The 143227-nt window shown below is 50.2% G+C and overlaps 1 protein-coding gene across 4 annotated transcripts; it reads right to left on the bottom strand.

The window, feature by feature from the left end:
• Positions 1-1963: 1963 nt before the first annotated feature.
• PRDM11 (PR/SET domain 11) lies at positions 1964-81579 on the bottom strand. 4 transcript variants are annotated; one of them, XM_090262316.1, is made up of 8 exons: positions 47647-48152; positions 46923-47047; positions 46481-46584; positions 45665-45927; positions 24740-24807; positions 9974-10161; positions 5237-5866; positions 1964-4155 (listed from the first exon to the last, which is right to left on the bottom strand). In XM_090262316.1, the coding sequence occupies exons 2-8, from the start codon at positions 47039-47041 to the stop codon at positions 1991-1993; spliced, it is 3537 nt and encodes a 1178-aa protein (XP_090118442.1). In that variant the 5' UTR covers positions 47042-47047; positions 47647-48152; the 3' UTR covers positions 1964-1990. The 4 variants fall into 4 exon arrangements, with proteins under 4 accessions (XP_090118442.1, XP_090118434.1, XP_090118425.1 ...); XM_090262308.1 differs by lacking the exons at positions 1964-4155; positions 5237-5866; positions 9974-10161; positions 47647-48152 and adding exons at positions 16914-17650; positions 20588-21009; positions 81524-81579; XM_090262299.1 differs by lacking the exons at positions 1964-4155; positions 5237-5866; positions 9974-10161; positions 47647-48152 and adding exons at positions 16914-17650; positions 20588-21009; positions 48159-48519.
• Positions 81580-143227: the final 61648 nt, after the last annotated feature.

The raw sequence follows: 143227 nt of genomic DNA on the forward strand, positions 1-143227 counted from the left end.
TTTTGTTTAACATGCTATATCACTGTTGAAACAAACAAAAAAGTTTCAAAAATAATATATAATATATATAATATATTTATATAATGAAAAGCTATCAACTAGCAGCAATGATTCTAAAGTTATCTTAGCACCAAGACCATGGGTTTGGGGAGAAGGGACCTGTGGGGGGTGAAGGGACTGGCAGGACAGGACGGGGGAGTGACATGTTCAGTGTTGATGACATTTCCACTATGGTTCTCTACGGTGGCATGAGTGAGGCCTCAGAGACAAAGTGGACCAAGAAGGAAGGAAGCCACCACAGTTTCATAATGTCTGAGCCAAGCAGGTTGGGGACACTGGGGCCTTGCCTATGGCCAGGTCACAACATCCTTAGCCCGCCCTCTGCCAACCGAGAGGGGCGGCCCTCTAACTGACCACGGATGATGCAGATCTTCCTCCCTCCCCCAAATAGGACCTGCACCCATGATACAGGATCTCTGCATATCAAATATGCATAAATCAGGTGTGGAAACATGAACAGAAGTTAACAGCTCATGCACATTTTCTTTAAAAAATTCCCTTGCGAGGTATACTGGTAGTTAAATGAATGAAAGAGGATTGACCGGACTCCTCTAGCTTAAATCACTACTTGCCCCAGGGAGTGGGCAAGTGGCTGTTTCTAAAGCTTATATTGTGGTTATGTGTGTGTGTGTGTATGTGTGTGTGTGTGTCTAGGCTGATGCCTTGAGAGTCCTATTTTACCCCTTGCTTATTCCTTTCTTTTAGGACATCTCTACCCTGTACAGAAAAGGAAGCGTTCACAGGCATAGATGCATCACAGAGTTTCTCACTACCTTCCTGCCAGGCTGCAGGGCTGGTTATCAGTCTGTTGCAGAAAAAGGTCTGAATCTCTAGAGACTCTCATTTGCATAATCCAGGGCACAACTTGCATTGACATCTCCTGCTACTGAGCTCTAGCAGGCATCTCTTGATTATTAAAGGAAAAAAAACAAAATACCCCCAACACATTATATGATTATAAAGACAGAGTATGAATAATTTATGTAAAGTGAATACATATTTTTCATTTTACTTATTTTTTAGCCAATAAATCACTGCCCGTTGGGGTTTGGATTTCTTGGCTCTTGATTTCTCCAGCAGCCCTGGATCTGAATGGAATTAGATTATTTTATCTCATACCGTGTACAAACAGGAATGCAAAATGTTCACCCCCTCTGCCTTCCCCAGGATTTCAAGCTTGGCTGTCAGGCAATTTTGCCTTCAGTATTACAGGTAATATCTTTAGGATCCAGGGGGGCTAGAGGGAGGGAATCAACAACCCAGGGACGGGACTGGCGACAGAGGCGGGGAGTCACAGTTTGACCGACACATGTTTCTAAGACAGTGAAGAAACGCTCATCAGGAAATGAATAAAAATCTTTCAAGCTGAAGTCAGGTGGGAGAGAAAGTCAAAACATGCGATCCAGACACACGACCTACCTGACCCAAAATCAGAGATCGCATTTTGCTGGACTGCACGTCAGTTGAAGAGGCTGCAAAACTCCCATCACACAGGAACCCAAACAAGAAAAGGAAAAGCAAGAACAGAAATCCCAACCCAAGCCTCTCACCCCTCAAACAAAAACATGAACAGAACGAGCTACCTAAAGGCGATGACAGAGACCCGTCATTTTAGCTTATGCTGTTGGTTGACCGTGAGGTGGGGACACGTGTGGCCTCAGCACATGCTTCTGTGAGTGAACATTGAGTTGCCACGATGTTGCAGCTGCCAAGTTTTGTAGACAAAAGTCAGTTTCCGACATTATTCCTTTCCGAAAGCTCCCAGTAGCTTCTGGTAGATGCGTCACCTCGGTTTTTAAAAAACTTTCAGTGTGGGTTTTTTTATATATATATATATATAATATAATATATATTTATATAATATATCAAAGCTTATGATATAGATTAAAAAAATATTCAACAGCTTAGCGACCTCCGTGATGCGGGCTCCCTAAATGTCCGGGTAAAACTCTGACCCGTGGTCCACGGTCTGCAGTGCCGGCTTCTGCTCCAGCGCAGACATCCTGCTGAGGACCTCAGCGGACAGAGAGTAACTGCTGCCTGACTTCTCCTCAAACCAGCTGTCCAGGGCTCGCTTGGCATCGAAATTGGCAATAGGCGGGCCATTTACCGCGATTGTCAACAGGTCGCTGAGCTGCTCCAGGGTCAGGCGGGAGCGGTGGTTTTTGCGAACTCGCTGCAGGGCGTTTCGGCCTTTCTCGCAGCAAGCGGTGGAAGTGGGGAGGACCTTGAGGACCTGGATGATCTTGTTCAAGAGCGGAAACCTCTGTTTGTATTTGCAAACATGGCCAATCAGGTCTTTGAAGCCATTTTTGGTATAGTAATCAGCCTTCAGTTCTCGCCACTCCATTAACAGACTCCCCCGGGGATCCAGCCCTTCCCTACAGACGTCCCGGGAAAAGGTTGGGATGGCTTCCAGGTGATCAAATATCTGAACCATATCCTCCTTGCCATAGCTCATGAGCTCCTCACTGTTCCTGGGCCAGGAAGCTAGGTCAAACACCTGGCAGGCCTTCACAAAGATCCGGCTGCGGGAATCGAACCTCTGAGCCAGGATCACTTGGGTCTTCTGGCAGATCTTCTCCCTGATGGACTGGAACTTGGCTTCAGCCACCCTGAGGTTCTTCATGGCAATCCCATTGAAGCTCTCACGGAAATTCTCCTCGAATTCCTGCAGGTATTCTCCTGGGCAATCAGCCAGTCGGCTGATCTCCTGGATGGCCTCCTCGATCTTGTCATCCACCTGGGACACCAGGAGGTACTGGCCCTGGAAGACATAGGCCAGGCGCGAGAGCACAGCGATCACATCCAAAAGGAAGTAGATGAGCTTGATGGACTGGTAGTCCATGAGGAACTGCAGCAAGGCCAGCGCGATGGCCGAGGCATCCGCCCGCTGGGTCTGGCTGCTGACGTCCTTGAGGTGGGCTACCACCTCCAAGTAGTCTTTGATGAGGGCATTGAGGACATTCTGCTCACCAATGATCCACCTCACGGCTCGGATGTCGCCCAGGAACTCTGTCTCCTCACAGAGGGTGGAGGCTGTGGACCGTAGCTCACACATGAGCCGTGGCGAGTACCGGTAGAAACTCAGCAGCTGCTTCAGATTGTTCTCCAACTCCTCCAGGCAGGGGAGCTCCTTCCCACTGATGGCATCCAGGATTTCCAGGTGGGGCCGGTGCACCATGAAGGGCAAGCACAGCAGCCAGGGCAGCGTCTTGCGAATCGTCATGAACATGCTGGCACGCAGGCTGGCTGTGATGTTGGCCCCATCTATGCCCAAGCCAATGGTTGGCTTTTCATCCTGCAACCGGATGCCCAAGGCAGAAAAGGCTCGATCGAGCGCCTGGAGATAGCTCTCTGTGCTAGAGAACCCCAGTTCCTGCAGGGACAGGAACTCCGTGGCCGGAGGCCCATCACTGCTGGTGTACTGGACATAGACGGCCACCGTGTCGGCCAGCAGGTCATCACTCTGCCCATCCAGGATGATGCTGAGGCAAGGCGACTGGCGGATGCGCTCCACTAGGTCTTCCCGCAGTGCCCGGGCGATGTGATGAATGAGGATCTGGCAGTCTCCCTCGTTCATATACTGGTCCACCACCTTCAGCTCGCATTTCCTCAGGAGCTCAGCCAGGGGCCGGAAGTCCAGGTAAGGCCTGCCCTCCAGGGCCAGGTGGTAGGCGGTGTTGAAGAGCAGGGTCATGTTGCGACACATCTCCTCCGTCTTCTCGGGGTGCATGCGGAGCTTGTACAGCTGCAGGCACTTCTTGTGCAGGTTGCTCTGGCTGTGCAGCTTGATGGTGTGGATCTTGAACTGCTTGGAGCCGATGATGAAGGCCGAGGTGCGTGAGGACTGCACTGTGTACTGGCGGCAGACGTGGCACCACATCTCGTTCAGGGTCGGGGAGTACCGCAGGAACCAGAACTTCTTCAGCCACTCCTGCTTGAAGCGCCGGATCCGTCGCCCGGTGGCAGACGACATCTTGGAGGGCTCATCGGTGGCAGTCATCATATCGTTGGAGACGGATTCATCTGCTGAATCGACCTCCTGGTCATCGTCCTCCATGATGGCGGGACCAGAGACCATGCTCTCTGAGGCTGGAAGACAAATGGGAAAGAAACACAGATTTTTCTAAAATGAACAGGAAACACTGCCCAAAAGGTACAGGTGCCACAACGGAGTGAATCCCGGGCTAGAATTTACTTATAAGCATTCTTGTTGTCTGTAACTTTCCCTCTTTGTGGGTTATCCATGGTGGCCACCAGGCTGCAGGCTTCCTGTTCTCATCCTCCACTAGTGGGCGCTCAAAGAACTTCAATGTTTAGTATCAACGGACCAGCACAGCCAGGAGAACAGGAAACACATAAAACATTCCCAAGTCAGAGAGTGAGGACATGGGACTCGTTTGTCCCAACACCGATGTGGGCAGGGGTGGTATGCTACCCTCAGATGGAGGCAGCTTTGGCATGGCCCTGGGTTATTTCAGGATCAGAACACAGTTTAATTCAGATGCATGCTTTGAATATCTGAAACACCTCATTCTGAGCTAAGGGATGTGGTTAAAATAGGAAGTGCTACATAAATACTCTAAGTCAGCTGCAGATATGTACTGAAAAACCTTCCTTGTTGTCAACCAGCCCTAAGACATCCAGGCAGCTACAGAAAAAGGCAGAAGCATGCAGCTGAACGCACAGGGTCCAGGTCCTTCTAAGACCCCAGGCAGGGAGGCGGGGACCACGTGGCAGAACAACAAGTTGGGAAGAGAAGAATGAGACTGTGTTCCTGGACTGAGTCTGGGAAGGCTGGGCGCTCTCCCTGGCGGGACAGCCTGCTTGGGACTAGCCAGAGAGGAAACCCTGGCTTTGGAAGCTGGGCTTTGGGGTCAGACACCACCAGGACCACCACAGAAAGGCAACGGGTCAAGAACACAGCACACACCCCTTCTGCAGCGGAACGTCCTTTATTGACGAGGAGGATACAGGGGAAGACACGAAGTACCCACCAGAGCTGCAACCGGTCAGAGGCAGGCACCCGGGGGCACGGGCTGAGGCCAGGGCTCACCTCTGAGTCACACGCCTCAGGTGTCCCCGGAGGTGGGTCCAGCAGAGAGCACCTGGCCACCCGCACTGCCCACCGTGTGCTCTTCCCTCTGACAACACCTCATCCGCACCAACTTACCTGCAGGGTCTGAGAACTCTGGGAGCTCCAGTACCTGTGCCGGCAGTACGGGGGGCTCAGGAAGCTTCCCAGACTTAAGCATGTCTAGTTCTGCCTGCAGTTCCCGAACCTTCTTCTTTAGGCGAATACAATTAGGGCAAAAGGAGGTTGTGGGAAGCTCGTGAGGGTCGGACGCAAGGGAGGCCTCCGCGGGACTGTCGGCCTTGAATGACGAAGGCTCCTCTTCCTCATCCTCCAAAGGGCCTGGCTCCGTGGAAGCAGCCCCCTGGGGGGTCTTCCAGTCCTCTTCCCCCTGGGTCCGGCTGACATTTTGCACACCGTGAGACATGGTCATTGCACACCGACTGTACGCATCGCCCTGGTATTTGGGGACCTTCCTGATGACCAGCGAGGTGCTCAGTGCCAGCTGGTGGGCTTCCACCTTTGCAGATTCCAGTGAGGCCTCCAACACGTCCTTGAAAATGAGGTCAATTTTCTTCTTCTTGGTCTGGGGGTGCATGTCCCCCTCGTCAAAGCCACGCTTGTAGGGACTTTTGCCCTGTCTCAACACAGGGAGGTGAATGGGACCCCTCAGGTCCTCTGGGTCATCCAGAGCCTGCTCAGCCTTCTCCCTCTGCAGCCGCTTCTCTCCTAGGAAGGAAAACCAGGGTGTGAGGACGTGGGGAAAAGCCCCAAGTGGAGAAACAGGCAGAAAACAAAGCAGGCCTCCATGTAGGAAGTGGCTTGACACATCCCTCTGGGTCTGGCCTCTTGGGGCATATGTGACAAAAAGGGAGAGGCACATCACTCAGTAGATTATGGGGTCATAGGACCCAGAAAATGCAGGAAGAACTCTTTTTAAAGAGACCATTCCCATGGAGCCTTATGTATACAAGCTCTGCCTTTCTAAGTGGAGAGAATGCTATGGGGGAGGGTAGCTGGAGGTTCTTCCAAAGGTTCCGGGCCATCTTATCACCCTAGAAGATAATGTCTTACTCGATCAGATGGGGGTGGGGGTGGTGACGTTCTGGAGAGCTCAGTGCGGATGGGTTCCCCACCCCACCAGGCTTCTCGTCCAGTCTTAGCAATTACAAGATGGCTGCTTCGACTTGGTAAAAGGTACACACAAAATACCGGGTCCCGGTCCTTACTCCTCCCTCACACACAGGAGACAGCCCACTTAGGGCAACGTCCGCCTACAGCGACTGTCCTTCCTAATTCTCCCAGTAATCAGAAAACTAGGAGTACGTAAGAAAGCATGATGACTAAGGCCGAAGGACAACGCAAGACAGGGACGCCTCGTGTGGCCGGGGCCCCACAGTGGCAGCCTCCAGCAAGGCAGACAGCAACGGGACCACACGTCCCAAAGCGTTCTCAAAGTACAGCTGCTTCCTTACCTGGCAATGCAAACAATGTTTCCTTTTCTATTTCTTTCTACCATGTGACTTAACATAGCTTGGTGAGCTGCCCAACAATAAATTATTTTAGCCAGATTCTTTAACATGGCTGACACAGTTCATAAATTGTTAGAGATGTGAACACTGCCCAGGGGGACAGATACTAAGGGGGAAGGAACCCTCAGCAAGATCCTGACAGCAGCCAGTGGAGCTAGGAAATCTTAAGGGCTTCCAAGATCGGGGCGGGGGTGGGGGCGCTCTGGGAGACATGACTCTGAGCAAAGACTTAACCCATTCATATGTTGTAATGAGGCTTCTGATGGCTGCATTTGCTACAGGGCCTCCAAAGGAAGGCCAAGGGATCTCCATGTGCAAACCAGGTGGTCCACGCTATGACCAAGCCCTGGCTTCCCACAGTTGGCATGGGGGTGGGGGGTGTGTGTGACTCCAGATTTCCTACAGGTAGCAGCACGAAAGCAAGTGACCTATCTGGGATGTCCCTTTTCTGTCTTCATGTGAATGCTTAGGGCACAATACTATCTGCAAGCCTCCTGAAACTCAGGTGGCTCCCCACAGCCTGCATTTCTGTAACAGCTGAGGGGCAGAAAGGGTGGAGATGAACAAAACTTTTTAAAAAATGCAACATGTACTCTGGCTGATATGGGTCAGTGGATTGAGCACTGGCCTGTGAACCGAAAGGTCACCAGTTTGATTCCCAGTCAGGACAAACAGCTGTGTTGTGGGCCAGGTCCCTGGTTGGGGGCATGTGAGAGGCAGCCAGCCAATGTTTCTCTCTCACATCAATGTTTCTCTCCCTCTCTTTCTCCCTCCCTTCCCCTCTCTCTGAAAGGAAATAAATAAAATCTTTTAAAAAATAATGCAACATGTTTGTACAGATTAGACATGACACCTCTCCATTCAGAATCTCTACAGGGTCACACTTTCCCTTTCTCGTAGACCAGTCAGACAGCAGGCACCTGAGGATGTCTTGATGCCAAGAGGAATCATCACCAGGGATTCCTCATGCTACCCTGCTCAGAGACAAGGAGACCTCTTTGGACTCAAGACTTCTAGAAAAATCTATGGGTCAAAAAAGACCTTGAAGCATTATGAAATTGATTCTAAAGCCTCCTCCATAAAACATGGGGAAAACACCACAAAGTAAATCAATGACTCAAAGTAAATAAAATAACATACATTCTTTGAATATACGCATTAGGTGCATCCTATTCTTAAAAGATAATTCCAAAGAAATCATGAATACGCTCTTCAAGAAGCAGGACTAATAATTCATGCACTGGCCTTTATCAGGGTTCCAGCCTCCAATTACAAAGAAGCCTCCTTCCATGTAAGATCTTAAGTGATTGAGCGCAGGGGATCTCCTTTACAGAACAAGACTGGAATGCAGATCTTAGATACCACTACCCGTTCCCAGCATCTGCCAAAGCTGTGGGCTGCAGAGACACTACGTCTAAAGGCCCCTGAGCTCCACGACCACTCCCAAAGACTTTAGGACCAAGCCCACTCTGCTCTAGCTCTGTCCCATGGTGGCTTTCAGTTTCCTTCCTGTTCCCTAGTTCTCAGCCTGGCCAGGAATAGACGCTCCTTCCTCCTGTATCTTCACATGTCTAGATGTATCTCATGTCAAGTCTGTCTGCCATGCCCTCTTGAACCACTCCTGAGAGCTCACTCCCTTCTCTGCACATTCCCTTTGCATCTCAGGGCTCTCTGAGGATGATGCAGCTTGAAGTGCTTTGAAGAAGACTCTGGGGAGAAAAGGACATTACAAATCCAGAAGAATTCAAGAAGATTCTGGCCAAAGGAGGGAACCTGTGTCCTCAGATATGACTTCTCTTGGTTTCCTTTTCTTCTGGTGATATGATTCTTTTGGAGACTTCTTGGCTGTCTTCATTAATGTCTTCTTTTATCCAGTCAACAAAGATTGAGCACCTAATATGTGTCAGATGCTTTTACACGAGGCCTCTCCAGAGGTCAAACAGAAACCATGGCAATCTCATCATGAAACATGCCTTCCCAGGTGAAATCTGCAGGTGCCCAACCCCAAGATCCGAAGAAGACAAGAGATGAGTATGCCTGTTGGATCTCCTCTCACTGCCCCCCCAGTCACCAGATACCTTTTACCAAGTCAGGCAGCCGCACTCAATGTCCACAATCTGCTTTGTTGTGCTTGTTTTTAAAGACAGCTTAATTTCAGTGGGCCACTCCCACTCCTTCTCATCTTCTCCACTCATGTTTCAAATAAAGCTCTGTTTCCAAGAAGCAGCTTGGCTGGGGATATGATATAATGAGGCCTGCGGATAGCCTTGATTCCTGGGACCAAATGGACTCTGGGTCTTTGGATGTACGGTTTTAGTGTAAGGCAGGTCCCACAGAAAGAATGACCTGAACTCAGCAGTTGGGCCTGGCCAGGATGAGGGTGGAGTGGAGAGGCAAAGGCATATTTTAAGTCACTTCCAAATGACTCATTTAAATGGCGTCTGGGTGGACATCTCACCCATCAGGCTGTCATCCACACCTAAGGTCACCTCCCTCCAACCTTCTTGTTCTAATAGATACTGTTCTTTTACAGCATAGCATTGGGACTTCAGGAATGAGACCAGGAGAAAGAAGAAAAAAACAGTTTTGTCTGGGAAACCATATCACATAGATGAGAGCTTAGACCTTGGACTCAGATATGAGTTAGAAACCCAGCTCTACCCTACCTCCTCACAGGACCCTGGGTGAGTCACTGTGTTTAGCTGATACTCAGTTTCTACATTTGTAAGATGGGGATAATAATCTACATGAAACATTAGTGTTAACAGTCTACAATTGAGGGCTTACAATGGTCAAAGTAGACATTGTTCTATGTGTGTATTATCCAGCTAATTCTCTCAGCACAGGTACAGGGTATGTGCTATTGTTGTCATGATTTCTGGGGACACTGATGAACACCTGCTTAACACATATTAAATCCTTAGTAAATGTTACCAATTATTGCAGCAGTGGCAGTTTATAATATCTTTCCATCAATTTGAGAGGAATCAACTTTTATTACATTGATGTACATGGCTTTGGGGACTTACTTCTCTCCCTAATACTATGAAATGTATAATAATACATTTATATGTAATAGGGTTTCTGAGACGGTTTCTCATGGAGGATAAGTGATGCTCAAGGCCGTGCCTAGAGCTGCTGCTCAGACCTGGACCATCTATCTGTCCGCCCTCTGGGTCTCCCCGTGGCTGGTGTATGGTATTTCCCATCTGTTTTCTTAGGATGCTTCTAGAGAAGCATGCCTGGCCTCCCTTGGGGCCCTGTGGCAGCGGCCATAGCCTTCACCTATACAGTGGGCACTCACCTCTGGCCAGATTGCGATGGATGGTTTCCTGGGACATGCTGTGCAGGCGCTTCATATAGTCCTCGCTGTACCAGACCCGCAGCCGCTCCCCGGGCCGGATGTCCCGGCACGCGCGGAAGTAGATGTGTTCGCTGTGCTGGAACGCCAGCAGGTTCTGCTCCCTCTCCTCGCGGGAGATGACCACGTACCTGGGGGCAAGGGGAACAGGTGAGAATGCAGGGGTCACTTCTTGGTGAATGCCTGCTGGTGTTGGGCCAGTGACAGTGGTTAAAAGCCCACCAGCATGTGGACTTGTGCTAAAGTCTACAGGACGGCTGCCCTACCGAGGAAAGGACCACCAGCTAGGGTCGGCCCCTCACCTCAACATCACTATTTTGTGTGACCTTGAGCAAGCTTCTGAACGTTTAAGAATCTCTGTTTTCTGAGACTGGAAATTACACCTGCCCTGCCTACCTCCCAGGTTCTGCTAAGTATAAGATTCAATGCCAGATTGAAAGGTGACTGGAAAACTGATAGATCATCTACTTCCCACTTTTAATCACAGCGATCCCCCAACACCTGTAGGCCTCCGAGGGTGGTAGGGTGGGGTCTTTGAGTGATTTTCAGTATTTCACAAAACCTAGCAGAAATAACCCATGTGACAAGGGTGCCCAAGAGATCAATTAATATATGCTAAAGATCAAAATCTTTAAAAATAGGGGGTTCAATGGGGACAGAAGAAAAAGGCAAGGAAAAGTTGGCAACCACCGTTTAATCTAAGTTATTTCAAGGTAAGGAAGCTGAGGCTCAGAGAAGCTAAGTGACTTGCCTACGGTCACTCAGCTAACAAATGGGAGATGGAGCTTTGAGGTCAACGCTTTTCCCATGAGAACTTGTGGCTCCTGTGTGGTCACGTAAAGCAGCCTCTCATCAACGTCCAACCTTTAAAGTTTTGTCAAGCCCTCAGAATCTGCGGCCCTCACCCATTCTCCCTAAAATGACAGTTCTAACAGTCAACCTGCCACCTCACTCACCTCCAAAAGGCGAGAGGACACATCTGCAGAGAGGTGGAGGGGTACATATTAAAAGTCAAGAGGATATTATTTAGAGTTTTCGGGGTCTGGGCTACACCCGTGTCTAGGAAATTTGTAATCAAAAATAAACTTTTTTCCACTTATGCTATGATGATGAGTCTCAAAAGCCAGGGAAGAAACCAAAGTCTGTCCAACTGGCACGGTCCGAAGAATTATATTTGAAGCAGTCAGGAAAATAATAATTCACAGAAAAAATCCAAATGGATAATGGATACATGACAAATAGTCAGCATCAGTAATAAGAAATGCAAAGTAGCACACTTTCTCATTGGCACAGATTTTTTTTTTTAATGCTAATATGTATATTGGTAAAGGTGGTGAGAAAAGGGTCCCTATTCTAATGGTGGTGAATAAACTGGCACAACCCTTTGGGAAACAGTTGGCACTATGGACTCAAAGACGTATTTGTACCTCCATGATCATAGCAGCATTATTCACTGTAGTCAAAAGGTGGAAGCAACCCAAATGTCCATTAACGGATGGATTAAACAAAACGTGGTACACACAGTGAATATTATTCAGCCATAAAAAGAAAGGAAATTCTGACATATGCTCCATGAGTGAACCTGACACAATGCGAAGTGAATAGGCCAGTCACAAAACAACAGATACTGTATGATTCCATCCACACGAGGTACTTCTAGGAGTAGTCAATTCACAAACAGGAAGTAGAATGGTGGTTGCCAGAGGCCAGGGAACAGGGCAGGGGTGTGGGGGGCCAGTAATGGGGACTTCATGGTTAATGGGTATGAAGTTTCAGGTGGGGAAGATGGAAGGAGCTCTGGAGACGGATGTGGTAATGATTGCACAACAATGTGAACGCGCTTAATGCTGATGAACTGGACATTTAAAATGGTTTAAATGGTGAATTTTATGTGATGTGTATTTTGCCACAGTTTTTGAGAAATTTTACAAAAGAACAATAACATGCAGACCAACTATACAAACTCTGCATACCACTACACTGTCTAAATATTGTTTACGATAGCACAGAAGCCAAAACATCTAAATGTCTAATGCTAGAGAAATAATTCAACAAACCATGGTGTATTCATATAACGGAATGCTATTCATCTAGAGAAAAATGTTTTCAAAGGATCTTTCATGACATGGAAAAATGGTCCTGATATAATGCAGAGTGAACAACAGGTCCGAGAGCTATTTGTTCTAGGGCCCCACCATGTTTTAAAAACAAGCCTCAGTAAACTATCCGAAGGAAATATACCAAAGTTTTAACAGTGATTATCCACTGTAGGTGGATCTACTTCTTTGTAATTTTCTGGACTTTCCAAGGTCTCCTTAGTAAGCAATTATTAATGTTATTCTGATTCCCACTCCCTAAAAAAAAGAAACAATGTACATGGGTGCCAATTCCAGTGTGGGGTGGCAGTGGTGGCCTTCATGGAGGCCAGCAGCACTGCGATCTACATTCACGGTGCTCCAGGCATACTCCCCTTCAAGTACATCCTGCTCTTCCTCATCTGGACAGTCCCCTTGCAGGACACCATGATGAGGAGAACCACTCAAGCCCTGAGACCAATCCATTGTGGCAACAGGATGTAGCACAGACCCCAGGAGGACGGGAAAGAGGACACTAGCTTGGCTGCTTCACCCATTTGAGAGAGGCGAGTCATGAGCTCCATCAGGAGGATGTGGAGCATTCAAGATGTATGGCACTTAGATCCCTGGATCTTGCTTTTCTCCTGGATCTTAGCCTTAATGCATCTGTATTCTCGTCAACATCAAACATGAGCGTGGGTCTCCCTGAAGTGTGAAGACAATACTGTGACTTCTGGGGCACCCAGCCATGTTGTAATTAACAAAGAATTCAGGGAAAAGGAAAGGAGGACCCCTGGACCACAGAACATTTTTCAGATTAATACTTCCCAATCTCAACTCTCCAACTGCAGGAGTCTGCCTCTTTTCCACATCTGAGATGTCTTCTGAGAGTGCAAAATAATTTCTAGTCCCCAATTTAACATGAGTCATGGATGTGCCACCCAAAATTAATCAACCTTGCAGTTAGCATAGAACAGAACTGAGGTAGACCCAAACTTTCCTACTCCCAGGAACAGAAGGCAAACCGTTCACTCATCTTTTTCTTCACAGGAATCACTTGCAAGGACACAGTCTTCTCTTTTTTCAGTTTCTAAATAGCAATCAAGCTCTCAAGACTGGAATTATTCTTCCCTGGCAATCGACTTTCAGAGAAAAAGAGATAAGGAATACATAACTATCAGAGATTTATTCTCAAGAGTGACTTCTAAAATCAGAACATTTAGAACATTGGTGTTTTCCTACCCAACAAGAATCAATACATAGGAAGACAACCCCAAATCTCTGTATCGATTACAATGTAGCTTCAAAGACAGATCAGAATTTGTTCAGCATCTGGTTGTCTTTGGTTGTTTTGAAACTTCGCGTTTGAAATATGATACGCATGACAACTCTTAGTGAATCGTAACAACCCATTCCCCTGAGAAGATGATTATGCTATATAATTTCTGAGGTCAAGCAAGCTAAGTGGAGCCAGCTAAGTCTTAACACCACTTACTGTACCTCAATCAGGTCTCGCCTTTCTACGTATTTCACAGCATCATTCAATGGCTGATCCATACCGAGAACCCTCCTATCCGCACACAACAATCCCTTTATGAAGACCCACGCTTGTCCCATTCCATGGCCACAGGTGAGCAAGAGCCCTACCTGGAATAGGTCACTACCTTGTCAGAGAGAAGGCAGAGTATGTCAGAAGGGGCGTGGGAAGTGCCCAACACATACTGCTCTGCACATGTCAGTGCTCATTTGATAGCATTTCAAATCAGAGCCACAGACTTGGGGACTTCAGAAGCAATCAAGGGGGTGGGTGGTGGTGGTGGTAGGGGTGTATTCTGGACTGAATCTTTCGTGATGAGAATGGATTGCTTTATCCTGACCACCTCGCTGACTGTGGGTATAGGACAGGACCTGAAGACCACACCTTTCAGACTTCACCCACTGTGTCTTACCAAGTGCATCATATTTGCTAGCGGGGTCGGGAACGGCCTACCAGTTCTAGAGAGAAAATAGCCCACGGGGCACCCATTGTGTGGAAGGGACAGATGAAGGCCAGGCTCAGACACTCCTGCTCAGTGGCTATGTCTCTGATGGCAAGGAAGCTACACACTGGTCATGAAGGCAGAAAGGGGAGAAGACGGACCAAGGAGACAGTGGGCTCTGTTCGCACATGCGTTTAGGTCTCTGAGCTGGGAGGGTCTTTGGATCATGTATCCTCCCACGAGATGGTCACTCGGCCTCCGACAAACATCACCCAGCCAACCCCTGGCATAACTGGAAGCCTCGGACCCTTACAAGGGCCTCTCCTATCTCAAGCCGAAGTTGGCCGCCCAATCATTGCCATCCACTGGCCCCATTTCACCTTCCTGTTTTGATGTGCTAGCTCCCCACAATCCCCATGGAAGCCAAGAAAAAGAAACAAAAATCTTTTCCATCCAAAGTTGACCAGCTTTTTCATCTCTCTGTCCCCTTTGCTTCCAACTTGACCCTTCAGGACCAGAGGGCGAGGCCAATCAGTCACTGCTTAGTACCTTGATGTTGGTGGGAAAGACCCCAAGCCCAGCTTCACATAGTCTTTGCATCTCCTGGAAACTGTATTATCTTGATTTCACAGCCATGCTTTTTGGCCAAGAACAGCAAAGGATGGCCTAGATTCCAATGGAACCTTCCAGAAAGGGGATGTGTCCTTGGTCAGGACCTGGGGATTTCCTGCTTGGGAGAATCTCTCTGTGTGACTGACACTAAGCCAAGACAATGCACCTGTCAGGAGGCCCCCTCCCTGCTGAGGAGAACCCCCCCCAAGAGGAGCCAGAGGAAGCCACTTCAGCTCCTTAGAGAAGCCTCAGATGTAGGTGGACAGGGTCTTGCCTATGACAGACAGATACCTGGATCAGTGGGGAGGTAGCCAAAAAAAAAACTCATGTCTCCGGGTGATGTCTGGGGTATATGGCAAAAGGACAGCCCCCGACCCTTCTGGCGTTTCCTACCAGAAATGGTGGAGTTTTTTTCAGGACTACTAACTTACTTTTGGGGAACAAACAGTAAAATTCATTTCACAACATCTCACTTTTGATGTGCATTAAATATAGCTGAATGGTTTCACAGGTGGATGCTTGGTCTCCTGCAGCCCTCGGGTTCCTCTCCTTGCCTCCAAGGGCCTCACGTGGTTGTGAATACAGGGCATCTGAGAGCAATGGGACCCGGGAAACGCCGGGGGGCACACGATCCCCTCGCCAGCATGCTTTCCCTCAGTCCTCTAACCCCTGCTTTGGGGGCCTTGAGGTTTTCACAGGAAGCCAAGAAAGAGAATACACACCAAAGAAAGATCCTGGAGACTGGGTGTGTTCCAAGTGTGAGATCAATTTCTTTTTATTGCCATCTTAACAAAAATACTCAGGAAGGCAATCTTTGATTCCAGCATCGGAGGGCAGGGCAATGCCAGGCATTAATAAAGCCATCGGGCTGTCGGATAGGGGAGTGTTCAGTCTGGGGGAGCAGAAACCCCCAAAGAACCACAGAATGGGGAGATGGAGCCAAGGCCATGGGGAGAGTGCAGTTGCCCTCCATTCTCCCTGCAAGGGTCTGGGTTTAGAAGCAGCACTCCAGGAATGGCCAGGCAGGCACTGGGGACAGCAGTCCTCCCAGCCCACTAGGGCTCTAGGGGGTGGGCGTGAGAAGGTGAAGGGCTGGGGCATGAGTTTCTGCCAGGGCCAGTCTTAGGCCAGGGAGCAAAGAGAACACAGAGCTGAGTCCCACCCATGTCACAGCTAAGCTTGCATGTGCCACCCCTCACATCCCTCTGTAACTCTAAGACCCCAGCACTCTCCCCACGCCCCAAAACAAAACATGAAGCTACAGATATGTGTAGCTAATGCATATGCAGCCCAAGCAAGCAGAGGCAAGACATGCTGGAACCTGGAACGAACAGGAGCTCTTCTGGCCTTTGAGCTTTGGGTTCTTTTAAAAGCCAGAAGAGGGGTTTCCTTTTAGATCCCAAGACTCAGGCCCTGCCTCCCCCGAGCCACTGGACTTCATGCCAGGGTGGGGTGGGTGGGCTCACCTCCTCAGCTGCTGCCGCCTCCCACTCACACCCAGGAGAGCAGAGGCAGGGGCAGGCAAGAAGCAACACCCCTCCCCGCTCTGAATCTGGCCTCCAACCGAAGAGCTGGAAAAAGCCACAGACCTGGCCTCTAGTCCTGACTCCACCACTCACTGCTGTATCATTTGTCATCTATGAAATGCAGATGATGATGGCAATCATGAGGACACTAACACCCGACTCAGCTGCCTCTCGGCTGTCCTGAGAACCCAACGAGATCGCACACCTGCGGACGCAGGGCAAAGCGCCCCGTGCTCTCCCTGAGAACACCAGGGAGTCTTCTCCTTCCTCCAACGTCATCCCATTCTTCTCCCCTCTCCACGAAAGGCAAGCACAGCAGCTGAGCACACGCACACAGGGGGGCAAGCAGAAGGCCAAGGCAGGGGCGCCACCTGCCGGGGTCAGACCCCTGGGGGAGCAGAGGACAGACTCCTCCCGGAGGGACTGGGCTCCACCCGCCCATCCGTGCGCCTCGCCCCCTTCGAAAGCAGCAGACTGAGGACCTGGGAAGCTGACGCAGCGGCCCTGAGGATGGAAAGCGGGGTTCCGTTCAGGTGCTCCCCACGCTCGTTTCCCCCTTCCCTGCAAGGCCTGCTGCCATGGGGTGCAGACCCTCCAGGTCAAGCAAGCATCAAGCAGGGAGCTATTCCTCCATCTTGAGCATCTGCCAAAGATGAGACAGCAGAGCTGAGTACATGCTCTGCTACAGCACGGGGCAGCCAACCTGCCCTCGGCGAGGAGACGACAGTCCCCCCAAATCCTACAAGGGTCATCAGACCTAGGTGTAAGAGACTGGCCCCTGTCTCAAGGCCAGACAGCCCTCCTCCATTCCTCTTCCTCTTAGTGCAGACTGGCCAGGCTAGAAGTTGTGCTTCCTCTTCCGAGACCTGGTAGTCCGTGCAGGGGCTGGTGCAGGGGCTGGTGCTGGGTCTGGTGCTGGGTCTGATGCTGGGGGCTCTGGTGGGGGAGTCTCAGCCTGGTGGATAGAGCCTGGGGGGCCTGCCCCATCTGGCCCCCGCTGCGATTCCTGAACCCCATCCCGGATCTCTGTCAGCGTCTGGCATATCTGACTGACGCGGCTGGTCAGCTCGGCCATGGCCTGGCTGATGACGTGCAGGCTATTCGCCATGTCCCTGTGCACGGTCACCAGGTCCTGGCAGAACTGCTGGAACATCTCAGTCTGCTGGGCGTGAATGTGGAGGAGGTGCCAGTCAATGCCCGTGCGGGGCGAGCCAGGGTGCGGCCGAGGGGTCCTGCAGGAGGCCTGGGCCTGGGTCGAGGGCCGGGGCAAGGTCTCTGGCTTAGGACCCACTGTCTCAGATTGGTCAGAGGAGGAGGAGGAGCGGAGCAGAGTGGGCCTGGCCAGGCGGGCCTCTTCTTCCAGTGACCGCTGCAGGGACATCTGCATCGCCTGTCTCGAGGGCCCGGGTGCCTCCTCATCTTCATCATCTTGGGGAACAGAAACAAAGGAGGGCAAATGATTACAACAGGCAGAAAGGGGGCAGCCCTGGGCTTGAATCTACCCCCCAAATTACCCTGTCATCCCTGCCCCTGTCACCACTCAGCCTAGCTCGGCACACGCCCACTGCCCACCCACCCATGGAGAAATACCTGCTCCCCAAAGCCCTGAGGGATGTGGCCAGACACCCGTGGGAGAGGTCTGAGTAGGAGCAGTGCCCAGGTCTCCTTCTTTTCACAGGAACAGCAACAGTCCAGTGTGAGAGCCCAGGCCAGGGGACTTGGCGACACCAGTCCCAGTGACAGCATGTCAACCCAAGCTCTCTTCATCTCTCTGCGCCTCAGTTTATGCAAAGCAAAGATAATCACTCCTCTTTTTACCTCCCGAGCTACTTGTCCATCTAGCAGGGTTGTTAAGACTACGCAGAGAACAGACACAAAGGTGACAGATGGACACTTGCCGAAAGGTACTAGGATGCCGCTGGGAGTTCCAGCCTCCATGAGGCCCTTTCTGAGTTGCTTGGGGCCACCTTGTGGCCTTGCTGGAATCTGCAATTTTCGGTCACACGGGCGAAGGGGGGGCGGACATTGACAAGCTGGGGAAGGGAGGCAAGGAATGGTGCCAGAACAGACAAGCCCAGAGGGCGCTGGCCCCTCAAGGCAGGTTACCTGGACAATCACTGCTGCCCAGGAGTGTGTGATGACACACGGGGACCATCACACAGATGGCCAGTCACATGGAAAGGCCCAGTCCTGGCACACGCAGGTCTCAGCTCTCTCGTGCTCAGGTTATAAGCTGATCCCCAGGGCAAGAATGAAAACATACAAGCTGGCCCTACGGACAGGCACACCTGTATGCGAGGGGGTGACTTCAGAAGAACCCCAGGGGCGGTGATGGGAGGACAAACAGATTCATCTTGCACCGAGCTGAATGCCTCCCAGGACCCTGGGGTCTTACTTGGGCCAGCACGGGAAGAGCCTAGTGCCTCTCCACCTCTCCTGGCAGGACAGCAGCCGTCCCCCTGAAACTGGGGCCACCGTTCGGTCGGGGCAGGGTTGGAAGGAGAGGACGGGCTGAGGTGAGGCTGCTCCCTCCCTTCCAGGGCCTCATTCCACCGAGTGCTGGCCAAGCGCTGTAACAGCTGGTTGACTGGCGGGGAAGGGAAGGGAGGGCGGCCCAGCCCGCAGCGGAGGGTCCCAGGCCCCCTGCCCAGCCCAGGTCACATGTGGTAACCTCATTCCCTTGGCTCTGGCATGAGGGGTGAGTGGGGCAGGATTTAGGGAACAGACTTCACTGGGTGCTGAGCCCTCTTCTTTTTCTCATAATTGGGTAGAATTACCCCGACACTTAGCAGAACAATGACACACAGGGAGCTGGCAGAGCCGAGTATGTGTCCTGGTTCTAGGGACACCTCTGTTTCTGGAGCTTGGAAGCCTCCTCATCTGGGCAGCGAGGCAGTTACACTAGATGGTCTCCACGTTCCATCCCAGTTCTAAAAATCTGAGTCTGAATGGCCACCTGTCAAGGGCCCCAGCCAAGCAGGAAATGACCAGATCCCAATAGCAAGGGGCCTGGGAAGGGAAGGCCGGGTCTTCGTGAACCACCTTCCCGTGAGCTGGCCACCGGCCAGCCTCTCTGGAGCTCTCCTGCCCTGCTCCGTCTCTCAGAGGCCAGGTGGCCTCCAGTTGGGACTGTGGGTTGAGGGTGGAGGTGGGGGTGTGTGCAACAGCAGAACCGAAGTGGGTGCAGCTCCAGCACAGAAGGGCCTCCACTGCTCCCCCTTCTGGTGAGCCCCAGCTAGAAACACATAGGGCTGGGCCAGGAGATCCAGTACCCCAGCCCCTGGCAGCACCCCAGCCCCTGGAGTCAATGTCTGTCCTGAGACACAGGAAGGAAGGAAGCAGAGGGGAGAGAGGGAAACAAGTGCTGAGGGAGAAGAGGGGGACAGGAGGGTGGTAGGCACAGGGAGGGGACCCAGGGAGCACAGAGGGCACCTCAAGGCAGGCAGCAAGAGGCAGAGTGCAGGGAGAAGTGGGAGGCGGCAGTATGGCAGGGACGTGCAGAAAATAACACAGAAATAAAGACGTTAGGAATAGACAGAGGGAGAGAGACAGAGGCAGCGCGAACTGATGATCTCTCCGTAGCCTGGGCCCTGAAGGCTTGGCTGGCCTCCTCTCACGCCCCCTCCCCTTCGCCTGCTCCATTGGGCTTCCCTGGCTCCTCTCTGTTCCTGGAACGTGCCAAGCGCCTTCCTGATGCGGGGCCTTGTACATGCTGTTCTCTGCCTGTGAGGCGCTCCCCTCCCCTCCCCTCCTCTGCACCCCACGCAGTCATCGGCCTGGTTAACTCTTACTCACCCTTTGCATCTCAGTTCAACTGTCTCTCCCGGGAGCCTTCCCCAGCCCCTGGTGGAGAGCCTGCTCCACCACTGCTTTGTTCTCAGACAGGCTGCTACATTGTTTGCAGGGCCAAATGCAACATGAAAATGCAGGCTGCCTTGTTCGGAAACTATCCTGAGTGTCGGGAATAGCACGTAGCCCAAGGCCGAGTGATGGCGCAGGCCACACCGCCATGAAGTCAGTTCTCAGGACTTCCTGCGCTGGTCCCTCAGTCCTTCATTACACACTTCCTTGTGCAATTATTTACTTAAAGTTTGTCTATTCCCACGAGTCTAGGAACTCCCCAAGAGCAGGGCCAGTGTAGAATTTATACACAACTCCTGGCGCAGCATTCAGGAAATATTCTAGAATGAATGAACGGAAAGGGGTGGGGGAGACAGAGTGGGGCAAGAAGGGAAGAATGGAAAGATGGGCAAAACAGACAGGGACAGGGGAGAGGAGGAGAAGGCAAGTGAACGGGAGGCCGCCAATGTGGAGGCTGGGGAGCCAACAGGAGGCGCCCGGGGAGGGCAGACGGGTGGTACTCACAGCTGGTCGAAGGGCTGTCTGTGCCGTCCAGTTCTGCCCTGGGGAAGCTGTGCCCAGAACGGGCCGAGAGCAGTGCCGACTCGATGGCCCTCTCGTGGGCAGTGAGCATGATGGTGGGGGCCCGGCCTCCAGCCCCAGGGCCTGACAGGGACTTCTGCATGAAGGCCAGCTTGTCCTTGGTCCTCCGTTTCATGTCATCCCATCTGTGCTTAATGTCCTTGATGGAGCGGGGGACCTGGCTCACGGAGGTGATTTTCCGAGCTATGCCTTCCCAAATCTTGTCCCTGTCGGCATGGGACAGCCGCATGGTCTCCCTCCCAAAGAGAACAGCTTCATGGTGGGTCACCTCGGTGACCAGAATGTCCAGCTCCTCCTTGGAGAACTTGGGCTTCCGCTTACGCTCGGCCAGGGGTGCCACATTCCTTGGGTTGAATATCCCACAAAGCACAATTGGGTAAATGACCGTCAACGTGGGTGGTCCTCCTCCTTCCTAATGCCGGCCCCCAGCTGGGGAGCCAGGAGGCACCTGGGCGCCCTCACCAGCTCACCACCGCCACACCCTCCTCCTACTGAGAGGTCCTTCCACTACTCCTGAGAAGGCGGGAAGCCACACAGCGCACGCACGTGGGTGGGAGCACTGGACTGAGCCCCCGCCTCCAGTTCGAGGCCCTCTGACTAGCTGTGCCGGCCAGGACAGCTCACTCAGCCTCTCCCAGCCCACCCTCTCCATCCAGGAAGGGCATAACAACCACACCAACCTAAGGGGTTCTTACTAAGGAGGGGCTGGGGGGAGCGCAGGGATGTAAAAGAGCTTTGAAGCCCAGAACAGGGACAAGGGGTGCCTCGTGAGCCTAGCATTAGGCCACTGCCTCTATAAATGGCTTGGAGGGAGAATAATGAAACAGGGAGACTATTCACACTGGCCTTCCGTGGTGTGTGGTCTTGCTGGTGACGCCCAGAATTAGGGTATGGTCACAGAGAGCTTATTCTGTCCAGTGGCTCTCTTCTTCATCCCCTGCCCCAGAGTCCCCACCAAGTCCCCACCTCTGGGTGCGTGCAGGCCCCCCTCCAGCTGGAGCGCAGGCTGGCAGCTGGTCCTTTTGGGAGTAGGCTGCTGTGGCTTTTTGGCAGCTCATGGGTAGAATGTGGGGAGCCCATGAGCGCCCACTGGAAGGCAAGTTCCACTTTGATGGAGACCAGGAGTGACCTTGGCTTCCATCTGCACAGAGCGGCCAAGGGCTCTGGGCAAGCGGGCAGCGTGGCCCTTCCCCTCTTTTGACCTGGCACCCACTCTGGCTCTGGAACTCAGTCTCCACAGTGGGGTTCTATCTACCCTTTAACTAGGGCCAAAAGTCCACCCAAGACGGGGACCTGGAGTATGGAGGGAGACCTGGGATCTGATTCACTTCTCCGACTGCCACCGAAACTTCAGGGGCACACAAAGACCCTTCACGTCTCACCTCCTCCCCACGCCCCACGCAAACGCCACTGCCCTGGAGGCGGGAGAGAAGGCCAAGGCCTGGGCCCTGTACTGGGACAGACCTGAGACTACAGGCCCAGTCTCCTCTGCAAACGTGTTTCTGTAAAACAAGGGTGGTGATTCTACTGTCACCTCCCAGGGCCACCAGGAGGATTGCATGCAGGGGTGTCTCAATCTTGCCACTGTTGGCATTTGGGGTTGAAAATTTTTTTTTATTTATGGGGAGGGGGGATTGCCCTGAGCAGTATATAGGAGATTTATCAGCATCCTTGGCTTCTGCCCAAGAGAACCCAGTAGCATCCACCCATAGAGATATGACAGCCAAACATGCCTGAAGGGACTGCCAAACACCCTCGGGGGACCCTGGCTGTGGGTCACTGATTTCATGAATGCAGAGCACCTAGCATAGGGCTGCCATTGAGTCAACGCTCATTATGTGGGTGCCCATTCTCTTCCAGGCCCCCTACATATTATTTGAAGAAACTTACTCCATTCGATCCTCTGCAAAACCCTAGGCTGTGACAGTGCAAGTGACGGTGTCTGCAAATGAGGAAGAGCTGGACCAATGGCAGCTGCACACAAAGGGGGAAGGAGGAGGAATTGGCTTTCCCCTCCAACTACCCCAGAGGGGCATCTCCATGGCAACGAACCACACGCCCAGACCCACCCACTCCTGAGTCTTTAATGAGATGAGGGCCCCACAGCTGTGACTACCCTGGTGTCGTTTTGGATCAGAATTCCAGCAGGCAAGGTAGTGGTGGCAGAACCCACCCCACACAGGGCTCAAGAAGCCACGCCTCTGCACACAAGCAGAAAGAACACTAGCCTGGAAGTCCGGGTTCCGCCACTGACCGCATGACCTGGACTTGCTCTGGGCCTCAGTTTACCCCTGGAGCATTTACATCAGCATAGAGCATGGTTCTCAACCCTCGTGGTGCATCAGAATTACTATGGAGAGCTTTACAAAACACCAATGCCCTGGGCTCAGTTCCAGCCCAAGTAAATCAGAATCTCTGGGGTGCCAGATGACTGCTCACTTAGCTCAGATGATGAATCCCCTTCTTTGGAACTGTAGTGAAGCCTTGTTCCCAAGCTGAAAGATCAGAGATGGGTGGAAAAGTGGAACAGAATCAGCTCTATGGGCCAACGTTTCTGAAAGTGACAGTTCAGAAAGGCCTGACATCAGACGGCTCTCAGACACTCTGTCCTTCGCTGGTCGACAGCCAGACTGCAGCGACAGGGAACAGGAGCACAGGCCAATGGCCTGGGCCAGGCAGCCACCCGATGGCCTGCCAGACACCTGGTCCCCACTTCTGAGTCTTGGCTCACTGTGCCTTCAGAGAAAATCCTGGCCCCTTTGAAGGCTCGGTTCAAGGCCCCCCTGCCCCCTGCTTCATCTGGGCCCTTGCAGCACACGGTTTGTGCCTCTGCTCAACAACTGGTTCAGAAAAAGCGATTGCCATGGTGGAAGGCTCTGACTCCCAGTAGGTGCTCAGTAACGGGTGGTGAATTGCATGTGTTGCACTGACCTGCCCCACGTGGTTGGGGAGAAGAAGGCAGTTAGGCGTGTGGGCTGTCTTCCCGGAGCCACTTTCGGGGCATGGCTGAGGCTCTCAGGTGGGAGCACTGGGGGTGGCGGGGTGGGGGCTGGGGGACAGTGAAGCCACAGAGAAGGGGAGAGGAGACAATGTCACAGCCTCCCCCCCTCAAACCAATTTTCTCCTCATTTGCTTGGAAAGTCTCATGGTTTACATACAGCAAGTCGCTCACTGCCCTCCCTCCAAGCACAGTCTCTTAGCCCCCAGTCTCCACACGTCACAGAACCGCACAGACACCAACAGAGGGCCTGATCCACGGTGTGGCTGTGCCCTTGGGTCCAGCCGTCCGAGGCCTGCCTTCCCTCCCAGCCCAGATCCAAACCCCTGTCACCACTCCCAAGTCCCAGAGAGAGGCCACCAAAAAGGCAACAAGGCAAGTCTGACCTCCCACACCTACCCACAGACGCCACCGGCAGGGCCCTGGCACACGGCACAGACCAGCAGCACAGAGCCAAAAAGGGAGCCTTCAGAGTTCCAAGCTCGGCTCAGCCTCTGGGTGACCCTGGCCAGTCCCCTGCTGTCCCTGGCTGGCCATGAAGGATCCTTCTGGCTCAAACTTCTGTCCCAAACACTGGACCACAGTAAAACCACTCTGGAAAGTACTCATGCCTGGGCTGCAAGTACCATCACAATCTGAGCTAGGCTGTGCCGGAAGCCTCCTTCTCCCTGGGGGCCATTTCAACCGCTGTGGCTGCCCTGGGCGAGTCCTGCACCACTCCAGCAGGAGTCTGCCCTGTGGCAGTGCCACAGTTCTGGGTGGAGGGACAGCCCGCTGCCGCTGCGTGGGAATGCTGCCAGGGGCCAGGGGCCTGGGTTCTCTGCACATACTGAGAAGTGTGCAGTCTCTAGGGGTCCCTGGAACCCACCCATCTGGCCACAGGCCTCCTCCGGAGCCCCCTGATGGAAGCCTGGGGGAGCTAGAGGGTCACCTAGAGCTAGACACACCCCAATCCCTGCAAAGAGCAGCCCTTGGGCCTTCCACCACTGGAGATCCTGTAGGCCTGGCATGCTCCCTCGGTCTCTTTCCAGAGTTCAGGAGAGGCTCCCGGGAAAACAGCAGCGAGCAGGACTCACCTCATCCAGTTGGCTTTAGTCTCGTCTGACCCGTCTATGGACTTGTAGCGATTGTTCTTGTCCACAATCTGGAAGACAGAGAGAGAGTCTAGAGTGGGCCATTCTAGAGGGGGCTCTCATATTCTTGGGATCCTCCCAAACCAGGGCCCAGGGCCTGGCCCCATCTGCTACCACACAGAAACTTCCCTTTGCCCTCGACTACTCTGCCAGCACTGCCGCAGGGCTGAAACCCAAGCCCAGGCCAGCAACAGTAAAATCCAGCCTCTTTCTTTTCTCCTTTCCGCCCCTCCCCTCCACTCCCCTTCCCTTCCATTCCCTTCCTCCCTCCCTTCTTTCCTTCCCCTTTTCCCTCTCTCCCATTCTCTCCTTTCTGTGGAAGACAGACGTCAGCACTGCATGACTAGACATACAGACATACGTGGCCTGAGAGGACTCCTTCTCTCCCAAATCTCTGAACATTCAGGACCCTTGGGGTTTGGGCTGGGCCCCTTTATCTTCTGCAAAACTGTCGTCATTTTATCATTACTCTTGAATCACAGTTCAGCTGGGTACGGAGTTTTAGGCAGACTGAGTTTTATTTTCTGTCAGCGCTTTTGAAGATTGCCAAAAAGGCTGCCATAGGCTCTTCAGCAACCCACTGTTAGTCTAATGTTCTTTTGTGGATAATCTGCCCATGGTAAATTTGGAGACTTTCTCTTTATTCTTGATTTTCTGTGCTTTCACTATGTGGTTTTGAAGTGCAGATTTACTTTTTAAAAATTTCCGCATTACTTGATGAACACATTATTCGATGAGGACTCATATCTTTTCTTTGGTTCTGAAAAATTCTCAGCTATTATGCTCTTCAGTGCAGCTCCTTGGTCCTTTTCTCCAGTCTCTTCTTGAAGAATTTCTACTAAATGTATTCGGGAGTAGCTCAATCTAGTCTGCACGTCTTTTAAGTACCCTTTCACATTCTTCTCTCTTTCTCTTTCTGGGCAACGTTCTGGGAAAATTTCTCAGAACTCTCTTCCAATTCACTAATTCTCTCTTTGACTGTATCCATCCAGAGTTTGTCCAGCTATAGAGGTTCTTCCTTTCTTTCTTTCCCTTTTTACTGAGTACTTTTAATGTAACAAATATTTTTCTTTCCCAGAATTTTTAACTGGTTCTTTTTCACATCCTGTGGGGAGCCACTCCTTGTGGTTTAGGGAATTGTAGCCCCGGCCGTGAGCCTGACTTGTTCCCCACACCCTGGCTTGTCTTTAAGTCTCAACAAAAGGCTGCACAGGAGACATAACCAAAAACCACCCAGAGGGTTTCCATGGGAATTGGATTTAAGGAATGCTTATTATGCTTTGGAACTTGCTCTGCTTTTCTTATCTCTTAGTTAACTATAAACAGTCTCTGGCAAGGAATGTATGAAACCTTGTACCTAATGCCAGTGCGGCGTCAAGACGTTTAATAGATCCTGACACAGACAGGTCACTGTGCCCACTATATTGATATCTATAATCTGTAATTGTCAACTGTAATCCAAGTGCCTAAAAGCTATTGATGATTCATAAATGTCGACCTTGTATCTCCCATGCGTACCCTTCGAAATAAAAAGCATGATGAATGGAGGTCTTGCGCTTTCTCCACTAGAGGGAACAGCTGCCTCCTTTTCCCCCCAGACAAAATACAGTGTCCTGGATAGATGTGTTCTGCCGTGGTCGTGAAACCTCTGCTGGACAGAGCAGTTTCCCACTGAGCCGGGGCGTTGGAGGCAGCTCCACCTCAACATCCATCTCTTCTTAGTTTGCCTCTTTTTGTTGCATGTCATGTTCACTCTTTTTCCTTTTCTAACAGCTTTATTGAGGTGACATATAATGCACCATCTGATAAGTTCTGACAACTGTATACATCTGTCATGACAATCAAGAAAACAAACTTATCCATCACCCCCAAGAGGATCCTTATGCCCCTGTCATCTCATCAGCTGCGCATCTTTTCTGGTGAAGTGTCTGTTCAAATCTTTTGCCCATTTTTTAATTTGTGGGTTTTTTTCTTATTATTGAGTTTTGAGAGTTTTTAAAAACATATTTTGGAATCAATTCCTTTATCAGATATATGATTTACAAATATTTTCTCCTAGTCTGTGGTTTGTTTATTCATTCTCTTAATGATTTCTTTATAAGAACAGAGGTTTTCAGTTCAAACAAACAACAAAACCCTGTCTTGATCTTTTTAATGGATGTTCTCCTTCCTTTATTTCTTTGAGGATCCTCAGGTGGTGACTGTTCATGATCTATTATCCCTCGATTCCACTGAAACAAAACCCCTGAATTATAGCCGGGTACCTGGTTACCTATAATAAAAGAATACATTTTTTTGACCTCTCCTCTAGCTAAGTTCTGGCTCATAGGATGCAGGTGAAAGTGCCATGTGTCAGCTTCCGGAAAACTTCAAGACAATTGATGCATCCTTCTACCCTCCTGCTGCCTGGAGTGCAGGTGTGGCAGCTGGAGGTCCAGCTACCAGCTTGGACTATGAGGGTAACCCAGGCATTGAGATCGTGACGAACTAGGTCAGGCTTTGTTCCCTGTGGACTCAGTTACTCACAGTCCTATCGACTCCTCATAGAGACCGTAAAGAGCTATTTCAAATTCATTTTTAGAATACAGGTATCCCCCGTATAACACGGTACCTCTGTAACATGGTTTCACTCTGACACGGTTAGAGAATCGGAGAAAACACTGGGATAACACGAAATTAGGGAAATTCCTGTACGATACTGAATGTGATAACAGCTTTTAAGAGGAAAAGATAACTTATTTAAAAATTTTCATTCGAGTGCCTACATCCTATCAGTTTACTCTAAAAAGCATAAAGAAAGGCCTAGACTTAGCTGAACAGTTAGTCCTATTTCTTAAATGCAGATCCCTGCACTGAAAGGAGCACAAAGTTTAAGAGAGAACTTCAAAAGTACTTAGCACTGTATAACAAAATTTATAAAGATCTCTCAGCTAAAAGCAAGCAACCTAAAATAACAGATTTTTTGCAAAAAGTAGAGCATAGAAATCAAGATAATGCTGAAGATATCTTATCAAAAAGAAAATGCACTTGGTTAATGGAGCTCAGTAGTGATGACGAAGAAAACGTTACTTAATTCATATTAATATGTAATGCTTTTGATGAAAATTGCTTTAATAAAGATACTTCTGTTAATTATAAAGATATAATAGTATGTTCTTTTGGGGGAGGGACCTAACCGACCTTTTTGTACTAGTTCTTTGTTTCATACAGCATGGATTTGCATAACATGGCATTTGTTAGGAACCTAACAACCGTGTTATATGGGGGTTATCTGTATTTACTAATTTTATTGTAATTAGAGTGAATTCATCTGCCATTGATTTCGGGGGGGCTGTCTTTTTTACATCAATGTTCTTCCTTAGTTTTGGAGATTCATTCAGTCTGGAGGCTCATTTTGAGTAGGAATCAGTCTGCCCATCTCTCTCTCCCTTTTATTTTAAGCAGCCAATCCAGCTCCACTCTCCACCTCACACAGGGCACTTCTAGTTCATACTGCCCTATAGGAGCTAAAATTCACCACCACCTCTGCCTGCTCTAGACTGGAGCCCTGTAGGCCTTTTGAGGAGGTCTCTCACTATAATATGGTTGGCAGGGTGGGCTGGGGCTCAAAGCATGAATCCACCTGTATTGCAGGCCCCCTTGCTCCCTCACCTATACTCTTTCTCTGGATGTTCACGTCCATTCCGAGTCTCTCAATTTGCTCATTACTCATAATTGTTTATTTCAAGCTCCAGATGTGTATGTCTAATTTCCCCTATGGCATTCCCCCTTGGATGTCTCATGGGCATCTCAAACTTAGCTGGGGTCTCGCCCCTAAGCCTGTATGTGTCTCATGTTCCCCATCACAGAATTAGAAACCACCATCCACTCAGGTGTTAAAAAGAAAGTCATCCCTACCAAAACCCACTGAGTAAATTACTTTAAATGGGTGAACTATATGGTATGTGAAATATACCTCAACAAAACTGGTTTAAAAAAAAAAAAGTCACCCTTCATTCCTCCTTCTTTCAGTTTACCCCCTCCCCGTATCTAATCCCTCAGCAAGTCCTTTAAATCAGATTTCAAAATCATTCCTCTCCAACGCTTCTTGCTTCCACCCTGGTCTAAGCCCAGCATCCGCTCCCGTCCAGACAACTACAGGAGATCCAAACTAACGTCCCCGATACCATTCTTCACTCTCCGCCAATTCCCCTCACAGCAGCCAGAGGAATCCTTTATCAGCGTAAGTCACACCATGTCACTCTCCAGCGCAAGGTGGCACCCACAGCACTCACAATCACGCTTGCCCTTAGGGTCACAGCCTGCAGGATGACCTGGCCCCTGGCTACCTCCCCAGCTTCTCTTGAGCCTCTGTCTCCCCTCACTTTTCTACAGCCACAATGATCTGAGAGTAAATGTCTACTCTGGTCAGGTCCACTGCCTACAACCTCTTCTCCCCACGTTCTTAAAAAATAATAATAATCATGAACTATTTCAAGCATCCAGAAATTATAAAAATTAATGCAGCTGAGAGCCTGGCACCCGTCCGCTAGAGCCAACAAAAATCACCACCAGCCATATTTGTCCCAGGCCTCTCCTTTCTCTCGCTTTAAGAAAATACCACGATGTAGTTGAAGACCGTTGCTGCCCCCCACTCATTCTCCTCCTCTCTCACCCTCCGAGGGTAACGGCCATCCCAAAGCTGGTAGGGATGGCCGTTACCCGCTTTCATTCTACAAGGATTGTTCTAAAAACAATGTGCAGAACTGTTTTTGCATGTTTGGAAAGTTCACAGAAATGGCACCCAAGTGAACACATCCTTTTGCGCCTTTTCCCACTAAATTGCATGGCTGGTCCCCTCTTATCTCTGGGGTCCTGGTTACTATCTTCTCCTCGGAAGAAGCTCCTTCTGACCAGAATTTCTAGTAGTTTCTCCCCTGTCGCACCCTGACCTCCACACACCTGCCTCTGTTTAGCGTTTTCTCTATGACAATCATCCTGTTACATCTTTTTAGAGACCTACTTACAAGGCACATTTTGGTTATTAACGGTGTTAATCTATGTGTAGATTTGGTAACTGACTGTCTCCCTCACTAGACCATAAGCTAATGAAGGCAAAGTCCACTATTCCTAAGACAGTGCATGGCACGAGGTACAACATCGGTTGAATGAATGAATTATTGGATAAAGAATCTTTTAAGTAAGAAGCAAGTTAAAGAATAAAATTCAGAGAATGCCACTATTTTAGTAAAGAGGAAATGAGTCTCGTGCTGGAGCCGGCTTGTACTGGCTAAAGAGAGACAACTGTAAAATCTTCCAAAATTTCATGAGGCAGTTGTTAAAACGCAGCCCTTATTAAAAATTATTATATAAACTTACAATTCAGCAAGTCATATTTTCAAAAGGGTAATAAATACTCAAAGCTCATGGCTTCTTATCCTACATTTCACTATCATCTATGTCTTTGAAGGTACAGGCAGCCACTGTACCTGGACAGTAGAAACACTATGTAATGGCTGCTACTGTAGTTCTCTTCCCACTGCTCGTTCTGTGCCTTTATGTTGGGAGCTTGAAATCGGCCATGGTGGGAGCATTTATACCCAGGAAATCAGCACATACGACCCCGCCACCACCCCACCAGCAGGTTATTAAGCATCCCACCAGGCCTGTGTGTTTTGTTTTGTTTTTTAAAGACTTTACCTACTTCTAGAGAAAGGGGAAGGGAGGGAGAAAGAGAGGAAGAGAAACATCTATGTGTGAGAGACACATCAATCAGTTGCCTCTCGTACATGCCTGGGGACGGAACCTGTAACCAGGCATGTGCCCTGGCCAGGAATCGAATCGCTGACCTTTTGACTTGCAGGAAGATGCCCAACCAATTGGGCCACACTGGTCAAGGCTATGCCTATGTTTATATGTGCATAGAAAGTCTGGGAGGGGAGGAAAAAGGGAAGGGGAATGAGGCTTTTGCTTTATTTGTCTACTTATGAGACTACTGCCTTGTGGTTTAGCTCAGGCTTCTCCGCCCTGGCAGGCTCCCCAGACGATGCCCCAATCTTCAAGGACCACTCCCGCCACCGGAATCCCACAGAACCCTGTCCTTGATCATAATCCTAATCACCCAACATGATCATTTTCTGATTGCTCCTCTCTCTCCTGGGGGCAAAAGGGAAGCATCTGTAGACCTGGCAGCCAATAGCAGGAGCCCCTAGTAGGTGGTAAGAGCGCTGAAGCCAGAGGAACCAACTAGTACCTCAGCTTCACCATGTATAAGTGAGCAGCCTTGTGCAGGTGACTTTACTGGCCATGCTTTGGTTTCCTCATCTAGAAAATGGAGTCAAAACCAATCTCACAGCACTGCTGTGCTGACTAATGTGGAAGGCACTGAACAAATGATTGCTGTTAGCATTATGATCATGACTGCGATTATTAATGGACAGAGCAAATGTTAGTTATGATTCATTTTGAGCAATGGGAGGTCTGTGGGTCAACAGTGGACTGTTGTGATTAGCCTTTTCTGCAGCTTCCACTAGGCAGAGAGGCCTGTGTGGGAGCTGCCTAAGATGTCTGTTGCTGGGTTCAAATCCAGACATTAACTGCGGGATGTTTCTTGGCTTATTTTTCCCACCAATCAGGATTTTCTCACATTAGGCATTCATTCATTCATTCATTCAACAAATATCACTGAGGGAGCAGCTACAGGCTCTGAAGATAAAATGGGGATCCAGGTAGAGAATGTCTTTGCTCTCACAGAACTCACAGTCCAAGGTGATGCCAAAGAGAGCCCACTGTGATAGCCCATGGTCAGTGCTGTGGCGGGGAGTTCTGTGGGAACTCTGAGCTGTAACCCTGTACCTGGGAGTCAGTCGAGGAACTTCTTGGGGGGTGTGGCATTTAAGCTGGGGTCTTACAGAAGAGGAGGGCAAGGGTGTTCTAGGCAAAGGCAGCAGCGACTGGCAGGATCACACAAGGCATGTAGACTATGTCACATTTCAGCAATGAGCCCAGGCTACCCTAAGTCGCTATGGATATGGGCCTCTAGTCCTGGGACTGAGATGGTCCCGGCCATCCAGGGGCAGGTGCTTAGGACCGAGCACCCAGAAGCTGGTTTCCCAGAGTCCTCCCTTATATTATCCCTTGAGGTCAACTCCTTGGCCCCTCTGAGCCTGGTATTTCTGGGACCAGCCCAGGCTCTGAGCACGGTGATGTGAGAAGGACTTTGATAAGCTGGACCTGATCGGAGAAGAATGATGAGCATGGTAACGGGGCCCCTTGGCCAGGAGGAGAAGGGCCCAGAGAAAGCAGAGCCATCATCAAATACAGGAAGGACTACGGCATTGGGGAGGTGGGACCAGGGCCAGTGTGCACTTAGAAGATGCAGATGCCGGTGAGGTGGTGACCTTCTCGTTACTAGGAGAATTTAAGCAGTAGCTAGAGGACCCTCTGTCAGGGAGGCTGAAGAAAGAGTGCAAATCTGTCCTAAACGACCTCTAAAAGCCTGTCTGAAACTAAGATTATATGCGGACAGATTCTCAGAAAATATGAAAGCATGACTTTCGGCCCCCTGGGTTGAGCATGGTCCATGAGGACCAGAATGGTATTTTCGACCATGGTAATCACCAATAAAGGCATCAACAATAAAACATTCATGGATCAACTTCACAGTGCCAGGTACTCTGTCTCATGAATTCTCGCAACTCTATGAAGTAGCTACTATTATCATCCCCATTTTACAGATTAGGAAACTGAGGTTCAGGATTGTTAGGTAACTTGTCTGAGGCCACAAAGGAAATGCATGGGGAAGCCAGAGTTCAAACCCAGTTCTCTACCGTACAGACCATGCTCTCAAGCACTCTGAGGAATGAGGGTTGGTACCCACAAGTCCCCCTAATGACCATGTCAGAATCGACCAGCAATGTCCAGGAATCCTGTGTGAACTCCCATCTTGTCCTCTGGTTTGAGAAAATTTGCTATGCGAGCGTGCATTTAATAGGGAGGAACATTCTGCTTTGCCATGGAATGTCTGCCACAGTTGAGGATTCACTGCTGGGCTCCCCTAAATGATGACATAACCAGATGCTGGGGAGATTGGATTTTCGAAAACCTGATCTGCTCGCAACTTTCCAGGAACCCATCGCATCCATAAAACATTTGGATTTTCAGCCCTACACCTCATCTTAGAGCAGAGTGCCTGCAACAGTGATTTGTGAAGCCATTCACAGCTGACAAAGTGCTTTCGCCCATCACACACATCGCATATCACGTCTCAGATGCTCCTCCCAGAGCCCCGGGAGGCACAGAGCAGCGTTGCCTCTGTTCTCCAGCTACCTCCCAGTCCAGCAAACAGAAAAGCAGAGGGATTAAGAAGGCTAGCCTGAATTTGAACTTGAACTCTGGCCTCTGATACAACCAGAAATCAAGTGAAGGATACTTGAGCTGGAGGGAGCCTCTGAGGTGATTCAGGCCTGGGTTGCTAACCTGGTGTTCACGGACAGGCTTTGGCAAGGGACAGGGGTTCCTTCAAAGGTGCGTTGCATTTTGTAAATATTAATGTATAAATTCCTAGATGACTCAAAAATGCTCAAAAACCATGGTCTAACCCTTCTCTTTCCCATTTAACTGATAATGGAATTAGTACTTTCTTTTATCATTCTAAAACTATATTTTATCAAATTTCAACAAAGTCCTGGAGACCTGATACATGAGGCATATTTACCTAGAATCCCAAATTCTGCATCCAGGTTTCCTATTCTTCAATTTCACTCACAACCCCCAGCCTTTCTTGAAACCCATGTGAAGCTAACCAGAGATAATAAATCGGGCTGTGGCCTGTTCAGCACCTGCTACTGACCAAGTGCGCAGCAAGCATTAATACTCACAACTCTATGTTCTATTGGACTGTGCAGCCCCATTTTATGGATGTGACAACTAGAGCTCAGCGAGAACAAGGGACTTGCTCAAAGACACACTTGCTGTAAGTGGTAGGAGTGTCTGAGTCCACAGCCCAGTGACCGACTCAGATAGCTCTTCCCTTCCCGAGTCCCTGTGCTCTGCTTGTAAAAGGCACCCAGCCTAGGAACCAGCCTCAGGACCATCCAGTCTCAGAACACACTTGGCTTCACTCTTTTTCATCACCAACCTGGCTGCTGGTGAAGCTGGTGAAAGGGGCTCTGGGGCAGGGACGAACCCTGTCTCTTAGTCATGCCTTTACATGAAGGGTCTTGGGGCAAGAGAGGGGAGAGATTCAGGAGATTCTGCCCATCTGGGAGGCAGCAAAAATGCAAATTCAAATGGGCCTGTGGCTGGAGAGAAACTAGACATAAACAAATGTTCACTGCGATGCTACAGATCTGAAGGGTCTTCCAGGTTAGCGTGGCCGAGTGCAGCAGCTCGCAGGGCTGATGTGAACAGTACCCGACGATGTTGCTCAGTACACGACCTACACATCTGTTATGGGGGGCTCTTCATTTCTCTCCCTCAGTAAGAAGAACAAGAGATAGAAAAATAGCAGAGAAAGAAACACAAACAAACAGACAAACCAAGGCTCTCCAAAGCCAGATAACCACAAACGTCAGCAAGGACATGGAGAAATCTGATCCGTCATATGTTATTGGTGGGAATGTAAAATGGTCCAGCTACTCTGGAAAACAGTCTGTCAGTTCCTCAAATGGTTAAACACGGAGTTCCCATGTGATCCAGCAGTTCCACTCCTAGGTACTCACCCAAGAGAAATGAAAACATATGCCCACACAGAAACTTGTACACAGTGTTTACAGCAGTATTATTCATTATAGCTAAAAGGTGAAAACAACCCAACTGCCCATCAACAGATGAATGAAGAAACAAAATGTGGTATATCCATGCAATGAAATATTATTTGGCCATAAAAAATGATACATGCTACAACATGGATGAACCTTGAAAACATTAAGCAAAGTGACAAAGGCCAGTCACAAACTACATACTGTATGATCTCATTCCTAAGAAATGTCCAGCAGAGAGAAATCTATAGAGATAGAAAGAAGATTAGTGGTTGGGAGGGAGTGGGGGAGATAAAATGGGATGACAGCTAAAAGAGCATTTCATCTTAAAGTGATGAAAATGTTCCAAAATTAGTAGTGACGGTTGCACAACATGTATCTGTGAATATACTAAAGACCGTTGAATTACACACTTTGAATAGGTTAATTGTAAGGTATGTGACTTACATCCCAATAAAGCTGTTAAAAACTAAAATCTGCCAAATATTCATCAGCAGCAATCATACAAGGAAAAGGAAACTATCTTCTACCACTGGCTTGAAAAGTATTCTCTAGAGAAACAGGAAGTTCCAATGAATGGGGAAGACCAAGTTCATTGAGATATTCCTATCTGGGGCTAGAGATAAGGAGCCAGAGCTTTGGTTTGAAGCCCTGGCCCCGCGATTAGCTGTGTAGCCCTGGACAAGTCACCTGGCCCTTTAAGCTCCAGTTTTCCGATCTGTAAAAGGGGGATAACAATACCTATTATACCATAGGATGGCTGTGAGGGTGCAAAGAGTTAGGACACACAAGTCTTTCAGTGCCCAATACACAACTGTGGTGCTAATTAGGCTCCAGGAATATAGATCAGACGAGACCTGCCCTGGAGGAATTTTTAAACACCAGAAATCCTCAAGTCCCCTATGATTAAAGCTGGGAAGTTTATTAAAAATTTGTGTTTCTCAATCTAGGGTCTTTGAATATATTCTCAAGATCCAGAAGTTCTAAGAATTTTTAATTCAATGTTTTCATTGTTTAAAGTCAACATAAGAAAATAACCATAGGATTTCCACCCACACAGAAGTATTGTGCCATGACTGAGCTGGCACCTGTGGTAGACTGAATTCTGGGCCCCAGTCCTCGCCCCTCCTTCTCACCCTTGGCCGGATGACTCTGCAGTAGACTCTGCCTTACAGGTAGCCTGTAGTACTTCTTTGCTCCTTGACCTTGGGTCCAGCCAGGTGATTTGTTTGACCAATGGGCAGTTAGAACATATGATGCAAGCAAAAGCCTGAAATGGGCTTATGAGGATGGGCTTGCCCTCTGGGACCTCTGCCTTCACCAGGAGAAGCATTTTCCCAGGGAGCCCATGGCCCTTCCAGAACAAACACAAAAGGAGCACACCTGGCTCCATGGGGAGGAGCTACGGTCTGACGCTGGAGGCAGAGCAGCCCAGCCAAACCACAGTCAACTAGCACATACATGGGAAAGAACAGCTGATTGTTGTTCTGTACCAGGGGTCAGCAAACTATGACCTGCAGGTCAAATCCAGCCCGCTACCTGTTTTTGTATGGCCCACCAGCTAAAAATAGTTTGTACATTTCCAAATGGTTAGAAGTAAATCAAAAGAAGAGTATTTCATCGTGTGAAAATTACATGGAAATCAAATTTCAGGATCCTTCGATAAAGTTTTGCTAAAACCTGCCACACTTATGGCTGCTCTCACACTTCAGTGGCAGAATTGTGTAGCTGTGACAACACACTACATGGTCCGCAGAGCCTAAAATATTTGCTGTCTGGTCCTTTACACAAAAAGCTTGCTGACCCATGTTCTATGCCAATGAATTTGGAGGTAGCTTGTTACACAGTAACACCAGTTATTACTACTTAACATGAGCCCATGAAGAAAGAACAGATGCAAACTTAATATGTATATGATGCATTCTGGCAAAGAAAAGACCAAGAAACATCATGGCAGTTGCGCTAACACCGATTTCCTGGTGTTTCGAACACAAACAAAGAAACTAAAGTTATCACATGGCACACAAGAGCACAGGCATGACAAAGGCCAAAGAATCTGTCTGAGTCGTCACTACCATATTCCCCTTATAAAGAGCAACTGAGTTCCAGCAAAACATCACCCAACATGTTCAAATGACTTTGCTAATCTGAATTCTGTTGGTTTGTATAGTTCTTGTTCATCTTATATTTGTAAATCTGTCTCGGTTTTATAGTTGTTTTGAAGCTATAAGAAATGCTCTTTTTCTCTAGCTTTATGCTTATACCTCTTTAAGTACCATGAAAAATCACAGAACACACTACAAGTGAGAAGCAGCACTGCCGTCCAAGGGCTCAGGAGACAAGGAATGAAGAAGGTCAAGTTAGGAGCTCATTCACATGGAAATACTGGACAGTTCAGAATAGTTTTTCATGCTTTACGTGGTTCCAAGTATAAAGATTTTGAGAATTACAGACTCAGTTCTAGCCAGGACTCGTTGACTACAATATTATATTTTCGGGGGAATCTTTGATTTTGTTTGTGATCCCAAAACCAAACTACCAGCACTTATAAAATAGTTATACAAGCTGAGCTCACTAAATGCTTCTGGTGTTGAGAGGAATGTTAGGCTGAGGTACGTATTTTTATTCCTGAAAAGAGCTAATATTGAATTAAGAGTATCTTAAAATCCATATCTTAGAGCAGAAAAACGACTTTTTTCTAGCATCATCTTCTTCTTTTCCTTCTAAGCACACTCTGCTTCTGCTTACCCTGTGACTATCTCCCACCTCCACGTTATAGATGTGCCCCTGGGCCTTTGTACATGCTTTGCCCTCTGCCTGCAATTCATGTTCCCTCAGTTCTTGATTCCTTAGGCCACTCATTTCAACTCATCCCTCAAAATCCAGTCCAGGCCTAGAAGCAAAGAAACCCCAGTAACAATGTGCATGCCTATCGCCTAGAGATCCTGGTTTCTAAACATCATTTCCCACTAAAATGAATCAGAGATCCCAAGAAAGATGGCTAAGAACACCTTTTTGCACTAGAAAGTAAGGAAGTGCTAAAATAAGAACGAGAAGCCAGTCTTAACAATCTTCTGCTGGTCAGTTCTGGGGCAATTTAAACATCACAAAGAAAAATGACAGTAATAGACTAGAACACATTGAAGAGAAAAAAAATTCGTGAGTTCATACTGATATTAAAAGTAATTTTTAAATGAGGGATGGGATGGGGAGAAGTTGGAGCACTTTTTTTTTTAACATAAAAATGTCAAGTAATGAATGTAGAAGGTATAGTTAAAAATCATTTTAAACCATGAATAATAATTGATACAAGCAAGAATCATCCATCGCTGCTAAAACCATTTGGTACATACAAGGCAAGCTGACATCATGTGCCTTGTCTACCGTGAAGAAGACACAACATCGTCTGTGCCAAAGATCTATAATCTGAATCCATCACGAGGAAGCAATCAGACAATCAGAACCATGACACGTTCTGCAGACCACTGGCCTCAACTTTTCCAAAGCCTTGATATCACGAAAGAGAAAAACAATGTGGGGGGTTCTATTCTAGAAGAAAAGAGTCTAAGGAGACATGACAACCAGATGCAATGTTAATGCTTGAGTGCATCCTGACTCGGGGGAAACTATAAAGGACATGACTCAGGGTAATTGGGAAAATATGAATATGGACCGCGGTTGAGAAAATATTGTATCCATGATTAAATTTCCTGAGTGTAATAATTATATGGTGGCCACATGGGACAGGGGTCGCAAACTACCACCTGCAGGTCAAGTCCAGCCCCCGTCTGTTTGTATACAGCCTGCAAGGTTTTTGTTTCCTTAATAAATGAAAAACATTTTTCCATATAGTTTCATTAAGATTTTCATATTTAAATCTTTAAATGTTCATAAATAAAGTTTTATTAAAACACTCATTCATGTACTGTCTATGGCTGCTTTTGTCCTCTAACAGCACAGTTGAGTGGTGGAGACAGAGATTATATAGCCTGTAAAGCCTGATATATCGCAAACGGTTCAGAAAAAATATTAACAAAAATAAAGTAATTGTTATAAAGTGTTAGCAAAAGATAAATCTAGACACAGGGTGTGTGGTCATTCACTATACTATTCTTAAAACTTGTCCACAGGGTTGAAAACTTCTCAAAACAGAGTCCATAGAAATTAACCAACAGGCATGCAAAGCACTTGCTCACACAGGTGCACAAAGACGTGCCCCACCGGTCTCACATGTCCCTTCTTTTCTTTCTGGACAAGCCCATTATTCCTCCCTTCTCTGGGCGTCCCCCGCTCGGTAAAACCTGCCTGGCGGTGCTGCAAATGGCTGCCTACGTGTCCCTCTACCCCAGTTACTTAGGGGTTTTCAGACTCTGTTCTGGAGGGCCTGCCACGAACTTTTACACATACAATTTCAAGTTTTAAAATAAATCCCCATTTTACGATGGAAGCTGAAAACACTGCAACACCATTTCATGGCGGCACCCCGCCAGGACAGTGGGAGTCCGGCGGGCAGAGAGGCTGACTGACAGCAGGTGAGCAAACCCACTACAGTGTCCCCCGTATAAGGACCCCCGGGCTGACCCTCTCGGGAGCCACCTGGGACTGCTCACGTCAGGGGCGGTACACACTGGCAGCTGCCCAGGCTCGCCTTTCCCCGGGGCTGCCAGACTTGGATCCCACGTAGCTAAAAGCACATATACAGGTCATTACGGTATACGTGATTAGTCTCATTCCTGGCTCTGCTGAGGGCCTCCACCCTTGTTTTTCTTTCTTCTCTCCCAGTTTTAATATGCTATCATGTTATATTTTATGCATCCTGCTAGGCTGCCCTAACTCCCTTCTGGAACAAGACTGGGTCCAAGCAAAAAACTGAACTAGAAATGCGGGGCTGGCCTCCTCTTTCTCCTGCCTCTTCACCCAATCACACGGCTGCCAGGCCCTCCTTAAGCACCTCACATCTGCGGTGTGTCTCCAGGTCTGAGGGCAGCCTAGCCACCTTGGCAATGACGCATGGAGTTTATAATTCCCAATGAGGGGCAGAAGGAGGGGCATTTCTTTTCTAAACAGCCAGAAGTGAGTACCAAACTCCTTCCAAGGAGGCCACGCCATGCAGTAGAGGTGCTGTATCTCTGCAACCCCGTGCATGCACTGGGACCAGCTGTGCCGCTGGTTAAGGGCACCTGTGCTGCACAGGTGAGATGGACAGAACAGAGTCGGCCAAGGCCAGGAGGTAGGACCCGGCAAGACGAGGAAGGGAGGTGAAGAGGACCAGGAGGCTGAACGCAGGGGTGGATTCTGGAGTCACACTGCCCAGCTCGGTAACTCAACGGCTGTTCAGCCTTGTGAGAAATGACTCTCCCTCTCCAGGCCTCAGTTTCCTCAGCTGTGCCAGGGAGAGAATAATATCCACTTCACAGGGGCATCGCTAGGGTCAAATGAGATCATGCGATAAGGTGCCAGCATGCTCCCAGACACAGAGTAAGTGCTCAATGAACACGAATGGCTATGCTTCCATTAGCACCATTCCTACTGGAGCAAAATGTACACACGGAGGAGGCGGGTGGAAGGGAAGGTGTTGTGTTGGGTGGGGACCAGAGCTTTGGAAGGCACACAGAAGGTCAGGAAGGACATCAAGTGTGGCTTTGGAACAGGATTTGACAAATGAATGCAGCTTATTTAGAATGTGGGGCTTCCGGATCCTGATCCAACCCATCGTCTGAGATACACACACACACACACACACACACACACACACACACACAGAGGCCCTGCTTTCTTGGGCCATTTCGCACATCTGTTTTCTCCAGGCCTTTAAGTCCTCTCATGTCTCTGGATCACGAAGGTCAAAGCCTCCACGTGTGACTTCCAGCCACTCCCTCCCCTCACCCACCCACAGGCTAGAGTTCTTTATCCTAGGAAGGAACCTGCAGGGGAGCAGCCTGCGGGCTTCTGGCCCCACCCCCACACCATAGGCCACACCCACTCCTGATCGGGGAGCGGGTCTATGACCAGGCTGCAAAATCCAGGGTTTCCTAGTCTGCCTTTTCTCCAGACCCCTGCCACATGCCAGTCCGCACACCTGGGGAAGCTGCCTGCTTTACAGACCCTCAGCATGCCTGACCGGGCTATCCCCAGGTGCAGACTCTGATTCTGGTGGGAAAAAGAGGGAATCCTAGCAGCCCTTCCTGGGGCATGGCACTAGATTTTCTCCCCTGAGACGACTGCAGGCTGAGAAGCCATCAGTCTCCTCTGTAGAACTTCCATCCATCCTTCAAGACCCAACTCCAATCTGCCCAGACTAAACCAGTCCTCCTCTCCCTGCCCCTAGAGTTTCTGCAGCACTACAATCACCGGCAACACTCTGTCTCCGAATTACCTGGTCAGGAATCAGCTGCCTCCTCCCTCCTTCACCTCAGCCCCTGTTCCCTGTAGCTGGACCACAAGTTCTAGAAGAGCAGAGAGCAAACCTCATGCATTTCTGCTACCCCTAGAGCTCCATGCTCAGGGCCTAGCGCCTGGGAGTGGCTCTGTGTCTGAGATTGAGCACACAACCACATTCACTGCTCCCCCTCCTTAGTCATGTCTTCCCATGAAGGAACTCTTTAAAGCTCCATGGAGCCACGAAGGAGCCCAAGGCTACCATGTATCAGCTATGGAACTTGGGGTCACTTAACCTCTTCAGTCCCGAGTTTCTTCAACTGAATAAGAGGGGCAGCAATCTCCAACTGTGGGACTATCGTGAGAAGCAATGGGGTCGTCGTCGTCGTTGGCAGCCGTCCGTCTCGAGAGACGATGGTGTAGCTTCTTAAGAGTCTATCTGCACCGCCGAGAATGGCTGTGCAGTCCGACTCGGGAGTGACATGGTATCTGTCTCCTCCCGTGTTGAATCGACATCTTGTGATGACGCTGAAGCTACAGAGCCTGGGCAGGGTAATATGGAGGGTCTGCTGTTGCCCATGCAGCAGACCCCCCTCTCTTCGCAGCTGAAGGGTCCAAGGGAAAGACGGAGTCGATACAGCTTGGGTTCAGGTGCGCCGCAGGAGTTGCCGGTGTTGACTACAACGTCAAACCGCCTTAGGGACTCCGGCTCCGGATTTTCTGTCGGGGTTTACTCCCTTAGCCTTTCCCCTGAAGAGGTATGCCGCAAGGCAGCGGAGGTTTTTTGGAGTCAGAGTTTTCCTTCTCTGATGTACCCTGACTGGAAGATCGAACCAGCGACACTTAGCTCGCAGGCCGACGCTCAATCCACTGAGCTAAACCAGCCAGGGCAGTGGGGTATACACCTGTCATATAATAATTGCCCAACGAGCAGCCAGACATAAAATAAGCCAGCCAGCCTTGCTGGGCCCCTCTCCTCACCTCCCACTTGCTCATTCTTCAGTCCGGGGCAATGTGGCCTCTGCTGTGAGACAGCCGCTGCCAAGGACACCGAGACCCGCATGCTGCCTGGGCCAAGCGGGCTCTCAGTCCTCAAGCTTCTCACCCTCCACAGCACTGACCCCACTGCCCATCCCTTCCCAGGGCTTCAGCTGCGGAAACGCATAAACTGATATGCTTAGTTTCCCCTTCTATCCGCTCACTGCAGGCCCACATGCCCCGATGAGCCGCTGGGCAGCTCCACCTGGGCAGCTCCTCCGCACCTCAAATGTACTCACCTGAACGCGCCTGCTCCGTTCTCCCCACTGTCAGACCAGCTCTCTCTACCTCTCCGCACATTTTAGCAGACGGCTACAAAACACTGGATTAGTTTCCTATTGCTGTTATGACAGACCACCACAAACACAGTGGCTTAAAACAATACACATTTATCAACTTTCGGTTCTGGAGGTCAGAAGTCCTAGAATCAAGATGTTGGCAGGGCTGAGTTCTTTCTGGAGGCTCCCCAGAAGAATCTGTTTCCTTGTCTTTCCTCGCTTCTAGAGACCGCCTGCCTTCCTTGGCTCTGGCTCTCACCTTGATCTTCAAGCCGGCAGGGGAGCATGTCCCACCTTTGCTCTCTACCTCTGACTCACCTGCCTGCCTCTTATAAACATGCTTGTAATTACACTGGGCTAACCAAATAATCCGAGACAATTTCTCCATCTCAAGATCCTTCATGTAACCACATCTACAAAGTCCCTTTTGCCATATAAGACAACATAGTCACAGGTTCCAGGGATCAGGACATGGGTATGCTTGAGGGAGAGCCATTATTTGGCCGACTAAGCTTACCCCTCTCCATCTGCTCCAAACCCCTAGGATATCCCTCCAGTGACAGAAAAAAAATGTCGACCCACCTCCTTTCCATAACTAATGTCTCCATCTGAACATTCTCCGGTAATGCAAAAGCTTGTCCATCCTGCCTTACGTCCACTCTAAGACTCCTCCCATTGGGTTTTTTAAAGCTGTTCAAGTTTGTCATTCACAAACTCCCTTGACCCCATGTCTTCCCCCAGCCATCACCCTTCCTATCTCCTATCTCTCTCCTCCACTTCTTATCTCTTATCAAACACCTGAGAAGTGACTGCTGATCACCTCCGTTCTAATAAGGTTTATATCTCATCGCTCTTCTGAGAGGGTTATCAAGCACGGCACAGTACTACTGACATTTGAGGCCCCGTCACTTTTTGCTGTGGGAGGCTGTCCTGTGCATTACAAAACATTGAGCAGCATCCCTGGCTTCTGCCTTCTAGAATCATATCCGCATCCTCAGTTGTGATGGCCAAATATGTTTCCAGACATTGCCAAATGTCCCATGGGTGGACAGAGGGGAGAGCAAATTGCTCCAGACCGAGGACCACTGTCTTATAGTAACAGCTCCTGCTAAAGTTGCCAATGTAAGTCCAGCAGACACTGCTAAGTCTTTCTCCTGCTGGGTTTCTCAGCAGACTTTGACACTTCGGGCCGTTCTGGCCTTCCCACCTCTCAGGCTGCTCCTTCTCGGCCTCCCTTGCCGGATCGGGCTCCCCTTCTGAACCACTAACTGCTGAAGCTCCTCCAGGCTGAGTCCTAGGCCCTCTCTACCTCTCACTCAGCCTGTTCTCCCTGGGGAGCGCCCACCACACTCCCAGCCTCTCTAACCACCTCTGCACAGATGACTTAAGAAGTGGCATCTCCAAACCTCCTTTCCAAGCTCCAAACCCACACATCTAACTGCCCAGTTGACATCGCTACTAGGAGGATATCCTGATGTCACTCCAACTCAGCAAGTCCAAACCAAGACCAGGGTCATTCCCTCAAACCCAGTCCCCCTCCTGGAAATTCCCACTTCCCAGAGAAAGGCACCATTCTTGACCTGTTGGGAGAGGAACACTGCACTGGTTGTTCTTGACACTTTCCTCCCCCTTACATGGGCCAGTTTAGTCTATTTCCAAGTCAGATCTCTTTGATTTCGGAAACAGTTCACAAACCACTTCACTTGCCTCGTGTCTCGGCTCTCACCCTAGCCCGAACCTGTACCATTGTCGACCTAGAGAACGACCACAGCCCTCTGACTAGGGTGTGGACATCCATTTTTGAGCAATTCCCCGGCCCGCATTAGTTCTCCACGCTGTGGTCGAAACAGAAGTAAACTTTCCCATTGTTCTTAAACTAAAGAACAAAAGTCCCAGTTTGGAGCACTGGGATTTAAATGGCCAAGCTTTCACCTCCTCCTCCAGGCCCTTGTGTTGGCCGCACGCCAGGCACACTGGTCTTTCCGTGGCCCTCTCCTGCCTCAGGACACACAGGACATGCTGTTTCCTCCATCTGGTTGCCCCTCACCTGGTGGGTATTCCCTTCCTTCAGTCACAGCTCCACTATCAGGAAGGCTTTCCTCTGATCTTCCTACGCCCTAGCCTACCTTTCTCTGCGGTCCCACACCCCCATCTCTGTTCAAGCTTGACTTCTGAGAGCTGTCCTGGATAATTCTTCTTCTTCATATCTTTGAAAACCACTTTTCCTCACCTGCATATCCCAACCATCAATAAATATTGGGGGTCCTAAAACTCTCTCAAATGTGCCCACCTCTAGCATCTACATTTAAACCACCATCTTGCCTTACCTGTACCCCTACCCCAGCCTCCCACTTAGAATCCTCACTTGAAATGCTTCAGCGGCTCCCCCTGGCCAACAGCGGGGACGATGCACTGACCCTGGCTGTTGAGACACAGCATGATCTGACCCCAGCCTCCCTCTCCTTCTTGCCACTCAGCCTCTCAGGCTCATTGCTGTTGCCACACAGGACTTCTCAGAATTCCTCTCTCTCGGCTGTTCTGCCTGCCCAGAGCACTTTTTTCCGTCTCCCTTCTACTATTGCTACTCCCTCTGCAAGTCTCTGGCTAAAGGAAATCTTGCCCAAACCCCTCACACAGGCCAACAATAATAATAGCTGATATTCACTGTGTACTTCCTAAGGACAAACACGACTCTTAAGAACTTTACAGTATTGACTCATTTAATTTTCATAATTAGCTATGATTATCCCATTAAAGAACAGGCACACAGGTTAAATGGCTCATCCAAGGTCACATCAGATAGTAAATAGCAAAGCCGGATGACATAATGAACTTGGGCTGCAGGCCTCAAATTCCCGAACCCTATGAGCACGGCCATCTCCCGCTGTTCCCAGAGTGTCCTGTATTCCCTCTTCACTAGCAATGATCACACATGCACATACTTGTTCAGTGCCTGCTCTCCCCACCAAGACAGTCCACTTCCTGAGGACAGCGACCATGTCTGTCTTACTGAAAGCTTTACCTCCAGCACCTAGCCCAGCACCTGACATTACTGTTTTTTTAGTTGAATGTCGTACTTTGCATCCCCACAGCCTCCAGCTCCAAGTCACCAGCTCCAGAGGAGGGCATGGGAAAACCCTCCATAAATGCCACCGAATGGCCCACAAGACACACATAGAGAGAATTCACAGGAAAATTGCCCCACCTTGATTCTGATGACAACTGCCAGATGAGCTCCCTGGCACGGCCCTCAGCCAACAAGAGTTGCAGCCACTTAGCTAGGGCAAGGGGACAGCAAGATTCATCATCTACCTGTCCGGGAATGATGGCAGAAAAGTTCTGGAGCCAGGCTGGGCCAGCGAATGGCTCCCCCTGCTGGTTCCCTTCCATGTTCCTGGGCACCCTCTCACATGGCACTGCCCGGGGACACTCACCAGCCAGGAGAAGAAGCCGGCTGATTTGTCCTGGGTGGAGATCTGCCCCTCATAGGGACCAAAGATGTGGCCTTTGGGGATAACCTCATTTATGCACCGCACGTCATTCTCCCCCTTGGCGTCCTTGACCACCTCCATGCCCTGTGGGATGGTGAGGGCAGCCCGGTCTGGGATACCCACAGGCACCGGCGTGTCAGACACAAACACCGGGGGGCCATGGTTCGGGCATTCATCCACGAAGTACTCCTGGCAGGACTCGCAGACTGGAGGGATGGAAAGAGGAGAAACTCAGTTGTTGGGGGAGGCTGATGGGCTGATGGGAAGCCCACCCCGAGGACAGCACTGCATGGCACTCAGGAGCCCCAGCCCTGGCTCCACCCCGGCCAGCTATAGGCCCCTGAGTCTTCAGTAGCAATAACCTAGTATCCTCCCTGGGGGCTCAAGGACATGTTTGCCAACACTGAGGAAGCCAGTAGCTCCCTTTGTTTCAAGTTTGATAAAGTAGAAGAAAGAGCACTCTCTGGAGTCAGATGGGTGTGGGTTTGAATTGCAACTGTGCATCCGTGGGCTGTGGGACCTGGGGCAGGGTTCTTAACCCTCACCAAGGCTCTGTCTCCTCACCTGGAAAATGGGACCAGTAATAGCCACCTCAATGGCTAATGGGGAGGATTAACTGAGGCATGAACCTGTGTCTGGTACATAATAGGTGAGTGACGATCATTAGTATTACCCCTGCAAATTCCCTAAGTGAGATGGAGTTGGGAGTTGGGAATAAAGGGGGGAACAGCCCAGGAAATAGCCCCAAGCTCCACTTACACCAGAAGTCCACTTGCTGGATACTTTTGGGCATGATGAGGTCACGCTTCCCCTTCAGTTTCTTGTGCTCCACTTCCATGGCCGAGGGGTCTGGTCTCCTAGGGCTGGCCAGGTCAGGGGCCATTAAGGAAAGCAAAGAAGCCATCAGAGAGGGAGTGGCTGGTGGCCAGAAAAGCTGAGGCCACAGGAGCCCCAGCCAGTCTACCCCTTCAATGCAGGCGGTAGTGGGATGGGAGGAGTCCTGAGACCTGGGCCTAGGCCGTCTTGGGCCACTGCCTGGGTTTTTCTAAAGCCTGTGCTCACCTCTGTTCCCAAGAGCTGTGTGGAGAAGGATAAGGAAGGTGGGCAAGGAGCAGGAACTTTCTGCAGGGTCCCCCACCAGCCCGACCAACCCAGCTCCCGACCCCCTTCACCCTCTCCTGTCCCCACACAGGAGCCTCACCAGGGCTGGCCATACTCCTGGTCTCGGAGAGGTGAGCAGACCTCTGTCTTCACCACGGTCACCATGTCCCCCACAGCTGCCTTGGTCTGTGCCAAACACTCCTTCATGTTCTCAGTCATTCTGTTCTGGGGTCGGGAAGGCGGGACCAGCACAGGAAAAGGATCAAAGAGACAGGGGAAGAGGGGTGAGTGTCAGAGAGGGCAATTGGGGGTCCGTGGAGTCTGGTTACCCTCCCTGCCATCCCCAGAGGAAGCGCTTGAGAACACAGACAACAAAAACAGCTGTAGCCTGGCCAAGAGGAAATGCCATTTCTATCCCGGGCTGGTCCTGGGGACGACTGGAGCCACCAGCCCCATGGGGTCAGGGGCCAGGGCAGCTCAGGCCATGCGGCATAACTGGACAGCACAGCCTGGACCCCAAAACCAAAGGGCAAAGCGTATGAGGAACCCAGGAACCCGCAGGAGTCTCCCCACAAAACTCTGCAGTGGGGATCGGGGGAGGGATCGACTCAAGTTCAGCAGGAGCCAAAGGGAGCGGGCTGATAAAATGGGCCCTCATTGCCACGGTGAAGCCCCTAGCCCAGGGGCTCCCAGGGAATGCAGCCAGGCCCGCTTGGCCAGCTCAAAGCAGGTACAGGCGGAGCCTGGGGGTCCTGGTGTGGGCTGGCCCTGACTCCAAGCCCCACCCCGCTCTATCTAGGGGAGTCTCCCCAGTCGCCGCTTACCGCCCTCCTCCACCACTGCGCCGGGCTTCAATCCCTCCCTCGGCACCCCAGGGTCCTCATGCCAAGCCCTGGGACACTCTTCGGGCCGGGCCAGGCCAGGGAAGCGAGCAGCTCAGGCTGGGACCTTGCTGGCCCCGGGACTGGGCGAGCAGCGTGTGTGACTCACTACCCGGGGCCCCGCTGGCCACACCCCTGCTCCTCGGCTAATCAGCCCCCTGCTCCCCACCGGGGCCCCAAAGCCAGCGGCGGCAGGGAGGGGTGTGGGGGAACATGACGGCCTGCCCCCTCCTCCAAGCCGGCTGGGACGAGGGGCGCGCAGAAGGGGGCGGGGGCTGCCCGAACCGGGCCGAGCTACCCCGCTCCAGCCCCGGAGCCCGCGGGTCGTCCCGTCCGCGTGTCGGGAGGGGAAAGTGTGAGACGCCGCGATCAGGCCGGGGCGGCGCACGAGTCGGACGCGGGGGCGACGCAGGCGGCCGGGGAGGGCGCGGGCTGGCTCTTTCCCTCTCACCAACCTTCCCGGTGGGGCGCTCCCTGCCCGGCCCGGCCGGGCCCGGCCCTGCCCAGCGCCCGCCCCCCGCCCGCTAGGCCCGGCATTCCTTGCGGGGGCATGTGGCTTCTTGCCGGCCCCGGGGGCACGCAGTTGGCTGGCGGCCGGGAGGGGGGCGCGCGGGGAGCGGGAGGAAGCGAGCGCCCGAGAGGGGCGGCGGGAGGGGGCCCTCTGGGAGGAATTCCAGCCCCTCTCGCGGGCTCAGCCCCCACGCGGGCCGGGGGGCGCCGAGCGGGCGTCTGGTGCGGGTGATAGCGCGGGGGAGGCCGGGCTCTGTTGCCCAGCGGTTGGTGGTGCAGGTCTGTGAAATGCGCGAGCAGCTCCCGGCGCGCCCTCCCGGCCTCCGCCGCCCGCCGAAGCGCTCCGGCTGCAGAGCGCGGCCTGCTGCGCCACCGGAGCGGCCACTGCCACTCCGCTCGCCGGCCGCGCACCGCACGCCCGCCCCCTTCCCCACCTGCGCGGCCTAGGGCGGGGGCCGTGCGTCGGCAGCTCGCCCGACTCCCAACGCCGGCTCCACGCTTGGTGCGTGGCCCACCTCCTAGCCCATGGATGGACCCCAGCCTCCCGTGAGAGGCAGGAACCTAGGGGCTGGAAAGTGTCAAGTGATTTGCCCAAGGACAAGCAGTCCATTCCTGGTGACGTCTGTAGTGGAGCCTGGGGCCCTCTCTGATCTCTGAGTAAATTGGAAACAGAACCCCCACCAAACTCAAGCATGAGGTTTAAGGTTTGGTTTTCCTCCATGTCATACCCTCTGACAGGTCCTTTGACAGAGGGATCCCTAGGATAACCCTGCGGTGGGTTCAGACCTCAACCCATATGTCCAGCTGCCAGGTGGGGACAAGAACCAATGCATTTGTAAGGGATCACTGAACACCCCTGAGCTGAGGAACACTCTCACTTGGATGACAACATTCACACACAAACGTCCTGAGGCAGTTATGTCTAGTGCTTAGGAACCTGGGCTCCAGAGCAACGGTGCCTGTGTTCAAATCCCACTGATCAGCTATGTGTCCCTGGGAGGGTGTGATGGACAGAACCGCTCCCCCTCCCATTCATATGTCAATGTCCAAACCCCTAATGTACCTGTATTTGGAGACTGCCAGGACATGATAAAGGTTAAATGATGCCATAAGGGTGGGGCCCTGATCCAATAAGGCTGGTGCCCTTATACTTTGAGGAGGAGACACAAGAGCTTGCTCTCTCCACTGGGAGGACAGTGGAAAGGCAGCAGTCTACAGCCAGGAAGAGAGGCTTCACCAGGAACCGAATTAGCACCTTTATCTTGGATTTCCCAGCTTCCAGAACTGTGAGGACTAAGTGTCTTGTTTAAGCCACCCAGTCTGTGGCATTTTGTTACAGCAGCCGAGCTACCTAAGATTGCAGGTTATCTAACCCCTGTGCTCCAACTTCTTCTGGAGAATGTGGCTAATATTAGATCCTATCACAGACATTGCTATATAAGACCGAGAAGAGTTTGAAGGGAGCGAGGCACTGTCTGTACAATCCCACTGAAGAAGGCTGACCAGGAAGGTGGGCATGAGGAACATATGGGGGGGGGGGGGGGTCTTCGAATTCTCTCCACTGGATTGGATTTGTTGTTGTTGTTTTAATCAGTCATTTGCACACTCTGGCACCATACAGAAACATTGTTTGGGACCATTCTGCATTGGACTTCCCTGTTTCAGCCCTTCTGCCCTCCACCAGCCTCCCCTGTATGCCATGCTCCACCCCGCCATGGGGCCTGTGAACTTGCTGTGTCCCCCACCTGCACACACATGAGAACTCCTACCCTAGCCTTTAGCTCCCACTGTCCCCCCTCCATAAGACCCTCTCCAGCCCCATCTCCCTTTCCTCATGGCACTTGTCACACTTAGAACGGTCTTTCAGTAGCCTGATTATTCAATTAACATCTGTTTCCCATAATAGATCATAAGCTCCCAAGGGCAGGGTGCAGGCCCTTTTACTCACCATTGATTTGCCAGCACCTGTAACAATGCCTGACACCAGCGCAGAACTAGCCAAAGACAAGCAAGGTGCCAGGGCATAAACTTGAAGGCACCCACTCTCGGAGTCATGCACTTGCAAGGATGGCACCCAAGAGTGAGTGCCTTCTTAAATATTATACCTTGGGGGCCTTGCTGGTCTTACCCTGGTCTCAGCCTTGCCTAACACATAGCAGATTCTCAATAAATACTTCCCAAATGAATGAATGACCAAATGATCCATGTCATAATTTACTGCCCCCTCTAATATATATGTCTTGCTGGCCCCATGGAGAATCTCAACTCTAAAAGAGACCTTAGAAGGGGAGACACGGTGGGGGATATTGTTTTGAATGCTCTACTGAGGGATTTCTGCCAGGTAAGGTGTGTGATACTGGCATTGAGAGGCAGTGAGGTACAGTGCAGAGTATGATGGAATTAGACTCATGAGGCCTGGAGCCGGAATGTGACAATAAGTTGTAAAGTATAAGCTGTGTGACCATGGGCGCATCACTTAAACTCTCCAGGCCTTGGTGTCTTCCTGGTAAAGTGGAAATGATCCTAAAGGCCAGGTTATCCCCACGAGGAATAAATGAGATAAAGGTGGGGGCAAGGCCTTGGAAAGAGCCAAGTGCTATGGGTTTGTAAGGAATATTAACATTAAACTCACTGCCCAGAGGTAAAGGGTGAGCAACAAGAGGAGAGAGGAGACAGGGGATGGAGGGAAGAGAGACTAAAAAAGAGGGGAGGGGAATTGAGAAAAGTAGGTAATAGAGAATCAAAGGTGGAGGAGAAGAAGGAGGAAAGAGTGGAAAGCGAGGAGAAAAAAAAAGTAGGCGGAAAGGGGAAGGAAGACTGAGAAAGAGACAAAGACAGGGGAAAAGGCACACAGACATTTTTCTAAGTCTTAAATGGTCCCAGGAAAACCATCCCCTTCTGAGGAAAGTGGTCTTCAGACCACTTTCTTTCCTGTCTTCTTTTTAAAGATTTTATTTATTTATTTTTAGAGAGCGGGGAAGGGAGGGAGAAAGAGGGAGAGAGACATCAATGCGTGGTTGCCTCTTGTGCGTTCCCAACCGGTGACCTGGCCCGCCACCCAGGCATGCGTCCTGACTGGGAATTGAACTGGCGACCCTTTGGTTCTCAGGGCAGCGCTTAATCCATTGAGCCATGCCAGCCAGGGCTCATGTCTTATATTTTATTTACAGCCCACCTTCATCACATTAAAGAACTGTGATGATTTAAAACACAAACACATACTCGACGGGACAGATGAACAACCAGAGACCTCATGGAGAAAGAGTAATGCCAACTATACCACGAATCTGTTTTAAGATGGTTAGTGATCGAGCTCTCCAGTCAGTTCTGAGCCTCCTAGCAGCTAAAGCAAAAAAGGAAACATGATGGGTTACAGAGGACTCGTTATTTCACACCTATTTATTGACTGTCTCCACAGTTAAGTTCTCTCCATTCTTGGAGGAGTCCAGTTGCTTGGAGAACCAAGATCAAGCCTTATTTGCATGACCAATGTGCATTACAACTGCTGTGTCTGTAAGGAAGGCCATGGGGTCAGGAAGGGAGAACTAGGATGTGGCAGAATCAAATGAACCTCCATTTGGGAAGAGAAAGAATATGGACTTGTGTCTTTCATTAAGTCCATCCCAGCGGGCACTGTAAGGTCTGAGCAGGTGAAGCGCCCCAAACCATTTCTGCCGACTGCTGTGGCCCCGCTTGCCCGGTGAGGGACTTGGGGGAGGTGTGGTGAGCAGGCCTCATGGAGGACTCCGAGCTGCTGGCAATGGTCCCTCTCAGCTGGCTCCTCCGAGTCTGCACACGCAGAGATTAGGCATGTTGCAAACCCAGCAATGAGATGCAAACCAAGAGGAGGGGGCAGAATGTGGCTCAGGAGCCTGCAGCTCAGTTTTCACCCTTGGCAGCAGGCCAGGGTCCTGGAATGCCCAGCAGCCCGTGTGGCCAGAGGACTGGGAGTCTGTGCCCACTTGGTTTCCCTAGGGGCTGGCAACATGAGAATCTGGCAGGTCTGTTCTGGTGCCACCACAGCATCCTCTGTTGTCCCTTCTGATAACAAAGGAATAGGAGATTAGAGGGCTGGCCCAAGTCACACACTGACCTGGGCTGGGTATCCTGAGGCCCAGGTCTCAGTCCTGGCTGTGCCTTTAACTTTTCAGGTGACCCGGAGCAAGGTCTTGCCTTGCCCTGAGCCTCAGTTCACCTTCCTGGAAAATAGAAGGTCCAACATGGTTCTTAACAGTAAACCACGGGAGTGCTGTGGGGAAGAGTATGAGATTATTACAGGGAGTTGTTGAATGGAGAGAAAAAATTGTGACTTGAACTTATATGTAGGATAGATTTGCAAATATATGTAGATACTTTTGTGATGATGAATAAAATAAATTTATTAAGCAGTGTTATGAATTCACAGAAGCTCTATGTCACCATGTGTTTTGTTAATCAACTGATACCAGCATGGCCACTCACAAGCCACGTAACCTTGAGAAAATTAATTAACCATTCCAGTAGGTTAATTGGGTTCCCCATCTGTCCAATGGGACTGATGTAAGAACCGACCTCATAGGGCTCTTTTACATAACATAATGCCTGGCATATAATAAGATAATATAGTTATAAATATTAGTTCCCATTATCGTTTATTTTATTTATTATTTTAAAGCATAACAGACATCAGGTGGGCACATTGGTGAAAATTTTTGACTGTTAAAATACTGCTGTGAGGGAATTCAGAGCAGTATTTTAATACCCTTACTAGAGAAACACTTTCTATAAAGCTATACTTTAAAGATGCTTACCCTAATAGAAAAAAATGGGAAAGAACATGGAAAAGCAATTTGCAAAAGAAGGAAGACAAATAGCCAATATGCTTTATGGAAAACTACAAAATTTTAACACTTTAACACTCACATATAAATGAAAACAAATATTTTTTTCTTCTATTAAGTTGGCAAAGATTAAAAATATGAATTCAGAGTTGGCAAGTGTGGGGAGATACCCTAGTGCCCACCTTGTTGGAATATAAAATGGTCCATCCTTTCTGGAGGGGAGTTTGGCATCACATATCAAAAGCCTTGAAATGAGCAAAGCCTTTGTCAGAGTAATCGTCCTCAGGGAATTTATCCTAAGGATATAATTAAGTTGTGTGTAAAGATTTACCTACAAAGCTGTCCTCTACACTATTTTTAGTAGCAAAAAACAAGAAACAATGTACACCTCAAACACAGGAGAGAAGTTCATAGGTAGCATAGAATAAAATACTAGGCAGCAATTCACAATGCATTGGAAGAATATTTATTGGCATGGAAACAGACGCTCAACATACTGTAAAATAAAAATGAACATTATTGATACGTGAAAGAAGATCATTGAAAAAGGCCACATACTGTATGATTCCAACTAGATGACACTCTGGGAAAGGGGAAACTATGGAGACAGGACAAAGACCAGTGGTTGCCAGGGCTGGGAAGGGTGAATAGGAAGAACACTGAGGACTTTCAGAGCTGAGAAAATACTCTGTGTGATATTAAAATGGTGGATACCTACAACTATACATTTGTCCAAACTCATAGAATGTACAACACCGAGACTGGACCTTAATGCAAACTATGGACTTTGGGCGATCATGATGTGTCCATATAGGTTCATCAGTGGTACAAAATGTACCCCTTTGGGGTGGGATGTCCATCGCTGAGGACTTGTGTGAGGACAGAGGGTATTTGGGAACTCGCCGTACTATCTTCTTAATTTTGCTGTGAACCTAAAAGTGCTCTAAACAATAAAGTCTATTCTTTAAAATTGAAAATTATGAAAGATAGATATAAAAATAATACCATTTAAAATGTAGATGGATAGCTATATAGATTTGCATGCAGAAGTCTGGGAGGGTACATTCTGGGTTGTTGATCACTCATGGTTAGTTGGTGGAGGGATAGTGTTAAAGAGAGTTTCTGTTTCCTTCCTTCCTCCTTCCCTCCTTTGCTTCCTTCTTTCCTTCCTTCCTTTTTTGCTTATGAAAAAGAACATTGCTTAAAAGATCTTTAAAGAAACTCTTTCTACTCATTTAGTTTAGAAACTGTTAGAAAAGATCCCTAAGGTTCTTTCATCATCATTCAGTTGTCATTAGATGCTGAAATCAAACCAACTGGTTAGGAGGAAAGAGGAACCCAAATGAGAGACTGAATACCAGGCTTGTAAGTGGCACCAGATGCATATTTGATGAATGCATCAATCAATCAATCAATTGATCAATAAGGGCTCTGTTATTTCTACATTGAAGCACTTCTGTTTTTCATTTTCTGTATGATTCCCATTTTGAAAGATTTTTCTCTACTACTCAGACCACATGCACTGGGTAGCAATTCAGTCGTTCCCCTAGTTTTTCCTATATACAAAGGTTATGCGATAACCAGGGTTAACACACTGGTTAGTTGCTATCATTCTAAGCAAAAGCAAAGAAATCTGGCACACACATTCACTTGTTCTGCTAATTAACATTAACTAATAGGAAACTGTACAATCTTCATTAAGCTTCTTTATATTTTAATAATAGGGCGGTGGAGAATACTATGCAGAAATGAGAATGAGCAAACTACAACTATATGCTCTAGTAGGGATGAGTCATGGTGCTGAGGAAAGAAATGAGACCCCAAAGAGTACATACTGTATAATTCAATTTATATAAAGTTAAAAAACAGGCAGAACTAGGGTGTCAGAAGTAGAGGTGTTCACGGTTATCCTCAGGAATAATTAGGAAGGGAGACAAAGAGGATCCAGGGTGCTGGTCATGCTCTATCGATCTTGATGCTGCTCCTCTGGGCATGTTAAGTTTGTGAAAATATATTGAGCCATGCTTTTATATTACGTGCATTTTTCTACAGGTACTTATAGGTTAACAAAAACAAACAAATATGTATTGGCAGGGGCCCTAAGGAAAAAATACTCCCGTGGGGGGACCTCTGACCCTGTGCAGCCCTGATTCTGCATCTGGGGGAACTGTGGCAGATGGGGTTTCAGGCTTTGGTCTGCAGTGAGCGTCAGCAGTGAGCTGGGGGAGGGCAGGGGTTGGGGGGGAAGGTCAGGCAGTGGAACACATTCTCCCAAGGCGGTTTTGGTCCCACCATTGATGGTTGACTCCATCATTGGTAAGACTCTGATGAGAAGATGTTGGGAGAAGGAGTGTAAAGGTTTGTGGGTCAAGTGGAGAAGGTAGTTAAAGGGGGCACCTTTTTTATGTGTTCACTTCTCATAGAGGACACTGCCCGTGACTTAGCTGGACCCCATGCACCCTTTCCTCCCCCCTAAGAGAACTGGACATTGTTCAGGTGCCACCCCCACCCCCACCCCACCCCCCCGCAACCAAGTGAGATTCAGGAGAGCTGGGCCTCCCCTCAGCTCCAGGGGTGGGCTCAGATTAATCTAATCCAATTATAGTAATAACCCGCCCCTCCCCAATTATTAGATTATGAACTTGGCCTTATCCAATCACCTTGTCATGTCCTGAGATGACACTTGACCTATGGAGGCTCATCAAAGAACGGGGAGAACTTTTATTTCATGACACGAACGAGAAAGGACACAGCCATTGTTGCAAATGGCGGCCATGCCCTGCAGAGAACCTTGGCAGGAAACACCTTCAGGATGAAGCTAGGACGGCAGGGCAGAGGGAAGGTGTTGCAATAAGAAATGTATTTGGTCTTTGTCCCTGGTTCCTGACACAGAGCTCCTAAAAACCCTGGAATTTCCCAATAGGAGTGTCTTTCGTTCTTCATAAGGAGCCCCTTTCTATCACACCTGCGTTTATGCTAATGAGGTGACTTAGGATAGGGCGCCTGCACCTCATGGATGGGCTGGCTTGTCACTAGAAAGACTGAGTGACCCAAGTGAGACCTTCCAGCCCCACCTACTGGTCTCCTAGGAGAGGAGGGGGCCTGGAGATCGAGCTCTACAGAAAAAGTTTTTTTATTGAGTTATAATTGACATAAAAACATTAGTTTCAGGTATACAACATGATGATTTTATATTTGTACGTATTGCGAAATGATCACCATAAAAATCTCACATCTATCACCACACTTAGTTACAGAATATTTGTTCTTGTGATGAGAACTTTTAAGATCTACTCTCTTAGCAACTGTAGTATTATTAACTACAGTGTGCATGTTGTAACATTACATGCTGTACAGGACTTATTTATTTTATACCTGAAAGTCTATGCCTTTCATCTCCCTTTACCACTTCGCCTACCCCTAACCCCCTGCGCTGCCCCCAGCCTCTGGCAACCAGCAATTCATTCTCTGTATTTATGAGTTTTGTTTTGTTTTGTTTTTGTTTTCTTAGATTTCATACAGTATGAAAGTGAGATCATACATTACTTGTCTTTCTCTGACTTATTTCCCTTAGCATAATGCCCTCTAGGTGCATCCGTGCTGTTGAAAACGGCAGCACTTCTTTCTTTTTTAATTACATTGTGTGTATATATATAAAACCACACTTTCTTTATCTATCCATCCATCAATGGACACCGAGGTTGTTTCCATGCCTTGGCTAATGTAAGTAATGCTGCAGTGAACGTGGGGGTGCAGATGTCTTTTTGAGTTAGCTTTTGTTTTCCTTGGGTAAACACCCAGAAATGAAACTCCTGGGTCATATTGTAGTTCTATTTTTAATTTTTTGAGGAACCTCCATACAAAACAGTATCCTCACCAATATGTAACTGTCTTTTTGATAGTAGCCATTCTAAGAAGTGTGAGGTGTTATCTCCTTGTGGTTTTGATTTGCATTTCCCTGTCAATTAGTTGATTAGTGACATTGAGCACCTTTTCATGTACCTGTTGGCCATCTGTATGTCTTCTGTGGGAAAATGTCTATTCAAACCCTCTGCCCATTTTTAAATCAGTGCACACCGGCACCTCTATCCGAGCAGGAATTTAGCACTGGGAAACTTTCGAAAATGCACATAACCTTTGATCCTGCCATTTCACTTCTAGAGGTTTCTCTGAGACCCATGTGTTCACTGTTTTCATTGTAGCCCTGTCTAGAATAGCAAGAGACTGGAAACAACCAATGTGCCCACCTGGAGGCTGGTTAAATACATGATAGCATGTCCACACACAACAGGCAGCTGTTTCAGAGAAGAAAGCAATGACGTCGATGCCACCCCCTCCTCCAGGAACACCACCCGGGTCTCCCTCTGGCCTGAAGGGCTGCAGGGGGCAGACTGACCGCCTCCCTGCTTCCACTCTGCCCCTCCTGTCCACTCTCCAGCCCGCAGTCAGGGTGAGCCTGTTACGCCCTAAGTCAGATCAGAGGACCCCCAGCTCAAAGCCCTCCACACCGTTCCATCACACACAGAGCCAAGAGCAAAGCTCTTCACTGGAAGGCCAGGTGGACGGTCTGCCCATTCCTTCAGAGACCTCATCTCATACGCCCCCTCCCCCACCTCCTCCCCCCTCACTTCCACCACAGCCTTGCTGGAACTGACATATAGCACATTACCATCTGGGCACTTTGCACGGGCTGTTCCCTCTGCCTGGAATGCTCTTCCCCAAGACGGCCACAGGGCCACTCCCTCACTCCCTTCAGGCCTTGACTCAATGTCACATTCTCTGACCGCCTAGATAAAACTGTAACTCCCTCACACTTTCTGCCTCTCCTTCCTGGCTTTATTTTTCTCCAGAGCACTACTTGCCAACAAACTGAGGTAGTACTAATTTATTTTATTTGCTGCCTGACTCCCCAGCTAGAAAGTAAACTCCAGGAAGGAAGAGAAATGTATCTGCTTTGTTCATTCCTGCATCCTCTGCCGCGTGGCGAGAACAGTGCCTGGTGCAAAGGAAGCACGCCGCACACATTTGTTGAATGGATTATGTAACTGGTGGTGGAAACAAAATTGAGGGAAAGAACAGTATGTGTAATTTGAGAGGCCGCAGAAAATGGTGGTTGAGAGCATGGATTCTGGTGCCAGGCTGCCCAGGTTCAAGTCCCAACTACATCGCAGGCGGCTGTGTGACATCAGGGGAGTTCCCTAACCACGCTGTGCCCGAGGATACTAACAGCACCTACCTGAGAAGGATTAAATGAGTTAACATTTGTAATATAGGTGAAGGACACAAAGTAAGCTATGTAAATGTGTTATATAAAACAATTTTAATAAAATAAAAAGGACACACATTTACATGTGCTCATGTATGTGCATTATAGCTCCAGGCTGTACCAGCTGTACTCCCAGGATTGAGGGCTAATAGGGAGAGGGACTTACTTCTCATTAACTTTTAGGCATTTCTTATTTAAAAAAATAGATTAGTAATGCCTAGGAGTTACTCATTATTGAGGCTGGCTGAAAGGTACGTAGAAGTTGATTATACTCTTCTATCTACCTTTTTGCATAATAAATTGTAAAAAATATAGATTAGTATCAGTACTTTACAAATGAGTCCCAGGCTACCCCACCACCTCCCCCCAGCAAGCCAATGAGTGGAGCAGGAAAAGAGGAGAAGGCATCTGCCCATGGAGGGAGGGTAGGCAGAGGGGGCTCCTCCCAACCACCTGCTGTCCCCCTGGAAGGGGACCCTGAAGTCCAAACAAATTCCCAGAGGCCGACTGGGCTCCGGGATTCCAAGCAGCCAAGTAGAGCACAGCCAAATAAGGTCTGGGGAGAAGGGGGTGCGTGCCTGTGGAGGGCCAGGGTCAGGCTGCAAGCAGTGTAGAGTCTCCGGGCTGAGGATACCAGGGGCTCGGCGAGGTCCCACTTGCAGACGACAAAAATGGGAGTGGGGAAATGTCAGGAGTGAAAGAGGCCTGGAGATGGATATTCAGTTAAGGATAATAGAAGCCATCCTGACTGGTACCAGGTGACCTAACACAGCCTCTGGTTTCCTCAGCCATTTACCCCTGGGATGGTGATGCAGAAGGCGGACAGTAAAAGTGATCTGCCCCCAGGTCATGCCTATGGCTCTTAAGGGGCAGTGGCTGGGTACCGCGTGGTCTCACATCTTCCTGCCTCCTACAGGCTAGAGCTGAAAGGATGCTCCCAGACCTCCTGTCCCGACCACCACCCCCTTTCTAGACGAGCAAACTGAGGCCCAGAGGGGAAGCGACTTGCTGAGACACGAACCCATCGCCACCCAGTCATTGCTGGGCAGCCCCTCACCCAGCCCCCTGTATGTTCTGTGCATTCTCGTACCTACACTCCTCATGACCCACTGAGCTGGGGCCTCTCTTCAGCGAGGCAAGGCCCTGGTGAAACACCACGTGGTGTTCGGGCCACAAGGAAAGAGGTCCCCGCTGCTGCCTGCACCATGAGACCAGAGCGGAAGGCCTGTAGAGGGAGGGGTGCAGTCCCAGCACCAGCGGTTGCTTCCCCAGTCTCCTCCTCCTTCGCCTCCACTGTTCTCACTGGCTGTTCATTCGCCCAGTCTTGCCCAGAATCTCAGAAGTCACCTAAATCCTTGCTTCTCATGGTGTGGTCCACAGACCAGCAGTATTGGGATCACATGGATCTTGCTAGAAATGGAGAGTCTGGAACTTCACCCCAGACCTCCACAATGGGAACCTGTCCTAGACACTGTCCTCCAAGATCCCAGCTGCCAGTGAGCTGGTGGTGCTGGGTTTTGGGACCTCTCTGACCTCCCAGCCTCTGCCCACTCTGGCTGATCAAAAAAAAAAAAAAAAAATACTCACCCCAAAAGATGCCAAGGAGATTTGTATGCACAGTAGAGAGTTTGAGAAGCACCGGTCTAAACTGCAAGATGCTCAAAGCCACAGTGTATATGACCACCAAGCATGCATGAGAACCTCTAACAGGGAACTCACTACCAGGCAGCCAGGCCACCATCCCATCTTTGGACAAGGAAGACACACGTGTGCATGTGCATGCGTGTGTGATGGAAGAGGTGGTCTGCCATGGGTCCTGAGCATCCCTTCTAGGTATGTCAAACTGTAAGGCCGCACTATTCTCTGACCCAGAGCCATTTCGGTAGGTAGTCACATAAGCAATCAAGTAGGTCAAGGCGACCACAGCATGAATACTGTGCAATGGCTCACTCTCCGGAGAAGGGGAACTGGCTTGCTTACTGCTTGCTTCAAAAGGTGCTGAGTCCTTCGCCCTCAGTTCCGGTGCAGTGTAACCCGCTGTCTGTACAGTCATGTCTCAGTCCATCACGTCACCCATGGCACTTGGGGGTTGGGTGCTACCATGCTGATGATCCTGCTGTTTGCTGTGCTGTAATAAATTGACTTGCTGATCCATGGAGTCTTGGCCACATTGAGCATCTATGCCATGACATTGGGGCTCCTTCTCATGTATATGTGTAGAGGGGGAAATGTGTGTGTCTGTGCATTTGCCAATAGTGGCCATTTATTAAGAATTAATTATCTTCTGGTCTGGCTGGTGTGGCTCAGTGGATTTTGCACAGGCCTGCTAACCAAAAGGTCGCTGGTTCGATTCCCAGTCAGGGCACATGCCTGGGTCACAGGCCAGGTCCCCAGGTGGGGGTGTAGGCAACCAATTGATGTATCTCTCACATATCGATGTTTCTGTCCCTCTCTTTCTCCCTCCCTTCCTTTCTCTCTAAAAATAAATAAACATATTTTTTTAAAGAATTATTTTCCCACCTGCTCATGGAAAGGCATACACATGTAGGCTCACACTAAGACCTTGATTTGAAGGGACTCAATGGGAATATGGCCTTTGTTTCTTTTTTTCTTAAATATTTAATTTACTAATTTTTAGAGATGGGGTAGGGAGGGAGAAAGAGAGGGAGAGAAATATCTCAATATGCAAGAGAGACATCAATCAGTTGCCTCTCACAAATCCCCAACTGGGGACCTGGTCTGCAACCCAGGAATATCCTGACTGGGAATTGAACCAGCGACCTTTATGATTTACAGGTTGGCACTCAATCCACTGAGCCATACCAGCCAGGGCAGGAACCTAGCCTTTCCTGAGCACCTACTTTGTGCTGAGCCTTGTACCAGGTATTCCACTTTTTTATTTTCTCACTTAATCCTCTCCACAACCTTGCAGCATGGATTATATCCCCTTTTTACATTTGATGAAATTGAAGGTCTGCCTGCAGCTCAGTCTCCAAGAGTAACAAGCAAACTACCTAGACACAGGCACTAAAGAAGTAAACCAAGAGTGAGATGATCTGTGAGAATGATACCTGTGAGTGCAAGGTGGTGTGATCACTGATGACCATAATTACTGTCCATCTTGCTCAAACAAATGGGTGTTCTGGGGCTTCTCGGCCTAAGCTGACAAGCTCAACACTGAGGAGTCACTGTGGGACCGTGACACTCCACCAGGGAGGTGAACCTGGCTAGGACAGAAGACCTTCATCCCAGTCCTCCAGGAAGGAGTCAGGAGGGGCCCAGATGAGGCTGGCGCTGGGGTCTGTGCAGGGCGTTCCACATACACCGCACAGGATATCCATTCATTCGCTTGTGCTCTGTCGCTGTGCTAGAGAGTGCCAGGCACTGCCCTAGGTGCTGGGAACCCCGAGAGAACTAGGTCCCTGCCCTCAGAAGACTTGCAGCCTGGGCAGGATGTCTGTAGCTTTTCCTCCTGGCACCCATTCCTCCTTCTGGCACCCACATCCCTGCTGTCCTTGGGAAGAACCCTCCTCCAAACACTCCGCTCTGTGACAAGCACATGACCGAGGACCAACCAAACAGCACCCTATCTGCAGGTCACAGTGAAAGATACAGAGAAGGGTATAGGGCCTGGCCAATCCTGAGCTGCTGGTGGGGACTTGGAGGAGTCTGTGGAAAAGAGGGGCTGCTGAGAGAGAGTATAAGTATGTATCTGCTGGCAGCCAGTCACTGTGCTGCCACATAGGGCAGTCTGCCTAAGAATGGAGCCAGGACAGAAGAGCACAGAGTAAGAGGGACAGACCATGTCCTGATGACATTCTGAGCCCCCGGATCCAGCTGTGCCTGAAGCTGTTGTGCTCCTGGACTTCTCACTTTGCTGCGCCCATAAATTCCACTTCTGCCTAATCCTGCTTGACTTGAGTTCTGCCTGATTGCTTTTGGTTCTCTCAACAATCTAGTGAGCACAGTTGTACTTCACTTGTTTCTCAGACAGAAAATGGAGGTTCAGAGAAGTTAAGTGGCTTGAACAAGACTGTATAGCAGGTGTCTGGAGTGCAAGTCAAAGTCCATGCCCTTTCCACTACTGCACCATGGGGTGGTGACAGGTACAATTGGGGGTGGGGTGGGGTCTCCCCTGGCCGTGAATGAAAAGACTTCCCAGGAGAGGTGGCCACTGAGGGTTAATTAGAACGAGAACCTGCCTCAACCAGTGACAGAGCCATAGAGAGGCAGCAGAAGAAAGGATCCACAGGTTACAAACTGTGGGAAAATACTTTCCCCCAATTTTATTTTTGCTTTCGTTGCCAACTTTGAACAAACAGCAGATTTTGTGTAAAACCAAGATGTTTAGCTTTTCTGGAAAATCAGGAACACTAGCAACAGTAGACAGACAGTCCCATGTGACAACAGTTTTCTGGAGCGGAGTGGTGGAGGCCCTACTTGAAGGCCTTTAACCACCAGATCTCCGGTGGCCTGTGTCATCCAGGTGTGTTCCCTGCCTGGGCCGGACATCTGAGTTTGCAGCCTGCATGGCAGAGTCCAAAATGCTGTGCAGACGCTGTCCTCTAAGACCCCAGCTGCTGCTGCGATGGGAGTGCTGGGTTGGGACCTCCCTGGCCTTCCAGCTGCTGTCCTCTCTGGCTGCTCCCAGATCTCCAGGGCCCAGAATGGTTCCTGGCACCCAGCAGGGACTCAATAAATACATAAAGTTGTCCCTCAGTATCTGAGGGCAATTTGTTCCAGGACCCCCATGGATACTAAAACCCTCGGATGTTCAAGACCCTAATGTAAAATGGAATAGTATTTGCATAGAGCCTTTAAATCATCTCTAGATAATTTAATACCCGATGCCATGTAAATGCTCAGGAAACAGTTGTAAATACAGGATATTGTATCGTTTAGGGAATAATGACAAGAAAAAAGTCTATACCTGCAACCATCGTAGCCCTAACTGCACAGGACATGTCAGCAATGACATAACATTTTTTCTGAACATTTTCCATCCACTGTGGGTTGCATCCCTGGATGCGGAACCCGCAGCTATGGAGGGCTGACTGTACTTGGTGAATGGAAGAAAATGAGAGGGTGTGAGCTGGAAGCTTCCGCGACCGCTTCACAGCGACCCTGTAAACCACTCCCAGGGGCACGGGAGGGCGAGGAGGGCAAGGAGGGCGGGACCCTGCAGCCCTGCACCCACCGGCAAGAGGCAGCTGGGTGCAGAAGTCGGACCTGGCTCAGGAATGAGACGACCTGGGTGCGCACTGGGGCTCCACCACTTACTACGGTGTCAACTGCAGATGTCATTTCGCCTTCTGTGTCTTCAGTGGCCCCTCCATCAAATGGGGATAATAACAGTCAAATGGGGATGGTTGGGAGCCAAGTGGTCAGCCGTCAGTAAAGAACTCTTAGCACCGCCTCTTCCACTGGTTCCCTGGCCTTGAATAAGTTGCCTCCTTCTCTGGGTCTCAGTTTACCCCTCCGTACGATGAGGCAGAGAGCTGATTTTCTGTGAGGACCTGCCCGCGCTTGGTATTCTGTGACTGGACATTCAGCATCCATGCAAACTCCTGGCACTGCCCCACAAAGAAGCACCCCCGGAGGTCACAGGGGTCTCTACTAAACCACTCCACTGCGAAACTCAAAACAGACCCTAATGATCATCGTGGTAAAACCATTTCATTCCAAATTCCTTTAGATTTAGCCAAGTTCCAGCCCCAGGACCTGCTGTGGCTCATTTGCCCCAAAGCATGATAGATAACTCAAAGGCACAGGGCCACAGATGGAAGAAGCTGGCCCTTGGGGGCCCCTTCTGGGTCCCCGGGTGCCCTGTCCTTGCTTCTGAGAGCACACGAGCAGGGCTCAGCATGGGTGTTGCGCTGCGGCTGGCGCCCGGGCATCCAGCTGGCAGAACTGTTTCCATTTCTCTCACACGCCCCCAGATGGGAAATGATTCATGAAAACCAAGAAGGTAAAATTAGCCCAAAGGCTGCCGAGTAATTTATGCAGCCAACAGCCCCCGGGGAGGGAGGGGAGGCCCATGCAGCCAGCTCTGTGTGGCCTCCCAGCCTGGCAGCCATCAGGAGCCTGTCTCTGGGGTCTTCTATTTCTGGAGGCTGTTGGTAAGGCTTCTGGAGCTTTCTCTGACCCCTGCCCCACCATATTCAACAGACTCATGCATGCTGCTTGGGACCTCCTCAGTATCAGCACATTACTGGGGAGAGATGCAGGCATTTCGTCTGTACCTCAACCTCAGGAGTAAAGTTTCCCCTCCCCTATTTTACAGGTGAGAAATGTAGGTAGCCAAAGGTAAGTGGCAGAGCCTGAACTCAAACCCAGTTCTCATGAACTCCAAAAACTGTGCTTCCCCGCCCCCCTACGCTGGGTGTGGTCTGCCAAACCTTGAGGTCTCGGGTGGGGTGAGGGGAGTGGATCTGCCAGGGACTCCTTGACAAGCCCCACCACACCCTGACATGTGTGTTTCACAATCTCAAGTCTATTCAGTACCAGAACCTGGCCCTCAACTACAAGCCCAGTCATCCCTGTGGCAAGGTAGAGGGTCCCCCATATCCCAGTCACTTTAGAAGCAGGTGAGTTAATGCCAGTCTAGGCCCTGAGGCCCAAATCACGCCCCTTAAAGGAGGGATAGAAAAGCGGGTATCAGTGAGCCCCATGGTCTCACTTTACAGGCCCAGAGAAGGGAAGGGATTTACTCAAGGACACACAGCAAACCTGTGGTGGAGTCTAAGGCTAGAACTGCATCTCCCGAATCCCACTGCAGAGAGCCTGCTGCCAGAGCTTTTACAAAAAGAGCAAATCTGAGTTGAGTCCTTATACATGGGACAGTTGAGGTGGAAGTCACCCCTGAGACCTCAAGGGCCCCCTTGGTTCTGCCCCAGGCACCTGTCCCCACTTTTGGAGCCCAGAGGGTATACATAACCCCTGAGAGGGCTCCTCAAGAGGCAGTAGGTGAGGCAGACTAGAACCCTGCTCTGCACCTGTGGGAACCTGGGCAAGTCACCTCACCTCCCTGAGCCTGGGTGAGAGACAGCCTCCGAAGTTGACAAGAAAATGTGTGTGCGAACCACCCAGCAGGCTGCGGGTGTTCCACAGGAAGCAAGGGTCCCGCAGGAATGTGGTCGTGGTGCTTGCCCTCAGCCCCTCTGGCCCCTGGCTTTGCCCACGGCAAGCCCAGGGCCGGCCACAGGGGATACCCCACAGCCACCCATGCAGAGAGAGCCTGCCTCTGTCCCCGGGGCAGGCAGCTGAGGGCCAGTGCGACAGCACAGAGCAGCACCACCCACTCCCAGGACACAGCTCAGAGCAGCTCAGTGGCACCATCTCCCCAGAGCGACCACAGCTGCCATGGCCCAAGCCCTGAGCTCAGCACTTTCAAATACTGCTGTGCTGGACCCATCCACACTGGTGGCTCAGGACTCACTTTATGGCGAGAAAACTGACATTCAGAGAGGCTGGGTCGCTTGCCCAAAGCCTCACGTTCATTCGTGCAATTATTCATTTGACAAGTGTACACTGAGCGCCTGCCATGTGTCAGGCACAGTGCCAGGAATAAGACAGGTGTGTTGTTGCCCTTGTGGCCCCCCTAGCCATAAGAGGCATTGGAGTGGCTCACACACAGCCCCTGGTGCCACAGTGTCGGGATTCAAATCCCAGCGTCACCCTCATATGACCTTGGGAAATCGCTTTGCCTCTCTGTGCCTCAGTTTCCTCAGCTGTAAATGGAAAATAATAATAGCATCTACCCCTGAGGTGATTCTGAGGGTTAATTGAAATATCCCAGGTCAAGACTTAGAATAGCATCTGGCACATAGTATGTGTTCAATAAACAGTTATAATCGAGCCAGGACCCAAGCCCACATCTCTCTGATACCAATGACCATGCTCTTAACTCACAGCCAGGCAAAGGCAGAGTGTTTGGTGTGACCCTGCAGCATGAGGGGTGAGGGTCTATGTCTAGAATGAAGAGGGGGTTTGAGTTTTCCTCTGCCAGCCACCATTTCAGACCAGCCCTTGGGCCTTTCTGAACCTTGCTTTCTCCACGAGTCTTAAAATGGGTCCACGAGTGTCTGCTCTCCTACCTCTCTGGGAGAAGTATTCAGAGGCCCCAGGGTCGCTGCAACCCCTGCCCACACCACAGGACAGGCTCAGAGGGCAAGTCTTCTCCCTGGAAGGGCAAATGGCCTCAGCTGAAGCAGCCACACTCTGTCCCATTCACTCTGCCTGCAGAGAAGGTCTGTGGCTGATGCTGGGGAAGGGCTGGGCCCCGGGCCAGCCATGGCGCTTCCCGCCTCTCAGGAAATGATCCGAGCCCTCTGCGCTCACTGACCACACATGCCACTGCCCAGAAGGCAAGAGGTCAGGCAGGGCTGCCCAGCTGGGCACCTTCTGCCAAGACTATCACATTGGGTGGCCTCATGAAGAAGACTTGCACGAGGAACCAGATGGCGTGGGTATATGACTAACTCTGTCGGTGGCTGTGTGGTTTTGGAAAAATCACTTAACCTCTCTGAGCCTCTCGGGTTCCACAGCTGTGAAACGGCCTTGGCCAGGCAGCCTGTTTCAGAGGTAGCTATGAGAAATTGATTAGATGGTGGCATAAAGGTGGTTTAAAACCTGAAAGGGGCACATGGGGGTCATGAGGAAAAGAGCAAAAAGGTCAGCCTTTCCAGCACTAAATATACAATTCTCTGCAGTGAGTTGCCCTAGGCAAACCCATGCCTGGACCAGCCAGCTTGGCTCAGAGAGGCCCCAGGACTCCCTGGGGAGAGGCTGGCCCCAAGCTGCTTTCTTCTCCTGCCCACCATGCGGGCCAAGGGAGATCAAATCCCCGGCCACAACAGGCCCCATTGAGAGCTGGTGAATGTGCCCGAGGTGTGGGGTTACGTTACCAGGCTCCTGGCCACCACCGCCAAGCAAAGGGTCAGGCTGACCTCCTTCTCTCCCTGTAGGCCCCAGTCCAGAATCTGCAGGGCCAACCTGGGCAGAAACACGATGCCCGCTGCATTCCCAGGCAGCAGCCTCCTCTGGGAAATCAGTGGGCAGTGGGGTGAAGCTGTTGCAAAGGCTGGAGCCATCCCAGGCTGCCCCACCAGGAACTCGGGCCCTCTGCCCACAGAGTGGGGTCTGGAGCTAATACAGGATAATAACGTCATTGGGATTTTACTAGTTGCCTGGCATGGGGTTTTGAGCTTTACACGTGTTAGCTCACTTGGTCCCCACAGCAGCTCAAGACAATAGCATCAGTGACATAGATGCTATTGTCATCTCTAGTTGACAGATGATGAACTGAGGCACAGAAAGGCTAAGTAGCATCTCCAGAAAGACCAGGATTTGAACCAAGGCATCCCGACTCACCCCCACCATGGCCACCCAAGCGCGGGGTCACTCATAGGTGCCTTTTGAGTAAGGGTAGAAAAACCCGAGTGTGGGGGAGAAAGACTCCTGGGGCCACGGCCACTGTGCCCGGCTCTCAGGGCACTGGTGGGGACAGGGAAGCAGACATTCTCTCTGACTCTAAAGAAGAGACCCAGGAATAGTAGGGATCCACAGGGAGACATCTGGTTCTGTGCCCAGTCTCAGTGGACAAACTTTAAACAGAGTTCAATAATTTTTTAAATACAATAGGCTCCCAGCAGTAGCTACTCTAGTTATTCCCAGGAAGCCACACTAGAATAAAATCAGAATTAACCTAAATGTCCAGCAGTAGGAGAATGGCTAAATAAATAATGATGATCCTCTCCAAAACCACTGCGTATTAGTAAAAAGAAAACAGAGAGAGGGAGAGAGAGAGGAGTTATGGTAGCTCTCTTTGTAAAACCATCACTAGATTCCCTAGATCCAAGGTTAAGGGAGTAGAGCAATTTGCAGAATGACTACATGTACTACATGAAACTACATACACACACACTATAACGGTACATATTCCTATAGGGTGGCAACATGTAGAAAAAGATCTAAAAGGATATATAGCAAAGTAACAACTGTAATGATGAACTGTGCAGAGGAAGCTGAACGCTGTGTTATCATGGAAGATAATTAGCTTTTAAAATAATATTTGATTCTTTTACAGTAAAAATGTATTTGTATTCCTTACATAATTACAACTCAGTAACACAACATAAAAAAGGCACGGTGGGCTGCCTGGGGAAGCAGTGGGGCACTAGTCCCTGGCAGTTTGTTGGGGTGGAGGGGTGAGAGAGAATTTGAATACTGCAGGAGAGGCAGGTTAGCTGGCCATTCTGAACCTTGGAGCTTCATCAGGAGCAAGTGTCCCTGCAGCACGAGTGCCTTTAAGGAGGCACAGGGCATCAGACCCCGGAGGCGGGAGCAGCGGGCCCTCACTGTGCTCAGTCAGAGGTGCACAGGCCAGCTACTGAGCCTCCTGCTGCCCTGACTCTCCCACTCCCCTTCCCCGAATGACTCCAGGTCCAACCCCCGGCCCAGCAATCCCCACCCCCTGGCCCGCATGCCCTGCATTAGCCAGACCCCCAGGGTAGAGGCCATGTCTCAGGGAGGAACTCACACTGGGGCGAGTTTGGGAAGTAAGGAGAAGAACGTGGATGTGCAAAGCGCACAGAGCTGATTGATCGGCCCTGACTATGACCCTGGGCCCAGGCAACCACTGAGCCCTAACCACCAAGGGGCTGAGCGCGGCCCTGCACAGGCCCTTGGCCCTAGTCAAGCACTGGCCCCTGACTAGGCAAAGGTCAATGAAGTTCTTACCTCCAAGACAGCTATGAGGTTAAGAGAAGAATCAAGAGATTTGGGTCCGAGTCTCAGCTGTGCCTGACTTCCTACAAGACCTTGGCAAAGTCTGAACCCCTTGGAGCCTCAACTTTCTCAGCTACAAAGTAGGCTGGTAGTGCCCACCTCAGCCTGCTGTGGAGACAAAATGAGATACATCCACAAAGCCTCTGTGGGAGCTACTTAGACTCCCACAAAATGCAAGGCCCCATCTACGTGGTGGATAAAAAGGAAGTGGCAACAATTGAGCTCCAAAAGCAGAGGGACTGTCTGCACGTTTGGGAGCCCAGAGCACAGCCAGAAAGGAGCCATTGCCGGCTGCAGGCAGGAACTGGGAAGGAAGCAGGCAGAGGGATTCTCCAGCAGAGGGAAGGGGACAGGAGACAGCAGTGAGTCTGAAAAAGCAGTGGAGCCTTTCTTGGCCACTGTCCAGGGTGCTCGAGGAGGGCAGGGAGCCAATGGCATGTGCCAGGGAGGAGTCTGGTTTCCACCTGCAACTGGGGGAGGGGCCCCTTGGAGCCAGGCCAGTGAGTCCTCACCTCATGGTAGCCCAGGGAACTGGGGCAGGGGCAGGCGACAGGCGACAAGGGGAATCAAGGAGAGGAAGAGCAAATCACAGTCCCTGAGAGAAGCTGACAGGCTGAGAGGAGCAAAGGGGGAGGCCTTGGAGGCTTTGATCTGGGAGATACAGCGGCCTGGGCCAAGCAGAAGAGGCTCAGGAGGGCCTGTGAGGAGAGGGTCACTGAGAAGCAAGAAGGTCCCAGCTGGTGCTCACAGTAAAAGCACCAGCTCGGGGACCTGCAGCAGCAGGGTAAGCCCGAGGGGGTCTCAGCTGCCCCAGAGCTGCCCTACCCACCCTGCAGGGAGACCCTCAGGGCTATGTATGGCAAGTACCAACTCCAGTGTGGAACCAGCCCAAGGCAGAGAGCCAGAGAGGTCCAAGCACGCAAGCCTCCGAAAACGACCAAGGCCACTGTCAAAACCAAAGCACCGCAATGACTCTTGGCCCTAAAGCCCGCGCCTGGACAGGCTGTGAATGCCTTCGCAGCCCCATCCCATGGATCCCAGGCAACTGGACTCCCCCCTGAAAGGCAGCCAGACAGCCTGGCTTGCTGTGTGGGGCCCCGCTGACAGGGAGCTGCAGGGAGGGAGCAAGAGGCTGGGCCACCCTGAACAGGGGCCCCAGAGGAGGAGGGTGTAGGTGGGGCTGGCGGGAGAGGCTCTTCCCACAGCTCCCTCCCAGGCAGGCGCTTTCCATGGACTTGTGGCCACATGCAGGCCCAGGCACGGTGTGGTCTGTTCCCAGCAGCCCCAGGACAGGGTAGGCTCCTCTAGGGACAGGAGTTTGCTGGAGGGATGAGGACCATGGCAGCAACCCCCGACAATGAGCTGTCTGCTCCTTCGAGCTGGGCCAGGTTGGGACATTAACCATTCCTCACCCCCTCAGACTGGCGCTCACTCCTCAGGCCGCAGATGCAAGTCTCAGCCCTGGCCCATCAGAGGGTTCATGCAGGAAGCAACTTGAGGCCACTGTCCCTACTCATGTCCTAAACGGACCCCATGCCATCACACCCCAGGCTCCCGGTGTCTGCCACCCACCCCACCGGCCCCCACCCCAGCCTCAAACCTCAGCCCTCCTCCTGATCACACTCGTGATCATGACTCTGGACTCCTGGGGGGTGGCCGGCACACCACTTTGACAGAGCACTGCACTGGTTGCTTAGCGCAATGGGGACGCGAGGATACTGCCAGGGCAGCCAAGCACACAGATGCCAGCCCACTGAGCAGGCCAGCCTGGGAAGGCCTGCCCTCACGCCAGGGGACCGCCTGCCTATCCAGCCAGGACTGACTCACAGGGCAGCCAGCGGAGCTATGGGGCTGGCTGCCTCAGAAAGGACAAGGAGAGGTCTGCTCCCCAGCAACTTACTCCACTGGGCACCAAGAAGCATCTTCCTGAAGGCGAAGACCAAAAGGAAACATACCCGCAAGGCCCTTTCAGTCCTTTAAATTAAATGCCCCCTTAAACACCTCCAGGGCAGCCTGTAAGTCTCAACTCCTTAGCCCGGCATTCAAGGCCTTCCCAGCCTGGCCCAACCTTGCCTTTCCAGGGAGGCTTCCCCCACCTCTTCTCCAAACACCGCAGGTCACTCGCCAACTTGACATTCCCTGAATGACAGGACCCTCATGTTGCCTGCCTTGGCACATACTGTTCCCAGTGCCTAAAATGCCTTTCCCTCTTCCTACAACCCGGCAAACTTCTATTCCTGCTTCAACATCCAGCTCAGGATCACTTCTGGGAAGGCTAACCTATGCTCTCCATCCCCCACCACCTGCGGCAGAATGAGTCGTTCCCCTCCCCCACCAACATCCCTCAGCAAGTAGGGCACTTCCTACCTTCAATCACAATCAGGATCTGGGCCAGAGCTGCTCAAACTATTTGTGGTAGAGACTCTTTTTTTTTTAAGTTTTCCAATCTGTTGGCAACTGATGCTTTTGTAAATTACTATGAAAATGGCATGGTTATGTCAAGATGCAATATGAGTTTCTCAACAGTTACTGCTTATGTCTGTACCTATCTTGCTGCAGACCAGGAACACAGAGCTCAGAGATGGGCAGACCACCCTCTCTGTGGCCCTGGCAGGGCCCTGCACCTGGGGTCCCAGAGGAACTTAAGGGCAGGGTCCATCAAATCATGTGTTTCTGTTTGGACCTTCAGAGCCCAAGGGGGTGCACCATCTGCTGACCCAAATATTGGATTGGAAGGTCCCAACAACCCTGTAACATGGGCAGTACCTGTGCCAGGAATCCCCATGTGACTGGTGAGCACACAGAAGCACAGAGCGGGGACTGGCCTGGTGCCACGGCTGGCCAGAGTAGCACTTTGTCCCTACCTCCCAGCTTCACGGGGCCAAAACTTGGAACCAGCAAGTCCTCTGGACCACCCTCCCCGCCAGCACAGGCTCCGGACGGCCTTTCCTACCTCAGTCACAGTGAGAGAGCCCCCTGCAGTGGGGAAGAGCTCTGACTCCAGAATCGCACGGACTGGGTTCCGTCCTGCCTTGGCCTTTCCTAGCGGTCACTTGCGCAAGTCACTTCACTTCTCTGGGCCTCAGTTCCCCCTCCATAAACTCAGGCTAACAATGCCAGCATCACGGAGCAGCACACTGCTTCGGAAAGGACCCATACCCACCTACACGCTTCATTCTGGCTTGGCTGTTATGGACGGTTCTAAGAGCCTGGGGATGACCCAGCCAGAAGCTTCGTCCTGGATGCTCCCTCTCTGCTCATCCTCCTCCCAAGACCCAACATTCTTCTCTTTGGGGTAAATCCTTCCCTGGCTGCTAAGGTTGCTGATTTCCTTTAATAATTTCACCTCCTTGCCCTCCTCTTTCCCAGGCTAAGGGGCTAGTTGTTTCTCACCCTCCTGCGTCCCTGGGACACCTTGAACCTCTGATCCTCTTCCCTTTCTCCCCAATTACCAGCTCCTTCTGGCTTTCTCTCTGGAATGTAGCTGGTCTGAGGAGGGATCTTGAACCACTCCGAAAAATGCCACCCTGTTTGGGTTGGGGCAAGCAAAGGGCCGGACTGTGAGGTCAGGGACAGCCCCAGACTGCAACCTCCTCCATCCCCACCCACTCTCCCCGAGCCCACCCTCACTGTACATTGGGCCATGACAATGCTGAGGCCACCCCAGCTGGGTCACAGTCAGCTGCTCCCATGAGAGGCTCACTCTGTCCTGGGGCTGAGGGTCCCTTGCGCTGCTTCCCAGGCTCCTCAGCCCGCCCAGAGACCCCCAAGCCAGCCAACTCCACCCCCTGGACATCGGGCAGCAGGACCCCTTCCTGGACCTTGCCCCTATCCCTTGGGGACTGTGTAAGATAGTGGAAGAAGCCACCCTGGGAAAGCTGACATTGTGGGGGTGGTTCCATATTTACTTGCTTGTGACATCCATACCATATCAGCCTAGCTCAGTGCCAAGTCAAGCTGATCTTACCCAGCCATGTGCCTGAGAGAAGGAGCCCACTGGTCACTGCCCCCTCCCCACCCTCATTTCTTTTATACACATTACCCTGGGTGAACTCCTGTCACTGCAGATATGTATATATTTTGTTATTTCCTTGCCCAAGGACATATGCTCACCGATTCTAGAGAGAGGAGGGAAGGGAGGGAGAGAGGGAGAGAAACATCGATGTGAAAAACAGCAGTTGGCTGCCTCTTGCACGCACCCCAACAGGGACTGAACCCGCAACCCAGGCATGTGCCCCAACAGGGAATCAAACCCGTGACCCTTCATTCAGGTCATGGGACAATGCTCCAACCAGCTGAGCCACACCGGCCAAGGCACCACTGCAGATATTCAAGCAGTGATCCAACAGCCTCTCCTGCTGGAGGGTGGGGTACAGAGACGGAGCCAGACTCTCTCCGAGGTCCCCATTCTGCTGTGATTTCAGGAGAAGGACTGAAGTGCAGAGGAGGAGGTGCTAGATTTGGGGGCAGAATTTTAGCTTGGTCACTCCCTAAGTTGCATGGCCTTAAGTAAGTCTCTTCACTTCTCTGAGCCTCAGTTTTCTCAATTGTCAAATGGGGCTCATGAGCACTGACCTGCCCTTCTCAGGATAAGAAGAAAGGATTTGCAGAGAGGTGAAAGTGGGAAGAGGGTCCTGGGTTCCCTGATGGTTTGGGTGCGGTGGGGAGGAGAGGGATTGTAAGGGAAAGTTCTAGAAGGCACTGAAGGCTCCAGAGGGTCCCTAACCCCCTGCACCCACCCTCAATCTGAGGCTGATGCTGAGGAGCAGGATGGCCAGCAGCGTCCTGCCCTCCTCTACTTCTGTCCCCTCAGCCAGTGTCATTGCATTGGAGGCTCTTGGTCTGTCCGGATGTGCCTACCAGCTCTGACCCATGAGGTACCCAGGATGGGGAAAGGGTCCTGAAACCAGCATGCAAAGCAAAAGCTTATAAATCAAATCCTGTGTTTAAGGTACCCAGGGGACCTGGCTGGGAGTTGTTATGTAACAAGCAGGCCACTCCTAAGGCTTCCTTTATAAATGTGGGGAGGCAATTGGGGAGATCAGAGTATGGCTGTGTGATGTAGAGCTAGGCACTTAACCTCTCTGAATCTGAGTTTCCTTGTCCATAAATGGATGTGGAAGCGACCTCAGGGGGCTGTTGTCAAGTGCCCTTGTGCTCAGTACATGTTCCTCTTGAACTTTGGTTCTGAAAACAAGGAAGAAAATTTTTTCTTCTACAGAATGTAGCGCAGGACTGACCATACTTCATTTAAAGAAACAAAAACTGAGGCCCAGACATGCTTGGCCTTGAACACGAGCCTGTGGGGATGTGAAAATGTCTTAAGGCGTGGTCAGGTCACCTTTGGGTAGAAGGACCTCTGCGACGCACTCACTCTCGTATCTGGGCCCTGCTGTCTCCATCAAGGGGTACAAGGTTATTTCCATGCCCTGGACAGCCTCCCCTCCGGCCATGACCTCACCACACCTGAGGAGGCAGCCCCAGCACTGGCCCTATGCCACACACTGGTATTTGGGACTTCTTTCTCTTGGGCCCCCATGAAGTCAGCACTACTATCACCCCCTCTTTCCAGATGAGGAAACAGGCAACCCCAAGAGGGGCAGCCTCTTGCCCAGGTCTCCCAGCTGCCACGTTGATGGATGGAACTGGACCTAAGGCCACAGCACTACCCCCGCTCCCTCACTCTCTGGTTCCCTCTCACTTCCCCTCTCCCCACCAAGAGGCGGGCCAGCCCAGGGCACTTTGCCAGGTCTTATCTGGGGGTGCCCGGGCTACTGAGAAACAGAAACCAGGCACACTAGGGAACCTGTAGCCCCCAGAACTGTGCTCTACCCCACCCATTTTGAGCCCCGACCTTCCCTTTTGGAATGGCCACCACCAAGCACTCTTCCTCCTCCTCCCCGTCCCCTACCCCGATTACTGCAATGGCCGGCCTCCCTGCCTCCAGCCTCACACCCGGCCTCTGCTGCTGCTGCTGCTGCTGACCTCGGGGACCTGGATCTGACCTCCATGTGGACTTTCTCCTCATCAAACCCTCTGATTCCTGCAGCCCCACAGACGGAGTGTGAATTCCTCAGCACAGTGGTCACGACCTTTTACAACCTGCCTGGGGAAAGCATCGGGGTTAGGCGGGAGAACTCAGGAGCCAAGCGACTTGGGTTCAAATCCCAGATCTGCTGCTTACCAGCTGGGACACCTCAGACGAGTTATTCCACCTCCCTGAGCTGCATTTTCCTGTTTCCCATAAAGAATGGGGAAATAACAGCACAGATATCAGGGCTTTGCTGAGAAGATTATGTGAGAAAATACACGTAAAGCACTTTGTGTGTACTAAATTCTCAACTCATTCCACACGTTTCTGTTGCCCTACTATGTTCATACAGCACTGAATAAAACTGACAAAAGTCGCTGCTCTCTAGGAACTCACATTCTAGTTAAGGGAGAACCAAAGACAAAATAAATAAGTAAAACAGAGGCTATGTTATATGTGCTATGTGCTGAGGGGGAAAAAGCAGGGAAGTGGGGCAAAGGGGTATGAGCTGCTATTTTAAACAGGAAGGAGCCCACGAGAAGGTGATATGTGAGCTAATCTGATGGAGGTGAGGGAGCCTGCCATGGAGATAATGGGTAAGATTGTTCTAGGGAGCAAGAACAACCAACACAAAGGTCCTGAGGCATGGTCAGGATTGGCGTGTTAGTCATATTCTTATTACTGTTATTCTTTTCCAGCCTCATCTCCCTTTGCTCCCTCACGCACACTCTCCAAATGAACCACAAGAGCCTCTCCAAACCCTTCTACGTGCCATGCCTTTGCACAAGCCATACCCCATGTTGGAATGCCTGTCCCCTCTTTGCTTTCCAAATCCTACACACCCTTCAGCTGAAAGGCCTCCTCCTCAGGGAAGCTTTCCTTGATTTAGAGTTCATGACCATCTCCTCACATTCTTCTGCTACAAGCTGTAACTGCCTGGTGAACTGCCCACCTCCCACACTGCTCTGTGAGTCCTGTGAGGAAGGTCTGGGTTCCGCATTGCACCCCCCTTTGCCCAGCATAGTGCCTGGTACTGGTTAAGCACGTGTGCACTGACTTTGTGATGGATGAGTGAAGACCTGAGGGACGCCCAGGCCTCCCTCTTACACAGCCTTAGCCCGGGGACGCCACCAGCAGCGTGGTTGCACTGGGAAGCACAGCCTTTCCAACACAGATACGGATCTGCAATAGGAAACGGGTTTTTTAAAAATAACAGCACATTCTTCTTTTTTCTTCATTGTTTTATTTTTTTTCTTTCTGCATGGCTTATTTTTCCGGTGCAGCCCTTGGACCATCTGCAGGGAAGCCCCTCCTGGGCCCCACTCTAAGAACATGGGCTCTGGGGCCTCCAAGAACGCCTGAACCCCAGCAGGGTGGAGCTGCACCAGATGATTCTAGACCAGTCCTCACACCAGAAGCCCCCTGCCTCAACCCCCAATGTCGGGGGCAGGGGGTGTTACCTCCTGGAAACTTGTTCTCCAGGGAGGGCTTTATAACCCAATGTGACATTTCCAAAGGGGCTTCTCCTTGGTGGGTCTGCAGTTCTCTGCCCACACTCTAAAAGGTACATCCCTAAGGATGTGACATCAGACTGCCAGGGTTCCAATCCTGGTCATACCACCGTGTAGCCCTGAATCCCTTACTTCACCTCTTGGGGCCCCAGTTCCCCCATGTGTGAAATGGAAATACTAATCCTTACCGTGGAGCTGTTCTCTGCATAAGGATGTGACATGCTAAGTACCATGCCAGGCACACAATAGGTCTTCCATAAATATTAACTGCCCTCATCGTCATTATCTTCACCTGCACCATCCCTGGATCTCCTACTGTGTGGCCCTTCCCTGAATCACATTCTCTACAAATGAGCAGAGACCTCAAAGGTCTGTTAAATCTCACATTCCTGCCCTCCTGGAATCTCTTCTCATATATCGCAGAAAAAAAAATGGTCCTTCTGGAGCTGGTCACCAATAAGTACGGGGAGTATAGTACCTGTACTCTACAGACCAGTCGCTTTGCCCACCATGCCTGACACCTCCTTGCAGCCTGCCCATGCCCCAGGGAAGCAGCGTCCATTAATCCTGTCCTTAGCCCCTAGCACAAAGTGAGCCAACAGTCAATGCTCAGGGACTGGCCAGAAGGTATTTATTGAGCAGCTCTTGTGTGCAGACACTGGATATACAGGGGCATGCACAGGCCACCTCAGGCCCTGCCCTCACAGTGTTTATGATTGATGAAAGAGTAAGACTGCAATCAATAATTCCACCAATAAATGTAAAATTGCTACTAAGAGCAGTGCTACAAAGGAGGGGTACCTGGGTCCATGAGAGGCTGTAATGTGGGGTTCAACCTAATCAGGGAGGGCTTCCCTGAAGAGGTGATGTTGAAGTTGAAAGATGAAGAATGAGGAGGCCTAAGCAGCAGAGTGGAATGTGTGGTCATAACAGAGAGGACTACAGGAGGAAAGTACCATGTTAGGCGAAACATAACAAACAGAGGAATATGGTACACTGTCCCCATAGGGTCTGGAGAGAGGAGAAATCTAACAGCAATGGGAGTCTATGAAGGTTGTTCAGACAGGGGTTAACAGACTCAGATTTATCAAAAAGGTCATCCTGGCTGCAGAGAATGAGCCTTCCCAAGTCTGTGTGTACCATTGACCCTTGAACAATATAGATTTAAAACTCTGCATATAAGTGAACCCATAAAGTTCAAACCTATGTTGTTCAAAGGCCAACTTTTTCAATCTTCAGTTGGGAATCCACAGATCTGGAGGATTGACTGTAGTTACATTTTGCAGGGTCAAAACTTATAAGCAGATTTCTGATTTTGCTAGGGGTGGGGTTGGCACCCTTAACCCTCACATTGTTCAAAGGTCAAGTGTATTTGTCCCTGCCAGTAACACCACCCTAGCCACTGTGTAAGTCAGCGCAGACTAGGTTAGTGTATGCTGCCGTAACAAACAACCCCCACATCCCAGTGGTTTAAAACAACAAAAGTTTAGTTATCACTCGCGCTATATGTTCACTGTGGGACATCAAGGGGCTCCACTCATGTAGTGATGCAGGGACCCAGGCTGGCAGAAGCAGCCACCATCCCACCTACTGCCAGTTGCCACACCACAGGAAAAGAGCACTCTGGAGTGCTAGTATGGAGGGTCCATACTAGCAACTAAATGCTTTGGCCCAGAAGTGACATGTATCACAACAGTTCACAACTCATTGGCCCGTCACATGGCCTTGCCCAAGCACTAGATTCAATTCTACTATGCGCCTGGATGAACTAGAAATATTTAAGGGAGAACATTAAGGACCACCACTCTCCCGCATCCTCTTTGCCAACCTTAATTCATTCATTAGATCACAGCTATTTCAGAAGGAGGGACCATCAAGGGTTGTAGGAGAGAACAAGGCCTGGAGTGCAGAGATACAATGGAGGCGGAGAGATGAGGCCAGAGAATGGGCAGTGGCCAGGTCAGTCAAAGGCTTTCAGGTTATGGTAACAACTTGGTTCTTTATCTTAACAGCACTGGGCAGACTTTTCAGTGCCTTAAGCAGGACATGGGAGGCCTGATGTGATCTCTGGAACAGACACTCTTGACTGTGATGCAGATGCTGAGATTGGCATGGAGGGAAGGACGTAGGTGGGCAATAGCAGCACAACAGCAACAGTCAATGGTGGCTTGACTATGAAGCTGGGGAGGAGATGGAAAGAAGTGGATGGAGTCTACATATAGGCTGAAGTTCCCTAGATCTGGAGATGGAATGAATTGGGGGAATACAGTCACCGAGCTTTCTGCTTTAAGGGCTAGTAGGATGGTGGTAGCCTTGGCCAGGATCAGAGTCCTGGAGGAGGTTTAGGGAGGAAGATTATGGGACAGCCTTGGACTCCATGTGTTGGTCATGACTATGAGAGAGCCAAGAAGGCAGGCGAAGGAGGCAGCTGAATAAGCAGGTTTGAATCCTGACTCCTAGTCCAGCAGTCTTTACTTCTTACATACTTGCCAATAACCTAGTAAGGTCCCCAACACCGAGGTGCTGAAGCGAGCCAATATGAGCAGTTTGCATGCAGTTCTTAGCGAGAGACGCCTCAGGTGGCTCGGCCATGTCAAAAGAATGGATGCAGGCCATATCCCCAAAGACCTCCTCTACGGCGAGCTAGCAGAAGGTAAGAGGATGACAGGGCGCCCAAAACTGCGGTTCAAAGACATCTGCAAAAAGGACATGACACAATGCTCCATCAATCTCAACACATGGGAAGTTCAAGCAGACGACCGCCTAGCCTGGAGGCTCGCGGTCAGGCAAGGTACGTCACGTGCAGAGGCTGCGCGCAACGAGGAGGCGGTCCAGAAAAGATCGAGGCGGAAGCAGCGTCAACAGCAGCAACAACGGCCATCTGCCTTCACCTGTACCAAGTGCGGCAGGGATTGTCACTCCCGAGTCGGACTGCACAGCCATTCTCGGCGGTGCAGATAGACTCTCAAGAAGCTACGCCATCGTCTCTCTCGAGACGGACGGCTGCCGCCGCCGCCGCCGCCGCCGCCGCCGCCGAGTACAGGTGAGGACTGGAGAACAAATTTATGAAATACCTCAAACCAAGGGGTCTAAAGGACAGAACTGTCACTCAAATCAAAACGATATATAAGAGATGGTTGTGATGGCTGATCAAGGGCTCCTGGGACAAGTGAAGGGAGCCTCATATATTTGAGAATGTCTCTAGGGAAGGGAACTAGAACATGTCCCAGCTGCTCCTTGAAGTCCCTTTTGGTTTGGGACTGGATGGACCTGGGTGGGGCCTGTCAGGCAATTCTGATATTCAGGATAATATATTCTGCACTAATTCTAGGGAGAGAGAACAACACTTCTTAAATCATGTGTCAGCCATCAGCTAGGCATTTCATCCCTGCCATTTCATGTGATCTCACAACTGCCTTGACAGACAGGCTTTGCTGGCCCCATTTTAGGGATGGAGAAGCAAGGTTAAGGCAGGTCAGATAACAGTACCAAGTCCACTATGGAAGGATTCCAATAGAAAAGCCCCTTTCCTTTCCATTAAACTAATGCAAAGTGCCAAGGCTGTATTCCCAGAGGGAAGACTTTCAGACATGTGCCAACAGAGCACTCTGCTTGCCCACCTATCAAGAGTTCATGGGCAAAGACCATGCCACACTCCCCAAGGAAGACCACAGCCTGTTAATTCTGACCCATGGATGCCACCCCACCCCCTAATAGCTTCCTCCCCCTCACTGGGAATGTGAGCAAAGGCAAGCTTAGGTGCCACAGGCAGGATGCTCCATGGAAAAATTTTTTTGCCCCAGCACAGACAAAACCCCCAAAGTCTAAAGGGTTTCCAGGCATCAAGAGCACTCTCATTATTGTATCCTGTCCCCACGCACAAAGAACTGGGTGTGTTTCTTTTCAGCCACTCTAAATTATATACCACAGCCTTTCTCCACGCAAAGCAAACCTTTAAGAAGGAAGAGAGGTTTAGCATCTTTCTCCCCAAGTCTCAGTCCATCCTGGGGGTCTAAACCCCTATCGCCCAGCCCGGTTCAAGACCCAGGCAACTTTTCAACCAGCAGCACCCGGAGCCCAAGACATTAGTATTCTCCTTGCAGCGACTTGCCCAGGGCGTGCTGGCCTTGACCGGGGAAAGGTCATTGGCCGCGAAGTTTCCGCAGTTTCTGCATATGAGAGTACCTTGGGGACTGCAAGTCTGGGAGATGGAGGCTACACTCCGGAGGGATTTCCCAGAATCTACACCGCAACTAAGATTTAAAACATATTAAAGAAACGGCCGCCGGCTCGGCCACGTTTAGCGGGAAATCGTGCACCGCGACAGAAAAGGCCTCCCGCATTCTGAAAAACCCGAGCCCGGCACGTCACCCCCAGGTGCCCAGCCGAAAGTGCCCCCCAGAACTAGGCCAGCAGCCGCGACAAGCCTGCCCTCCAGGAGCCTTCGGCGCCCCGCCCCGCGCGTGTCGCCGCTTTCTCATTCCGAACGCTCTGCCCGGGCCGCTGCTCCCATTGGTCGACGGCCACGTCCGTCAGCGGGCGGGACGTCCTCGCCGAGAAAAGGCTACATTGTAACAAGGCGAGCGAACTGAGGAGCAGGAGGGGAGGAAGGAGGCGGAGGGGCGGCCCCCCGAATCCCGCAGCGGCGGCGGCGGCGGCGGCGGCAGCTACCTGCCGAGGGTTAACCCACCTCAGGGCCGGGGCGAGCCGCCTCCCCCCGACCCGCACCCGCGCCACCCCGGCCCCCGCTCCACCGGCGCCAGCCCCCGGCCGCCTGCACGCCCCGCAGCCGCTCGCAGCCCCTGCACCGGCGGACCCCGCGCTCGCTGGCAAACTGCCGAGCGCTTTCCGAAGCCATTTTCAATGGCCACATTGGCTACCGGGGCTGACTCACCTTCCCGGGAATGCTGCGGCAGCCGCGGGGCCCGGGCGGCGCAGGCGGCCCGGCGGGCGGCTCGGCGGAGGCGGCGCGGCCCCGGCGGGCGGCCCCGCGGCGGGAGCGGCCGCGCTGCGGCGCTCGGTCCCCGGCGAGGCAAAGTTTCAGCGCCAGCCTCGGCGCGGCGGCGGCGGCGACTCGCTGCTGCTCTCCTCCCCTGCTTTGACCACCATCTTATTAGTACAGGAAATGACATGGAAAACGGAAGAAAGCGGCGTTTGGGGCAGACGCGGACCCCCCAATTCAGGGGCCGGAGCCGGGACTCACCAGCCGCGTCCCAGCCCGGCCCCGGAGGAAACTCCCGGAGCCCCCTCGGCCCCCGCCCCGCGCGCGGCCCGGCGGGGGGAACCCTAGCTCCACGAACTCAAAGAGAGAGGGCGAGTTTTGTAATCCAGCCCGGGGAGAAATCGAGAAAAAAATAAATAAATGAAAAAAGAAAAGGTTAAAAGAACTTTCGAACTGGGACACTTTTTTTTTTTCTGGTCGGAATTAAAGTTCTAGCATTTAAAAAAGTCATTCCGTAGTGGGGGATCGCAGGCTCCCCGGGTCCCGTCGCTGCCCACTTTGAACCAAATAGAGGGATAAACGCGTCGATATTTTTAACCCTTTCGAGGCTCTGCCGCCCATTGCCAGCCCCCTTCCCGGTCCCGTTTAACCCTTCGGATGCCCAGCAGCCGGGAGATAACAAAGTTATAAAACATAGGCATCCCGCTGAAAGCCGAGGGTAAGGGGCTTGGGGGTTCGTTTAAAATGTTAACTATTTACGTGGGATGCGATTCTAAAGTCGCGAACCGCACGTGTTCGTCAAATGGAAATGTGTTGCCGGCATTGAGATTCTGAGAACCGGACTGGCTGGTCCCTGTCTGTCTTGGGAAAGACGTTTAAGCTGTGCTCACTCGCTCGGTTCCTTGGCTTCTCCATCTGTGAAATGGGATTCAACACCACAGAGAGACGGAAGGTAGCGTGGAAGAGACGGGGAATTTTCATGGAGACAAAGTGCTTAAAAGTCTGAAAGCCTTCCTTTGGCGCCTAGAAAACCGATGGGCTGTGATGGGGCGGAGGACATCGCCAGGACAGCGTAACCAGGGCAACCGTTCCAGAAATAATCCCTTTCCCGTGGCGTCGCCTGCAAGGCGCGTGGCAGAACTGCCAGGTGTCTCCTGCAGAGAAAGGCTGTGCCGTGGGGGGGAGGGGGGGCATGCTCCCAAGTTGGAAGTTGATGGGAGGGATTTGATCCCGAAAGACCCCTGGGCCGGGCTGCCCAAAAAGGGGCGGAGGCCCCACCCAAAGGTCTTCGGAAGCTCTGCAGGACCTGGCTCGGACCGCTTCAGGGTACTAACCTAGGGAGGCCTCCTCCCAAGGGGATGGAGCTCCACGCAAACCTCCATGGTCGGGCCCCAGGACATGCTCCTGCTCTTGCAGTCTTTTGGGAACTCGGGGGAAAGCACTTTATGCACCAATCATCTGTTTCCCTTGACTTTGGCATCACAAACACAGCTTCTTGAAATCCCACACCTCTTACTTGGCGTGTGATGTTCAGTGATTTATCTGCTCTAAGCCTCAGTTTTCTTATCTGCAAAGTGGGGCGCGCTGTTAACCCATGTTGCTGGCTCTGTGTGAGGAGCCATGAGAGTGTATTTAAAGGACCCGATACTGAGCTGCTCACAGTAGATGTTCAAGTGACAGTGATTGATGCCGTAATTATATGACATTCAATACAACTTTACATTTTCCTGAGCATCTGTCTGCTCCATGTCGGGCAGAGAGTATTGGGTACTGGAGGAGTACCAAGATTAGTTAGACAAGGTCCTTTAAGGAGGACTCAGTCTGACCAGGAGACGGAATCAGTCACAGCTGATACAAATTCGGTCAGTAATTCATGCACACCCAGTTTCACTTAACTACTACACAGAGGTCAAGGGCTTGGGTAGGGGAAGGACACCAAGGAAGGAGCCATTTGTTCCTTTTGAAGAGTAGGGCTCACCAAGGAAATAATATCAGACGTTGGGCTTGAGAGGGGATTTGAATTTCCACCCGTGGCAGGATTGCATTCCAGCACTGAACAGCTCCATCAAAGACCTAGAGGAGTCAGAGTGCCCAGGTGTTTGCCAGGCAGTCAACTGTGATGGGAGCAGGTGGGGCAGGGAAACCAGAGATGAGCCTAGGAAGCCACGGATAAAGAGAGGGTGTGGTCACATCCTCCGAAGAGCGAAGAGCTCTTTAAGAGTGAGCTGGTCAGTGAGGCCAGGAGGGGATTTCTCCTGTAGTGCTGCTTTTATATTTCGGGCTAGAGCTGAGGAGTGGGCCTGGGTCCTTGGGCATTGCAGGCTGGAACAGTCGGCTCTTTGGGCATCACTCTTGGGAAGCACAGAGACACTACATGGTTCAGGGATCACAGTCTGAGCGGCCTGTCACGGCACACTGTAAGTTGTGACACATGACTCTTCCCATCTAGACTTCAGTTTCCTCCTGTATGACACAAGGAGTTTGGACCAGAGTTCCTACATTCTGTTCTTGAGAAGCTGTCCCATAGTCGCAGGAAGGAACCTGGGATGAGGCTGGGAGAGTTGCTGGAACCACCACAGAAGGGATGCCAGAGGCAGCTCAAGAGTTGGCACAGGTGATCTGGATCAGTGTGGGCAAAAAGTGGCCCCGGGGCCTGAATGTAATCACCACAGACAAGCGGTCTGGACCAGGAGGTCTTATGAGGCTGTGCCTCAGCTTCCCCCAGTGGGCTGAGTTTTGCCTGAAACATAGAAGTAGGGATGGGGTGGGAGCTCCACTTGAATTCCCTGAGACTAGTGGGGGAGGGGGAGGAGGAGGGGACTGAATGAATAGAGCACATGATACCCAGTTTCAGAGACATTACCTTTTGACTCTCAATAATGCAAGGTAGCTGTCATTATCACTGTTTTTTCAGATGTGGAACCTATGCTTAAAGAGGTTAAGAAAACTGCCTGAGGCACAAGAGGACAGATAAGTGTCAAACTCAGGTCTGCCTGACTCCATTGCTCAATGCCTTCCATGCCTGAACATTTCTGGTTCATTGTCCTTTTCCACATGGAGCCTTTCAGCCTAATGGTCGGTAAATCATTTCTCTAATTTCTCCCTCAGCCATATCACACATAAAGAGCTGACCAGAACTTTGTGATGCGAAGTCAGGTACTTCATGACCTCCCCTAAAAAAAGTTTTCTAACAGTCCAGTCATCACCAGGTCCCCGTGAGGACACCGAGATGCTCTAAGGGAATGAAACTCAGCTCTGTGGAAGGAAAAACCAATGTGGTCTTTCTTATCTACTACTAATAATGATACTTAAGCAGAAAATACATCCAATGAGCTGCAAGTTAAATGCCCACATCACTGGAGATTCACTTCCCCATTTGCTATAAAACAAGGACAGTGTTTATTGCATCAATTAATGACCCCTCCCAAAGCCTCATAGGAGAGACTTCATTCAGGATTTCGTCGTCGTCGGCAGCCATCCGTCTCGAGAGACGATGGTGTAGCTTCTTAAGAGTCTATCTGCACCACCGAGAATGGTTGTGCAGTCCGACTCGGGAGTGACACGGTATCTGTCTCCTCCCGTGTTGAATCGACATCTTGCGATGACGCTGGAGTGTCCTCTCCAGTGAAGCTGAAGCTACAGAGCCTGGGCAGGGTGATATGGAGGGTCTGCTGTTGCCCATGCAGCAGACCCCCCCTCTCTTCGCAGCTGAAGGGTCCAAGGGAAAGACGGAGTCAATACAGCTTGGTTTCAGGTGCGCCGCAGGAGTTGCCCGTGTTGACTACAACGTCAAACCGCCTTAGGGACTCCACTGAAAACCATCCACATTTCCCTCGAGGAACTGGCAAGCCTCTCCCTTGCTAATAAGAAGAGCTCCGTAACTGATCAGGTTTTCCTTTTTGCACAGGCTGCCAGGAAGCTCAGAGCCAAATTCCACCCTCATTCCCAACAACTTTGGCAGTTCCGCCCTCCTCCTCCTTCCCTTTCCACTTCTAATCCTACTGACTCAGCCTTGTTTTTTCTGCCTTTTATTAGAGATATCCCCTTTCTTAATTGCAAGAGAGAAATGTTTACAATAAATTCACGTTTAGAAGAGTTGTTGAAGGGACCCGGATTCCATGGGCCTTGTGTTAAGCCAGGCATGGTTCTGTTCTGGTCTGGTCTGGTCCACTTGCTCAGCAGCTGAGGGATCCCTCTCTTGGAAGGAAGGAGGGACTGGCTTAAGACCAAGGGATTTCTCACCCAGCTGCCGACAACAGCTAGGATCAAATGCCCTGGGTCAGATTATCATTGCTATTTTTTGCTCTAATGACAAGCAGCTTGCCTCTCTCCTGCCTGCTCCCTAGGAAGCACAAACCACTATCCCCTACCTATCCCCGGAAGTATCCCCCATTAGTGCCTCCTTTCTGCAAAAGCCCCTGCCACTTGCAGACTGCCTGCCGTGGACCCAGCCAGAAGGTGACTGGGATAGAAGGATCAGGGTGAAGGAGCAGCTTTAGATCATGGGGGTCAGGAAGGCCTCTCTGAGGCCGTGGAATTTCAGTGGCAGCCTTGACAGATTCCAAGGAGTCAGGCCCACCAAGAACTGAGTAGAGAGTCCTCAGCAGGGGACACAGCCCATGCCAAGGCCTGGAAGCAGGACCTAGCTGGCCTTGCCCTATGGGGTAGCAGAGGCCAGTGTGCCCAGAGTGTAGTGCGGAAGGGATCACAGGGAAGGAGACGAGGGGGAGAGGTGGGAGGGATCTGAGCCACGCTTTCTCACACTTTAGATTGATTTGAAGGGCGCTTGCCACCACTGGCAACTTCACAGTTGGGAAGACAAGCAGGACCTGACTGACGTTTTCACACAATCACCTGGGCTGCTGTTTACCCATTTACAGAGCACCCCATGAGTAGGTTGGCATGTCCAAAAATCATCTTATGTCATTATTCCCACATTAGAGATGAGGGTGACGTGCACATGTCTCTTATTTCCAACTGCCCAGCATCTGATGCCCATTCCAGCAACTGGGAAACTTCTCACCTTCTGAGCCTTGGGGAGAAGCAGGGTGTGCCTTCCCTTATGCCCCCTAGAGAAGCTGAAAATGCCAGGAACTCCTTTTTCCAGGGCTATAGACAGAAGGTTTGTGCCCTGCCCCCAAGTCATAGGTTGAAACCTAATCCCCAATGTGATGGTATTAGAAGGTGGGGCTTTGGGGAAGCGATTAGGTGATGAGGGTGGGGGCCTCATGAATAGGATCAGCATCCTTATAAGAGGCCCCATAGGGCTCCCTGGCCCCTTCTGCCGTAGGAGGACACAGAGAAAAAACAGCCATCTGTGAGCCAGGAAGTGAGTTCTCACAGAGACACTGAATCTGCCAGTGCTTTGAACTCAGACTTCCAGCCTCCGGAACAGTGAGCAATAATTTTTTTGTTTTTAAGCAACTGAACTGACTTTGACACCCAGCCTCCCTGAAGGTAAGGCACAGGTACATGATGGAGGCTCAGCCAATCAGATGCATTCCCTCTACTTTGAATGGGAAGCTAGTGACACAGAGGCATGGACCACGGACTGTCCTTCCCGGTGAGCGTGGGGAGGCAGCAGTCAGTTCTCAGAGGCAGGGGTGCCAGTGGCTGGTTGCAGCAGAGCTGGGGAATGGGTGGCGCTATCTCCAGTACCTGTTGGTCGGTGTCAGGTAGCGTCCCCACTGCCCTGGCTTTGTGGCATGATCTTGATTGTGGCTTTGGCTCTGTGCACCCACACTTGGCTCTCCAGCCTTTCAGAGGGCCGTGAGCCCCCTGAAGTCCTTTCAGTATGTTTCTTGCCTGCTTCAATGAATGGACCAGTCATCCATTCCTGAAAAACAAATGACCCCTACACTTAGCAGCTAAAGATAGTGAACGTCTACTCTCTCACAGTTTCTGGGGGTCAGGAATTCCGGGAGCACTTGAACAGGCTGTTTCTGGCTCAGCATCTCTCACGAGGTTAGTCAAGCTGTCAGTGGGCTGCAGGCACCTGAGGCTTGCCTGGGGCTCGGGCATCTACTCCCAAATTCCGCCAAATGCAGGGTAACCAACAACCCAAATTTGCCCAGGAGTGAGGGGGTCCCCTGGACATGGGACTTTCCACTTTAAAACTAGGTCAGTACCAGGCAAACTGGGTCAGTTGGTTGCCCTATTTATGGGACTGGTGGTAAGAGGCCTCAGACCCTTGATGTGGGCATATCAAGGGGGCTGCTCATGACAGCGCTACTGGTTTCCTCTGAAGTGAATGATGAAAGACAGACAGAAACAAGAAGCAAGCTGCAGTCTTTTGTTTATTTATTTTTTAAATTTTTATTGTATTTTTCCATTACCGTTTAGTCCCCTATGTCCTCCTCCTCCCTGCAATCACCGCACTGTAGTCCATGCCCATGAGTCCTTTTTCCTTTTTGCTCAATCCCTCCGCCTCCCCCCACGCCCTTTAGCTGTCATGCTGTTCTCCGTCTATTTTGCTTGTTCAGTTTGTTCACTAGATTCCACATATGAGTGAAATTGTATGGTGTTTGTCTTTCTCTGACTGGCTTACTTCACTTAGTCACTTAGCATAATGTTCTCCAGGTCCATCCATCCTGTTGCAAAGGGTAAAATTTTTCTTCTTTTTTATGGCTGAATAGTATTTCATTGTGTAAATGTCCCATAGTTGTTTTTATCCACTTATCTACTGATGGACACTTAGGCTGCTTCCATATCTTGACAATTGTAAGCTGCTGTCTTTTATAACTTCATCTCAAAGTGACAACCATCCCTTCTGCCATATGCTACTGCTCACACAGACCAGCTCTGGTACTGTGTAGGGGAACCACAGGGCATGTGACTGACTGTCAGGAAACTGGTGACCAGAATCAGCCTGAGTGATTTCTGTTGCTTGCAGTATTCGTCGTCGTCATCGGCAGCCGTCCGTCTCGAGAGACGATGGTGTAGCTTCTTAAGAGTCTATCTGCACTGCCGAGAATGGTTGTGCAGTCCGACTCGGGAGTGACACGGTATCTGTCTCCTCCCGTGTTGAATCGACATCTTGCGATGACGCTGGAGTGTCCTCTCCAGTGAAGCTGAAGCTACAGAGCCTGGGCAGGGTGATATGGAGGGTCTGCTGTTGCCCATGCAGCAGACCCCCCCTCTCTTCGCAGCTGAAGGGTCCAAGGGAAAGACGGAGTCAATACAGCTTGGCTTCAGGTGCGCCGCAGGAGTTGCCGGTGTTGACTACAACGTCGAACCGCCTTAGGGACTCCGGCTCCGGATTTTCTGTCGGGGTTTACTCCCTTAGCCTTTCCCCTGAAGAGGTATGCCGCAAGGCAGCGGAGGTTTTTTGGAGTCAGAGTTTTCCTTCTCTGATGTGCCCTGACTGGAAGATCGAACCAGCGACACTTAGCTCGCAGGCCGACGCTCAATCCACTGAGCCAAACCAGCCAGGGCTGCTTGCAGTATTAAGACCTAAGAAATTATGTAACTTGTAGAAGGCCGCACAGCTATTCTCCAGAACTCAACGGTAGTCATAGCCAGGGCAGTGGGCAAAGGAGCCCATGGCTCTCAGGTGAGTGCCAGCTTTAGAGCTGGCCTTGCAAACTGCCCTTGTCACAGACAGAGAAGCTGGACACATTGACCTGAGCGCTGGTGGGGGAGCACAGCTTCCAAACCTGAGCCTGGGCAACACCCTCCATTTCAGGGGATCTCAGTTCTTTAGGGGGTTGGAACCCGTGGCTTGTGCAGCTCTCACTTTCTGAGTCTCAGTCTCTTCATCTGGAAATTGAGTTGGGAATGTGGAATTCAGTCACGGTTCAAATGATGAAATGTGTTTCTAGTGTTGCTCTTTTCTTGTTGTCCATTAGAACTAAGAAGGCGGGGAGAGATGGAGATGATAGAGAGACTGTTTCCCAGTCCCAAGAAACTCTGGGATAAGACTCCTGAATGCCGCACATTCCTAAACCTGCAGGATCCCATGTAGATGAGCGAGAAGCTTCAGCAATGCTGGGTGAAACCACACTGACACAGACTTCAGCTTCAGGGAATAAAGAACTGCCTAAGAAGCAGAGCCTTTTCTCCCCCACCCCCTCACCCCCAACAAAAGGGGCTGCCACTGCAAAACGTGAGCTTCCTGTCACTGGAGGTATGAAAGCCAGGGAAGGGGGTGGAGGATGTCTTCTGGAGATAATTTATGCTCAGGTTGGATATTAGGTTTGATGAGCCGCAAAGTCCCTACCATAGGTGAATATTTTTGGTCCTCGTGGTGCTCGGAATGGTGTAACCATGTTGCTAAGTTGTGGGCATCATGGCAAAGACAGCTCGGGGCCAGGAGTCAAGAGATGTGGCTTCTGGCCCCCTCCCTGCTATTTGGCTGCTGGGAAACTACACTCAGGTCCTACATAGCTCAGAACCTCAGTCTCACTATCTATAAAAGAAGGGACCAGTTTCCACCTGCCAATCCATGGAGCCACCTCTGCTGGAGAACTTTTCCCTGGTCCTTGAGAAAATGAAAACCATAAAGTAATGTCGATCATTCTCATAAAGCTAAATTGATTCAACTTACAGAACTATCTTTTATCCTGAGATTATGTGTTTTCTCTTATTTTGGTGTTTAAATGTTCTTTCTTTTATGAACTGATGCTAATGGCATATGTAAAACATGGAGATACTTTTATGGGGTTTTTCCCCAGTGACCTGACTTGGTGAAATAAAAATGTATAGTAGTTCCCTCAAGTATTTTAGAATGTACATGAAATTAGAGAATGTGGGAATCACTAGGTGATTTCCAGTAACCTCCAACACTGTTCTCCCTCTTTTCTTCTTTTATTAGCCCACTCACCCATGCACCCATTCCTAGAGCGCTCCTGAAGACCTAGCACACACCAGACACTGGGGCCACTTCCCGTGCGAAGCCCACAGGGTCCCAGGGAAGACCCACATGAAGACACATAAACAAATAGATATTTAGGTTACTTCATATTCTTCTATCACACAAGTGCTGAAGCGAGCATCCCTAGGCGTATATGTTCTGTGCTTCTCTCATTATTCCCTTGGAATAAGTTCCAGAAACCTAATTTCAGGGTCAAAGCATATGCCCAGCTTTACATTCTGGAACATTTTGCCAAATCGCCCTCCAAAAAGATTGTACCAATGCCAATTCTCATTGACTTTGTAGGAGCGTGACTGTTGCTCTGCATTCTCGTGCTGAGCATCATCCATCTGCTTATTCTTCAGTAACTTAAAGTACAAGTGCTATATCTCGTCATTATTTTAAATTACATGGTATTGTTAGCAAGGTGAGCATATTTTTCATGTTTATTAATCTTTTGTGCTTCTCCTGTGAACTGCTTGATTATATCCTTTGTTCATTTTAAATTGGGGACCCTGCGTCTTTTATTGATTTATAAATGTAGTTTACATAGTAAGGATAACAAAAGCCTCTGTTGAAATATACAATGCAATTTATTTTCTCAATTCAGACTTCTTTTGTAAATTTATTTATGATGTCTTTCCCTGTACGGAAATTTAAGTGTTTTCAGTTTTTCCCTTTATGGGTTTGTAGGCATAGTTAGAAAGACCTTCTTCTTTAGAAAACTACTTTGAAAATTCTTCTAGGCTTTTTTCCACTTTAGTTTTGTTTAAATATTGGATCCACCTTAAATTTATTTTGGTACAGAGTAGGGATCTAACTTTTTTTTTTCTTTAATGGATAGCTAGTTGTCCCAACATCACTGACAGGACAATTTGTCCATTTCTCATTGTTCTGCAGTGCTGTCTTTATCCTGTGCTAAATTTTTATATCATTATGTGCCTATTTTTTGTCTCTCGGTGTTGTATCATTGATCATTGGTCTATTTGTGCAATGCCAACCTGTTTAAATTACTGTAGCTTTATAGTACACTTTAATATTAGAAAGGACACAGCCCCTACTTTTTCTTTTCCTTTTAATCAATTTAGTCCATTCCCTAAAGGCAACAGTTTTAACTCTTAGCTGGTATCACCTCCATTTTTCTGAATTTTATGCTACTATTTCTGGCTTTTGATTAATCCACTTTAGAAATTATCTGTTGACTCTCTGATGTGGTAGATGAGAGTCCTGAATTCATTTATACTCACTCCATTTTTCCTGATCGCCCCTGCCATCCCCCTGCCCATCCCCCACCCCCGCCCACCACAGGATCAATCTGCTCAGATCTGTAGGTTGAGTTCTATCCCTACTCACTGCTTTTGTTGTAATGACCATGTGACTGTTGTGACCTGCTGAGCCAAAGACACACTGTCATTAATTTCCTTTGTATTACAACTTTTGGTTTTTCCCAGAATTCATAATAGACTCATCTTTTTCATTTGCTTAGCTTCTCTCTTTAACAGCGAAGATTTTACACACCCTCTAACACTGTAGAATGCTGTTCATTACAATTTTCAGCATCCTCAAAACTGCCAGATTATAGATCAGAACCTTTTAGTTTTTCCTGGAGACATTTTTCCCCTATAGCAGGGATCAGCAAACTTTCTGAAAAGAGTCAAGTAATAAATACTATAGGCTTTGTGGGCTGCCTATGGTCTCTGTCACACCTTCTTGTGGGTTGTTTTGTTTTGTTTTGTTTACAACCCTTTGCTCAGCATGTTTTGAAATTCGTTTACGTTGTTGCTTGAACCAGCAGTTTGCCCATTTTTAGCACTGAGTAGTATCCCATTTCATGGATATACCACAATTTCTGCCTTTTTATTGTACCTTCTGGGAGATTTCCTTGACTTTATCCTTTTACATTTAAACTCTCTCTCTTTTTAAAAAGCCAGTTCTTATTTTAAATTTTCATCAAGAAACAAAATTTCTTGTTCTTGGTTTCTTATAGTGTCCTTTATTTGTAATGGGTGGGGTGTTTTCTCCAAGAATACCTTTTCCTCCCATTCTTTATCTGCTCCTTCAAGCTCTTTCTCCCCGATTTATTGTGTTCTCTTTCATGTTGGGGTTTTCCTCAAATGCCCGGTGATCCTTGGCTGCCTTCACACTCTTGAGAGTGAGGCACTGAGCAGGCTGTGGGTGTTCCTGGGTGGGTGGGGTTTGTGGACAGGGCTCACTGGAGGCTGAGCCGGCCAGTTCATCCCGGGTGGTGTAGGTCTTCCTTCTGTTACAAAGAAGGACCTTCACTCTCCTACCAGTGGGTGGGTGTGAGGGGCACAGGGGTGGGAGTTGGAGCTAATAAGTCTAGTCCTGGGCTGATTTCACAGTGATGCCAGATCAGAGGGACTTCTGATTTTGGACCTGAGTGGGGAGGAAGCTGGAGGCCTCAGACTTCTTACTCATCTGTTTTCCACCCAGCACTTTCTCACCGCCCCCCTAGTGCCTAGTGAAACCAGGTTAAATGACCCTCTGTGCCCATCTCTCTAGAAAAGGCATCTCTAAGGATCTGCAGGACAGGAGGGTAGCCCCTTGACTGCCATGGCTGGGGTTGGGATGGGCCATCTGTGGGCCTCACTGCTTCTTGTAGAATGTTTTAGGGGAAAAATCCCTATATTGTTAGCCACAGGCTTTACCTCAGCCTTCCAAGGCTCCTGTCCCTCCTGTCCCTGAGTCTTCCCTGTGGTCTGGGTAGGAAAATGTCTTTCTCCTTTCTCATGGCCCCCATTAGACATTCAGACCTGACCTTTTTTTAAAAAAAAAGATTTTATTTATTTATATTTAGAGAGAGGGGAAAGGAGAGAGAGAGGGAGAGAAACACTACGTGGGAGAGAAACCTTGGTCAGTTGTCTCTTGTAAATGCCCCAACCAGAGATGGAACCCACAACCCAGGCATGTGCCCTGACCAGGAATCGAACCTGCAACCCTTTGCTTTGCAGGATGACACCCAACCAACTGAGCCACACCAGTCAGGGCCAGACTTGACTCTTGATTCTCTGCTAAGGCATGCCTTCCTCCGGTACCTTCCACCTGTTTGCACTGTGACCTGAGGTTCCCACGCCTCCGCCTTTCATCCAAGGTGGGTTTTACGTTGTGTTTTCTCTTCTCCTTCCTGTTTGAGGCTGATCTTTGGAGGAGAGGAGATGGAGACCTCATCACTTCACCTTAACTAGCAGGCTCCCATTAATCTTAAAAGGGAAATTTTATCCTGTTAGCATGCCATTATTATTCCAGGTGAAATTTAGAATCAAGTCAAAAGATTCCCCTTCTTTCCACCCACCTCCCTCAAAAATAAAAAACCCATCTCACTGGGATTTTTAAAGTAGACTTTACTTTTTAAAAAGTTTTAGATTAATAGAAAAATTGTGAAGGTATTATAGAGAGTTTTCATATACTCCTCACCCGTTTTCCCTTATTTTTAGCCTTACATTAGTGTGCACATTGGTTACAATTCATGAAGCGCTATCGATACATTATTATTAACTAAAGTCCATGGTTTATTCAAGTTTCTTTCATTTTTACCCAAAGTCATTTTTCTGTTAGGACCCTACGTCATAGTTCATGGCATGTCTGCTTGGGCTCTTGGCCATGACAGTTTCTCAGATTTTTCTTCTTTCTGATGACCTCAATTGAGAGGAGTATTGGTCAGGTATTTTTCTAGAATGTCCCTCTATTATAGTTTGTCTGATGTTTTCGTCTGGTTAGACCAGGGTTTGGGGTTTGGGGAAGGAAGCCATAGGGTTTTGATGGAATGCCATTAAATTTATAGGATAATTTGGGAAGTACTGACATTTCCACGATATCGAGTTCTCCTCCAGGATGTGGTACATTTCTGCCCTGTAGTCAAGCCTTCTTTTACCATCTCAGTGACATTTTATCATTTCCTTCTTGTAGCCCAAACGTATTGGTTGTTCAGTTTATCTCAAGGGATTTTATAGCCTTTGCTGCTCTTGTGAGCAGGATCTTTCTCCATGACCTTTCTTTTCTAAATTGTCCTTGCTGTTACATTGGAAAGTTATTGATTTTTACAAATTTATATTCTGACTAGCTATCGTACCAAATTCACATACTGTTTGTAATGGTTCTGAGTTGATTCTCTTGAACTTTTTTTAATAGACGAGAACATCTTGTGCAAATAATTTTGCCTCTCCCTCTTAAATATCTATGAATCTTCGTTAATTCTCCTCTATTAGTCAGAAGCTCCCAAAAACTGGTGATGAGGAGTGGAGATGGCAGTGCACATCCTTTTGTTGTCACTGTTGTTAGTGATACCAGCTTTTCACCTGTTCTTATGATATTTGCTATAGAATCTAATAATCTCCTTCTTATATTTTGAAGATGACCTTCTATTTCAATTTCAGTAGGAGTTTATATTAGGAATACAAATAGAATTTTATCAGTGCCTCCTTTCAGAATCAGCACATATTTTTCCACATTAACTTCTTAATGCATTAATGATTGCTCTGTTTTATTTCCCTGCAGGGTGCCAATCTGCTTCCTGGCCCAGACACCTTGAAGGGAAACCTCTGTGCCAGCCTTTGCCCTCTGCAGCCAGGATAAAGCTGCACCTCTGGTCACCCTTGGAGGGCAAGGCACACATGTGGAAATCAAGTAGTAAACATTGGGCTGGAATTCAGACCTATTTGAAGGGGATGCTGCCTGGTCTGGCTGGCGTCTCCAGAGCTCAAAGGAGGGCCTCTGCACAGCCGCACGCAGGCTTCTGGGGAGAGGTTACTGACGGGCTGTTCATGGAACCTCAGGATCTCAGAGAAGAGTCTCATGTGGCTAGGACTCTGACCCTTAAGGAAGGTACTAGCACTTCCAAGACATGGTTCTGGCTCTGGGACTGCTGCAGGAGGATGGAAATAGGAGCTGATGTCCACTGGAACTAACTGCTGCCACCAAGGTCAAGAACCATTGCTGGGTTATGCTGACAGGAATGGATGTGAGCAAGAAGGACCAAGTCCCTTCTCCCCTTCTCTTGCCTTATGCTCTCCTTCTAGTCACCCTGAAGTGGCAGAGAACCAGCTGGCAAGTGAGAAATGAAATTTTCAGATTGAGCCCAGTGTCCCAGAGCAGAGCGCGGAAGAGTGAGCGTGGAAGTGTCTCAAAAGGGGAGCCCCGCAGTCCTAACATACACTGATTCCTGCTCTGGGGTAACAGTCACAGTGTTCACGGTGGGCGATGGTATTAATTACTCCTCAAGTTGAATCACTGTTTCACCCAACTATTCTGGAACCTAAAGACTAAATGCTAAAATTAACCATCATCAACAATCCTTTAATCAAATCATCATGGGGAAGGAAGTAGCGAAAAAAGAAATTAGTAATGTGTACAAATATAAAATACATGTGCACATAATAAGCAAGAAGGAAATAGGCACTGTAGCAACACTGCTTGCTGCTCACCAGGCCCTAGGTGACTTTTAGTTTCTTTCTACTATTCGAGCCACACTCCTCTGTCCTTCAGCCAGCACCCTAGTGGGCTGTGGTGACCTAAATCTTCATTCCCCAAGAGTCTGGTTTTTCAGTGGTCCAGCCTTTTCTGATTGTGGTAGCTTTGCATTAACTTTTATCACTGGACATGGGAGAATTAAGAGGTGCCCCAGTAAAACCTCTTGGTTTTAGACAGTCCGTCCATTGTAGAGTAGTGGTCCAGTTTGGTACTCAGAATCAGTCACACCAGACAAGAGAAGAAGCACCTCCTCTTGCGACTGTTGGCTCAAGGCAGGAGACACCCAGAGTCCCGTCTTATCAGCTAAGCTGGGCAGGCCCATTGCTGTTCTATGATGAAAGTGTTTCTTTCTTGGGAACAAAGATTTCCAAATTAGCAGAGTTCAAAGTTATGGGGACAAAATACAAAAATTCTGTAAGTGCTTATTAGCTAGGCACATCCACTCTGCACTTTCTGGCCTTGTTATTATGGATATGAGAGGAATAAAGCCTTGTTTTAGTTGCTGAGTGAAAGCATGTTTTGTGCTTTGTAAGACAGAATTTCAGTTTCAGTATATTGTCCCTTAAGGAGCATTTAACTGAGTCTTCAAAGGCCATTCCACTTTCCAGTTAGGCCACCTGCTTCTGGATGATGGAGTACTTGGTAAGACTAGTGATTTCCATGGGCCCAAGTCCATTGTTGCTCTTTTGCCTTGAAATTCGTATCTTGGTCACAAGCAACATTGGGAGGAAAATCATAATGACAAGGTTGCATCAGTCCAGAGACAGCAGAAGTATTGTAGACAATTAAAGTAAGAAAATATATACAATATTGATATAACCAAGAACAGTGAGCGGGGGAGAGGAAGTGTGTGTCTGTGTGCTTGTGGGAGGGGGCACTTGGGGTTCATAGTAAGTCAAATATGATGTCTAAAATGAAGAAGAAACCAAGAACTAGTACTACATACAGATTATTTGGAAATATGGAGATGAAACAGCAGAAGTTATGCAAATAAAAAGAATATTACTCTTAGAACCTGGAAAGCTGATTGTCATTTCCAAGACGGGCTGCCTAAGGAGCAGAACGGTTTCCGTGCAAATCAGAAAAAGATGCCTCTTCCTTGTGGCACTTTACTGCCCTCTGCTGGAAAACTGAAGTAATACCAACACAAACACGGAGTGGCGGAGGTGTGGTGTCCCCGGGGTTACGCTGTGCACTGGGTTCTGAAGCCTCCGCCCAGCTGTCAGGCAGGCGACAGTCTGGACACTTTGACAGAGCCCTTCGTCTCTGAGCTGTATGGGTGAGGTCGTTGTGTCGGGCAGCCAGAGCAGCATGGCCTGTCCTTCTGGGTTCTGTTACCGGTCGGTCGGCAGCCGTCCGTCTCGAGAGACGATGGTGTAGCTTCTTAAGAGTCTATCTGCACCGCGGAGAATGGCTGTGCAGTCCGACTCGGGAGTGACACGGTATCTGTCTCCTCCCGTGTTAAATCGACATCTTGCGATGACGCTGGAGTGTCCTCTCCAGTGAAGCTGAAGCTACAGAGCCTGGGCAGGGTGATATGGAGGGTCTGCTGTTGCCCATGCAGCAGAGCCCCCCTCTCTTCGCAGCTGAAGGGTCCAAGGGAAAGACGGAGTCAATACAGCTTGGCTTCAGGTGCGCCGCAGGAGTTGCCGGTGTTGACTACAACGTCAAACCGCCTTAGGGACTCCGGCTCCACAGGTCGGGAAAGAGCCTCTTGGCTGTACCAACATCACGCCAGATGTTTGGGGTCAGGCTGCATGTGGCTTTCAGGGGCTCCATCTAGGGCATGTATAGAAGAGATTCCTGAAAATCTAGAGTGTGCACCTAACTCTTTTCTTTATTCTAATGTTCCTGCAGTCCTCATCTTCCCCCACCCCCCACCTCTACACCCCCACCCTCCCCACCCCAGCCACTGTACATTTTCTTGGTGAATTCAGGCAGAGTTGGGGGTGAGACGTGAGGAAATGAAGCCTCCACAAGTACATTTTCCTTGGCCCTGTGCTTTTCTACGCCAACCCTTGGCCTTCACATCTTGGCTCTGGCTTCAGAAGCCATTTTTCCTGGGCAAGAAGTGACCCCACTAGAAAGGGGGTGGGAAATGATGATTTGTGCAAAACTCAGCGTTGCCAAGATTTTATGTGCTGCCACCGCCCCCCTCCCCCACACACGCCAGGGGTGTTTGCATGCAAACAACATCAACCACAGCAGTGATGGAGAGATTCAGACAAAGGTTACTTTGGGTTATTGAGCTTTCCTATTTGCTAGAATCCTGACATGTGGATTGCCAATTAGCACAGCTCTGCTGAGAACAGGCCTCACAGGGCCCAGGCACCCACCTGCTGCTCCCACAGTGCCTCCAGCTGAGAGAGGAATGGTGACTTCAGGCAGGTCTGGTCACTGGAGTGGGGAAGTCACATTCTTGGACAGGGCTTAGAGAGCATTGTGGAATCAGAGTCTTTGAAAGGGCAACAACTTTATGAGAGAAATAGTTCACTCCTCCCCATCTAGTGCCTCAATCCCTCTACCTTTTTCCTACAAAGAAGTTATCAGCTTATGCTTACATACCCCCAAGGACAGGGAGCTACTATCTGATGCAGCAGACACTGCTATCTCTGAAAGTATCTGCCTCGGGAAGTGCTTCCTTCTCCTGTCCTTCTGCCTCATTCCACTTCCTGCATCTCAGTCTTGGTCCTGGCCCGTGCTCCCTCCTCTCCGAGATGGCCTCCAAGTGTTTGCAGGTCCCCCAGAGTGTTCTCTCCAGGGAGGGTTGATTAACTAAGACTCTTTTAGCTGCAAATGACAAAGCTCAGCTCTCACTAACTTAGGCAAAACGAGAGGAATTAGTGGGTGACGACTGGGACAGCCATGGTGCTGCCAGGCCCAGGAATGCCCACGGTGTCATCAGGGCGCTGCTCTGTCTCTGACATCCCTTGTTCCTGGCTGTGCTGCTTTCCCTCCCAGGCAGGTGGAATGATGGTCCCTGGCACTGCCAAGCCTCCATCCTACCCTCACAGAAAGAGTCCGTCTCTCCTGATGGCCCCGGGGCCCAAGTCAGGTTAACTACAGTTCAGAGGGCCCGAAATTGGAGGTGGCTCAAGGAGGGTGTCAGAACACAGGTCAGAGGTGAAAGGTCAGAGATCTAGTCTACCTGATGGGTGGGGGCCAACATTTTTCAGATTTCCAGCTTAAGTGCCCAGAGGTCCATGGCAGTGAGCTGGGTTGTCTACGAAGCCAAGGATGGGCCTGTTATCTTCCTGGAGAGTCAATTTCTTCAAAGGAGTAATTTAAAGCACTATTTTTAGATTTAAACAAAAACAGAAACATCATGAAGCAGAATGCAGAATGTGTATTTAATTTTGAGACAAAACCCAAGACTTCAAAGAAATTTCACACTTGTGTCAACCGCTTTGGGCTGGTTGCCTGGCCTCCTGGGTAAACGTATGGATTCTTGCATTAGCAGGCATTTCAGGGGGTAAATGAGAAAGTGCTGGGAGAGAGGGGGGCTGGGCCTGGGTCTCCACGTAGCTGCAGAGCAGGCCTGTGGGAAGGTGAATCCAAGGACGTCCAAGACAGCTGTCCCTGCTGGGCCCTGGCTGTGCAAGACCCTATGCTAACGTCCGGCATCCACTCGTCCTCATGCCCACCTCCTGAGTGAGCCAACCTCTCCAGAGGACACAATGCCTCTGGAGCCTGGTGCCAAGAGCCCAGGCCAAGCAGAGGTCTGGGGGCTGCAGCAGAATGTGCCAACGAAGAAGTGTGGGAAGCAGGTGTTGGCTCCTCCTGACAGCTTCGCACGGAGCAGCAGGTACGCGGGCAGGGCCATCCCCTAGGAGCTCACGGCACAAACCAAAAGGAACAGACTGCCCCTGGTGCCTGGCCAGGGTCCTGCGGGTCCTCCTGGACCAGTGTCACCCCTCAGGGTGCTGGATCATGAGATCTGGAGTTATCCTCAGGGGTAACTGGGACAGCACCCTTTACCAACTTGTGCAGACATGTTTTGATGTCTTAACAACTGGGAAAGCTGTCCTGGCTAAAAATGAGCCTTGTATGCAGGTCTGATCAAGCAAGATGAGAGTCAAGCCCAGCCCATGTTATTGAGTACCTATTATGGGCCAGGCACTGTGCTGGGCAGCTTCATGTATATTATCTAGTTTAATGTTCACAAGAGCACACAAGTCTACCAATACGTATTAAGATTATAGAGGATTAATATGGAAATAGAAAAGGGTGGAGCCAGTCAGCAAACCTGACAGGTAAAATGCCACCCCTATCCCCATCCCACCCCACCCCACCCCCTGCCCCATGCCCCTCCTCAACTGGGGGTTGGCTATTTCCTTAAAGGCAGCTGATGTGAAAGCCCAGCCTTCTGCTCCTGGCTTCCCCTTTGCCTGTCTCTGTTCTAGCTCACCAGTTCTCCAAATTTAGTCTTCATTAGAATCATTCCTCACAGTTGTTCGCACGAAAACATGTGTGTGTATGTTGTGTGGGAAATGAAGGGAGTTTCTAGGGTAGTTTTATCTGTGCTCAATTGCCTTGCTGCTTTAGAGCTTGCCCTAAAGTAGGCCACAGCTCTATGCACTATAGTTATTCCCATTTTTCAGATGGCAAAGTGGGTGGAGACCCAGGTCAAGCCAGGGGTATCTGACCCCATGACCTTGTGCCTGGCAGCACCTGGGCTTTGAGCCCCATCAGTCACCGAGATGTTCATCTGTGTCCTGACAAACCCGGGCCTGGTGACTTCGGTGCAGACCTGAATGTGATGCACTGTTTCTATGTCACATGCTCAGCTGAGGCTCCTGGGCCCCTAACCCCAGGCAGGCGCCCACGGACGACTACCGCCAGCCAGCTCAGCACTGCACCTGACAAGCCCAGGTATGGCCAGCTGAGCAGCCACACAGCGACTCTGCTTTTCTGCCCTGGGTCAGAAACAGTCCTCTCTTGGCTTTAAGAGACTTACGCCACTCCTCCCTGAAACCTCATTCCCAGAGCCTGGATCAGCCGTGGACAGGCTTCCCGGCTTGCAGTAAAGCTTTTCCACTCTGAGCTCAATCTGTGAGTTCTTCCTCTTGGCATTTCCCCCTCCGCAGGATCAGCAGGTAGCCCAGCTCCAAGCTGCCTGCTTCTGGGAGCTCGGGGCTGCGTGTTGGAAAGCACTCTGTTGTCTCTGAAAGTGTCAGCTGTGGGCCAAGTGGCGTGGCAGATGGACTTTCCAAAGACAGCCACCCTATCTCCCATCCACACATTCGTCTTACAGTGTGATCCTGGCTGCTGCCATTCAGGGCAGGGGCCTCTGTCCCTTCCTTTCCGCCTGGGCGGACCTTTGTGGCTGCTTCAGCCAGTGGAGCATGGTGGAGATGCTGCGGGACGCCTGAGGCTGGATGTGAAGACTGCCGCGCGCTTCTGCCTCGCTCTCCCTGGACACTCCCTCTTGGAACCCAGCCATCCGCTGTAGGGAAGCCCAAACGAACACGTGCAGAAGGATCTCACAGGGAGGACACCCAGTGTTCCAGCCAACAGGCAGTGTCAGCCACCAGACCTGTGAGCAAGGATTCCTGCCTCTGCTATCAAGTGACGCCCAGCCTTGAAGTCCCCAGGCTTTGTGGAGCACAGACTATCTCCATGTGCCCTGTCCAATGTTCTGACCCACAGACATGATCACAATGAAATGGCTGTCTCAGGCACTCAGTTCCAGGTCGGTATGCACCACAGCAATACTGACTGGGGCAGGTGGGATGTGCAGAGGCAACAAAGCAAAGAGAAACTTGCCTCAGCCCACAAAGTGGCTGGGGGCTCAGGACCAGAGAGCAGCTGGAAGCCAGTCCCTGTACCCTGGGCACCCCACGAGATGCCGGAGCCTCCAGGGGCAACGACTCCGTGGCATTCCAAGGCAGGCTGGACCCACGCTTGGGCAGTAACCCGGGCAGAGCTCCTGAGCCCTGGCAGGCCCAGGAGCGTGGGACCTCCTGACTCTATGGACAGGCTCACTCAGGCCTGCAGTGACCCCCAGAGACCCTCTCCCATCTTCGGGGCTGCAAAACCTACTCTATTCTGTGTGATCTCCGGTGGGGAGTTCGCGATCATGGGCGAGCCCAGGAGGAAGAGAAACTCAGAAGACAATAGGGAAATCAACTTGAAATGGGTGACTTCTAGCCCATGTGAGTTTATGGAATAAGATCCTGCCCAGTGCCATGGGCTCTGTCTTGCTCAAATTATGTTAGGATGTTTTGTTTTGAGCCAACCTGACCTCACGGACTCAGAGATGCCTGACCCTGACTCCAGGAGAGACCGCCATCCCATTCACTTTGCAGCTCAGGGGCTTAGTGACAGGCACATTTTAGGGGATTCAGAGATGTTGTCTATCCAGGCTGAGGGCTTCAAGCAGAGGCTTGGCACAGCTGATGGAGAGGAAGGCAGGACCAGAGACTGCTGCCTCATCCTGGCAGTTCTTATAGTGGCCACTAGATGATGGGACAGGCTCACACCAGGCTGCTGGGACAGGCCATTGAAAAGGTGATCTGAGACCAGAAGCCCAGGTTTCTACAAGGGCCCTGGGCTCACCAGGGCTGGGAGAAGGGGTCACAGAGTCTGATGAAGCTGTGGAGGCAAGCTGTGTGCCCTGATCTGAACTAACCAGAAAGTTGTCACATGTTTCATGGTGACCTCCCCTGACTGTCCCTTTGGCCAAACACATCATCCCATTTAATCTGCTACCCAAGGTTTCCGGTTTGGCCTTAGGACCCCTCCCTCCCAGACCTTCCTCCTTTATCTTTCTTCCCCAGGCTGTGTTTATCTTGAGGCTCATCCTGGGGCTGGGTTCCAAGGTGGGGGCTGGGGAGGAGACGGGGAGCATGTGCAGCATCTAAGCCTCAGTTTCTTCACCTGTGAAATGGACGGGCTTTCGCCCACCCTGCCAGGTCAGTGGGAGGACCCAAGTGTCTTCAGCCCTGTAGTGTCACTGTGCTCTCACGGCAACCCTAGGCTGTGTGTGGGCTCATATCCTCACCCCTCACTTTGCACATGAAGAAGCTGATGACTCATCCTCAGTCAGTTGGCAGAGCCTAGACTTAGGCCCAGCTCTGCCCTGGTTCTCTCCCCTCCCCTACACTCCCACATTGCCCTCCTCCACCCTCCCTTCAGGGGGCTGCTTGGCTCTTCCCCCCAAACTCAACTTGAAAGGGGCCCCTCTGGTGCTTTGCAGCCCAGAAGATCCAGGTATCCTGGCAACCTGTTACTAACACCTTGACCCGATGTTTTGCTGGACACAGTGGCCCCTGGGCCTGCCCAGGCAGCTCTGGCGCCTGCACCTGCTCAGCCCATGCTGGCTTGAGGGCAAGGCCGGGGGAAAAGTCTGGGATGTGGAATTACACAATCTGGAGCACCTTTTCACCCAGCCTCCATTCCTCGGCTATAAAATGTAAGTCAACGTGCAGGATTGTCGTAGAAATGAGAGGGTCGCTGTACTTGAAAGTGCTCAGTGACAACAGCGGTCATGGTCACCCTCACTGCAACCTCACTCTGTGACAGGCTCCGAGGTAATCCTCCTTCCTACGTGATCTCATTTCATCCTCACAAAAGCTCTGTAGGTTGGTATTATTCTTATTGACGTTTTATTGGGCTACAGCTTATATAAGGCACGCAAACGTTGTATATACAGCTCAATGACTTTTACAACTGTGTAAGTGCCACTGTATTACAGATGATTTCCAGAACCATTTGAAGGACCTACCCCTCTAGCCATTCATTCAAAACTCACCAAAAGTAACAGTATAAGGGTGAGGTTATTTATACCCATTTTACAAGATGGGTAAACTGAGGCTCAGGGAGGGCAGCACATAGCTGCTAAGGGGTAGGATCGAAATTAATCTGTCTCTTACCAAAGTACATGGTGCTCTGTATAGGCTATGAAACAGTTATTTCTTCTTCATCTCTCACTCCTCCTCTCACTTTCCTCCTCTTCCTCCTCCTTCACCACTCCCCACCCCAGCTTCTTCTTAAGGGCCACCTGTTGTTATTTTATCGATGTACCACCAGATGGAGCCAAAGGACCAACTACGGAATAGAAGGACCTAGGACCTAAGGACCTGGAGGTGTTGGGACTGGCCAGTGGTCAGGGTTTCTGGACTTTGGGAGGAGACAGGGGGAAGTCACTGTTGTTCATCCCAGGCTGTGCCCAGCTGACATGGCAGAGGTGATCCCACCCAGGCCCTAGACCATTGATACCCAGACAGACAAGAGGATAGTAATGCAGGTTGGGGCTCCCACTGAGATAAACCCTGGGATAGGAGCAAAGGAACTTGGGTTCTAGTGTTACCTGTCACACACTCTCTGACTCATCTACCTGCCCAATGAGAATGTAGTCTTCTCCACCTACAGGGTAAATTTGGCCCCATCTCGCTCTCTTTGCATTTGTTATTCTTTTTGCCTGGCATTCTCTCCCCTCCACCGTCTGCCCATTCAGTCAGCCAGCAGAAGAAGCCCAGCTCAATTTCCACCACCCCCAGGAAGGCGTCCCTGACTGCATAGCCATTGAATTGATTATCTCAGCTGTCCAATTGTTCATTGAGAGAAAGACTCGCATGCAGGCTGTTGGTGGTCTTCTATCCCTCTTCCTGGGAGTGGCTGGGTCACAGAGGACAGTGAGCGTGCCTGGACCCCAGCTAGGTGATTCACCTCATGCGAGCCCTGGGGGACTGTTGAGAGTCTGGGCTTGTGTCTTCGCTCATTGGTGTCCAGCTGGCATCTGCCATCTCCAGCCCCTGGAAAGTCAGCCTCGCAGGAAGCAGGTCAGGAAGAGTCATCACAGCTCATTAATCATACAATGGCCCAGGTCACACAGCATTTTGACAGCAAGGTCTCAGCTCCACCCGGCTTTGGGCCCTGTAGGAGCCTACCCAGGTCTAAGGACCTGGCCACACCCCCTCCCTGGTTGGAAACTCCTTGTCAGTCCCCTCCTCTGATGGAGCAGATACACCAGGGACTCCTCTTAGCCAGCAAGGATGTGTGGGGCAGTGGGGAAAGGGGCCTGGAGAAACTGCTTTTCCAGGTAAAGTCCTGTGGGACACCCTCCCCCCGTACTCCAAGCCCTCTCTTGGAAGACACTAGAGCGGTTAAGTGCCCAGCATTTGGAGTCAGACATCCTTGGGTTCAAATTCCTTCTCTTCCACTTATCATCTGTATGACCTTGGCCAAGTCCTTAAACTTCAGAAGTTTCTTAGCCTAAGACATGGGAAGAAAAACAGTTCCCTTACTTTAAAAAAAAAAAAAAACCAGCTGTTGTATGCACTCAGTGAGAGAACATATGCAAAACTCTAGGGCAGGCTTGGCCACAGAAGTGTCATGGACTCAGTCCCAGGGAGAGGGCCCAGCCCACAGAGAGAGGAAGACTATGCTGGAGGACTGGGTGTGGATTGGCTGAGGGGTATGAAAATTTTGTGATGTCACCACACATAAATCCCTGGAGGAGAGGGCTGCTGGTTTAGCCACTAGCCAATCAGTAGCAGCAGGTGTTGAGCACCTGTGGGTGGGTGTAGCTTATCCAGGAAGGGGAGGGAGAAGAAGGGAGGCAAACAGGGAAGACGAGAGAGCTCTGGGCTGCCAGTTAGGAGACTAGGTTAACCTGGCCTGGAAGATAAAAAGCAGTGGGAGCAGGTTGTGAAAAGCCAACATGAATTTTCATCTGGGACATGGGGTCTTTTACCTATTTTCTTCATGGAGTGGGAGTGAGGATCGGGTGAGCTGGTGGATAGGAAAAGGTTCTGGAAGGTTCTGGAAATGCAAGGCACAAAAAGGTCTCAGTCCTCTGGATCCAAGGGGCAAGTTGCCAGTCTGTATAGCTGCAGGCTTGCTCTTTTGACTCCTCAAAACTTTCAAGTTTTGTTTTAGCCTTGGGATGAAAATATTTTTGAAAATATGATGTGTTTCCATACTTTATTAAATAGAGTATCCACTCATGTAAGTTGTATTGATTCTTTTGAAATCTACCACATGATGCCACTTCATTGTGCTTTAAGAAAAGGAGTTGGTCTCCTAATGTCAGCTGTCCTTTCCCACTGTTATTAGGGTATCTGTCACCTAACAGTTCTACCATCCTGTAAACCTTTCTACTTCTAATCTGCTGTGGATTTGGGAATCCGACTGTCAACTCTGTCAGAATTGTATGTAATGTAAGAGTAACTGGGTCCTGAGTAAGAGGGGTCTGGGAGCTCCATGCTTGAGCTTTAAAGCAGGCAGTCTCTGCACGGCTTGGCTATGAACCCAGGAGATGGGCATCCAGAGCCCATGGTCTTAACCCAAGGTCACACCTTCCTCAAGGGCTCTTGTGGTCATACCCTCTGCTCCGTTGCTTCACCCCAGCATCCCCTTGCCCTCCCTCACCTGGCATTCTGCAGCAGCCCACCTGGCTGGACATCCTACCCCACAATGGTCATGTCTAGACCATCTCCAAAGCACTGTGAGCCATTTTCCAAATGACAGATCTGTTCATCTCTCTTCGATGCCTTGAGACCTTTTAGCGTCTCTGCAGTGCTTCAGGATAAAGCCCAGACTCCCAGCACTTTCCAAGGTGCCATCCTTAGGGACAATTCCACCACCACCCTGCCCAGCACCCTTTGCTATAGTCACAAGGAATCAATATGGGAGACTACATTTCTCTGGCTTCACACAAGATATTCTCTCTGCTCTGTCCCCGCTTCCTCACCTGGGAAGATTCAGCTCCGGTGTCAGTTACCTCCTCCAGGAATTCTCCATTACCCTCTTCTAGGCAGATCCAAGGGCTTCCCCCTCCACCACCTCATAGTCTACGGAAGGATCCTGGAGCCTGACTACCTGGGTGCCAATCTCTGCTCTGCCTCTTCATCTCTGGATGACCTTGGACAAGTCACCTGACCTGGTTTCCCCACCTGTAAAATTTACGTTATTTACATTTAGCTCATTTACATCATCATGTGTCAAGCTCCCAGTGCCACTCCTGGCATGCTGTAAGCACCCACTTAGTGCAAGCTTTTTTGCTTATACGTCTTGTAATTACTTGTTTCCAGTCTCCCTAAGCTTTCCAAGGGCCAGTCCAGTCTTCATTCATCTGCATTCTTCCTCCCTGGGGCCTGGTGCAGAACCAGGCACACAGTAGCTTTTCAGTGACAGCCAAATCTGTGAGTGGAAGTCAAGTCCAACATTGTCTGGGAGGGTCCTTCTGCAGCATGAATGAGCACTTGGCACTGTGTGTTGAGTTTTCCTTGCATGTCAGTCTTCTCCCTGAACCAGATCCCCAAGGCTGTTCCTTTCACCGGCCGTGGTGCCAGGCACTGTGCCGGGTACCCTGAGGCCTGGGTGGGAACATGGAAGGGGAGTCCAGGGTGCTGTCCACGGTGCTGAAGAGAACTGAGAAGTGACTAATTCCCCTGCCTGAGATGGCTGTGGGGAAGTGGAGGGATTTGCTTCGGGGGCAGCCAGGAATGGATTTTTCATTTCCAGATCTCAGCCAGCACACTTTGTTCTGACATTTCCCTGGCACTTTTTGCCAATTACGTGATGTTGCCTACACAGCTCTTTCCCCTGCCTCCCAAACTCCTTGGAGAGCTATCATATTGCCCCCCATCCTCTCCACCACTGCAGGCACTTCCAGACTTGGATGCATCACCCAGAGACCTGGCTCAGAGGCTGGAGCACAGCTGTCCTTTCATAAAGAAGCCTTAGAATTTCAGAACTGGAAGAGACACTAGTCCAACCCCTTCAGTTTACATACAAGGAAACTGAGGCTCAGCCAGGTGAAGAGATTTGTTTAAGGTCACCTGGCCAGGAGGAGAGAGAATTCTGGATAGAGGGAGCTCTTCAAACTCATGAACTATTGATATGTTATGACACCAGGGTGCTGTAGTCAGACATATGAGGGTCACCCACAGGATGGAGGTCAAGGTATTTTCTGTTTAGCTGCAGGAAATGTCCTTGATTTAAACCTTAAAGCCAAACTCCCTTGTCCCACCTTTATCCCATGTAGCTCTCTGCCACCCTGCAAGGTTGGTATTGACATCCCTCTTTTCCAGATGAGAAAACTGAGGCTCAGAGGGTTGAGGAGGCCAGCCCAAAGCCACACAGCTGCCTCCCTTCCAGGGTTGGCATCAAGATTGATTGTGTGAGATGAGCAGACAGGAGTTCCTGAAGCAGGTCTGGCAAAAGATGTGCTGGAAATGACAGCATCCTCCTTTCCCTCCTGAAACAAACAACCCTCACATTTCAAAGTGGAAAGAAGCATATCTGTTCACTCCGCCCAGTGCCCCTGTGATTCTGCAGCCTTTGAGCACAGACTCCTCTGAAGCTAATGGGGAAGATGCTGAAGATCAAAGCCAGTGAAGCAGCTGCCTGGGAGTCGATAGGGAGTTTTTTAGCAAGTTGGGAGAGAGGAGGCTGAACAGGAAGATTTAGGGACATCTCAGGATGACTAGAAGTGTGTGGCCAGATCTGGTCAGGATCATGAAAACCCATTGAACTCGATCCAGGACATCTGGGTTGAAATCCCAGCACCACTGCTTACAGCTCTGAGATCTGAGATCAAGCCACCTATGATCTTAGAACCTCAGATTTTGAAAAATGAAGGTAACAACTCCTACCTGAGAGGAAGAGTGAATGAGATGATTCACATAGAGCAGCCAGCATGGTGCCTGGCACATAGAGGGTGCGCAATAAATGCTAATTCCTTTGTCAATTCTTGATCTCCTATCCTCGCCTATATTGGTTCATCAAGCATTTATTCAGCACTTACTATATGCCAGGTGCTATTCCAAGTCCCGGAAATCTGGCAGTTAACATGGTAGGTGACTGCTCTCATGGAGTTTATATTTTATTGGAGAAGTTAGAAAAAAAGGAACCAAAAATAACAAAAGGTTAGCTGTCAGTAAGTGCTTCTATACATTCGACTTTATTGTATGGTGGCAATGTTAGATAGGAGAGTCGAGTGGGCCTTTCTGAAAAGATGACAACGAGCAGAGGCTTGAATAAAGGTCTGGAGAAGAGAGTTCTACACAGAGGTAACAGCAAGTGCAAAGGTCCTGAGGTAGGCACAAGCCTGGTACCCTGGAAAGGAAGTCAGTGTGGCTGGCGTCAAGGCAATAAGAAAGGGGATCATAGAAAAGGAAGTGGGAGAAGTGGGCAGAGCCTCAATCAAACAGGGCCTTGTGTGCCCTGTTGAGATGTGTCTCAGTCTTGATGGACCCTCAGCTCTTGGCAACTTTTCCATTTTTCAGAGCCTTTTGTTAGGCTGTAAAGTCAGTTCACCAGGCAGAGCCTTTAACCTCAACAATGAACCCCTGCCCTGGGTTCTGACCTTAAAATGTCAGAACAGGGAAGGTCCTTGGAGATGCTCAACAAGTCCAAAACTCTCACTTTATTCTAATGAATTAACTGAGGCCCAGAGGCTGAAAGTGACTTGGCCAAGGTCATACCATGAGTTAGATATCTACCAGTTAGGATTATATACCTCTGCAAGTGACAGAAAGCCCCCAAATAAGTGGCCGAAACAAGTATATTTCCCTCTCCAGTAAATAAAGAGAGGTAAGCATCTTGGGCTGGTATAGCAGCTCCATGGCCAGAACTTAATTGCATGGCCACACCTAACTGCACAGGAGGCTTAGAAATGTAGCCTTTACTCAGGATACTACACGCCCAGCCCAAATGTATGGGTGCCATTCAGCAGGACATAGGGGAGGTAATGAGGGACAGCTGGCCATCTCTGCCACAATGACAAAGTTAAGACTGAAACCCACAGGCCCTGACTCCTTAGTGCTCTCTGTGCTAGCCCGTCCCCCTGCCTGCCCTCCACCTCGATGAGGAAACAGCAGCCAAATGTAGGGCAACCCCTGGGGAGAGCAGCTTGGAGGATGTAGAGGGAGCAAGAGGGGCACCAAAAAGGTGGACTTTTTCACCAGGGGCTGGGCCCTCCTCCATTGCTTTCGCTGGGCCGGCAGTTGGCCCTGTGGTCAAGGGCAGGGAGACAGTGCTGTCATCTCCTTTTGGAGAGGCAGTGGGTGACAGAGCTCCAGACAGCTCTCCATTGTTCCCGGGGTGGGGGGGCGGCAGAGTGGCAGGTTGGTGGGATCCCACTGTGGCATCAAGTGGAGGGAGGAGGGAGGCTGTTAAGCAGCTGGCAAGGACAGACTGCCCAGCCCCCACCCCACGTGGCCTCCCCTCCCCCATGCCTGTGTTGGAGGCTGGACAGAGCGTGGGCAGGGCTGGCCTGTGGTCCTTTCTGGAGACCCTCTCCTCCTGTCTGACACAAGCACCAAGTGCCTCTTGCTCATCTCCTTCCCTCTTCTCCTCCCCTCTCCTCTGTCTTCATTTACTCCTTTCCCAGTGTTTTTTTCCTCTCCTCCTTCCTTCCTTTCATTCCTCTTTCCCTTTCTTTTCCCCACATTTTCTTTCTTTTCTCCTCTTTTCCCCTTCAGGAGTCTTCCCCTCTCCTGCCTGTTTGGATACCCCCGCCCCTTCACTTCTCATGCCCCACTCTTGGGGACCCTCTTTGCAACTGGGGGAAGGACTAGGTCAGAGAACCTTCAGGAGAAGCCTGGGTGGAAGGTCATTTCTGCTCTGAATCTCCCCAGAAGCCTCCTGCTCCCTGTCCTATATCAGGATTCAGGAGAGGGTGTGGCTACCTGCCAACCTGTGGCTCCAGCCCTACCCCAGATGGGTACAAGGGACTCATGTTCATTGAGCTCCAACTACATGCTAGTCACTAAGATGTCACTTAAATTTATTTAATCTTCACCACAGTCCATTGAGGCTGGTTATGATTATTCCCCTACTATAGACAAGAAAACTCAGACTCACAGAAGCAGAGTGTAGTTTGAAGTCACACAATAAACTGTTGGGAGCCAGAATAAGGTCAGAGCGTCACTTGTGAGCACCTGTCAGTCTCAGCCCTGGTCTGACTCTCAGTCCCCAGGCTTGTTTGGCAGCTCAGCCGGAGTCGTCACAGAGATTGAAGGACAAGGGAAAGATCACAATAGGAGGACCCAGATATTTGCATTCAACTCCTTAGTTCCTCAGGGCTGCTCAGCCTCAAACTTTAAATAGCCTTCCCTCATCCCCTCCTGCAACAGCCACCTGTCACACACGCAGATACACACCCACACACACGAAACATCCAGAACAGATGTGACCTCCCACGCAGGCTGCCTGTATTGGTAGGAGAGTGTACATAAAGGTAGCGATAGTGATTCTGATGATGGTGATGGTGGTTCTGATGGTGGTGATGGTGGTCATAATATTGGTGATGGCGGTGATGGTGGTGATGGTGGTGATGCTGATAGTGGTGGTAGTGATGATGGTGGTGGTTATAGTGGTGGTGACGGCGGTGGTTCTTGTGGTGATGGTGATGGTGATGGTGGTGGTGATAAACAACATACTGCTCAGTCATACACAAATATATAATATATGTATTATGCATACATAGTATAAAGAAAAGCAAAGATGTGATTAACAATGAGTAATGAGAATCTGTTGCTGACAGACAACGTGTTCAAGAAACACAAAGCGCGCTCAGAATAGACCAGGCTACTCTGCCCCCACAGATGCATGGCTCCCTCTCCTCTGCTGCCTCTCTGAATGAGTTCATCTCCCTTACTGTAACAACGGCAGCCCTGCTTTCACCCTGGGCTTCCTCGGTCAGAATGATCACATGCCCAGTCTCTGGACAGCACCCACTGTAGAACTGGGCTCGCCTCCCTAGTCCTCCTTGGAGTCATCCAGCACTAGCCCGACCCTGAAGGGGCTTTCTCCAAACCCCTCACTGAGGCAGCCCTGAGGGCGTGGGCTGTGTGCTGCCTTGTAGCTACAACCTTAAGAAACCTGACATGTTTCTACAAGTATGTTGCTGGTCTTTGGTGGGCCGGCTTCAATAACTCAACATGCAGCCTGGTGGTGAACTTGGGCAGGCGGGGTGGGGGCGTGCATGGGTCAGAGCACACAGGGCTCTTAGGAAGTGCTGGCAATTGTGCTTTTGGGGCTGGTGAGGAGGACTTAGTTTATTTGTTATAAATAAATTATCTTTTAATGTGGATGTGTTATATACATTATTTTACATGTATATAATAGCTTTTACAATGGAAAGTATAAATCAGAAAGTTAATATGAAAAAGAAAAAGGCTACAGAAGCCAAATCTTTGCTGAATTCCCGAGGAAGGACTCTGGACAAATGGCCCAAGACCAGCAGCTTAGCCCCCAGGCCAGGAGCAGCCAAGCCCGGCTCTCAGGGCCCGGGGCCAAGACCCCCCCGGAGGGAGGGTGTCAGAACTAGCAAACTGCCCTCTCCTTCATTCATGGCCCACCCCACTCACCCAGAATCCCTGACCCAGGCTTTAGCTCTACCTCCCTTGGAGAGAGGAAGGTGGCCTTTAAGTGTTTGTTTAGGAGAGCCGTCCTGTCCTTAAAAGGCTGGGTTTTTAAAATATGTATGTGCCTGCAGCTAACTTTATCTTTCCCACAGCTAGGGCATCAGCAGCCAGAGGGCAGGCTGGAGAGGAGGTAGGGGAAGAGGGCTGGGCCAGAAAACCAAGGAGGTGGGCCCTGAATGGCCCTGGGACCCCCTCTCTCCCCATTTGAGGAAGGAAGAGGCAAGGCACAGACAGGGGACATGACACATGTGGGGAACGTGTGAGCTGCAGGTATTCCCCCAGTATGTCAGTGACAATGTGGGGGTTCCAATCTGTTGGTCTGCCTTTATCCCCGTTAAGTCTTTCCCTGCTCCTGGGCCTTGACACCTGCTATTCCTTCTGCCTGGACCACCCTTCTCTTTGGCTCTTCTAATGACGACCACCTTCTCTAAAACCTGCCTTCTGGCCAAGGCTTTCCGTAACCACAGTCACCTAAAGCAGGCACCCACCTCTCCACTGGCCGAACTAACCTGCTGAATGAATGAACTATGCTGACTGCAGGATAGATTGGTGTAGGTTTCCTTTTGACAGGCATTTACTATGTCTTTAAACAGTGATTTCTGTTTTGTGTTTACTTATGCAGCTACATCAGAAAATCAAATGGCACTTTAGAAATTGTATTTACCTAAGCTATTTGAAGCTGGCTTTTCTTTAGCATGTGAATTATACCCCCTTCCATAGGTTAAATCATAGCTATTGTGAACCCCTGAGAATGATTTCTGAAGTGTATCCAAGCCAGAAAATGTATTATTTAACCAAAAGAATAAAGCTTTGGCATTCTGGTTATTTTTATTTTTCTTCAATGAAACTTGGTATTATTTTAACAGGCATAAGCTTTGATTTCTGAATTTTTAACCTTTTGAGCTAGGACTATGAAAAGGAGTTCTGTTTAAATAAAGCCGAAATAAAACGATTTCAGCTTGGTCAATGAGAAACTCTAAACTTGGGGGTAGGAGGTTAATTCTGTTTTTATTTTCTTGGTTTTTCATTGCCAAGAAAAGCAGTACAAGATTTCCTGCTTTTTAATTCCCCAGATGATTTATAGACTAAGCACAACGTTATTTATGGGGAAAAACATCAGGAAAAAAAATCTTTCTGCATTAAAGTAAGGAATTTCAAAAGACATTATTCAATTAGCAGTCTTCCTGCACCCTTGGTCAGGTCTCTCCTTCTTGGAACCTTGAAAGGGATCCCCGTTCTTCGTACAAAGCCTGAATGAATACCTTTGGAGCTCACAGCCCTTATGGGTCAGAATCCTGTCCCCTTCTTTGCTCAGCTGCTGTCCTCAGTACTCTATGCCTCAGTTCAACTGACCTTCCCTAGCTTCCCAAACAAAACTTGCCCTGTGCTCTCCCCTGGCCCTTTGCACACACCATTCCTTCTGCCAGGCTTGCTCCGCTCCCTACGCCCCTACTCATTTGCACAGCTTAGAAGTCACTTCTTTCAGGACGCCTTCCTGATACTCCTGAATGAGTGACCTATGCCACTTCTCTTTGCTCTGTTGGCTTTCCACGTGCTCTCCATAATCATGCTTATCCTGCCATATTATCTTGGTGATTCTTCAGTTTCGTGTCTATGAGGGCTCTATGCTCACTGTCGGATCTCTAGGGTCTACCATGATGTTTGATACATAGTAGATTCTCAATTAGTGCCAGATAAATGAATGATTACATGGCTAGAATTTGATTGATATCCACCAAATGCTGGTGTCACCTCACTTATAGTTTATCATGAATACTTCTCATATGGTTGCCTCTTAGTCATTAATTTGGTCAGTCACTCCATCTATCCATTCAACTATCCATCCATCCATCTCATCCCATCCTTTCATCCATCCTTCCACTTATCCATCCATCCATCCATTCATATATTTCTGTGGCTAGGCAGAAATACGAGTTTGAAGTTGGAGTAATTCTTAAGAAAGAAGAAAATCAGGATTTTTTATGTAAATATCAGACTCAACAAATCAGAACCAACAGTGGGCACACCTAGGCAGGGGGTGAAGGAAATAGCAGAGATACAGATCATCCAGCTGAAGCTAAAGTGATTTAAACCTCACACACATATGGTGAGCCTATAAATGTTGACCCCTTCCCACCCCTCCTTCCTTCCTTTATCAAGACTTTTCTTTGGGCCAGGCCCTGTCTGACTATTGAATCAAACCAAGATTTCAACCCTGAAGATGCTCTGGATTTGTAGGGGATACTAGGTTAGGTGCAGAGAACAAGGTGCAACGTGGCCTGTGCTGTAAAAGAGGCCCAGATAACATTCCCTGAGCACCTGGAGGGAGGGGAAGGAGAGAAGATTGCATGAGGAGGGGATATTGGAACTGGCTGTTGCTGGATGGGCGGGGTTTAAATAAGTAAGGATGAGTGCAGACCATGCTACAAGGAAGCAATCAAAGGAGCAAAGGCACAGAGAGGGGGTAAATCCAGGCGGGTCCCGGGAATTGGGCAGCCTAGGAGAAGGCAGTGGGAAGAGAAGGAGAAGTGGACAGGGAGAGGGTGAGGGAGGAGACTTGAGCCAGTTCACAGCCCCAGCCTTGGAGGCCAGCTGGGGAATGACAGATTGAATAAATCATTCAGCTAGCAAGTATTAATTTAGCACTTACATTGCCTGTTGCCTCTTCCCAGAGGGTCTGCAGTAGCACCTGGCGGGCTCCACCTGCCTCCAGCCTTGTCTGTCCTCCCCTCCCCTGCAGGAAGCAGAATCTCCATAAAGAAGCAGATCATGATGACTGTCCCCACCTAGAAGCCTTCATGGCTCCCTTTTATCTTAAGCATACATTCCAATCCCTCTATGCTGGACTACAGTCACACCCCACCCCCGCGCCCCCGTTTCACCCATACATCCTTATTCCGCTTATTCCTAGGCCTCATGGGTTACTTTCATTTCCTTGAATGGTCCCTATGTTCTTCTCTGCTTATGACAGTCCCCAGCCTCACTGCCTCGCTCTGTGCAGATCGCTCTGCAGACTGTGCAAGTTGGGGGCAGGTACTGATTCCTGGGGGACCCTTCCCAGGCTGAGTGAAGGGCCCCTCTTACATGACCACCCATGTTGTCGTTGCCTGTTCTCTCACGGCTTCCCCGCCGGACTGGGAGCTCCGAGGAAGAAAGGCTGTGTGTGGTGCTCACCGTTATATTGCCGTTCCATCCCCAGCTCTCATGTCCGGGTATAGGGCAGGCCCTGGACTGCTGGGTATTCTCCTCTTTTTCTGTATTTTTCCAGCCACCCCCCCCCGCCCCGGGGCGATTTTTATTTCCTGGTAGCTTTCACTGGCCCATTTTCTGCATGCCGCAAAGATCTTCCCCTCCTTGTCCTGCCACCCTCCCTACCTCCACGGGACCTGGGAGTCAAAGCTAGAAGTGAGGCTGAGTATGGAGAGACAGGCAGCTCAGGAGAAGGAAAAATGGAGGGAAACAGAGACAGAGACAGAGGGAGAGAGAGAGAAACACGGAAAGAGAAATATAGGCACAGAGGAGCAAACAGATGGATTTATATTCATATTGAGTGACAAGAGAAAGACAGAGGGGCAGGCACGGAGGGGAGGGAGGCAGCCAGGAGCCAGACGGCGGAGGGGAACGGTGTCTCCAGGGAGGCTGGGGACTCAGGACGGTCGAGGTCTCCAGCGAGTGTCCTGCTTCTCTGGGCCTAATTGCAATTCAGGGATGATAGATCACAGATTCCTATTATCTGTTGGCAAGGATGTCAGAGTGCTTTGTAATGGTCAGGTCTTTACAAATGACAGGGCGCAGGGAGGAGGAAATCATTCTTCTGAGTAGGGGGGCTTCCTATGTGTCCATCTGTCTGCCTCTTGTATTTTAAACGAGTCAGGGTGGGAGAGGACCATGCCCACCACCCTTATTTGTTGTTTGGTCCTGTGATAAACATGTGCTGACCAGCCCCTAACCATGTCCAGCCTCCTTTCTGGGCTCCGAAGATGGACAGTTGCCACCCTCCTGTATTAGGCGATCAGCAAATGTTTAATGTTTATTGAATACATGGTGAGGAGGAGGAGCAGCTGACACAGCTGTCTCCACTGTCCCCTGGCATTTGCTATAGAGGACGAGTGTCCAGAGGAGGGAGTATCTACCTCCACCTAGGGTAGTCAGGGATAGCTTCCCAGAGGAGGCAACATGGGAGAAGACCGTGAAGGCTTTCCTGAGTGGTGAAGGCAGGGAAGGTATCCCAGGCAGAGGGATCAGCCTATGTGAAGGGAAGGGATATGAATGTATGGAGAGGAGGGCACTCAGGAAACAGAGAGTGAAGGTAGGGGAGAAGCAGGGAGATGAGACTGGGAAGGTAGGCAGGGGCTAGATTGGGGGGAGCCTTGAATGCCAGACAAGGAGTCGGGGCAATTGGTGGTGATGACCAGCAAAAGAATAGCATGATTAGGGGAAGGCCTGTGGGTGAGCAGTTGGCCGAGCTTGGCCCGTAGGCTGGAGACATCTGCCCCCTTGTGCCAGCCCCGCTGTCTCTCCCTGGCCTGCCCCAGAACCCAAAGCCCAGAAACCTAAGATGAGCTTCATGGAAACACTGAGACCAGCGAGCCCCAGGGTCTCAAACTCAGGTGCCTTCAGGGACCATGGGAACTAGCTGGGGTGAGACAGCAGGAAGTGGTGTGGCCTCGGCCAAACTGGGGTGTGTCTCCAAACTCCAATGTTTTGAAAACAAGATGTGTTCAAAGGAAATGGTGGACTAAATTTGTCCCTTAAGCATCCCGATTTTATGACCTCTGACTTCAACCCTCCCCCACATTTCACAAGGAGGGAACCGAGGCACAGAATGGGCAAGAGACGAGTCCAAGTGCAAGCCCTTGTATTCATAATGCAGCTGAGCTAACAGCTCCCAGGTACAGGTGAGAAACTGAGCCTCATTGCCTGAGCTCCCACAGCTGTGGGGGAGGGGAGAGGCAACAGTCTTTTTAGGAAAATGACTCAGCCCCTCCATCACCAGGGACTGAGAGGAGGAGAAACCTGGGAAGAGAAGGGAACCGTTAATTGCCTGATGGGAGGTAATTGGTGGTGGGAGGGGCGTGTGGGCTTAATGAGAGGATGGCTGGGGACTGAAGCTGCAGGATAAGAACCAAGAGGGGGGAATGAGGCCTCCCCAAGGGGAGGTGCTCCCCCACTCCTGGTCACAGCTTTCCAAGAGGCTCACAGATGCCATCCAACTGCTAGGCAGGGGGCCCGGCCCAGGGCTGGGCAGCTCAGCCTCAAAGGCCTCCATCACCCCAGCCTGGGGCCTGCTTAGCTGCTGATTACCTGCTAAGCCAGACCTTAGAGAATAACCCTCACTAACAATAATAATGCTTCCCACCTACTCTGAGCTGTTAACTTGTTCAGCCACCAGCAAGCAGCCTTGTCTCCCTTGGAGAGAATGGGCAGTGGGGTCTGCAGCTGACCCCAAAAGCAGAAAGAGTCCAACAGAGGTTAAGAGCAGCCACTTTTACCTCCCTGAGCCTCAGTTTCCTCAGCTATAAAATGGAGATGTTATTCTCTCCCTGTTTATCTTTTCAGCTTCATTCTCTACCTAAGAGAATTCTCTATCTGTCCACTCACCCCAGCCCCAGACACACACTCATCATTATAATGCAGAACCACAGAACTGTTGGTCACCCCCTCTGAGGTCTCTGCCTTTGTTCTGCATCAAATGCCAACCTGCTCCAGGCTCACGTCTTCCCAGTGAACTCCTCTTCTTCCTGCAAAGCCCAATGCCACCTTCTCTGGGAAGTCCTCCCTGATTCTCATCCAACAAAATGAAAACAGTGTTTTTTCTGGGCTGCCACTGTTCTGCATACATTATAGCAAGATTTATCACTGCCATCTGGAGCTTCCCTGAGGCCAGGGAGACTAGACCTTACTTATCTCTGTATTCCCAAAGCCTAGAACGAGTCAAACACACAGTCAGTACTCAAGTAGTAGTTCTTGAATCGAATGATGGATTACACAAGTTTATGTTTGTGATTTTCAGTATCTGTTTGCTCCACTGGACTGGAAGCCTCCCGAGGGCAGGTCCGAGCCCCACTTACCTTTCTATGTATTTCCTAGCACCAAAGAAGTTCTCCACAGGTGGGCAGGTGTGTGAACAAAGGAAAACGCATTGTTCATTTTAAAGCAAGATTTATGGGAGAGGAAAGAAATAGAAGAGAATCACTGGTTGGAAGAGAAGTAAGATGAGCACAGCATTCAGGGTGCATGTCCTTAAGGTGGTGGGTGTGTCTGTCTGCATGCTGTGAATATGTCTGCACATGTGTCTGTGGGCATCGTTGGTGGAGGGGGTGTGCAGGTACATAGGATGTAGGTGTTGTTCACTATGGGAGTCATTGTTTTACTCCGAGTTATTTGCCTAGAGTCTGCGGGTAAGTCTGCATGTGTATAACCGTATACGCGCCTGTAAGAGTGAGTGTGTGTAGGTGTGATGTTGTGTCGGGGGATGGAAGATGAAGCAGAAGGGAGAAGAAAAGACAGAACTTGAGATTGCCAAATGCCAAGTACAAAGAGCAAGTACTGAGTTTCCTGGCAGAGACCCACATGCCCTGCAAATCCCATCCCTAGCATCAGGTTGATTCATTCATTCCTCCACTCACCTGTGCACCAATGCTGATGGACTCCTCTGGGCACTCTGCTGGTTGCTGAGGATCTGACAAGTCTCCTTTCTCCAGGAGAGTTCAATTTCCTGGTGGAAGGCATGCAGTAAACCATCACGAAAGTGTGCAATCAGCACTAAAACAGAGGGACACAGGGGATGTGGGAGCACAAAGGAGGGGCCCCTAATCTGGTTGGAGGGCAGCAGAGCAGACTTCCCAGAGGAGGGGCCATCCCGCTGAGCCCTGGGACAATTGTCTTGCCAGGGATGGCTTTCCTGGGCAGCCAGACATGCTGAGGCTGCTATGGACCTCTGTCCTGGAGAGGCTCCCTAACTTGGGAGGTCCCTCTGCTCCTCCAGGTGCCAGCTCAGCTTTATTTGCTGAAGCCCCCACCTTTCCTGTCTCCCTACCCCACTCCCTCTGTCCACCCTCCCAGCAAGGCCATGCAGAGAAGAGGATTATTCTAAGAAGTGGGGAGAAAATGGAAAAGGCTCCCGGCACTTCCTCTCCACAGGGGCCCTGGGCAGGTGGGCGAGCACACGTGGCCTCACTTGTGTGCCAGGCTGGCGCTTCCTGGGGGGCAGAGGAACATTTTTCATCATCTCCTCCTCACCCCCACCTACAGGACTGGGTGGCAGGATTTTCTGACCTGCGTGGTTGGGCAGACCTGCAAATTCTACAGCCAAGTGTGAACAAAAAAAAAAAACAAAAAACAATTTGGTTGACAAAGAAAGCTGGTCCTGAGAGCAGACTCCAGGAGGGAAAGGATTGAGCTCTTGTGACTAATGTGATTTTTAAATCCTTATGCATAGGCAGGCCTAGATTCTTTTTTTCTTTTTTCTTTTTCATTTAAGAAAAACTTGATAGAATAAATGAGATGGCCAATGAGTCAGAACTGTGAAGCTTTCATTTTCTTTAGCGCCTCTGTGCATTAGTGAGAACCTGTTATGCACCAGGACTTGGGCTGCCCGTGCAGAGCTGGAAAGCTGCGGCCAGTGGGGAGATCCTGGGGCAGGGCTGGGACTCAGGCCATGGGCAGGGGCTGCTGAGAAGCAGCAGGTTCTGTTAGGCTGGAGGAGAATCTGGAAGCGTTTCATGGAGGAGGTGGTATTTGAGATTCATTCTGAATAAGAAAAGATGTTGAGAAGCGATCAATATGTGCAAAGGCACCAAGGTAGGAATGAGCAGGTATTTTTCCAAGAGTAGTAAGCAGCACCCTTTGGCTTTAGACCCAAATGCTGGCCAGGCCAGGCAGGCTTGAAGTAGCACAGTGAACACCAATGGGAGCACCTAGTGCCAGCCCTGGGCTCCAGTCTTCCATGACAGGTTGTATGGCCTTGCTCTGTTCCCATCCCCTCTCTGCGTGCCTACATGTGGGGGATAGAATCAGACTGGACCTGTGGCAGCAGGGACGGATGAGAGGTGTGCACACTCTCACGTCCCTGCCATGCCGTGCCTGGGTCAGACACTGGCCATTAGCTCACCATGAGCTTTTGCGTTGTTGTTTTTGGAGAAGCGCCATACAGTGGGTGAGGGCACAGGCTCTAGAGTCAGGCTACATAGGTTCAAATCCCAGCTCTGCCACACACTAATGCTCCTGGGGCAGGGTCCTTAACCTCTCTGTGCCTCCGTTTCCTTGTCTGTAAAATGGAGATTATAAAACACCTGCTTCATAGTGCTGTGGTGTGGGATTGAGTGAGCTACGAGCACGCACTCTGGGCTGTGTGATTGTTTCCCTGAGGCCCCCACATCCCAACGTTCCTGCAGATGGTGCTCTGGCTGTCCATCAGCTGCTCTACCCACTTTAACCCAGTCTTCTCACTGTAGGTGGGAAAAGAGAGTCCAGGTGAAGGGAAGTCCCTGCACACGGTCTCAGCGACACAGCAGAGATGGAGTTCACTGTTTCCTAAATCTTAGACCAGAGATCGTTGCATTACAGTGGTAATGGGGATGTGCTTACTGAAGGATCCCGCAGTGCTCCGGACGAAAAGTCCTGGAACCTTACTCTCCTGTGTGCAAAGGGGCTGCCTCATCCCCAGGTCCCCCAGCTGTGCCGGCTGTGACCATCTCCCATGGGACTGGCCCAGGGGACTGTAGTGCCCTTCCTCTCGCACTTAGTCTCCCACCCCTGAGGGCCCAGTGCACCTCAGATCTCGGTTGCGGAACTCCTACCCATGTTCTCCCAGACCCTTGCTTGCTTCTGTCCCTTCTCAGGAGCTCCAGCTCCGTGTCTGAGGCTTCTCAGAGAAGACTGCATGGCCCCTCAGCTGGCCCCTGGGTGGGCCCACTCCAGCCTTCAGAGACACTGGAACCAGGTGATGTGGGTCTGAGGAGTCTCAGGTGTGAGGATGGGGCCTCTGGCAGGCAGAACCACTTTCGGAAAAGCCCTGAGGCTTTCAAGGTGCAGTTCCCAGTCCACCTGCGCCTGCATCCCTGGGGGTTGGGGGTCTAGGAGGCTCAGTAAAAACGCAAATTCCTGGGCCTTCCACAAGACCTACTAGGTTACACTCTGGGGGCTGGAGGCCTGAAAACCTGTGTTAGCAAGCCCCCCTGGTGAACCCTGCATGCTCAAGCTGGAGCACCTCATGCTTAAGGGACAACAGAGGTGGGGAAGCCCTCGGCACTGGGAACCCTTCGTACTGTGTGCGCCTGTCACCCTGTGTCCCTCAGACCCGGAGTCAGTTTGTCCCCATGAGTGAGCCAAGCCTGAGCCTTCTCTCCTCTCTCCCCAGCTGCCTACACTGCTCACACGTTCCCCGCAGTTTCTAAATTCAAAATGGGGCAGTTTTGGCTGTGTTTCAACTCACTTCCCTTGGGAACTGTGCCACAGGAGGCTGCCTGCTGGGGAGGGGTCTGGGCTCCCATTCTTCTTGGGCTTGTGGGCAGAGGACAAGGCTGGCACCCGAGGGTCCTGCCGCAGGCCAGGGGTTGGGGTACGGGTGGGGGTTTCCTGGCCCAGAGCATGAACACAGCAAGGCCTCTTAGCCCCCTCCTTTCGGAAGTCCCAGCCTTTTCCATTCATTCCCACTGGCAGCTTGGTGCCATCATGCTCACCTGCAGAGGGACACCCAAGCTAGGCCCTGGAGCTGACGCTGGGTTGGGGGTGGGTGAATCTGACACCCACTCTGGCCCCTACAGATGGTCCAATGCCTCATTCAGTCAGCAAGCTGCGTTGAACACCTGCTGGATGCCATTGCTGTGCTAGGTGCTGGAGGGGGGGCTGGAGGGGGAGGGGAGACTCTTTGGGGTGTAGAAAGAAATAGAAGACTGGGGGAGTGGATTTAGAACAATCACTAAGCAGCATGTCAGGCAAAGTGAAACACACTCATCTCCGCCCAGTTGGCACACGCTCCTTCAGTGGGCCCCAGGCTGGGTGTCTCAGAAGTGTGGGAAGTGCTGTGGGGGCAGGGGGGCAGGCAAGAGACAGGGGCAAACAGGACTTGAATTCTAGTCCTGAGGACACCAGGGGCTTGCAGTGTGGCCTTGGGTAAATTGCTTACCCTCTCTGAGTCTAGATTTCTCCCACCTATCATGTTCTCCCCTTCACTACCCCCTTAAAAAAAGTGGCAGATTTGAATCAAATTTGTCTGACACTAAGCAAGGAATGTGGCTTCTCAGTCATCTGAGTAGACTCTCAGCTGGAGGTCTGATAATACCCCCAACAGGCTGTAGAGGGTAAGGTTAGAATGCCTGTGATTTGGGTCACAGACCTCCCTGGGAAGCCAGCTCCATCCCTTGTATATCAATGTCTCTGTTTATAGAATGGGCAGATCTCTAGCACCATTGGGAGGAGATAATCAATGAGATAATCCTGGCTGGGGGAGGGCTGCCTGGATGGGAGCTCAAGGTTGGGGGTGGGTTGTGTAGTTCATAAACAAGGTGCTGGTTTCCTCCTTTGTGTTTGTTCATTGTTACTTGCAATATTTACTTTTGGGGGGTTTACTTCTATGAAAGATTGCATGAGGTGTGAGGCTTGAGGAACCCCAGGGCCCAGCATAGTGCCTGGCACCTGCTAAGCTCTCACCGCTGTTAGAGGACACGGCTTCTCCTGCCGATTCCTCTGTTTAACATCTTTCTCCGCCACGTGTGCTCCCCAGAGACATCCAGAGTCCTCTATTTTGTGCAGTGTCTAGCTGGACCTCTCCTCCCAAAACTTGGTTCTGGGCTAAGGCTGGCCTCTTTCCTAATGGGGCAACATATATTTTAGGGGTTATGTGCGCAAGGCTTACAAACAGAGACCTGTGTTTTAATTCTGATTTTCTAGTCACAGGCTGTGTGATCTGGGACAAATAACTTGGCCTCTTTTGCGTCAGCTTCCTCCACCATAAAAAGGATTAACGAACTGATGTCACAGAGCTCTTGTAAAGATAAAGTGAGCAAATGCATATAAAACACTCAGCACGTACTGAACAATCAGTCAACGTGTTGCAATTCTCAGGTTAAAGCCATTGTGGGCTATTGAATGCCTTCTATTTTCTTAACTTTAACAGAGCTGTCCCTGGGCATGGACCTGTCATGTGGAAATGGTAGGAGTGAATAATGAGAAGGAGCCATGTGCGTATGTGGTCAAAATAGAAGTTGCTGTGGAAAGGCAAGAGATGAGGTATCCAGGGAGTGCCTGTCTGTTGTCGTCAGTTGTGGGGCCTAAAGGTCGTCACAGAATGAGCCGCTTGCTGCGGGGGCACAACCGATGAGCTGTCGGGGACTGGGTTTAGCAGGGGAGGTACTCAGAAGGAGCACAGCAGATCCCGTTGGAGTCTGGCCAGCAGAGAGGGCCAGAGCAAACTGATCTGAGTCCTGGAGGGTTAAAATTCTTCCTCCCTCCTCGCCTCCCCCTACTCCCCGCAGGCCCTTCCCCCCACAAATGTGATCTTAAAATGACCAAGTAGAAGAGAACATTTAATGATACGTTTTTACATAAATGTCTTTAAGAGTTATTACATCCGAAGAAGGCAAAAGAGAGAAGATTCCGTTCACTTTAAAAGTCTGACTAAGAAGAGTAAATACATGAACATACGGTCAGAATTGAAACATGCCAAGGTAAGCAAGCAAGGTAATCAATCTTGTGTATGCATAGACAGGTGAACTATGGAGTGTGTATATTACCAGAATCAGAGATTGGCCTAGGATTGATTATGTGAATAGAAGAAGATTCCTACTGGTGCCAACAAGTTGAGTTACTTTTTAGCTCCACATGTCTGGTCACTGATTTTATCTTCAGAAAGAGAGTTTATTGTATCAGCCCTTGTGGTCTGGATGTCTGCTTTCCTGTTAACTTTACGAACAGCTGTTTGTAAAACGAAAGTGGCTTGGCCCGTCCAAAGGTTGGTTTGCTCAGTCCAAACAGCCCAAAGGTTCAGGGAGCAAGAGGAGCAAGGCAGCCCCTCTTTCGAAACAGCTACACTCTGTTACTGTTACATGGGAATCAGAGCCACAGTGTTTTATTTTTCTATTTTATGCTTCCTTGTAATGCTAAGAAATTTTAGCCTATTAAAGTAAGAGTATAATCATGCTAATTTAAAATGTAATTGAGGAATTAATGATGATGCATGAGTATAAGTGGCAATCTTACAAAGCTGTGCTCTGTAGTAGAACATGTAAGGGGATTTTAGATTCACCACATGCATACGCTTAATGTACTAGATGTAAAAGAATTAGTTAAGTACCCAGGGAGATGATAACAACAGACAAATAAATTAAAAATAAAATCTAACAGATGATGTTAAGTCAGAACCAGCCCAAGAAGTCTAACATTGTTGGAACCCCAGAACCCCATATCCCATGACTCTTCCATTCACTTCCTCTGAAGGGAAGCCACTCACTCAAAACATTAAATTTAAACATACAATAAGAATTGTTTGAGGCATGTTTAATTAATTACTTACATTTGTAAACAGGACCAAATGTTATTTACAAACAGGACCAAAATCACTCAAAGACTTCTTAGAAGTGATTGCTTAAATCTGCTCTATATAAACAGAAAAAGATTTGTAAGCAGACTTAAACGCTTAAGAGAGAACTAGAGTTAAGAATTTCTCAGTTTAATAAATAGAATTCTAGACTTCCGGTCAAGATGGCGGCATAGGCAGGCATGGCTCACCTCTTTGCACAACCACATCAAAATTACAACTAAATTATAGAATAACCATCACTCAGATCTGCCAGAAATTGAGTTGAATGGAACTCTGATAACTATGGAATTAAAGAAACCACAACTCTCCAGACTGGTAGGAGGGGTACACACGCTAAATGGACTGGTCCCTCACCCATGTGTGGTGTGTAAAAATTCGGGGGGTGGAGTGGACATCTCAGGAGTGAGGAGTCCCAGCCCCACCACAGCAACCTCCCCCCCCCCCAGCCCAGGGTTCCAGTGCCAGGAAGATAAGTCCCCACAATTTCTGTCTGCAAAAACCAGCGGGCATTGAGTCAGTGGAAGGAACTGCTGGATGCCCAAGCAGTTCCCCTTAAAGAACCCACACATGAACTCAACTACTCAGGTTCACTCTCTCTGAGCTCTAGCACCAGGGTAGAGCTTGAAAGGCACCAGAAGCACACAGGGAGAAACTGAAGTGTCTTATTAAGGTTAGCAGAGACCATTGTCTCTTTTCTAAACCCTCCCCCAACAGAGCTGGCAAGCTGGTGTCATATCTGAGACTCCATCAACCTGGCTAACACGTTTGACACACCTTGGAGATCCCCAGAGACTCCTCCCCACCCAACTTAGGGGCACACCCAAGCTGCTTTTACATATGAATGGCTGGTCTTGGTTCTTGCATCATAACTTTCTAAATCCTATCAAATAAGCAACAGCTGGCCTCAGTGAGCTTCAGGCCCACACTACCAGCACACAGCTTATATTTGCAGCTTGGCTTTGCCTGGCAATCTCCAAGCCCAGCACAAGTAGCATCCATCTCAGATTGCTTTACAGCTCAGGCAGGGTTCCCCAGGCAAAATACAGGTGGGGGCTGACTTGATCTGCACAACCCAGGAAACCCCAGGGCCAGTGCACTCAGAGGACAGTTACAGACCATATGAGAACACCACCACCCTGCCCCTGCACAGCTGATCTTCCACAGAGGGCAGAGGTTGGTGGTCAGTGGTCACAGTCAGTCCTTGCAGCTGACTGGCCTGGGTAAACCCTTCCCATTGATCTGCCAACAGAAACCAAAGCTCAACGACAAAAAGAGGGTGTACTCAGCCCACATGGAGGGCACACCTTGAGTACCCAGCTTGGGTGGTAGGGGAGGTGGTGCCACTGGACCCTACAGGGCACCTAATACATTAGGCCACACTAGCAAGATACAGAGTCAAAGCAGCTCTACCTAATACATGGAAAAACACATAGAGAGGCTGCCAAATTGAGGAGACCAAAAAAACACATGGCTCAAATGAAAGAACAGATCAGAACTCCAGGAAAATAGCTAAATGAAATGGAGATAAGCAACCTATCAGATGCAGAGTTCAAAACACTGGCTATAAGGATGCTCAAGGAACTTAGTAAGGACCCCAACAGCATAAAAAAGACCCAGTCATAAACAAAGGATACACTAATTGAAATAAAGAACAATTTACAGGGAAACAACAGTAGAGTAGATGAAGCCAAGAATCAAATAGATGACTTGGAACATAAGGAAGCAAAAAACAACCAAACGGAACAACAACAAGAAAAAAAAGAATCCAAAAAAATGAGGATAGTATAAGCAACATCTGGGACAACTTCAAGATGTCGAACATTTGTATAATAGGGGTGCCAGAAGGAGAAGAGAAAGAGCAAGAAATTGAAAAAATAATGAAAGAAAACATGCAAGTCTAGGAAGCACAGAGTCCCAAACAAGATGGATATAAAGAGGCTCACTCCAACACACATCATAATTAAAATGTCAAAGGTTAAAGATTAAGAGAGAATCTTAAAAGCAGCAAGAGAAAAGAAGTTAGTTACTTACAGGGGAGTTCCCATAGAACTGTCAGCTGATTTCTAAAAAAAAAAACTTTTCATGCTAGAAGAGATTGGCAAGAAATATTCAAAGTCATGAAAAGCAGGGACCTATAGCCAAGATTGTGCTACCCAGCAAAGCTATCATTTAGAATCGAAGGGCAGATAAAGAGCTTCCCAGACAAGAAAAAAACTAAAGGAGTTCATCATCACCAAACCATTATTATATGATATGTTAAAAGGACTTGTTTAAGAAAAAGAAGTTCAAAACTATGAACAATAAAATGGCAATAAATACATATCTATCAACCATTGAATCTAAGAAACAAACTAAGCAAACAAGAAGAACAGAGACAGAATCATGGATACAGAGAACGTTTTGATGATTGCCAGATGGAAGGTGGGGTGGGGGGATGAGTGAAGAGGTGAGAGGATTAAGAAGTACAAATAGGTAGTTACAGAATAACCACGGGGATGTAAAGTACAGGACAGGAAATGGAGTAGCCAAAGAACTTATACGCATGACCCGTGGACATGAACAATGGGGGGGGGGTTGCCTGGTGGGGGCGGGGGTGCTGGGTGGAGGGGACAAAGGGGGAAAAATCAGGACAATTGTAATAGCAAAATCAATAAAATATTGAACTCTAGTTATTTAAATGCAAAGTAAACTTCTGTGTAGTCTTTTCTGGGCATAGAAACTCCTGGTGAAATAAGCACAAAACTTAAATGGACATCACAAAGTCTGGTTGGAACCCAGTCCAATGTGCTGAAGGAATCTTCTTTAAGTTACACATCATACCTAACTATGTACCTTCCTTATACGGAGAGCGCATCCCAACTCCCAAGCTTTACTTCCAAAGCCACGATCTTTGTAGATCTCACTCTTTCCTTTAAAGGACATCAAGTTGCCTATGCTTTACCTCAAAATGCTTCAGATAGACAGTGTGACATATCTTTTATGTTACTTTTAATCTATACTCTTGAATAGTCAGTTAAAGCAAACGGGAGTGCATGTGCCCAGGATGGGTGGATAGCATCTGAAAGCTAATCAGAAGCCCACTGTTCCTTGGGGCCATCACAAGGCTTTCAGTTGTCTTTATCACCAGAGGGCTTGCTCATTTGCATCATGGATGTAGAATGGCTTTTCACTGGTGAATGCAGTAGTGTAAGTAATATGTTGATTGGCTGGAGATACAATCCGGACACTGTCACTCCTGCAGGAACAAGGTCTTCAAATCCAGCATGTCCTATAACCTGCAGACAGTGCTCTAGATTCAGAACTTCCTCCAGCCCTTGTGCATGGCCTACCTGTGGAAAATCTCATCGCCTGCCTCCCTCTAGAATCTCTGCAGGATTCAGCACTAGAACACTGTTGCATCTGCCTTGGGGTAATTTTTCATGCAAGAAAGATCTAACAGGTCAGAGACCTGGGGTTTTAAGGAGTGCTAGAGCAGGCAGTTTTGGAGTTCATTTGCTAATGCATAATGTGTGCTTGCTAATAAAAGTGTCCATGCGTGGCCAAATTCGGTGTGAGACTCACTTTCACTGTAAGTTATCACCGGTAGCCGTGTTGTGGGGAGGAGAACAGAAGCCCTCCGCTTCCTCTGCCTGTACGAAGTCATTGATACTTATTGAAGTGAGTCCAATGTTTGTGGTTTAGCAGAGAAGCCTCACAGCAGTGGGGGGTAGGATGGTAACAATGTTCCTACCCTTCATCTGTCATCTGCTCCAATTCTGTGACAGCATCTGGGTCAGGATATTTGGGGCTCAGTTCCCTCAGACCGTGTTAACCCCCAGGATGCTTGGTTTCAGCCCTGACCAATCCCAGGCCAGAATCTGGAAGTTTGGGCTCCGTGGGAATTTCTCTGCCTTAGAGCAGGGCCTGGGGCTTCTGTGAGATCTTTGTTCTCCCCTCTACTTGATGTCAAAGGGAATGTTCCATCAGCACCTACAGCCTGACGACCAACAAGTGCACATCTCGGTGACAGCATCTGGGTTGGCTTGAAAGGTCAGTGACTTCTCTGCCAAGTGCTGCTTGGAGGTCTGTTTGAAAAGGGCTCTTTTGAAAACAAGACAGAGAGGAGTGAGCAGGGTGCCTCCCCGCCCCACCCCACTTCCTTTCTTCCTTCCTCCCTCCCTCCTTCCCTTCTTTTCAACTTGAGTGGGGAGCCCTCTAGGCCCAAAGTGAGTACACGCCAGTCTTACGTACATTGGGTAACTTAGTTCTGTGGGACCCACGCTCAGCCTTAAGGGACGCTGACTTTTTCTTTCACTTCCTGCCTCCGCCTCTCCCTGCAGCAGAACAGCTCAAACTGAGGCCATTTTGGTCTAGACCCTCCAGGTCAGGGCAGGCAGCCCCCTGGCCACACCAACAGTGAAGACTCCCTCCCTGCACCTGCACCAAAGTCTCAGGGCACACACTGCCCCCTGGAGCTTCCAGAACGCCCCAGACTGCAGCAGGAGCAGCCCTCCCCACCTGGCCCTGAGAGGACTCCTCCCCCTTTGACACCTGCAGGGGGTGGGGGGGTTCTAATGGCTTCCTTCCTGCAGCTGAGTGCTGGTCCTGGCTGGCAGGGAGGCCTGTATTGTCTTCACATCCGTCTGCTGGTCTCCTTGTCCAGCTTGACAATCAAAATCGTGACGCCAGCATTCGGTTACTTGGAGGAAAAGAGCTCCCACAATATGGGGCAGGCAGCTGGGTGGGGAGGGAGAAGCGTGGCCCAGAGTGGGTGGTATTTTTGGAACCATTTTTTAAAGGTGATATGTAAATATGCTGCTCATTAGGATCCTGGGGAGAAGACATTGAAGGAAGTGCTGTCAGATGGCCCAGGTGTGAAATGGCTGTCAGCTGAACTCTCTCTCTCTGAGTGACAGGGAAGGTAGTTAAAGGCCTTTTGTTTGTGCTCCAGCAGAAGGAGCAGGTTCCCCTCACCCAGCTTTGCCTCCTTCTCTCACCTCTGCCCGGCCCATACCCTCTCCTTGATCTGAGAACCTGACTCTGCCTCAGGGGGGTGACAGTGGAAGGCCCCTGCATCCGCCTTGCACACAGGCAGTGTGCCTGGTGACCGTCCACCCTGGCAGTTACCTCCTAACAACAGGGGTCACTTTTTCCACAGCATCTACCCTCTGCCGGTCGGATGAGGACTGGGCCATTCGAACCTCTCCAAGTTGGTCTCAGACTCTGCCCTTTGACATCTTTTCTCCCCCCAGGTACTATGAGCATTCCTTAATCATCAAGGATGTTGCAGAACCCAGGATCCTGAAAAGAACATGGGTTTGGAGTCAGAAAGAACTGGCTTTAAGTCTGGTGCCTTGAACTCACTATCTGTGTGACTTTGGGCAAGTCACCTAACCTCTCTGAGCCTTTGTTTCCTCATCTGAAACGTGGAGATTTGGAGAGTCGTCCTGAAGGTTAGCATGCTCAGGGGCCAAATCCATTTCCTGGCACATCTTGAGTGCTTAGGAGGTGGAAGTCCCCTTCTCCCCATCCTCCGCTTGGGTGTGGAGGGGAGAGAGGACCCAGGCTGCATGGTGAAGCTGAGCCTGGCTGACTGGCTCAGGTGCACAGGCCCGGGGGGTGGGGTGGGGGGCTGCCTAGCCGAGGCCGGCTCAGTGTGGTCTCTGCCAGCCACGCTGCGGGCTTTGTTTCTACAGCTGCAGAGGCCTCCGCCCCAGAGAACAAAGAGATTTCTGAGCTTCCACCCCAGCTCGGGAAGTAGCCCACTCCAGGGGGCCCCAGGGTGGAGGTGGGGTAAGAGTGAGAAGTGCAGTCGGAGCTGTCTCCCTTCTGAGCCAGCAGCTGTCATTACTTGTTCTGGCCCATAATTGAGCTCTCACCACCCTCTGGCCCAAGCTGAGCTCTGGGACTGTGATTATCTGTGATTAGCCTCTTCGTGCTTCAGAATGCTGATTTCACACTGTTCCCTCCTCTCCCGCCCAGCCCTTCCTGAGGGCCCGGCCAGAAACACTCAGACAAGAGCTTCTTGCTCACAGAGACCCGCACGACAAACTCTTTCCTCCACTTTGCTGTGTTCGTGCAAGTCATAGTCCGACACCAGGAAGTGAACTCTACGGAATTGCTCTGGCTCTGAGGGAAAGGTGCCAAGTTCCTTCCTCTCCAGCTAGGAAGGGATGTAGGCTTATAAAGATGAAAATCCAGCCCAGGGTAGTGTGGCCGGCTGGTGTGGGGTACAGACTGAAGTCAGGCTGGACTGGGATCCCACACCAGCTCTGCCACCTACTAGCTGTTTGGCTTTGGTCACGTTATGAAGTCCTTCGGGGCTGTTCTCACCTGGACAGCAGGTGTACCTGTCTTAGGAGGTTCGTCGGCAGCCGTCCGTCTCGAGAGACAATGGTGTAGCTTCTTAAGAGTCTATCTGCACCGCCGAGAATGGCTGTGCAGTCCGACTCGGGAGTGACACGGTATCTGTCTCCTCCCGTGTTGAATCGACATCTTGCGATGACGCTGGAGTGTCCTCTCCAGTGAAGCTGAAGCTACAGAGCCTGGGCAGGGTGATATGGAGGGTCTGCTGTTGCCCATGCAGCAGACCCCCCCTCTCTTCGCAGCTGAAGGGTCCAAGGGAAAGACGGAGTCAATACAGCTTGGCTTCAGGTGCGCCGCAGGAGTTGCCGGTGTTGACTACAACGTCGAACCGCCTTAGGGACTCCGGCTCCGGATTTTCTGTCGGGGTTTACTCCCTTAGCCTTTCCCCTGAAGAGGTATGCCGCAAGGCAGCGGAGGTTTTTTGGAGTCAGAGTTTTCCTTCTCTGTCTTAGGAGGTTACAGTGAAGATTATATAGGTCAACAGGTCATTCAGCTGGGCCGTGAGTCACAAGCTCTTCACTGAGCACCTCCTATGTGCCGGGTAGGCACCTGCAGGAACAGGTACACAGGACAGAGATCCTGGGCTCAAAATGCTTCCATTCTGGGAAGATAGAAGAGACCTGGACTTAAATAAAGCAGGTTCAGGTGCTAGGCACTGCACTGTGGTGGAATGTCACTCGGAGCTGCTGCCCTAGCTGGGTGGCAGGGAAGAGCTCTCGGAGGAGGCAGCCTTGGAGGGGACCTGAAGGGTGAGCAAGGTCCAGCTGTACCACGAGGGAACAGCGAGGACAGAGCCCTGAGAGGTGGATGGGCATGGCTTGCTGGAGGTCAGAAGGGCCGCTGGGATGGCAGCATCCTGCCAGAGGGGGCATCACGCAGGGCCTTGTTGGCCACCATGGGGCATGTGGATCTCGTTCCAATCACAATGCTGGGAGGCCTTTGGAGGACTTCCAGCAGGAGCGGTCAGATCAGTTTTCAGTGTTAGAAAGAGCAGCAGCTTCAGAGAGCAAGTTGCCCGTCACTTGCTTTTGGTCAATGCTGTGCAGGCATTGCTCAGCGTGTCAGCTAATTTGCTGACTGGTTAGATTGGAGGTTGGAGGGGCCAGAATGATATTCGAACCTCGAGTAACTAGGCCAACTGCTCACTTGAGGTTCCAATCCCCTCTTCAGCGTCCCCGCTCACACACCTGCCAGGATGGGAGCTCACCACATTTCATGGTGGTGTATCAACTGGAAACTACTATCTCCTAGAAAGCATTTCTTACAGCGAGTTGAACTCAGCCTCCTCTCACTCAAACAGACAACCTCCCCTCCAGCGATGCAAAGTGCTCAGCTCCTGCTCTGCCTTGGCTCCTTCTGTGGGCCCACAAACATGGGTCAGGGTCCTCACCTTTGCTTCTGGCAGCTGGGCCGAGGGCAGCCCATGACTCCAGAGGAAACATCTGACCAATGCTCTCCCTTCTGAGGTCTCAGGGTGTCTGTGAGCCCCTCCATTTGGACCTCTCCCCCCAACTCCTTTGAGAGGCCTGAGGTCTCAGGACAGAGCCTGGAGACATGGGAACCCATTGCCTCTGCAGCCAACCTGGGCAACCCATGCCCACTTTGAGCAGCATTCACAGCTTTCTCCGTCCTCTCTGCGTGGCTTTCTCCGGGAGACTCCCGAGCCAGCGTTCTCTCCGGAAGCTGCAGGGGCTGGTACCACCGAGAAGTCAGCCTCTGGGCCGCCTGGGGGAACAGAAGAACCAGAGGGCGTTTTCTATGACCCTCTTCCAGAGGTGGATTAAGGTCAGTTGAGGCCCTGGGTGCAGAAGAATATATTGGGCCCCTTTTGAAAGAGAGAGAGACAGGGAAAATAAAAATGCATGGTTTTGCGGGGCCCTTCAGAAGTCGGGGCCCAGGGTGCATGCCTGGTGCGCCCGTCCTTAAATCCGCCTCTGCCCTCTTCTGTACCTGCAGTGAGGGCTTTCTGGGAACCACGAGCTCGCTCTGTTTTATGGACCAGTAACTCTTTGCCAGGCACTGTGCTGCAGAAGCCGTGCACTGCCCAGCTTGAACACCCGGACGTGGTGGTCCTCTTTGCCTGCTTTGTGTCATTTATTCCTCACAATAGCCCTCTGAGGGCAGTGCTAGGAGGGTGCCTATGTTATAAACGGGGACACAGGAGCAGCTCAGAGAGACTGTGTAACAAGTCCAATGTCAAGGTAGTGGCCAAGCTGGAATTCAGAACTTCAGCTCCAGAGCCAAGGTCTTTGCTGTCATGCGCTAACTGCAAGGAGCCCCGGAGCGCAGTGGTCAGCGATACAGATTTTGACATCGGCCTCGCTTCAGACTCTGGCTTCACCGTTATTACGCACTCTATCTGACTTTGGGTAAGTTACTGTGAACTTCTGTCTTTTCTGCAAGAGGGAAGAAGCGCGCCCTACTTCACAGAGCTGTTAGCAGGACTCGGAGAGACGAGTATGCCAGAGTGGCTGGCACAGCCTGGCACCTTATGAGAAAGGAATGAATGGTGGCTTGAAAAACCACACTGTCCAGAGGTCCATGGTGGGGCTGGGGGCCACTCTGGGGCAGCACCAGCCGGACCCCTGACACCCACCAGCGTGGAAGATCAGAGCAGCCTGCCCTATCCCACGTCTCCACTTGGCTCCCAGCTCCACCCTCACCCTGGGCCACCAAGGGACTTATTTGGGGAATGGCAGTTTCAGGCCAGCGGCAGGGTGCTGCGATCTTGCCTGCCACAAATTGCCTCCTGCACAGCGAGATCAAGCCTCTTCCGAGGAGAGATGTAATCATCGCTGCGTTTTAGCGGTTTAGCACCTACATTGTGAGAAGGGCTGAGAGGGAGCTGCTCCTAGGGGGCTGCGAGCTGAGAAAAGCGAGAGATACCGTGATGGGTAACAGGCTGTGATTGGGGGTTTTCTGTTGCCTTGGAGTTGCCGCTCAAGGCACAAAGCTGAAAACAATGGGTGCAAAGTGGTCCCACATTCAGAAAAGCAGGCCAAACAGACTTACTAAGAGGATTCTAAACAGTCCCTCAGCCCCTGACAACCTCAGGAGTCAGGAGGGATTCTGAGACTAAGTCGCCAGCCAAGGGGGGCATGATGTGGCTGTTCTTGTCCCCTCCCCTGGGTAGTCCTTTCCCCAAATCTAGGGAGGCGGGTCCAAGAGGACATAAAGGAGAGGGGTGTCTGCTGTTCTGGCTCTACCCTAGGCACAGGTGAGAAGCAGAAAGCCGGAGAGATGGCAGGGTGAGCGATGAGCCTATGGGGAGGGGGTGTTGCAGGCATGCTCACCACTTGTTGGGGCCAGGGTGCAGGGGTCTGCAGCGGGCACTTGGCCTGAGCCATCCTGCTGGACTGTAGATGAAAGGGCTGGTCCCCAATGAGGGCATCCCCTCAGTCAGAGGTGAGGGAACACCCCCAGGGAAGAGGCAAGTGAGGTTTTCTCCTCCCCCACCACCCCAGGGAAGGGGAGAGGGAGAAGAGGTGTCTTTTCTGTGTCCCTACACACCTTCTCCGAGGGCGGGTCCCAGGCCAAGCCCAAGCTGAGCTGCTCTTGAAGTAGATGCTGAAATTCAAACCTGCATCACTCTTCACTGCCCTTATGTCTTCACAAGCTATGCGACCTGCCTAGGTGGCATCAAAGCACCGAATGGAGAGCAGACAGCAGGCCTGGGGCAGTGACAGGGGCCCATGAAATGGGTCTCTGATCGTCTGTACTTAGTTCAGACTGCTCAATAGAACAAGTAATGTCTGACTCTTGTTTTGGTCTGTCTTCTTTAAAGGAGGCTCTATTAAAAGTATATAATGTGGAATCTAATGAACAAACTGAACTAACAAACAACAGAGACAGACTCATAGATGGAGAGCAGATGACAGCTAGTTGGGGGTTGGGGGTGGAGGGACTGAGCAAAATGGAAAAGGGACTCATGGGCGTGGACAACAGTGTGGTGATTGCTGGGGAGGGGGTTTAAGGAGACTAAATGGTAATGGGGAAAACACAATAAAGATTAAATTTATAGAAAAGCAAAAAAATGTATATAAATGTGTGTATGTGAGAGAGAGAGAGAAACTTGGATCAAGGGAGGGTATGGTTGTTGCCCTGGTCATAAAACAAGGCCATGGAGGAAGGTTGTGGACCAAACGCAGTATCCAGTGCGATGGGCTAGAAGCAGAAGCTGAAAAATTGCAAAAGCAAAGAGAGAAAGAGGCAGGCCAATTGAGTGTTTCAAAACATACATTCGCGGGTCATGCTCAGCCACCTGCAAGTTGTGTGGCCTTGGCAAGTCACCTGGGGACCTTCTTTGCAAAAGGTGGAAAATGACACTTACTTTCTATGAAAGTCACTGTGAGGATTAAATAATCTATGAGAGTACTTAGTTCAGTTCCCTGACAAGAAAACACAAAAGAAAGAAAAATAAAGAAGCATTACTTTGCCTTATGGCCCTGGCTGGTTTAGCTCAGTGGATTGAGCGTCGGCCTGCGAGCTAAGTGTCGCTGGTTCGATCTTCCAGTCAGGGCACATCAGAGAAGGAAAACTCTGACTCCAAAAAACCTCCGCTGCCTTGCGGCATACCTCTTCTGGGGAAAGGCTAAGGGAGTAAACCCCGACAGAAAATCCGGAGCCGGAGTCCCTAAGGCGGTTTGACGTTGTAGTCAACACCGGCAACTCCTGCGGCGCACCTGAAGCCAAGCTGTATTGACTCCGTCTTTCCCTTGGACCCTTCAGCTGCGAAGAGAGGGGGGGTCTGCTGCATGGGCAACAGCAGACCCTCCATATCACCCTGCCCAGGCTCTGTAGCTTCAGCGTCATCGCAAGATGTCGATTCAACACAGGAGGAGACAGATACGATGTCACTCCCGAGTCGGACTGCACAGCCATTCTCGGCGGTGCAGATAGACTCTTAAGAAGCTACACCATCGTCTCTCGAGACGGACGGCTGCCGACGACGACGACGACTTTGCCTTATAAAAATATTTATATTTAAGAAAATTCACCTCCCGTTTGCAGTCCTTTGGTATATGTATCGCTTGCACATTTGAAGTCAGGTTGGCCTAACTGACTTAGGAAATCCTTCCCAGAAATCACAGATAAATGAGCATGAATCGAGCTCTCCAGGGTGACGATTCCATTTGTGTTTGACGTGTGTTAACTCAATGGCCATTGCTTAGTGTGAGGTTCACCGGGGTGACCTGAGTGGCAGAGGTTTACTCTTCAATCTGGACTTTCCCTGTAGCCTCACCTAGACTTCTGGTGGGAGACTGGGAGACCGTGGGTCAAGGAGAAGGCTCAGGAGTGTGCTGTGTCCCAGGCTGCATGGGAGCGTGCGTGGAGAAGTGTGTGTGTACGTACAGCAGACCGACACCAAAGGCCACCCCCACGAGAGATGGGCGCAGATGTCTGAGGTTCTGGCCCTCTTGCCGGAGCACTGGGCTACCCATTGCTGTGTGATATTGGGCTTCTGCTGAAGGCGATGGGCATCCCCAGTGACATCCTGTCTCCCGGTGTCCACGCCTCTGTGTAATTGCTCTCCGTGTGCAGGAACTGTGACTTGCTTCTAATCTATAGAATATAGCAAAGGTGATGGGATGTCACTCCTGTGATTATATTTTATGCTAGAAAACTGTCTCAGCAGACTGGAGAGAGAAAAGAAAGACTCTTGCTGGCTTTGAAGAAGTAAGCTACCATGTGTGAGAGAGCTTACGGAAAGAGCCATATGGCAAAGCACCATGGGGTGCCTCTGGGAGCTGAATATGGCCCCTGGTTAACAGCCAACAAGGGACCAGTGATCTCAGTCCTTGGGCTACAAAGAGTTAAACTCTGCCAACAACCCAAATAAACCTGACACAGACCGATCCCCAGTCAAGCCTCTGAAGGGACTTCAGCCCTGGCCAACAGCTGCTGAGACCCGGAAGCAGAGAACCCAGCTCAGCTGTGTCCGCACCTTGAGCTACAGAAACTGTGAGAAAATAAATGTGTGTTCAGTCTTCAGGTCTGTATTTGTGGTACTTGGGATGCAGCAGCAGAAAGTGTAAGTCCTGCTTTTGGTAACGCAGGGAGAGTAAAGAACTTGGCTTCTTTCTTTCCCCATCACTCCTGCCCACCAGTCTCATGGGGAGACAGTGAGGTGAATTAGAGAAATAGCTATAAATCATTCTGGTCTCCTGGAGAAGAGCACTAATACAAAGTATAGTGATTATATCATCAAAGCGGCTTTTATATTCATCCAAAAAGCAAATCTAATGAATTGGATGAATAGAGGTTTGGGGGAAGTTTGCAAATACAAAGCGTTTGGATAATGTCGGCAATTGGGAAGACTTTCATTAGCCACGCTCACTTCCCATAATGGGTGAGTATCGAGGCAGAACAGGATCCACAAAGCAGCCCCTTCCTGGGTCCTAATAACAGACATAAAAGGTTCAGGTTAATAATCACTGATGAAGAAGGGAACTGAAGTTGGTGTCTCAAAGAGTAACCGTCATCCTCGAGGCCAGCAGAGCCTCCTCATTAATGTTTCATCCTGGGACCCAAAGTTCAGATGGTGTGCCTTTTGAAGGTGGCATAGCATGGGGCAGCCATTTTTTTTCCTTTAAAGATTTCATTTATTTATTTTTAGAGAGAGAGGAAGGGAGGGAGAAAGAGGGGGAGAGAAACATCAATGTATGTTTGCCTTTTGCACACCCCCAACTGGGGACTTGGCCTGTATCGCACACTTGTGCCCTGACTTGGAATCGAACCAGCAACCCTTTAGTTCACAGGCCAGTGCTCAAGCCACTGAGCCAAACCAGCCATGGTGGGGCAGCCACTCATATTGCTTGTAGAGAATTAATAAATCTCACATCATTAGGCTGAAATGTTTTCACTTCACCTCAAAGCTTTGGGTGCCAGCAAATTTGGATGTAATTGATAGACTGTGGTGATTAAGAACTTTGGCTTTGGAATCAGATTCGACAGACCTGAGTTCAAATATTACCCATATCTGTATCACTGTATCAGTTCTTGCTGTATAACTACCACCCCCAAATTTGATAACTTACAGCAACAAGCATTTGTTTAGCTCACACTTATGCAGATTGGGTGGGTATTTCTGCATCTCTGGGCCCAATTTGGCTGATCCTTTGCTGGGCTTGCTCATGAATCTGCCATCAGAGGCTTGGCTGGGGTTCAGCTGAGTTTGGATGTCTTCAGTGGGAAGAACTGAGCTGACCTGGCTCTGCTTGTGGTTTCTCATCCTCCAGCAAGCCAGTTTGGGCTTATTCACGTGGCAGCTGGCAGAGCTCAAGAGAAAGGGCAGAAGATGGCAAAGCCTCTTGAGGACTATAGGCTTAGAACAGGCACAGCCTCGCTTCTGCTGAATTCCATTGATCAAAGTCATAAAGACAGCTAAGGTTCAAGGACTTCACTCTCTTGATGGTAGGGGCTTCAAAACCACAGGCAAAAGGCGTGGTTACAGAGAGGCTATTAATTAGGATCATCAAAGTTTCTTCCCAAGGCCATGCTGTTCCAGAAGCAGCAAGAGTGGGCAGACTTCAATGTATAAGCACTTTTCAAGAGGACTTGAAACATGTTTGCTAAAGTCCTTTTGGCCAAAGCAAGTGCCATGGCCAAGCAGACAGAGGGGTGCACGATAGACTCTGTCTCTCCATGGAAGGGAAAGAATCTGTGGCCATTTTTTGCAGTCTTCCAAACTGCCCTTCCAAGGGCTACTTGGGGAAATCTTAACCATCGCTAAATAAATGAACCCCAGATGAGGCCAATGGAGCAAAATTTGGTAATTGTCGAACCTCGGAGGATAGTGCTCAACAGGCTGGTGAACAGAGTCTAGTATGGCCACAGGAATTTCTGTACCCCCTGTCTTCCCCCCACGGCCCACGTCCTCTCCAGCTCCCATACAGCCAAGGCCTCTGCCCTGGGCCCCACCCATTACAGCAGCACCATGCAATAGAAATCAAGTGTGAGCCATATATATCCTTTCAAAGTTTCTAGTAGCCATGTTAAAAAAAGCAAAAGGAGACCAGTGAAAAATAATTTTGATAATATATTTTATTTAAAATATTGTCATTTCAACAAGTAACAGACCAAGTATTACTCAGGTATAGTTTTTTTACACAGTAAGTCTTCAAAAGCCAATATATTTTACATGTGACACAGTCTATCTGAATTTGGACCAGCCATGTCTGATGTGTTCAGCTGGCAACGTGTGGTTAGTGGCCACCCACTGCAGTAAGGACCCCACCCCTCTATTGTTCTCTAGCATGACCACCCTGTGAGTTTCCTTCCTAGTTCTTATGATTTTTGATGCAGCCAGCAGTTATTTTTTGCCTTACTTGGCAGGCATTGCCATGGGACTGTGGCCTCTTCAAAGGCAAGTTGGTGTTGGCTTTATTCACTGTGGGCCTTGGGATCTGGCACAGTGGCATGAAGTACAAGCATGTTGAATAGATGTGTAAGCCACCCATGGCTGAGTGGCCTATGGACTTAACTCCTCCAGTCCCATGGAAAGAGCTGAGTCTGTGCCATCAGCTCGGGTCAAAGGTCAGAGATCATCCTCGCTCATGAGCCGCCTGTGTATCCTGCAGACCCCCTGCCAATGAGAGCCCCACCTCAGAGCAGGCTTGGCACCATATCCCTTGCGTAATACACCCCATGCCTCCTCTAAACCTTTGGGAGCCATGTTTTTGATCAGATATATTTGACATCCAAGCATTAATACCCAAGGCCTTGGCAGCTCCAGGGCCTTATGACCTCGCCGAGAAGCTGACATTTTCCAGTAGGAAAACCCAGTCTTAAATTTAGAAGCCACAGGGCTTTGTGATGTTAAATAGCACATCCTTATAATTTTGAAACCTTAGCATCTCAAGGACTCCACCCAAGGAACTGATCACCCTCTTGTCTTCCAAACTATTTTAGGTAAACATCATATTTTTACAGTTATGAAGCTGCAGGATTTCGTGGTTCACCCAAGGAGCGGACCACCCTTCAGAGACCCACTTTTGAGTACACACCACATCCTCATGTTGATGAGGCCATGGACCCTCAAGGGCCCTGCCCATGAGGATGGGCCCCTGGTTTCTCTGAGCTGCACTTTGGATAAACACCACAGCCCTGGAATGATAGAGCTCATGGGCCAACAGAAAGAGATGTTTTTGGTATTATACATTGCGCCTATAATTACCAGGAGACTTGGCTGGAACCTGGCCAGATCTGCAGAAATAAAAACAGTCCTAGTGGCAGAATGGGCAATGTTTCATTCTCTACCCCCTATACTTTCTGGAATATCTGCCTTTGTAATAAAAACTGTGGCAAAAAAAAAAAAAGAAATGCTTTGTTCCTCGGGCAGGGTGATGAGGATGATTTATCAGAGTTTAACAGCTGAGTTACCTCTCTGCCCCAGGCCTGCTGACCTTCTGGAAAATCACTGAAATGTATCATTATTATCAAAATTGATGCCTCCAGTCCCGACTTGGTGCGTGTTTGTTCTGCGCAGTGATGGATGAGGGTGAGAGTGTGTGTCTGAGTGAGGGCGATGCATCTATCTTAGCAGGGCCTGCTACAACTAGGCAATTATGGTCCATTTCCTAGTGGGGACCAGCTCATCCTGAGCGATGATGTTAGCCCAGGGTGAGAGCCCGTCACCCCATCAGTGACTAGAAGTAGAAGATGGCTGCCCCCTGGGGCTATGTGAAGATGCTGATCTGGGCGGAAGGATCCAGGAGGTCTTTGCCTGGGCCCAGGGAGGAAAGCCCTAAAGCAGGGATTTTCAACCGGCATTGAATTTACCCCTGCCTGGGGACATTGGCAATATCTGGAGACATTTTTTATTGTCACAGCTGGGGAAGGGGTGCTACTGGCGTCTAGTGGGCTGCGTCAGGGACGCTGCTAAACATCTCACAGTGCATCTCACGAGAAAGCATTACCCAGACCGCAATGTCAGTAGTGTTGAAGTGGAGCAACCCTGCCCTGGGCTCAGGGAGGGCTCTCCTCAACGGCCTTGGGCAGCAGCCAAGGCCCTGGCAGGAAAGTGGGCTCAGCACTAACAGAGGTGCCATCAGTGACAGCTGGCATTGAGCAGGAAAGGTGCTATAGGGGCCTCTTCTAAGCTGGTTCTATTAAGGCTTCAGGGGCCTAGGCTTGTTAAGGCCTCCTAATTTAACTTTAAATGACCCCCACCCCACCCTGCCACACCAGAGGGAGCACATGCTATCGTCCGAGCATGCCCTACACTCTGTCCTCTGTGCCTTTTTCGTGCTGTTCCTCTGTCTTTCTCTTCCCCCAATTCTATCTGGTTTAATTGCACCCATCCTTCAAGGCTTAAATGCCACCTTCTCCATTAAGCCTGCCCTGATTTCCTCTCCCTCCATCAACATGCATAACTATCTTTCCTTCACTGGGCTGTGGTTGGGAATTGCCTCCAGAATAGAGGAGGGGTATAGAAAGGCACCGTGGTTAAATGCAACTGAGCTGACGACCTGTTTTTGCTGTTTGTTACTTACTTGGTGTTAGACAAATTACTTTAAACTCACTGAATGCAGGTTCCACATATCTGGCTGGAATGGGGCTCAATCAAGGGTTCTTGGGAAGACCGGATGCATTAAAATGCACTTGCAGAGCGTGGCACGCAGGAGGGTGAGTAACCAACAGAGCCAACCTTGACTGTGTCCCTACTGGACCCCTCTCTCAGCGCTTTGTCTGTTCTGTGGATGTCACCATCGTCCTGACTTTCTGGATGAAGAACTGAGGCCCCAGAGAGGGTGAGCATCTTGCCAAAGTCGCCCAACCGGGAAAGCGGTGCTGCAGCCCGCCATGGGGGCAGGCGCTGCCTGCCTCTGCAGGATCCGGCTGTGCACGTTTCCCTCTCCTGGGCTGCCCCACGTGATGGCAGGTACAGGCTCTTGGCTAATCCCGCCTGCGACTTCCTGGCCCAGCACACACCTGGCTGTGTTTTATGGAGAGTGCCGGGTCTACATTTCAGTCAAAGGCCAACAGGCCTTTGAGATCAGTACAAGCATGGTAAGCCATTTTACAGATGAGGAATGAGGCTCTCAGAGGCTAGAGGACATGTTCAATGTCAAACAACATATGAAAAGCAGGGCCAGGTTTAAACCTAGGTCTCCTGACTCCCACGCTAACAATACTATGCGTTTCAATGATAGTAACCTAGTAACCATCACAAATGGGAAATAATAGCTAACATTAGCTTGCACTGTGTTACCAGGTACTGTGCTAAGTACTCTACAGGTACAACTTACACGTTCCACTTTTGTTACCAACCTACAGGTCGGAACACTGAGACTTCTAGGGGGAGCGACTTTCCTCAGGTTCCCAGCCACTCGGATCTTTACACCCTATGGTCTGCTTGCTAACTGCCCAGAGACTCTCTCTCCCATGTCAAGAACTCTGTGCCCACAGCGAGGCCCCCGCCCCTGAAGTCGGTAGCAAATTGCTCTGGCCACAGCCGCATGTTCCAGACAGGCCCGGTCTTGCCTTTGGAGGCTGAATTCAGCTGGTCTTTAATGAGCATCTCTGGGGACAAAGGCAGCTGGAGCTCCTTGTTCAGGGCCTTGTTGTCAGGACAAATCATGAATTGTTGTGTTCTCTGCGCTCTGTACTAAATAATTGGCTTCAATTAAATGGGCTGGGCGAAATGGGACACTTGGAGCAGCAAGAACATGGAACTTATAAAAGTGTGGGACTGAGTGTGGAGAGCCAGGAGGAGGGGGCTCTGAGGGGCCCACCAGGAATCTGTGCTCCCCTCTGCCACCTTGGGAGAGGGTCATAACCTCTCTTGGCTCAGTTTTCTCCTCTGTAGAGTGGAAAGAGGAAAAAGGAATCTCTGTGAAGAGTTTTCAAATTGCACCAGACAAAGCCATGATGGTCCGCAGAGGTCCGGGATTGGGCAGGAGTCTGGACAGACCCCTCCGGAACTCAGCTAGAATAGCTCCTTCCCTCTGCACCTGTTTTATATATTGGGCTGTTTCCATCCACTTCAGTCTGAGCAAAAAACTGTGGAAAAGGAAGGAAGGAAGGAAGGAAGGAAGGAAGGAAGGAAGGAA

The sequence above is a fragment of the Furipterus horrens genome, unplaced genomic scaffold, assembly GCF_987537825.1.
Source record: "Furipterus horrens unplaced genomic scaffold, mFurHor1.1.pri manual_scaffold_2, whole genome shotgun sequence".
NCBI classification, from domain to species: domain Eukaryota; kingdom Metazoa; phylum Chordata; class Mammalia; order Chiroptera; family Furipteridae; genus Furipterus; species Furipterus horrens.

Coding starts and splice junctions, on each gene's coding strand:
- PRDM11 (XM_090262316.1), bottom strand. CDS start 47,041: ATGACTGAGAACATGAAGGAGTGTTTGGCACAGACCAAGGCAGCTGTG. Junction 46,585..46,922: donor CAGGAGTATGGCCAGCCCTG/GTGAGGCTCCTG, acceptor TGACCTGGCCAG/CCCTAGGAGACCAGACCCCT. Junction 24,808..45,664: donor CCGGCTTCTTCTCCTGGCTG/GTGAGTGTCCCC, acceptor TCTGTCTTCCAG/ATTGTGGACAAGAACAATCG.